Consider the following 144,179-nt stretch of genomic DNA (forward strand, 5'->3'; position numbering starts at 1 on the left):
CTAAAAATGAGACATTCATTACGAATCAGATGTAGCCGTTGATGTCTCATGCACTCTTCCTCAAAAAGCCAGTCGGATTCTCACCTGATCATTTGGTAGAGATCTGTTCAAGAAAATTACTCATAATGAGACATACATTATTGAGAAGTACTAGTGATACATTTCTCCTCGAATGATTCACGAAAATGGTTTTCGATTCTCTGCTGGTGATTTGGAAGAAATCGGTTCTTGAAATATACTAAAAATGAGAAATTCATCTTTGAGCTGTGCGAGAGATAAATTTGAGAGGGAATCTTCCTGAAAGCCCCGAGGATTCACTTCTCTCGCTATGTTACAGATCAGTTCGTGAAAATTAATATCAGAAAGTTATTCCTCCTCAGGTCTCCTGATATATTTCTCATGCAATCATGCACCAAAAAACAATTGTATTATCTCTTCAGGATTTGGAAAGCTCGCTTCGTGAAAATTACGAAAAATGAGGAAATCATTCTTTACAAGTACTAGTGATAAAGACTCCAGCAATCATCTTCCAGCTGTCAAAGTCATATTCAAGAGTCACTGAATTTGAATTTTTACTGAACAATGAGAAAGTAATGCCTTCTCAGGGCTTCTAATAAATTTCTCATGGAGTCATCCAAGAAAGCCATAAGGATTCTCGCCTGAGGATTTGCTGAATATCTGTCAGTGAAACTTACTACAAAGGAGCCAGTTATTACTGAAAAGTGCAAGTCATTAGTACCTCATGGAATCATCCTCCAAATACATTTTAGATACTCTCCTGGTCATTTGGTTGAAATAGTTTGTGTAAATTACTAAAAATGAGACATTCGTTACTAATCAGCCCTAGCCATAGATGTCTCATGCACTCTTCATCGAAAAGCCATTCGGATTCTCTCCTGATCGTTTCGTAGAGATCGGTTCATGAAAATGACTAAAATTGAGACAGTTATTACTGATCACTGCTAGTCATTAACTCCATATGGAATTATCCTCCAAAATCCTTTCAGATTTGCTTCTGGTGATTTGTTAGAGATCGACTCTCAAAAATTCTGAAAAATGAGTAATTCTGAACGGCTTAGTAGTAGTCATTCATTCCTCACATAATGATCCTCCTTAGTACATTCCAATTTGCTCCTGTTGAATTGGAAGAAATCAGTTCCTGAAATATACTCAAAATGAGAAATTCCTTCTTGATGTGTGCGACAGATAAATTTGAGAAGGAATCTTCCAGAAAGCATCGAGGATTCATTTCTTGTCATATGGTACAGAGCAGTTCGTGAAAATTACTCAGTATGAGCAAGTCATTCATAATCCGGTATCCTGATCTATTTCTCATGGAACCATCCTCCAGAAACCAAGTCTATTATCTCTTCGGCATTTGGAAGAGATTTATTGTGAAAATTGCTAAAAATGAGAAAGTGATAACTGATCTATGCTATAAATCAATTACAAATGGAATCATCCTCCAAAAGAGTTTCAGATTCGCTCCTTGTGATATGGTAGATATGAGTTCATGGTTTGGTGGAAATTACAAAAAGGAGACAGTTCTTACTGATCAATGTTAGTAATTAATTACACATGGAATCATCTTCCGAAATCCTTTGATAATTAGCTCCTGGTGATTTCGAATAAAATCGTTTCATAAAAATTACTAGGAATGAGAAAATTCATTCCTCATGCATCTTCTGACAAATTTCCCATGGAATCATCCACCAGAAAAGGAATTGCATTCTCTCTTGCTGCATTGGAACAGATCGGTTCGTGCAAATTACTCAAAGTAAGAAAATCCTTATTTACAAGTACCTAGTGGTAAAGACTCCAGCAATCCAGATTCTCTCCTGCTGAGTTTGTAGAGATTGGTTCATGAAAATTACTAAAAAATCAAACATTTATTACTGATCACTGCTAGTAATTAATACCTCATGGAATCATCCACCAAAGACCTTTCAGATACTCTCCTGGTCATTTGGTAGAGATGCGTAGTGTAAATTGCTAAAAATGAGACATTCATTACGAATCAGATGTAGCCGTTGATGTCTCATGCACTCTTCCTCAAAAAGCCAGTCGGATTCTTGCCTGATCATTTGGTAGAAATCTGTTCAAGAAAATTACTCATAATGAGACATACATTATTGAGAAGTACTAGTGATACATTTCTCCTCGAATGATTCACGAAAATGGTTTTCGATTCTCTGCTGGTGATTTGGAAGCAATCGGTTCTTGAAATATACTAAAAATGCGAAATTCATCTTTGAGCTGTGCAACAGATCAATTTGAGAGGCAATCTTCCTGAAAGCCCCGAGGATTCACTTCTCACGCTATGTTACAGATCGGTTCATGAAAATTAATATCAGAAAGTTATACCTCCTCAGGTCTCAGGTCACTTCTCGTCATATGGTACAGAGCAGTTCGTGAAAATTACTCAAGATGAGAAAGTCATTCGTAATCAGGTATCCTGATCTATTTCTCATGGAACCATCCACCAAAACCCAAACGGGGTGGAGTGTTAGGATATAGATATTCAGGCCTGTCTGTAAAGGCCTATACTCTAAGAATTTAGGTGTATTCTTATCACTTGGCTAGTTATAGAGGTACAAAAGAGAATCAAAATCATTGTATGCCGGTGTAAGGGCCTTCTCTTACTGTGACATTCTGAGGCCCTGTTCTTAGGCTAAGGCCTTTGGCTAAGCAACAGAGGCAGCCATTAGCTTGGAGCTCCTACTGAGCTAGGAGATTGGTAAACGTTAGTATGCAAATATGATATGTATGTATATATGTCAGTTTCCGCTTCCTTTTGTCTACTATGTTAAAGTGGCTTTGGCTTTTCTATATAAGTAAGTTAGCTTCAGCTTTTGCAGGAGGCTCACATCTATCTGGGTGCATTGGCAAAGTGTTTTGCTAATAAACAGAGTGGTCTGACAAATTCAGTGAGTCAAGAATCTGATGGTTCCATTAGAAATAGATCAGGATACCTGATTACGAAGAACTTACTCATATTGTGTAATTTTCACGAACTGCTCTCTACTAATTACGAGCAGTGATCAGTAATAAATGTTTGATTTTTTAGTAATTTTCATGAACCAATCTCTGCAAAATCACCAGGAGAGAATCTGGATTGCTGGAGTCTTTACCACTAGGTACTTGTAAATCATGATTTTCTTACTTTGAGTAATTTGCACGAACCGATCTGTTCCAACGCAGCAAGAGAGAATGCAATTGCTTTTCTGGTTGATGAGTCCATGGGAAGTTTATCAGAAGACAGATGAGGAATGAATTTTCCCATTCCTAGTAATTTTCACCAACCGATTTTATTCGAAATCACCAGGAGCTAATTATCAAAGGATTTCAGAGGATGATTCCATGTGTAATTGATTACTAACATGGATCAGTAATAAGAGTCTCATTTTTAGTCATTTCCACCAAATCATGAACTGATAGCTACCAAATCACAAGGAGCGAATCTGAAAGGCTTTTGGAGGATGATTCCATTTGTAATTGATTTATAGCAAGGATCAGTTATAACTTTCTCATTTTTAGCAATTTTCACAATAAATCTCTCTCAAATGCCGAAGAGATAATAGACTTGGTTTTTGGTGGATGGTTCCATGAGAAATAGATCAGGATACCTGATTACGAATGACTTTCTCATCTGGAGTAATTTTGACGAACTGCTCTGTACCATATGACAAGAAGTGAATCCTCGGGGCTTTCAGGAAGATTCCTTCTCAAATTTATCTGTCGCACACATCAAAGATGAATTTCTCATTTTGAGTATATTTCAGGAACTGATTTCTTCCAAGTCAACAGGAGCGAATTGGAATGTACTAAGGAGGATCATTATGTGAGGAATGAATGACTACCACTAAGCCGTTCAGAATTTCTCATTTTTTGGAATTTTCGAGACTCGATCTCTACCAAATCACCAGAAGCAAATCTGAAAGGATTTTGGAGGATAATTCCATATGAAGTTAATGACTAGCAGTGATCAGTAATAACTGTCTCAATTTTAGTCATTTTCATGAACCGATCTCTACCAAAGGATCAGGAGAGAATCCGAAGGGCTTTTCGATGAAGAATCATAGAATCATAGAATATCAGGGTTGGAAGGGACCCCAGAAGGTCATCTAGTCCAACCCCCTGCTCGAAGCAGGACCAATTCCCAGTTAAATCATCCCAGCCAGGGCTTTGTCAAGCTTGACCTTAAAAACCTCTAAGGAAGGAGATTCTACCACCTCCCTAGGTAACGCATTCCAGTGTTTCACCACCCTCTTAGTGAAAAAGTTTTTCCTAATATCCAATCTAAACCTCCCCCATTGCAACTTGAGACCATTACTCCTTGTTCTGTCATCTGCTACCATTGAGAACAGTCTAGAGCCATCCTCTTTGGAACCCCCTTTCAGGTAGTTGAAAGCAGCTATCAAATCCCCCCTCATTCTTCTCTTCTGCAGACTAAACAATCCCAGCTCCCTCAGCCTCTCCTCATAAGTCATGTGCTCTAGACCCCTAATCATTTTTGTTGCCCTTCGCTGGACTCTCTCCAATTTATCCACATCCTTCTTGTAGTGTGGGGCCCAAAACTGGACACAGTACTCCAGATGAGGCCTCACCAGTGTCGAATAGAGGGGAACGATCACGTCCCTCGATCTGCTCGCTATGCCCCTACTTATACATCCCAAAATGCCATTGGCCTTCTTGGCAACAAGGGCACACTGCTGACTCATATCCAGCTTCTCGTCCACTGTCACCCCTAGGTCCTTTTCCGCAGAACTGCTGCCTAGCCATTCGGTCCCTAGTCTGTAGCGGTGCATTGGATTCTTCCATCCTAAGTGTAGGACCCTGCACTTATCCTTATTGAACCTCATCAGATTTCTTTTGGCCCAATCCTCCAATTTGTCTAGGTCCTTCTGTATCCTATCCCTCCCCTCCAGCGTATCTACCACTCCTCCCAGTTTAGTATCATCCGCAAATTTGCTGAGAGTGCAATCCACACCATCCTCCAGATCATTTATGAAGATATTGAACAAAACCGGCCCCAGGACTGACCCCTGGGGCACTCCACTTGACACCGGCTGCCAACTAGACATGGAGCCATTGATCACTACCCGTTGAGCCCGACAATCTAGCCAGCTTTCTACCCACCTTATAGTGCATTCATCCAGCCCATACTTCCTTAACTTGCTGACAAGAATACTGTGGGAGACCGTGTCAAAAGCTTTGCTAAAGTCAAGAAACAATACATCCACTGCTTTCCCTTCATCCACAGAACCAGTAATCTCATCATAAAAGGCGACTAGATTAGTCAGGCATGACCTTCCCTTGGTGAATCCATGCTGACTGTTCCTGATCACTTTCCTCTCATGTAAGTGCTTCAGGATTGATTCTTTGAGGACCTGCTCCATGATTTTTCCAGGGACTGAGGTGAGGCTGACTGGCCTGTAGTTCCCAGGATCCTCCTTCTTCCCTTTTTTAAAGATTGGCACTACATTAGCCTTTTTCCAGTCATCCGGGACTTCCCCCGTTCGCCACGAGTTTTCAAAGATAATGGCCAAGGGCTCTGCAATCACAGCCGCCAATTCCTTTAGCACTCTCGGATGTAACTCGTCCGGCCCCATGGACTTGTGCACGTCCAGCTTTTCTAAATAGTCCCTAACCACCTCTATCTCCACAGAGGGCTGGCCATCTCTTCCCCATTTTGTGATGCCCAGCGCAGCAGTCTGGGAGCTGACCTTGTTAGTGAAAACAGAGGCAAAAAAAGCATTGAGTACATTAGCTTTTTCCACATCCTCTGTCACTAGGTTGCCTCCCTCATTCAGTAAGGGGCCCACACTTTCCTTGGCTTTCTTCTTGTTGCCAACATACCTGAAGAAACCCTTCTTGTTACTCTTGACATCTCTTGCTAGCTGCAGCTCCAGGTGCGATTTGGCCCTCCTGATATCTTTCCTACATGCCCGAGCAATATTTTTATACTCTTCCCTGGTCATATGTCCAACCTTCCACTTCTTGTAAGCTTCTTTTTTATGTTTAAGATCCGCTAGGATTTCACCATTAAGCCAAGCTGGTCGCCTGCCATGTTTACTATTCTTTCGACTCATCGGGATGGTTTGTCCCTGTAACCTCAACAGGGATTCCTTGAAATACAGGCAGCTCTCCTGGACTCCCTTCCCCTTCATGTTAGTCCCCCAGGGGATCCTGGCCATCTGTTCCCTGAGGGAGTCGAAGTCTGCTTTCCTGAAGTCCAGGGTCCGTATCCTGCTGCTTACCTTTCTTCCCTGCGTCAGGATCCTGAACTCAACCAACTCATGGTCACTGCCTCCCAGATTCCCATCCACTTTTGCTTCCCCCACTAATTCTACCCAGTTTGTGAGCAGCAGGTCAAGAAAAGCGCCCCCCCTAGTTGGCTCCCCTAGCACTTGCGCCAGGAAATTGTCCCCTACGCTTTCCAAAAACTTCCTGGATTGTCTAGAGTGCATGAGACATCTATGGCTAGGGCTGATTAGTAACGAATGTCTCATTTTTAGTAATTTACACAAACTATTTCAACCAAATGACCAGGAGAGTATCTAAAAGATCTTTGGAGGATGATTCCATGAGGTACGAGTTACTTGCACTTTTCAGTAATAACTGGCTCCTTTGTAGTAAGTTTCTCTGACCGATATTCACCAAATCCTCAGGCGAGAATCCTTATGGCTTTCTCGGATGACTCCATGAGAAGAAATTTATTAGAAGACCTGAGAATGCATTACTTTCTCATTGTTCAGTAAATTTCACCAACGGAGCTGTACCTTTGACCGAAAGTGAATCCTACGGGCTCTCCAGACGATTTCTTGAGAAAGTTATCGGTCGCACACATCGAACATGAATTTCTCATGTTTAGAAATTTTCACGAACTGATTACTTCCATATCCTCATCAGAGACTGGAAAAGAGTGTTGTGTGAAAGTAGAATAAATTCTATTGAAATTATAATTCATTAAAGAAATGCTACTTGAAGGGTTTGTTGAAATATAGTTGTCAGGAAGAGAAACATTAAGGAGTGTGAGACAATGGGTCCTCAAACTAATTAACTTAGAGCTCCTACTGAGCTAGTAGATTGGTAAACGTTAATATGCAAATAAGATATGTATGTATATTTGTCAGTTTCCGCTTCTTTTTCTCTCCTATGTTAAATTGGCTTTGGCTTATCTATATAAATAAGTTAGCTTGAGCTTTTGCAGGAGGCTCACATCTATCTGGGTGCATTGGCAAAGCATTTTGCTAATAAACAGAGTGGTCTGACAAATTCAGTGAGTCTTGAATCTGACTTTGACAGCTGGAAGATGATTGCTGGAGTCTTTATCACTAGTACTTGTAAAGAATGATTTCCTCATTTTTCGTAATTTTCACGAAGCGAGCTTTCCAAATCCTGAAGAGATAATACAATTGTTTTTTGGTGCATGATTGCATGAGAAATATATCAGGAGACCTGAGGAGGAATAACTTTCTGATATTAATTTTCATGAACTGATCTGTAACATAGCGAGAGAAGTGAATCCTCGGGGCTTTCAGGAAGATTCCCTCTCAAATTTATCTCTCGCACAGCTCAAAGATGAATTTCTCATTTTTAGTATATTTCAAGAACCGATTTCTTCCAAATCACCAGCAGAGAATCGAAAACCATTTTGGCGAATCATTCGAGGAGAAATTGATCATTAGTACTTGTCAATAATGTATGTCTCATTATGAGTACTTTTCTTGAACAGAAATCTACCAAATGATCAGGCGAGAATCCGACTGGCTTTTCGAGGAAGAGTGCAGGAGACATCCACGGCTACATCTGATTAGTAAGGAATGTCTCATTTTTAGCAATTTACACTACCCATCTCCACCAAATGACCAGGAGAGTATCTAAAAGGTCTTTGGAGGATGATTCCATGAGGTACTAATTACTAGCAGTGATCAGTAAGAAATGTTTGATTTTTTAGTAATTTTCATGAACCAATCTCTACTAACTCACCAGGAGGGAATCTGGATTGCTGGAGTCTTTACCACTAGGTACTTGTAAATCATGATTTTCTTACTTTGAGTAATTTGCATGAACTGATCTCTTCCAACGCACCAAGAGAGAATGCAATTGCTTTTCTGGTGGATGATTCCATGGGAAGTTTATCAGAAGACGGATGAGGAATGAATTTTCTCATTCCTAGTCATTTTCACGAACCGATTTTATTCGAAATCACCAGCAGCTAATTATCAAAGGATTTTGGAGGATAATTCCATGTGTAATTAATTACTAACATTGATCAGTAATAAGAGTCTCATTTTTAGTCATTTCCACCAAATCATGAACTGATAGCTACCAAATCACAAGGAGTGAATCTGAAAGGCTTTTGGAGGATGAGTGCATTTGTAATTGATTTATAGCATTGATCATTTATAACTTTCTCATTTTTAGCAATTTTCATGATAAATCTCTGCCAAATGCTGAAGAGATAATAGACTTGGTTTTTGGATAGTCGGAAAATGGGTCCCCCTGAATGTTGGAGGAGTGGGCCTGTGAAAGATGGAAATGGGATAAATAAGTACAGTCCAACCGAGAGTGGTGTGACCGATGGGCCTCCACCCAGACAAAGGTGAACGTGGAAGTATCATCTAGGTGGTGGTCACGCCAGACGTCTACTAGGGAGTAATGTTCGACTATTTCTTGGAGAATGGTCGCAGCGGCTGGGCTCAGCTCGGCCCCTGAGCGGTCCTGTTCCTCGAGGGTAGTATTAAAGTCCCCTCCCAGGACTAAGCACTCATGAGAATCTAGGGTGCTGAGGAAGTCGGACACCCGCTGATAGCATTGCGGCCGCTTCGGGCTCATTGTTGGGGCATAGATGTTAACGAGGTTGACCACGAGCCCCTCCATACGGACTTGGAGATGCAGCAGGTGGCCCGGCACAGCCTCAGTGACCCCTAGCACCTCGGGCCGTAGGTTGGGGGAGAACAGAGTCGCCACTCCAGCTTGTCGAATTGTGAAGTGGCTGAAGTAGACCCCGTCCCCCCACTCCAGCCGCCAGCTGTCCTCGGCGGTCGGATCCCTATGGGTCTCCTGCAGGAAAACCACGGAGTACCCCCCTTCCCAAAGGTAAGAGAGCACCTGGGACTTGCGGAGAGCCATCCTACAGCCCCTGGTGTTCAAAGTTGCAATAATGAGGGGCGTCATGCGGAGGGCTGTGGGGTGGGGCTTCCTTGTTGGGGGGGGTGTTCGTAGCCCCCAGTGGGTTGCGCAACAATCCATGACCCATCCCGTAAGTGAGTAAATCATCACGGAAGCTGCGGGCTCGCCTGTAGGCCACGGCACCGTGCCTTCCTTTCCCTTTACCCTCCTTTATAAGGGCCCTTGTGGCCTGGAGGATTTGATCAAATTCCCCCCATAGCTGGAGAGTTAGCTGTACCCTGTTGCGGGAGCCACAGATGTCTTCTAAAAACTCTCGCAATGCTTTTCACAGCTCATGGGGGGGTGGGGTTGCGATTTCTGGGTTATTCCCTGGTGGGGCTCTTGGTGCAGCCTCGTGGTCCGCTGAGGTGGGCAGGCAGGGTGCAGACCACCGACAGGGCATCTGACAGGCTAAAGTTATTAGGTCCATCTCAAGCCTTGGGGTAGAAGAGGATGGCGGAAGGAAAATTGCAGCTCCTAATGGGTCACGGCAGGAAAATGCAAAGGCTGCTCCTTGGGGGGGATCCGCAAAATATGGGAAAGAAATAACCCCCCGGGGTGGCAATAGCATTGCAGGGAGAGGTGGATTGGGCAGGGACAGGGGTGGGGGTGGGGGCAGGGGCAGAGGCAAGGCTCTGGGCTTCGGGAGGCAAGCAGCTGAGAGGTGGTGCCTCCCGAACAGATTCGAGGGTTAAAGGGGTGGGGAGGGGGCTCCCAGTGATGCTAGGCGCAGGCTCTGTGGTGGATTTGGCAGCCATGGCCTCAGGTGGTGGACTACCTTCTGCAGGGCGCTCGCCCGGGAAGGCGGTTAGGGGGAGGGAGCATGGGGAAAAGGGGACTGGGGTAAGGTTGCCCAGATCGAGGCCAGCCGGCAGTAAGACATTCTCTCCCTGGGTGACCGGAGTCAAACCTAGGGCCTCGATCTCCTCATACATGGAGGAGAGGTCGTCTTCTGCCACCCCGGGGGTCTCCCCTCTGGTCCCGCTACGACGGTCGCTTCGGGGTTTGAGGGGGGTTCGGGTGATATTCGGGCAGAAGGGGCTTCCTCAGGGGTCTCGGAGGGGAGGGTCTCCCGTGGAGGGGAGAGTCTACCTTCCAGTGCTATTTTGTCTTCCCCTCCCGACACCGGCGGCTGGATCTCACTCGTGGGCATAGCGGAAGGCTCAGTGTCAGTGCCTCCCTTCCTGGTCTTCCGGGGGGCCTCCGCATCGGATGGGTGCAGCGGAGCTCAAGTCTTCTGCTTGCCTCGCTTTCCCTGGACTAGGGTCCAGCCCTCCATAGCATCGTCTTGGGGCTGGTTAGCAGGGGTCGTGTCGGGGGGCAGAGGCGATGGTTCAGGGGCTCGAGGGGGTAACGGTGAGGCAGCATGGGGGGGCGGTTCTCCTTGGGGCGGGCCCTCTCCTATGCCCGCTAATATCTTTGCTGCACCCTCCTCCATAGGCTCTGCTGGATTGTTAACAGCAAGGGCGGGGCTCCCTCACTCGTCTGGGCGTTGTAGGGGAGGTGTCTCTTGGGCCCGGGCAGGAGCAGCGGTGGATCGAGCAGGAGGAGAGGTGGTTTCAGATGTCGGGCAGCCAGGGGCATCGGCAACGACGGAGCCGATGTCCTGCCGGGTCTCGGGAGTCTCTGGTGCCCCTCCCCGCTGGGCCAAGGGGCAGTCTCTTCGGACATGCCCCGCTGATCGACAGAGGTATCACTGGGCCTCTCCTGTGGAATAGTAGACCCGATAGTGGGCTCCCTGGTAGGGGACTAGGAAGGACCCCTCGAGCGCCTCTCCATCACATGCCGGCGGCAGCGGTAAAAGCTGCACTTGCCGGCGGAACGAAAGGATGTGACGGAGGGTGGGGTCCTTGCAGCCCAACGGGAGAGGGCTGATGACGGAAACGGGTTTCCCCAGGGTGGAGAGAGCGGGTAACAGGGAGGCATTGGGTAGAAAAGGAGGGACGGAGGTCAGGACTAGGTGGATGCCCAGGTCTTCTAGCGGCTCCAGGGGGACAAACACCCCCCCACCGCCAGGCCCTTCTCCACCGCCTCCTGGGCAGCAGCCTCCAATGCTAAGAAAAAGACGACCTTCCCATACATTTTGGAGGCTGCCACAATAGCCGTGGGTCCTACCACCCTTGCCAACGCCTGCATGTATGTCTCCACGTGGGGCGAGGTGGGCACCAGGAGGCAACGGACGCCATGCTTCCTGGTCATGGTGGGAAAGGGGCCTCAGCCACTATTGATGGTAGCGGAGGCAGTGGGTGGGCGAGATGACGAGGCAGCAGGCCGGGGGGGGGGGCTGCCACCCCCCGGGCATACACCCTGGGGGCTGGGGGAGGGACGCTTGCAGAGCTGGTGGAGGGAACAGCGGGGAGGGACCCCATGGTCGATGATGAGGCCACAGCGGTGGGGGCAGCCCCTGCCATGGAGGGATTGGTGGCTGTGGCGGGGCCCTTCCCCTTCTTCGCACCTTGGCCTTTTCGGCTAACCGGGGGGGCTTTCCTAGAATCTGGGGGGGCGATGGGTGTAGCAGTGGTAATAGTCGCCCCGGTGCCTCCGGCTGCCGATGCCCCAGCGGGGGTGGTGGCAGGTGTTTTGGCAGCAGTGGGGGGGGGGAGGCTTGGGGGTTGGGCAGGGGAGTAGGTGGGGGAGGGGCAACTGAGGTTTTTAGAGGGGCCTCACCCCTCTCATTCCCCGCCATCGTGAGCAGGGAGAGACGGGGAGACACCAGAAGGGGGAGGGGGGAGGGGGAAGCAGATTAACCACTTCTCCCTGTTGGGCTGCAGGCGGGGGGGAGCCAAATGAGTCGGACTGGACAGGGGAAGGAAACAGGAGTTGGGGTCAGGTAGTAGGGGCAAACTGTGGGGTGGGCAGTCCGGGGGTGGGGGGGGAACGCAGACCCACGCGCGTTTATCCAAGGAGTCTCGTTTGGTCGGCTGTTGTGTCTGGTCCGGATGAGGGAATTCAAAGCAAGCAGTTGAGGCTAGAGGCAGACGGCAGGTTGCCAGCAGGGACGGACGGCGGGGGGGGCCGTGACAGTTGCAGTAGTGTTGGGGGGAGGCACCGATGGATGGGGGGAAGCTCCGTGCCACACCCCCTGTGCCCCTACGAACGCAGTTAAGACACAGCCAAACTCCCCCCACACGAGGGTACAGTTCAAAAGTTACTCAGTCTTACGGCCCCCTCCACGACGATTTGTAGCTTCCCTGGGCGATGTCTCTGTCAGCTGTCTTCTCTCCTGGTCTTTGTGGAACATTCCAAAAATGCCAAGCAGATAAGAATACGATTAATTATGAATCCACAAACAAACAGCAAGACCGTTGGGTCTGGGGGCGTCCACTCCCCTCCTCCGGGGAACGGGTCGGCAGTCCTCCCCCCCTCCTCCGGGGGTTGTAGCTGAAGCAGTAGCAGCGTCCGAGGGCAGGCATGGGGGGGCTGGCAGGCAAGCTGGCAGCTGACCAGCACTCGAATGGCAGCAAAAAAAAAAATGAAGAAAAAGCGTCTGGCCCGGTCGCGGGGGCGGGGAACTAAAGCAGGGGCGAAAAGCAAGGAAAGCCCAGGCCAAAGGGCAGCAGGAGAGTGCTAGAAGGGAGCCTTCTTCCCTGGAGAGGGAAGAAAGTTTGCTATAGTGCATTATATGCTATAATTAAAACACCTGAAGCCAATTAGAGCACCTGAAGCCAGTCACCTGATAAAACCCCCCTGCTTCAATCAGACAAGGGAAGGAGTTGAAGCAGAGTGGATTTTTGTTGGAGTAGAGAGCAGTATGGAGGGAAGCAGAGGAGAGTTTGGAGAAATGCTGCGGTGGACTAAGAAGACCAAGACCCTAGGTAAAGAGACACCTGGTTTGTGCAGAGGGAGGACAGGAAGCCCCACAAGCTGAAGGGCAGGAGAGGGAAGTAGTCCAGGGGAAGGATCCACTAGTTCAAATGGTTTACCGCTATCGCTAGGGCCCCTGGGCTGGGACCCAGAGTAGAGGGAGGGCCTGGGTCCCTCCCTCTCCACTCCCCTCCTCTAGAACACTAGTGGGGCAGTTAATATCCCAGTTCAGGGGCGAGAAACGGTGCCCTGAACCCTTCCCAAGAAGAGAAAGCGCGAGACCCATCAATGTAGTGCTGGCAATTTGCCACAACATGGAATATGGGAGTTGGGTGAGGAGCCATTTCAGCATATGTATGACTTATTAAAAGACAAATTTTAAGTTGAACTTTATCCTAAACTGCATTATGATATTGTACCCAAACATTGTATTCCAATGTGAGATTCAACTTCCTTTATAGGAACAGAACAGACTCCTGAAACTCTTCCCACAAAAGTGGTCCATAGACATGCAAATAGCCCTATTGTCTTCAATGGGATTGATCAAATGATTAAGGGTTTACAGGATTAGGTTCCAAGTTTGTAAATTGTTCTGGATGAAACTGACAATGCCTGAGCTGTCAGATCAGAAGGAGCTTCATTCAAATAAAGGTGGGCAGATGTGTGATATGTCTTAGCTCCGTTGCTAAGATGAGGAACATATTTTCAGCAAAGTTCTTGGCAGATTCATGAGGCAGCTGGTTTAAGGTTGTCAGTGTCCGGCATTATCATCTTCACTTATAGTCCTCTCACCCACAAAGCTGAAAAAGGAGGCATTTGTTTTCTTTGTTTTGTTGCTCCAGTTCCAGTTAGCAAAATGCATGTTAGACTAGTTTGGGTGGAAAGAATAATTCTATGTACACTGGGGACAACACCTGATTCCTGTCAGGCTGCAGAACTGCGCTGACATCAGAATCCAAACATCCTCTGGTCAGTGCAAGCAGAGGTATTCCTCTAATGATTTGGACTTGATGTGATGCAGTATGAATGTCATGGATAATTCAGATCAATGGGGAGAAACAGAATCAAAAACACTGTTTAAACACCTTCTGTCCCTGCACAACCCTCACCTCTTGAGAACTCTTGACCAATGGAACAGCACAATACATATGCTAACAAGAATGAATGCCCTCCCTAGCTGCATTCTGCTTCTTTAAGGAGCAGAGTACAGCCCCACCACACCCCCTGGTGGGGGCTAGCCCCAAGTCTTCCCCCTAAAAATCTCTTGCCGGTACTGCGTACTGGAGAGCACCACCCTACTTGCACTACTGCACAAGGGGTAACCTGCCCCATGAGTTACACCTCACAGCTACACCTGGCTTCTACTGTCATCAGACAAGCTGAATGCTTCTGCTGTGATCCTGGTTACAAACACTAGGGTGGAGTGCAGGGAGCAGCAAGTTGCTCATGCGTTGAAATGACAATGGAGCTAAGTAACATGGCACAGTGAAGAGATGTTCTTTCCTTTATTCTTTATTCACCTGAGACTTCATTATGCCACCTCCTCCGTCACAGGTAAAGTGCCTGGGGCATGCTGGGGCCAGAACAATGACAACTAATTATTCCTGTTATGGTAGGACCTAGTGACCCAGGCAGGGATTTGGGCCCTTTGCACAAGGCATTGTACAAACAAATGAAGGCAGTCCCTCCCTCACAGTGCCTGGAATCTAGACATTTCAGTGTGTTAAGGCATCCAGGGCTTACAAGACCAATATACAGAGGACAAGGGGCAGCTTTAGCCCAGATCTCTGTGTGGACTTATAAACCCAGGACTCCCTGCATTTGATTGTCTTGGCAGCACAATATAGTCTCTAAATGATGATGAAATACATTGGAGGCAACTCATCTTCAGATATGAATTTCCATGTGCTTCTCATGCCTGCATGTAGTTCACAAGTGATGGTGTCCGACTACCATGAGAATGTGAGTTGAGAAATTCATGGCTGGGCTACACTACAAATTTAGATCAAGATAGGACACCTTGCATTGACCTATTTGTGCATGGCTACACTCAAATTTGTCTCTAGCTGAGATAAGCACCCTGTTACTACGATGCAGTAAAAACCATCAGTGCAAATGGTGCAGAGCCATAGTTGACTTACTGAAATCAACACAATGTGAGTGTAGACACTGTGTGACCTGTATTGACCCTAACAGTCCTCCAGCAGCTGTCCCACAGTGCCCCATTCCCCACAACAATGACTGCTGTGGTCACTATTTAAGACTCCAATGCCCAGGGGTCTCAGAGACTGGAAGCCACCTCCCCTTTAAAAGCCCTCCACATGTTTTTGAAATGCCATTTCCTGATTGCCCATGTTGGAAAGCACACCTAGCAGCTCACCTTTGTTGTGAGCAACTGCCCAACGGATCATGCCAGCTCCATGCACTAGACATGCTCCTGCCAGGAGGAGACAGGAGCTATTGGATCTCAAGGGCCTGTGGGGAGAAGAGGCTGGGCAAGCCCAGCTACAGACCAGCTGTAGAAACGTGAACATCTCTGAGCAGATTGCCTGAGGGGCACAGGCGAACAGCTATGATGGGGTCAGCAGCAGTGCCATGTGAAAGCAAACAAACTTCGCCAGAGAACATAGCACTCTATCTGGTGCTATGCGGCAGCCATGCCACTTTTACAATCAGCTACACCCATAGTGGGAGGAGATCCCACCAGCACTCCGCAGGCACCTTGGACAAGCCCAAGACAGAAACTCCTGTCGTGAACAACAAGGAGGAGAAGTGGGGGGAAGATCCAGTGGGGGACTCCAGCCAAACTGCATAACAGCATCTAAATGCTCTTTCCCAGCTGTCAAATAAAAAACGGACAACACCAGAACTCCACCAAATTTTGAATGAAACATTAAATATAGCTGGGGATGACTTTCTCAGAAGTCACCAAGCACCATCTAGATTCATTAGGAGCTGTTAAATGCCAAGAAGGGGCAATTTTAAAGCTACAGAAGAAGCTTATTTGCATGGGCAACTGTGACAGGTTTCAATCGGTCCTCCGAGCCCCTAGGGGGCGATGGAGGGCTATGGTCCCACGGGCAGGCCTTAGTCACACCATTCGGGGGCTGGGGAATTAGCGGAAAAGGCGTGCCAGCCGGAGTCTGCAGCGCGCCCCTCAGGCCGGGGAGGGCCGGCACAAGTCTGCAGCGCGCCCCTCAGGCCGGGGAGGGCCGGCATGAGTCTGCAGGGCGCCCCTCCGGCAGGGGAGGGCAGGCACGAGTCTGCAGCGCGCCCCTCAGGCCGGGGAGCGCCGGCACGAGTCTGCAGGGCGCCCCTCAGGCCGGGGAAGGCCGGCACGAGTCTGCAGGGCGCCCCTCAGGCCGGGGAGGGCCGGCACGAGTCTGCAGTGCGCCCCTCAGGCCGGGGAGGGCCGGCACGAGTCTGCAGCGCGCCCCTCAGGCCGGGGAAGGCCGGCATGAGTCTGCAGGGCACCCCTCAGGCCGGGGAGGGCCGGCATGAGTCTGCAGGGCACCCCTCAGGCCGGGGAGGGCCGGCCGGAGTCTGCAGCGCGCCCCTCAGGCCGGGAGGGCCGGCACGAGTCTGCAGGGCGCCCCTCAGGCCGGGGAGGGCCGGCACGAGTCTGCAGCGCGCCCCTCAGACCGGGGAGCGCCGGCACGAGTCTGCAGCGCGCCCCTCAGGCCGGGGAGCGCCGGCACGAGTCTGCAGCGCGCCCCTCAGGCCGGGGGGCGCTGGCACGAGTCTGCAGCGCGCCCCTCAGGCCGGGGAGCGCCGGCACGAGTCTGCAGCGCGCCCCTCAGGCCGGGGAAGGCCGGCACGAGTCTGCAGGGCGCCCCTCAGGCCGGGGAGGGCCGGCACGAGTCTAAAGAGCGCCCCTCAGGCCGGGGACGGCCGGCCGGAGTCTGCAGCGCGCCCCTCAGGCCGGGAGGGCCGGCACGAGTCTGCAGCGCGCCCCTCAGGCCGGGGAGGGCCGGCACGAGTCTGCAGAGCGCCCCTCAGGCCGGGGAGTGCCGGCACGAGTCTGCAGCGCGCCCCTCAGGCCGGGGAGCGCCGGCACGAGTCTGCAGCGTGCCCCTCAGGCCGGGGAAGGCCGGCACGAGTCTGAAGGACGCCCCTGAGGCCGGGGAGGGCCGGCACGAGTCTGCAGCGCGCCCCTCAGACCGGGGAGGGCCGGCACGAGTCTGCAGGGCGCCCCTCAGGCAGGGGAGGGCCGGCACGAGTCTGCAGGGCGCCCCTCAGGCCGGGGAGGGCCGGCACGAGTCTGCAGCGCACCCCTCAGGCCGGGGAGGGCCGGCACGAGTCTGAAGGGCGCCCCTCAGACCGGGGGCGCCGGCACAATTCTGCAGCGCGCCCCTCCGGCAGGGGAGCGCCGGCACGAGTCTGCAGCGCGCCCCTCCGGCCGGGGAGGGCCGGCACGAGTCTGCAGGGCGCCCCTCAGGCCGGGGAGGGCCGGCACGAGTCTGCAGGGCGCCCCTCCGGCAGGGGAGGGCCGGCACGAGTCTGCAGCGCGCCCCTCAGACCGGGGCGCGCCGGCACGAGTCTGCAGCGCGCCCCTCAGGCCGGGGAGCGCCGGCACGAGTCTGCAGCGCGCCCCTCAGGCCGGGGAGGGCCGGCACGAGTCTGCAGCGCGCCCCTCAGGCCGGGAGGGCCGGCACGAGTCTGCAGGGCGCCCCTCAGGCCGGGGAGGGCCGGGCACGAGTCTGCAGGGCGCCCCTCAGGCAGGGGAGCGCCGGCACGAGTCTGCAGCGCGCCCCTCAGACCGGGGCGCGCCGGCACGAGTCTGCAGCGCGCCCCTCAGGCCGGGGAGCGCCGGCACGAGTCTGCAGCGCGCCCCTCAGGCCGGGGAGCGCCGGCACGAGTCTGCAGCACGTCCCTCAGGCCGGGGAGGGCCGGCACGAGTCTCCAGCGCGCCCCTCAGGCCGGGAGGGTCGGCACGAGTCTGCAGGGCGCCCCTCAGGCCGGGGAGGGCCGGCACGAGTCTGCAGGGCGTCCCTCAGACCGGGGAGCGCCGGCACGAGTCTGCATCGCGCCCCTCCGGCAGGGGAGGGCCGGCACGAGTCTGCAGGGCGCCCCTCAGGCCGGGAGGGCCGGTACGAGTCTGCAGCACGCCCCTCAGGCCGGGGAGGGCCGGCACGAGTCTGCAGCGCGCCCCTCCGGCAGGGGAGGGCCGGCACGAGTCTGCAGGGCGCCCCTCAGGCCGGGGAGGGCCGGCACGAGTCTGCAGCGCGCCCCTCCGGCAGGGGAGGGCCGGCACGTGTCTGCAGCGCACCCCTCAGGACGGGGAGGGCCGGCACGAGTCTACAGTGCGCCCCTCAGGCCGGGGAGGGCCGGCACGAGTCTGCAGCGCGCCCCTCAGGCCGGGAGGGCCGGCACGAGTCTACAGTGCGCCCCTCAGGCCGGGGAGGGCCGGCACGAGTCTGCAGCGCGCCTCTCAGGCCGGGGAGCATCGGCACGAGTCTGCAGGGCGCCCCTCAGGCCGGGGAAGGCCGGCACGAGTCTGCAGGGCGCCCCTCAGGCCGGGGAGCGCCGGCACGAGTCTGCAGCGCGCCCCTCAGGCCGGGGAGAGCCGGCACGAGTCTGCAGCGTGCCCCTCAGGCAGGGGAGGGCCGGCACGAGTCTGCAGGGCGCCCCTCAGACCGGGGGAGGGCCGGCACGAGTCTGCAGGGCGCCCCTCAGACCGGGGAGGGCCGGCACGTGTCTGCAGCGCACCCCTCAGGCCGGGGAGGGCCGGCACGAGTCTACAGTGCGCCCCTCAGCCCGGGGAGGGCCGGCACGAGTCTGCAGCGCGCCCCTCAGGCCGGGAGGGCCGGTACGAGTCTGCAGGGCGCCCCTCAGGCCGGGGAGCGCCGGCACGAGTCTGCAGCACGCCACTCAGGCAGGGGAGGGCCGGCACGAGTCTGCAGCGCGCCCCTCAGGCCGGGGAGCGCCGGCACGAGTCTGCAGGGCGCCCCTCAGGCCGGGGAGCGCCGGCACGAGTCTGCAGCGCGCCCCTCAGGCCGGGGAGCGCCGGCACGAGTCTGCAGCGTGCCCCTCAGGCAGGGGAGGGCCGGCACGAGTCTGCAGGGCGCCCCTCAGACCGGGGAGGGCCGGCACGTGTCTGCAGCGCACCCCTCAGGCCGGGGAGGGCCGGCACGAGTCTACAGTGCGCCCCTCAGCCCGGGGAGGGCCGGCACGAGTCTGCAGCGCGCCCCTCAGGCCGGGAGGGCCGGCACGAGTCTACAGTGCGCCCCTCAGGCCGGGGAGGGCCGGCACGAGTCTGCAGCGCGCCTCTCAGGCCGGGGAGCATCGGCACGAGTCTGCAGGGCGCCACTCAGGCCAGGGAGCGCCGGCACGAGTCTGCAGGTCGCCCCTCAGGCCGGGAGGGCCGGCACAAGTCTGCAGGGCGTCCCTCAGACCGGGGAGCGCCGGCACGAGTCTGCATCGCGCCCCTCCGGCAGGGGAGGGCCGGCACGAGTCTGCAGGGCGCCCCTCAGGCCGGGGAGGGCCGGCACGAGTCTGCAGTGCGCCCCTCAGGCCGGGGAGGGCCGGCACGAGTCTGCAGCGCGCCCCTCAGGCCGGGGAGGGCCGGCACGAATCTGCAGCGCGCCTCTCAGGCCGGGGAGCGCCGGCACGAATCTGCAGCGCGCCTCTCAGGCCGGGGAGCATCGGCACGAGTCTGCAGGGCGCCCCTCAGGCCGGGGAGCGCCGGCACGAGTCTGCAGCACGCCACTCAGGCAGGGGAGGGCCGGCACGAGTCTGCAGCGCGCCCCTCAGGCCGGGGAGCATCGGCACGAGTCTGCAGGGCGCCCCTCAGGCCGGGGAGCGCCGGCACGAGTCTGCAGCACGCCACTCAGGCCGGGGAGCGCCGGCACGAGTCTGCAGCGCGCCCCTCAGGCCGGGGAGCGCCGGCACGAGTCTGCAGCACGCCACTCAGGCCGGGGAGCGCCGGCACGAGTCTGCAGCGCGCCCCTCAGGCCGGGGAGCGCCGGCACGAGTCTGCAGCGCGCCCCTCAGGCCGGGGAAGGCCGGCACAAGTCTGCAGGGCGCCCCTCAGGCCGGGGAGCGCCGGCACAAGTCTGCAGCGCGCCCCTCTGGCCGGGGAGAGCCGGCACGAGTCTGCAGCGTGCCCCTCAGGCAGGGGAGGGCCGGCACGAGTCTGCAGGGCGCCCCTCAGACCGGGGAGGGCCGGCACGAGTCTGCAGGGCGCCCCTCAGACCGGGGACGGCCAGCACGAGTCTGCAGGGCGCCCCTCAGACCGGGGAGGGCCGGCACGAGTCTGCAGGGCGCCCCCTCAGACCGGGGAGGGCCGGCACGAGTCTGCAGGGCGCCCCTCAGACCGGGGAGGGCCGGCACGAGTCTGCAGCGCGCCCCTCAGGCCGGGGAGCGCCGGCACGAGTCTGCAGCGCGCCCCTCTGGCCGGGGAGGGCCGGCACGAGTCTGCAGCGCGCCCCTCAGGCCGGGGAGGGCCGGCACGAGTCTGCAGGGCTTACCTCAGACCGGGGAGCGCCGGCACGAGTCTGCATCGCGCCCCTCCGGCAGGGGAGGGCCGGCACGAGTCTGCAGGGCGCCCCTCAGGCCGGGGAGGGCCGGCACGAGTCTGCAGCACGCCCCTCAGGCCGGGAGGGCCGGCACGAGTCTGCAGCGCGCCCCTCCGGCAGGGGAGGGCCGGCACGAATCTGCAGGGCGCCCCTCAGGCCGCGGAGGGCTGGCACGAGTCTGCAGCGCGCCCCTCCGGCAGGGGAGGGCCGGCACGAGTCTGCAGGGCGCCCCTCAGGCCGGGGAGGGCCGGCACGAGTCTGCAGCACGCCCCTCAGGCCGGGGAGGGCCGGCACGAATCTGCAGCGCGCCCCTCCGGCAGGGGAGGGCCGGCACGAATCTGCAGGGCGCCCTTCAGGCCGGGGAGGGCCGGCACGAGTCTGCAGCGCGCCCCTCCGGCAGGGGAGGGCCGGCACGCGTCTGCAGGGCGCCCCTCAGGCCGGGGAGGGCCGGCACGAGTCTGCAGGGCGCCCCTCAGGCCGGGGAGGGCCGGCACGAGTCTGCAGGGCGCCCCTCAGGCCGGGGAGGGCCGGCACGAGTCTGCAGGGCGCCCCTCAGGCCGGGGAGGGCCGGCACGAGTCTGCAGGGCGCCCCTCAGGCAGGGGAGCGTCGGCACGAGTCTGCAGGGCGCCCCTCAGGCACGGGAGGGCCGGCACGAGTCTGCAGCGCGCCGCTCAGGCCGGGGAGGGCCGGCACGAGTCTGTAGCATGCCGCTCAGGCCGGGGAGCGCCGGCACGAGTCTGCAGCGCGCCCCTCAGACCGGGGAGGGCCGGCACGAGTCTGCAGCGCGCCCCTCTGGCAGGGGAGGGCCGGCACGAGTCTGCAGCACGCCCCTCAGGCCGGGGAGGGCCGGCACGAGTCTACACTGCGCCCCTCAGACCGGGGAGGGCCGGCACGAGTCTGCAGCGCGCCCCTCTGGCAGGGGAGGGCCGGCACGAGTCTGCAGCACGCCCCTCAGGCCGGGGAGGGCCGGCACGAGTCTACACTGCGCCCCTCAGGCCGGGGAGCATCGGCACGAGTCTGCAGGGCGCCCCTCAGGCCGGGGAGCGCTGGCACGAGTCTGCAGCGCGCCCCTCAGGCCGGGGAGCGCCGGCACGAGTCTGCAGCGCGCCCCTCAGGCCGGGGAGCGCCAGCACGAGTCTGCAGCGCGTCCCTCAGGCCGGGGAGGGCCGGCACGAGTCTGCAGCGCGTCCCTCAGGCCGGGGAGGGCCGGCACGAGTCTGCAGGGCGCCCCTCAGGCCGGGGAGGGCCGGCATGAGTCTGCAGGGCGTCCCTCAGACCGGGGAGCGCCGGCACGAGTCTGCATCGCGCCCCTCCGGCAGGGGAGGGCCGGCACGAGTCTGCAGGGCGCCCCTCAGGCCGGGGAGGGCCGGCACGAGACTGCAGCGCGCCCCTCCGGCAGGGGAGGGCCGGCACGAGTCTGCAGGGCGCCCCTCAGACCGGGGAGGGCCGGCACGTGTCTGCAGCGCACCCCTCAGGCCGGGGAGGGCCGGCACGAGTCTACAGTGCGCCCCTCAGCCCGGGGAGGGCCGGCACGAGTCTGCAGCGCGCCCCTCAGGCCGGGAGGGCCGGTACGAGTCTACAGTGCGCCCCTCAGGCCGGGGAGGGCCGGCACGAGTCTGCAGCGCGCCTCTCAGGCCGGGGAGCATCGGCACGAGTCTGCAGGGCGCCACTCAGGCCAGGGAGCGCCGGCACGAGTCTGCAGGTCGCCCCTCAGGCCAGGAGGGCCGGCACAAGTCTGCAGGGCGTCCCTCAGACCGGGGAGCGCCGGCACGAGTCTGCATCGCGCCCCTCCGGCAGGGGAGGGCCGGCACGAGTCTGCAGGGCGCCCCTCAGGCCGGGGAGGGCCAGCACGAGTCTGCAGTGCGCCCCTCAGGCCGGGGAGGGCCGGCACGAGTCTGCAGTGCGCCCCTCAGGCCGGGGAGGGCCGGCACGAATCTGCAGCGCGCCTCTCAGGCCGGGGAGCGCCGGCACGAATCTGCAGTGCGCCCCTCAGGCCGGGGAGGGCCGGCACGAGTCTGCAGTGCGCCCCTCAGGCCGGGGAGGGCCGGCACGAATCTGCAGCGCGCCTCTCAGGCCGGGGAGCGCCGGCACGAATCTGCAGCGCGCCTCTCAGGCCGGGGAGCATCGGCACGAGTCTGCAGGGCGCCCCTCAGGCCGGGGAGCGCCGGCACGAGTCTGCAGCACGCCACTCAGGCAGGGGAGGGCCGGCACGAGTCTGCAGCGCGCCCCTCAGACCGGGGAGGGCCGGCACGAGTCTGCAGCGCGCCCCTCAGACCGGGGAGCGCCGGCACGAGTCTGCAGCACGCCCCTCAGGCCGGGGAGCGCCGGCACGAGTCTGCAGCGCGCCCCTCAGGCCGGGGAAGGCCGGCACAAGTCTGCAGGGCGCCCCTCAGGCCGGGGAGCGCCGGCACAAGTCTGCAGCGCGCCCCTCAGGCCGGGGAGAGCCGGCACGAGTCTGCAGCGTGCCCCTCAGGCAGGGGAGGGCCGGCACGAGTCTGCAGGGCGCCCCTCAGACCGGGGAGGGCCGGCACGAGTCTGCAGGGCGCCCCTCAGACCGGGGAGGGCCGGCACGAGTCTGCAGGGCGCCCCTCAGACCGGGGAGGGCCGGCACGAGTCTGCAGGGCGCCCCTCAGGCCGGGGTGCGCCGGCACGAGTCTGCAGCGCGCCCCTCTGGCCGGGGAGGGCCGGCACGAGTCTGCAGCGCGCCCCTCAGGCCGGGGAGGGCCGGCACGAGTCTGCAGCGCGCCCCTCAGGCCGGGGAGGGCCGGCACGAGTCTGCAGGGCGCCCCTCAGGCCGGGGAGGGCCGGCACGAGTCTGCATCGCGCCCCTCCGGCAGGGGAGGGCCGGCACGAGTCTGCAGGGCGCCCCTCAGGCCGGGGAGGGCCGGCACGAGTCTGGAGCACGCCCCTCAGGCCGGGAGGACTGGCACGAGTCTGCAGCGCGCCCCTCCGGCAGGGGAGGGCCGGCACGAATCTGCAGGGCGCCCCTCAGGCCGCGGAGGGCTGGCACGAGTCTGCAGCGCGCCCCTCCGGCAGGGGAGGGCCAGCACGAGTCTGCAGGGCGCCCCTCAGGCCGGGGAGGGCCGGCACGAGTCTGCAGCACGCCCCTCAGGCTGGGGAGGGCCGGCACGAGTCTGCAGCGCGCCCCTCCGGCAGGGGAGGGCCGGCACGCGTCTGCAGCGCGCCCCTCCGGCCGGGGAGGGCCGGCACGAGTCTGCAGGGCGCCCCTCAGGCCGGGGAGGGCCGGCACGAGTCTGCAGGGCGCCCCTCAGGCCGGGGAGGGTCGGCACGAGTCTGCAGGGCGCCCCTCAGGCAGGGGAGCGTCGGCACGAGTCTGCAGGGCGCCCCTCAGGCACGGGAGGGCCGGCACGAGTCTGCAGCGCGCCGCTCAGGCCGGGGAGGGCCGGCACGAGTCTGTAGCATGCCGCTCAGGCCGGGGAGGGCCGGCACGAGTCTGCAGCGCGCCCCTCAGACCGGGGAGGGCCGGCACGAGTCTGCAGCGCGCCCCTCTGGCAGGGGAGGGCCGGCACGAGTCTGCAGCACGCCCCTCAGGCCGGGGAGGGCCGGCACGAGTCTACACTGCGCCCCTCAGGCCGGGGAGCATCGGCACGAGTCTGCAGGGCGCCCCTCAGGCCGGGGAGCGCTGGCACGAGTCTGCAGCGCGCCCCTCAGGCCGGGGAGCGCCGGCACGAGTCTGCAGCGCGCCCCTCAGGCCGGGGAGCGCCGGCATGAGTCTGCAGCGCGTCCCTCAGGCCGGGGAGGGCCGGCACGAGTCTGCAGCGCGCCCCTCAGGCCGGGAGGGCCGGCACGAGTCTGCAGGGCGCCCCTCAGGCCGGGGAGGGCCGGCATGAGTCTGCAGGGCGTCCCTCAGACCGGGGAGCGCCGGCACGAGTCTGCATCGCGCCCCTCCGGCAGGGGAGGGCCGGCACGAGTCTGCAGGGCGCCCGTCAGGCCGGGGAGGGCCGGCACGAGTCTGCAGCGCGCCCCTCCGGCAGGGGAGGGCCGGCACGAGTCTGCAGCGCGCCCCTCCGGCAGGGGAGGGCCGGCACGAGTCTGCAGGGCGCCCCTCAGGCCGCGGAGGGCCGGCACGAGTCTGCAGCGTGCCCCTCAGACCGGGGAGCGCCGGCACAAGTCTGCAGCACGCCCCTCCAGCAGGGGAGGGCGGGCACGAGTCTGCAGCGCGCCCCTCCGGCCGGGGTGCCCCGGCCCGAGTCTGCAGCGCACCCCTCAGGCTGGGGAGCGCCGGCATGAGTCTGCGGTTCGCCCCTCAGACCGGGGAACGCCGGCACGAGTCTGCAGCGCGCCCTTCCGGCAGGGGAGCGCCGGCACGAGTCTGCAGCACGCCCTTCCGGCAGGGGAGGGCCGGCACGGATCTGCAGCGCACAGTTCTGCTACCCAAGGCAGGCTGGCCGGGGTAGGGGAACGCAGGCGCACCCAATTCCACTGCGTTCCAGCACGGGGCCCAGTCAGTGGCAGGAGGCGAAGGTCCCACCTCTCGGTCAGCAGGGGGCCATCCGCGCCCGCTGACCAAACACACCCGCCCCACGGTGCTGTTCTTCCTACCCGGTCTCTCAAGCGGGTCTCTCCGGTCCCTCCAGCTCGTCCAGGTTTTCCGCTGTTGGCAGCTCCAGCTCCCCCTCTGTGTCGGGCTCACGCTGGTCCAGGCTACAGCTGGGCCCCTCCAGGTCCTCCGGGTACTCAGCGGCTGGCAGTCCTGGTCACCACAGGCCTTCCTCCCGGTCAGGTTCCTCCTGTCCCAGGTCCTCCCCTGGGTTAGCATCAGGATCACGAGGGAGCAGCCAGCAGCCTGTGTCTGTCTTCCTCCCTGGTGCTCTCTTCACTGGGCAAAGGGCCCCACCCTTTGTACTTCCTGTCCCACCCCTCTCCTTCCGGGGATTGGCATAAGCTTGGTCTGGCCCTGCCCACTCAGGCTGAGAGGGTGGCTCTTTACCCTCTGGTTCAGAGGGAAGCCACCCTGGCTCCCTACAGCAACCCATTCACATCTGATGGACTAGAGCTAGTTAATGTCATCACGAAAGCTGTCGTCAGTGATGAGATAGCTAAAGATGTCAGTCAAACAGATACTTAAGATCATGACTTGTATGAAGCCTTCAAAACACAACAAATTATCCAGGCTCCATCAGTCTGTGGGCTCCAATCTAGAAGAACAGACTAAAGCTGTGCTCGAAGGCAAAGAAGAAAATCAGTGTGGAGATACCAGGGAATATTAAAGTGCTAACTGCAACCAGGTCATTTCTCATCTTCTCATCATGCCCTTTCCCAAAGGGAAGTACTGATCAAGTAGATCAGCATCATGCTGAGAACTGAACAAGTTATCCATGGTACCACACTTGATGTTTGAATGTGATGGAACAATGCATACATGTTGAGCAAAAAGCAAACTAATGCACATTTTTCATGGTCTTTCTAAGCCAGCACCCACTGACAACGAGGCCTTTCAGCATAGCAATCATAGCTGGTATGGCTGAGGTACAAGCTTGCAACAAACCAGAACCTGTTAATACCTGCTGAGATTTGGCTGAACACTGCTGAAGTCAGCTTCCCTGACTCTGCCCACCCTCATCACCACTATCTGCAGGCACGAGTTGTCTCTGTCCATGGTATTACACCTGTTCAGTCCAAAGTCACAATAAAGAAGCTAGGGTCTCATACTCACACAAAGAACACAGGAAAAAAATTTCAGCAGGTGAATTTCTCCAAGAATTTCACTGTCACATGACAGAATGCAGCTGCTGCCTTGCACTGTTCAGTGGAATTTCTTTGCAGCTCCCACAAGGAGGCTGATACTAAAATTATCCTGCATGCCGTCAATGCCACAGAAAAAGGGTGCTACTAAATGCTGGACTTTTGGTACAAGACACAGATGTTCTAGAGCTCTCTGTGAGATGCTACCCAAGGCTGCTGGGGAATTGCAGAATATGTGTCATAACTGGGAAAAGGGCTGTCAATACCTAGTGGTCAGAGTAGGAGTCAGGCCAAGATAGGTACCAGGAGGTCAGAGTCCAAGACAGGCCAGAGGGAAGAACCGCGTGTTGGGCAGCAGGCAGGGTCAGGCATCAATTGAATAGTGAAGCTGAGGACAAACTAGTATCAAAAGCCAGAGTCTGTGGTCTATGGCAAGCAGGAATTGATGCTGAGACAGATGGACAGGCAATCTGTGTTGTTGCTCTGACAGCTCCTATTCATGGCTTCCTGGTTTATAGATTGGTATCAGTCAGGCTGTGAGGGACCGTCACTCCGGTCCTGCTGAGCTCAGCCTCAGGGTCCTCCCATGGTAATGCGAAGGAGTCAGCGGCCCGGAGCCCCCTATGGCTCCAGGTTCCATCCCTGAAGGTTCTAACAATAGCCCTCAGAGATGTGTTCCTGTCACTTGGACCATTAAATACCACTGCACTGCCAAGTTTCCACGCCCGTGCAGGAAGTGACGCTGTTAGAAAGACCAAATTATAAGAACATAATAATGACCATAATGAGTCAGAACAATGGTCAATCTAGCCCAGTACCCTGACAGTGACTGGTGCCAGATGCTTCAGAAGGAATGACCAGAACTGGCTGATTATCAAGTGACTCAATCGGGTTTAGAGACACCTAGAGCACGGGGGTGCATCCCTGACCATCTCTGGCTAATAGCCATTGATGGACCTGTCCTCCACGAACTCATCTCATTCTTTTTTGAACCCAGTTAATACTTTTGGCTTTCACAACATCCCCTGGGGAAATTTCCATAGGTTGACTGTGCCTTGGGTGAAGAAATACTTCCTTATGTTTGTTTTTAACATGCTGCCTATTAAATCTCATTGGGTGACCGTGGTTCTTGTGTTATGTGAAGAGGTAAATAACACTTTCCTATTCTTCTTCTCCACACCATTCATGATTTTGTAGACTTCCATCTTATCCTCCCCCAACCTCCACCCCTTAGTCATCTCTTCTCTAAGCTAAACAGTCTCAGTCTTTTTAATCTCTCCTCAGATGGAAGCTGTTCCATACTGTGACATTCCCACTCTGGTGTTATCTGGACCGGTGATCTGCTAGGTAACTCCAATCCTTGACTCTGGGAGCCAGCCTTACCCTGCTCTGCTGTGAGAACCCCCACTCCTGGGCTGTTCTCACACAGCCTCTGGCATGTCAGCTGCTCCTTGGATTGTGAAACCAAATGACAGTCGCCAATATCTCCGGTCCCAGACACAACCCTAGGAACCTCCGTCTTGCAGTGTCCAGTTATGCCTGCTGGATGCTGCAAGCTTATATGAGTTTGTCAATTTAATAAAGAAATTGATATGTACCAGGCTTGTTTTCCCAAGGGGAGCCTCTGACACACTTCAAACCAAATGCACAGCTTCAGGTAGAATAAACAAACAAATGTATTAACTATAAAGATAGATTTTAAGTGATTATAAATCAAAGCACAACAAGTCAGATTTGGTCAAATGAAATAAAAGCAAAACACATTCTAAGCTGATCTTAACACTTTCAATGCCCTTACAAACTTGGATGATTTTCACCGCAGGCTGGCTGGTTGCTCTTCAGCCAGGCTCTCCCCCTTGATCAGAACTTCAGTTGCTTGGTGTCTGTAGACGTAGGTGGAAGAGAGAGCTCATGGCAAATGTTTCTCCCTTTTATCATGTCCTTTCTTCCCTCTTGGCTTTGACCTCCCCACCCCCTTCAGAGTCAGGTGAGCATTACCTCATCACAGGTCCAAAGGAAGGGGGATGACTCCCTTGAGAGTCTAACAGGCTAGATTGTCGGGCTCAACGGGTAGTGATCAATGGCCTGATGTCTAGTTGGCAGCTGGTACCAAGTGGAGTGCCCTGGGGGTTGGTCCTGGGTCTGGTTCTGTTCAATGTCTTTATTAATGATCTGGATGATGGGATGAATTGCACCCTCAGCAAGTTCGCAGATCACACGTAGCTGGGGGGAGAGGTAGATACACATGAGGGTAGGGATAGGGTCTAGAGTGACCTAGACAAATTGGAGGATTGGGCCAAAAGGAATCTGATGAGGTTCAACAAGGACAAGTGCAGAGTCCTGCACTTAGGACGGAAGAATCCCATGCACTGCTACAGGCTGGGGACCGACTGGCTAAGCAGCAGTTCTGCAGAAAAGGACCTGGGGATTACAGTGGATGAGAAGCTGGATATAAGTCGGCAGTGTGCCCTTGTTGCCAAGAAGGCCAGTGGCATATTGGGCTGTATTAGTCGGAGCATTGCCAGCAGATGGAGGGAAGTGATTATTCCCCTCTATTCAGCACTGGTGAGGCCACACCTGGAGTATTATGTCCAGTTTTGGTCCCCCCACTACAGAAGGGATGTGGACAAATTGGAGAGAGTCCAGCAGAGGGCAACAAAAATGATTAGGGGACTGGGGCAAATGACTTATGAGGTGAGGCTGAGGGAACTGGGGTTATTTCGTCTGCAGAAGAGAAGAGTGAGGGCGGATTTGATAGCAGCCTTCAAGTACCTGAAGTGGGGTTCCAAAGAGGATGGAGCTAAACTGTTCTCACTGGTGGCAGATGACAGAACAAGAAGCAATGGTCTCAAGTTGCAGTTGGGGAGGTCTAGGTTGGATATTAGGAAACATTATTTCACTAGGAGGGTGGTGAAGCACTGGAATGGGTTACCTATGGAGGTGGTGGAATCCCCTTCCTTAGAAGTTTTTAAGGTCAGGCTTGACAAAGCCCTGGCTGGGATGATTTAGTTGGTGTTGATCCTGCTTTGAGCAGGGGGTTGGACTAGATGACCTCCTGAGGTCTCTTCCAACCCTAATATTCTATGATTCACTCCCTGATGAGGTGTGAACTGCCCCTCTGCTTCTGGAAAGTTTTTGTCTGGGCTTGCTTTAAGCCATGAGCATACATTTTCAGTCTCATAACTACATACATGAAAATATAACCTATAAGATTACTGTAACAATTACTATAACATCACTATAACAACCATGCTCAGTGCATCATGAGCTTTCCAAAGGCACTCAACATGACAGACTTTGTATTGGATACCACACAATCATTTTATAAAGATGAACATGGGGGTGTAGGGTGTTCCCCCGAGGTACAGGGTGTCATACATACCCCTAATCATTTTTGTTTTCCTTCTTTGTACTTTTTCCAATTCTAATATATCTTTTTTAAATTGGACAACCAGAACAGCATTCAGTTCTCAAGATGTGGGTGTACCATGGATTTATATAAAGGCATTGTTATTTTCTATCCCTTTCCTAATAATTCCTAACACTGTTAGATTTTTTTACTGCTGCTGCACATTGAGCAGATGTTTTCAGAGAACTATCCATGGTGACTCCAAAATCTTGTTCTTGAGTGGTAACAGCTAATTTAGATTCCATCATTTTGTATATGCAACTGGGATTATTTTTTCCAGTCTGTATTACTTTGCACTTATCAACATGGAATTTCATATGCCATTTTGTTGCCCAGTCATCTAGTTTTATGAGGTCCCTTTGTAACACTGCACAGTCTGCTTTGAACTTAATTATCTTGAGTAATCACCGACAGACTTTGCCACCTCACTTTTCCATATCATTTACGATTATATTAAACAGCACAGATCTTACTGGAAGGTATTTAATTCAGCCTCTGAAGACTCTCTCCTTGCGCTGAAGGTGCTCAGAACAGCCGAGACAGTCAAGAATGAGGTCATACATTGCGCCAAAGGGATTGATATCCTGAGTTTATCATTTGAAAACCAACATTATGACACCTGCAGAGCCACGTTCCCTTTATTTTTTTCCATCCATGTGCAGAATGAATTTTGTTATGTGCACCAATATTGAGGTAATGTGGGCGCACGCACACCTAGAAATGAATGGACATGAACAACACCTCTCTACAAACAACAGTTACAGAAGGTAGGTAAATGTTTTTTCTTCTTCAAGTGCTTGCTCATGTCGATTCCATTCTAGGCGACTCACAAGCAGTACCAATGGAGATGGGCTTGGAGTTCACCATCGTTCAGCTTGTAGAACAGCTCTGCCAAAGCCAGCGTCATCTTGAGCCTGCTGGGTCAGCATGTAATATGATGCGAACGTATGACCAGGTGGCCAAAGTTATAGCGACCAAGAAGGACACCTTCCAGGAGAGAAGCAGAAGGGAGCAGGAAGTTAACAGTTCAAATTGGGGGCCCATGAGCTTCGAAAGCACAAGATTCAGGTCCCATGGGGGGACCGGGTCCCGGATGTGCAGGTACAGGTGTTTGAGACATTTCAGGAACCGCACCATCATGGAAGGGGTGAAGATTGACCTGCCCTGAAGCGGAGGGTGGAATGCTGAAATGCCCACCAGGTGAACCTTCACCAAAGACAATGACAAGTCCTGGAGCGTAAGATGCAACAAATAGTCCAGGATGTCCTGCAGTGAGGCTTCCTCTGGACAAATATGCTTGTCCGAGGCCCAACATGTGAAGCGCTTCCACTTTGCCACATAGGTAGTCCTGGTGGAAGGCTTCCTGCTGCCCAGCAGGACCTGTTGGACTGCAGCTGAGCACTCCCACTCATCCGTACTTAGCCACGCAGCAGCCATGCCGTCAGGTGCAGCAATGTCAGGTTCGGGTGCAGCAGGTTGCCGTGGTTCTGGGACAGCAGATCCGGCCGGAGAGGTAACTGCAGCGGGTCGGCCACCAAAAAACTCAGCAGCATGCCGAACCAGTGCTGGTGAGGCCATTCCGGGGCTATGAGGAAAATAGTTTGTACCTTGGGGAAGTTTTAACCTAAGCTGGTAAAAATAAGCTTAGGAGGTTTTCATGTCAAGGTTCCTTCCCCACTCTGAACTCTAGGGTACAGATGTGGGGACCTGCATGAAAACCTCCTAAGTTTATTTTTACCAGCTTAGGTTAAAACTTCCCCAAGGTACAAACTATTTTCCTTTTTCCATTGGACTTTATTGCTGCCACCACCAAGCATCCAACAGATATATAACCGGGAAAGAGCCTGCTTGGAAACGTCTTTCCCCCCAAAATCATCCCCAAACCCTACACCCCCTTTCCTGGGGAAGGCTTGATAAAAATCCTCACCAATTTACATAGGCAAACACAGACCCAAACCCTTGGATCTTAAGAACAATGAAAAAAGCAATCAGATTCTTAAAAGAAGAATTTTAATAGAAGAAAAAGTAAAAGAATCACCTCTGTAAAATCAGGATGGTAAATACCTTACAGGGTAATTAGATTCAAAACATAGAGAATCCCTCTAGGCAAAACCTTAAGTTACAAAAAGACACAAAAATGGGAATATACATTCCCTCCAGCACAGCTTATTTTCTCAGCCATTTAAACAAACAGAATCTAACGCATATCTAGCTAGATTACTTACTAAGTTCTAAGACTCCATTCCTTTCTGTTCCTGGCAAATGCATCACACACACAGACAGAGAGAGACTTTGTTTCTCCCTCCCTCCAGCTTTTGAAAGTATCTTGTCTCCTCATTGGTCATTTTGGTCAGGTGCCAGCGAGGTTATCCTAGCTTCTTAACCCTTTACAGGTGAAAGGGTTTTTCCTCTGGCCAGGAGGGATTTTAAAGGGGTTTACCCTTCCCTTTATATTTATGACAGGGGCTAAGAGCCCCAGCTGTGGAGGCACGCTCGTGCCAGGGGGCGGACCCAGGTCCTTTGCTGGATGACCAATGGGCCTTCTTGCTCGGTGCTGGAGAGTGCTCCTTAGCTCTCTTCTTCAGTACTGGTGATTGTGAACGGTGTTAGGAAGAGGCCGGTGCTGGTGGTGCACTTCACACAGAATCTGAGGTGCTCGGTGTGGCCTGCGTAGAAGGCTCAGAAGCCGGGCGGAGGGTGGACTCCCTCAGGAGAGCCCTGGGGGGGATATCCCTCTCCTTTTGGGTGTGGAGCCGAAAGTTCTTGCAGATCCAGCAACGCTCCTTAATGTGTGACTCCCACAAGCACTTAAGGCAGCTATTATGGGGGTCACTCACAGGCACTGGCCTGCTGCAGTCCAAGCAGGGCTTAAACCCGGGGCCCGGGCATGCCCCACTCTGGGGCAAAGTCCCCGCTGGGACCTTAACTATTAACTAACTAACACTTAACAACTACTTAACACTATCAACAATGTACAAGAGGCCTGAAGGCATGAAGTCCAAGGGAAGAAAACTGCTAGCTCTTGTCAAGGAAGAGAGGCACTCCAACTGACCACAACGGGGGATAAGAAGGAGACAGGGCATGGGCTGGCACCGCCTGATTTTCCGTGGCATAAGTGCGGCACTCTAGAGGGGGCCACAGCCGACACGTGCACACCTAGAATGGAATTGACATGAGCAAGCACATGAAGAAGAAAGAACATTAAAACAAGGGGTAATTAACGAGGTGCATTGCTTATGCACCCTAGGCCTAACCCTTGCCCCCATAAATGCAAAAATGTTTCTTTTCAGGTAATGCTGCTCTGAGGTGTCTGGATTCTCAAAATACACTCTAATGATGGTGCATCTCAAATGCTAGGGCTAACAGTGAAGGGAAACGGTGCTTTATACCCACAGTTAAAGAAATAGTTCATTGTAATGCAAGGGATTTACAGTTTCTAATTTTACTGATAGCAGCAATATAAAAATAAAGGCATTTTTACATTTTGATTACTGAGTTTTGAGTTGTTTTACTGCAAGTTCTACATATTTTCAACATTCCAGCCGGCAGCTAATGCCAGCCATTTCTCATGACTAAAATATTTTAGCAACCTTCCTCCTCTGTTCCTTCTCCCCCCACCCCCTCGGCCAATACCATTCACTAGACTCTAAAACAGCAAGACTTTTAAAAATACTTTAGAAGTTTGACATCACTGGACTTTTAAAGTTTTAGGCAAAATTGTATACACTTAAAAACAAAAGCTATGTAAAAGCAATAAGCTAGTTAGAGAATGTTATTAGAAAGCTTAACTTTTTAAAGCAAAGAGGGGGAGAGGTGTCCCCAGGGCTGGGTTCAGGGGAGAGGCATCTCTCCACGCCATAGACCTGCACACCCCATCACTGCCCCCCACTTAACCCACTGCACCCCACCCACCCTCTATTCCCCACCTCACCCTATGCTCACCTGTGGCTACGCCCCTGTGAGCGTGCCTGCACAGTTGTAGTAATCAGGTGCACTGCCCTTGATGGCCTTCTGTTCGGCCACACAGGTGTGCACCTTAGAGGGAACACAGCTACAGAGCAACATTGGTGTAACTTTTCCAAGAAACAGACAAATAGAGAAAAAAATGCCATTCAGACAGGGTGCCTGCTATCAAGAGGGCAAATCATCAAGCAACGGAATGGTTCTGGGATGATCATGCACATTCAAAACTACCTTCTCCTATCAGGCACGGATGGGTCTTGGAGGATGGACTGATCACAGCTCTTGTGATCAGCTCACCAAATGCTTGTGTGCAAAGATCTAAAGCTCACCACCCTGCAAATGTTTGGTGTGACTTGTACACAGATATGAAGGTGTTGCGTGGATAAGGATCCATGTGCTAACGTGTCTCTCGAGATGGAGACGACACTTATTACTTTAATGAGTAAACATTTTTAGTTCTACATGGCAAGGCTGACATCCCGAGGATTACCCAAGAGCCATGTCTTTTTTATGTAAACAATGCACCCCTGTGTTAAAGTATAGTTTTAAAAGGTTGATTTTTAGCCATTGTACATAACTGGTCTAGGCTTGTCATGTTTGGTACCATTGTATTCGGGGCAGAAAGGGCTTTCGAAGGATACCCACCGGGACCCATTTCTGATGACAATGTACTGTCAACATTCCCACTGAATGGAGGACCTGGAGCTGGGAGCCGGGGGGGTGGGGCGGAGTGAGCACTCCCTGCCCCACTGCAGGGGGTGACACCAATGAAATTACGATTCTGTAGAGTTTTACAAATCAAGTGACACCTCCCTTTCCTTTTGATCGCTATCTCCCCAGCAGAATGAGATTTTACTGCATCGTGCTCCCCAGCTACCATGAAGAAGAGGAAATGAGCTCCTAGTTGTAAGTCAGTGGCTGGGCTGCTGCAGGGAAGAGGCAAAGCTCTGCTTCGTTCTGTTTCCCAAGACTGTTTGGGTCCCCTCTGGAGCAGGGAGGATTTTCTTTTCATTTTCAGACCAAAAGGAGTTCATTGTGTGGGTCTGGAACCTCTCCTGGTGCCAGATGGGACTGTCTAATTTTGCCTGCAAGGGCCTTGATCTTTCCCCACCCCACCCCATGTGGGAGAAGATCCAGGTAGCTTGGTTACTTTCCAGCCACTTTAAAGAAAGAGGAGCCAGAAAGTATACTGCTGCACACTTGACTGTACTCCAAGCATGGCAGGTGAAAGGAAACAGTCTTGTCAGGGCAGGTAGTTTGGAAGAACTACCCATAGTGCTGTGGTTCACAGCCAGAGGCAGGACCTGCAATGAGCAGGCTAGAAGGGAGTTCCCTCCTTCCCCATGCCAAAGAACCATGGGAAGATGACACCTTCACAGCCGCCCCTCTTCGACACTCCCTGGTTTTCATAACTCACTCCTGGCTGTGTGATGAAAACCTGCCCATTCCCAGGGACAGGATCAGAACAGTAGCCTCAGTTCACAGCACATTGCAAACAGAAGCTACACACACCTCTTTGGCTGATCACAGGGACATATGTGAGGCTCAGACAGACTCTCACCAGATCCCAAGTCAGCAACCAGGAGCTTCCCCAAACATAAGTAAGTGTGACCAGAGGGTGGGGAGAACTGGAGCATTGCTTGGGAGAACTGCTTGGGGAGAGGCTGCAGGAAGCTGGCAGCCTGGCTGAGGCAGAGTTCAGATTGCGGCATGTTGACTGATGGCTCTAGGAGGGAGGTGTCTCTGTGGGCAGCAGGAAAGAGTTAGATGCATTATCTTTTCATTTTCTTGCTTTGTGGTAGGGTTGTTATGTGCAGAGCAGTCTTACCTTCCACACACGCGAGTGTTCTCACATACTAATCCATAGGGCATGGCAACCCTTCAATCACCAGGCGCAGACACCTGCTCTAACTGTCCAGCACATGGTCTTGCTGAAGGACATGCTGGCATGACAGGTGTGGGGAGCTTGGACGCCATGGGCCTGAGCAGCAGCCACCTAGATAGGAAGGTGATGCACACACCGCTGTCTCTTAACCTGCCCTGAGAGCAACGTTGATCCTTTCCCCCACTGCGTCGCAATGCAAAACAAAGGGGAAGCTGAGACACATATAGGATTCATAAAAATATTACAAAATATTGCCACTTTGTCACAAAGGGACAAGTCCACCTCCTTAGCCCGAGCAAAAGGAAGTCTCGCCCTCCTCTCCCTGGCGTGGCTGAGCAGTGCTCCCCCACGTTGGCCCTTTCTTCTGGGTGAGCACGGGGAGAGTTCCCCCTCCTGTTCCAATCTACCCAGAGGCTGCAGTAGTGAGAGTATTGCTGCCCCTCTCTCAGCTTTTGTGGGTTCAGCACGGGTTGTGGGAGGCCTGCGTGGGGGACAACTCTTCCTGCTCTTCTCACCTGCCACCTCTTCACCAAGCAGAACCATACATGCCCCACATACCACAGGCCAGAGACCACTTCCTGGCATTGGCCAAGTCAGCCACATGCCAGGCCTGGAGGAGGGAGCTTGGCCACCACAGAGCCTCGGGACTGGATTAATCTTTTGTGGGGTTGGCACCAAATATATTTATGGGCCTGCATGGGAGATTACAGCAGGAGTGCTGGAACCTCCCCTGCCCTGCCTCTTCCCCCTGAGGTCCCACCGCCTGCTGCACTCCCTCCTTTCCCACTCCCATCACTCTATCTTCTCCACCTCCCCCCAGGAGTTAAGCAAAGTGAATGAAGTCACTGTACACTTTGCTTTTCTACGTCCACATACTTCCTTTCTGACAAGCAAGAAAACAATCACATGGACCAACTATCCACTTCCAAGAAATGCAGGCATAAACGCGCTGTAACCGTGCCTCAGTGGGTCACAACTGAGAATGCCAAACTCAGGACAAACTGCTGAGAAACAGGGCAAACAACCCAAAACTGGTGGTTATTCTTCCATAAGGTATACCAACCCAGCAACAAAAGTAAACTTCTGTTTCACTACACTGGCCAACAAGAAGTCATAAAAGCAGTTTCCTTGGGCATTCCAGTCCTTGTATCACCACTGAAAATACTGGATTTAAAGTTGAGTGATTCTTTACAACCAGTCTCATCAACTAAAAGGTTCTTCTGATCCCAAAGAACCAGCCACACACCCAGGTCAATATAATACTTAGATCTTACCCAAAAGTCATGCTGATGCCAGTCCTTTAGTATCAAAAATCTAAAGGTTTATTAATAGAAAGAAAGAAAGAAAGAAAGAAAAATGAGAGTTAAAATTGGTTAAAGGAATCAAATACATACAGTAATTGCAAAGTTCTTGGTTCAGGCTTGTAGCAGTGATGGAATAAACTGCTGGCTTGATAAATTCCTCGTTGCTTCCAAATCATCAGAAGGACCTCAGTCCCTTGGTTAGAATGCTCCCATTAGTATAGTCCATAGTCCAGAGGTTTGGGCAAGACAGAGGCAAAATGGTGAGGTTTCCAGGGATTTTATAGCTTCTGCCATGTGGAGGGCATCCCATTGTTCTTATTGTGGAAAATTACATCAACAAGATAGAGTTTGGAGTCACATGGGCAAGTCCCATGTCCATGCATTTCGCCTAGTCACAGCAGGAAATTCCATTAAGTGTAGAGGGGCGTCTCCCATGGTCCACTGTCAGATAAATGTTCTTTCAATGGGCCACTCAATTTGAATAGTTCCTCCAAGATGTGTTGGCTGACTACCTTGTGGGCGTTACCCAGGAGCAAACATTTGAAATCCAGGTATAGAGCCAACACTTATAACTTCAAATACAAAAATGATACATGCATACAAATAGCATAATTATATTCAGCAACTCATAACCTTTTCATAGACATTTTACATGCGACATCTTGTACCAGATTTGCTGCAAATATATAATAGTGGTTGCAACAATGATCTATATAGTCATATTGTAATCAGATAATGTCACACCCCCAACACAAAACTGATGCAGGAAGGGGTGTTGCAGACATTACTGAATGCATCCTAGTGACTCCTCATTCTTGATAATGCATCTGCCATTATATTTTCCTTCTCCTTTATGTGAATTATGTTCATTTCATATTCCTGAAGGGCTACACTCCAACACAGCAACCTGGAGTTGGTTCCCTTGGCCTCGTGCAGCCAAACGAGAGATTCATGATCGCTTAATACAGTGAGCTCTCTGTTGTACAAATAGGGCTGAAGCTGCTTGACAGCCCATATGATTGCGTAACATTCCTTTCCAATGGTAGCATAATTCTGTTCTGTGGGTGACAGTTTCTTGCTTAAGTATGCAATAGGATATCTCCTTCCACCTTCCCCTTCTTGCATTAATACCGTCCCCTCCTTTGTTAGCCAGGTAGATTGAATCAACCCAGACATTAGCTTTCAAATTCTTATCTGCTACCAACTTCAAGGCTGGACACTCATTCTTCCCCTCAGCAGGACTGGGTCCTTCCCTCCCCCCGGCCCCCGCGCGCACCTTTCTCCTAGAAGGTTGAAAACTGAACCTCCCTGCTTACAGGACTTCCTTTGCTGGCCACCGGACTCCTTGTTGTTTTTGTGGATACAGACTAACACAGCTACCCCCTGATACTTTGCTGGCTAGGTGTGTTCACCAACTGCAGCCCCTCTGTGCTATGAACATTGACACAGACACACTCCTGCATGCTTCCTTGTGGATCCACTAAACCACCAGCTTAGAGACTGGACTCTATTTTAAAGAGATACCAAACAAAGCCAAAGTGTCTAAGGGTGAGAGTTTACCTACCATCCCCTGTACTTTTGAGAGATTAACTTCACAGCTGTCCTGCTGCTCTGCAGATTGAGCTACCCAGTCTTCCCCCTGAACCCGAGGGCTAGTCTACACTGACAACGCTAAAGCACTGCTGCGGGAGCACTTTAACGTGGCTTGTGTGGTCATGGCAGAGCGCTGGGAGAGAGCTGTTCAATTACAGAATTAACATGGAGACATTCCTGTCCCAACAACATTGTCTTCCCAACAAGCAGACCAAACAAAGCCACTTGGTCATAGGGCTGTTCAAATTCCCTGGCAATTTTCATTCCACCTTCTCAAAGCTATCCACACTGGATCTTTCCAAAGCAAAGTCAGTGGATCCATTTTCAACAGAAAAATTCTGGCTCTTAGGCGCTGAAACTCCCTTTATCAAATCACTTTCACCACACCCTTCAGTTACAGTAAACTGCTTGCAAAAACTACCCTGAAGATTTTTCTTTTCAGGAATCTTTCTAAGGGCACTTCTACACTTGCAAAGTTACAGTGCCGCTCAGAGAGTGCTGAAGGAAAACCGCTGTTGTGTATTCACACTGACAGCTGCCTGCACAATAGCGTGTTCACACTTGCGGTGCTATTTGGAATGGTGCACTCTGGACAGCTATCCCACAGAGCACCTCTTTCTTTTTTGCCACTAAGACTTGTGGGAAGGTGGAAGGGGTTGCGGGGCTGTGATGTTATTGACATGAACTGTAACTGTATAGATCATTGTTGCACCCATTGTTATATATTTGCAGCAAATATTGTACAAAGGTTGTCGAGTGAGGTGTTTATTATAATTTGCTGGTTATGATTATGCTATCTATATACATGTATCATTTTTGTATTTGAAGTTATAAATATTGGCTATGTACTTGTATCTCAATGTGTTTGATTCTAAGTAGCACTAATGAAGCATTTGGCTAGCTTCTTGAGAAAGGAATTTGCAGATTGAGTGCCCAATCAAGAAACACTTAACTGACAATGGACCTTGGGAGACTCCAATCTCATGAAAAGTCTTCCTGGGATGTTCAAGGTAGCATATGAGCAATGGCTGCCTCCTGCAAATGGAGTCATGCATGGATATGTGACTTGCCCATGTGACTCCAAACTCCATTTTGCTGCTGAGATTTTGCACAGGAGAACAAAGGGATTTCTGCCCACAAAAGAAAGAATATAAAAGGCCCTGGAAACCCCTCCATTTTGTCTTCAATCCTGCTTCTTACCTCTGGAGGAATTTTGGTATAAACTGAAGCGCCGAACAAAGGACTGAATGACCCATCCATAGATTCATAGATTCATAGATATGTAGGTCAGAAGGGACCATTATGATCATCTAGTCTGACCTCCTGCACAACGCAGGCCACAGAATTTCACCCACCACTCCTAAAAAAAACCCTCACACCTATATCTGTGCTATTGAAGTCCTCAAATCGTAGTTTAAAGACCTCAAGAAGCAGAGAATCCTCCAGCAAGTGACCTGTGCCCCATGCTACAGAGGAAGGCGAAAAACCTCCAGGTCCTCTTCCAATCTGCCCTGGAGGAAAATTCCTTCCCGACCCCAAATATGGCGATCAGCTAAACCCTGAGCATATGGGCAAGATTCATCAGCCAGATACTACAGAAAATTCTTTCCTGGGTAACTCAGATCCCACCCCATCTAATATCCCATCACAGGCCATTGGGCCTATTTACCATGAATATTTAATTACCAAAACCATGTTATCCCATCATACCATCTCCTCCATAAACTTATCGAGTTTAATCTTAAAGCCAGATAGATCTTTTGCCCCCACTGCTTCCCTTGGAAGGCTATTCCAAAACTTCACTCCTCTGATGGTTAGAAACCTTCATCTAATTTCTAGTCTAAATTTCCTGGTGGCCAGTTTATATCCATTTGTTCTTGTGTCCACATTGGTACTGAGCTTAAATAATTCCTCTCCCTCTCCAGTATTTATCCCTCTGATATATTTATAGAGAGCAATCATATCTCCCCTCAACCTTCTTTTAGTAAGGCTAAACAAGCCAAGCTCCTTGAGTCTCCTTTCATAAGACAAGTTTTCCATTCCTCAGATCATCCTAGTAGCCCTTCCTTCTCTGTACCTGTTCCAGTTTGAATTCATCCTTCTTAAACATGGGAGACCAGAACTGCACACAGTATTCCAGGTGAGGTCTCAGCAGTGCCTTGTATAACGGTACTAAACCTCCTTCTCCCTACTGGAAATACCTCCCCTGATGCATCCCAAGACCGCATTAGCTTTTTTCATGGCCATATCACATTGGCGGCTCATAGTCATCCTATGATCAACCAATACTCCAAGGTCCTTTTCCTCCTCCGTTACTTCTAATTGATGCGTCCCTAGCTTATAACTGGTTTCAGAGTAACAGCCGTGTTAGTCTGTATTCGCAAAAAGAAAAGGAGGACTTGTGGCACCTTAGAGACTAACCAATTTATTTGAGCATGAGCTTTCGTGAGCTACAGCTCACTTCATCGGATGCATACTGTGGAAATTGCAGAAGACATTATATACACAGACACCATGAAACAATACCTCCTCCCACCCCACTCTCCTGCTGGTAATAGCTTATCTAAAGTGATCATCAAGTTGGGCCATCTCCAGCACAAATCCAGGTTTTCTCACCCTCCGCCCCCCCACAGACAAACTCACTCTCTTGCTGGTAATAGCCCATCAAAAGTGACCACTGTCTTCACAATGTGTATGATAATCAAGGTGGGCCATTTCCTGCAGAAATCCAGGTTCTCTCACCCCCTCACCCCCCTCCAAAAACCACACACACAAACTCACTCTCCTGCTGGTAATAGCCTATCCAAAGTGACCACTCTCCTTACAACCTGCATGAAAATCAAAGTGGGCCATTTCCAGCACAAATCCAGGTTTTCTCACTCCCCCACCCCCATACACACACAAACTCACTCTCCTGCTGGTAATAGCTCATCCGAAGTGACCACTCCCCCTACAATGTGCATGATAATCAAGGTGGGCCATTTCCAGCACAAATCTAGGTTTTCTCACACACACCCCAAATACACACACACAAACTCACTCTCCTGCTGGCAATAGCTCATCCAAACTGACCACTCTCCCCACACTGTGCATGACAATCAAGGTGGGCCACTTCCAGCATAAATCCAAGTTTAACCAGAACGTCTGGGGGGGGGGAGGAAAAAACAAGGGGAAATAGGCCACCTTGCATAATGACTTAGCCGCTCCCAGTCTCTATTTAAGCCTAAATTAATGGTATCCAATTTGCAAATGAATTCCAATTCAGCAGTCTCTCGCCGGACTCTGGATCTGAAGTTCCCTTGTTGTAAGATAGCGACCTTCATGTCTCTGATTGCGTGACCAGAGAGATTGAAGTGTTCTCCGACCGGTCCATGAATGTCATAATTCTTGACATCTGACCCGTGTCCATTCATTCCTTTACGTAGAGACTGTCCAGCTTGACCAATGCACATGGCAGAGGGGCATCGCCGGCACACGACGGCACACATCACACCGGCGGATGTGCAGGTGAATGAGCCTCCGACAGCGCGGCCGATGCCATCAGGCCCCGTGATGGCGTCCCCTGAACAGACACGTGGGCACAGTTGGCAACAGGCTCTGCCGCAAGGACAGGCTCCTGGGCCAGTGGTTCTGTTGTGTGGTATGTGGTTGTTGGTGAGTATTCGCTTCAGGTTGGGGGGCTGTCTGCAGGCAAGGACCGGCCTGTCTCCCAAGACCCGTGAGAGTGTTGGGTCATCCCTCAGGATAGGCCGCAGATCCCTAACAATGCGCTGGAGGGGTTCCAGCTGGGGGCCGAAGGCGACGGCCAGCGGCGCTCCGCTATTTTCTCCGTTAGGCCCGTCCTGCAGCAGGCGACCTCCGGGAACTCCTCCGGCTCCATCAATCTGTCCCTTCACTTCCGCAGGAGGGCATTGCAGTTGTAAGAACGCTTGACAGAGATCCCGCAGGTGCCCGTCTCCGTCTGAGGGATTGGAGCAAACGCGGCCGCATCGCAGAGCTTGGCTGCAGACGACGGACCGCGCGGTGCGGCCAGGGCGAAAGCCGGAGGCATGTAGGTAGGAATAGCGGTCAGTAGGTTTCCGGTATAGGGTGGTGTTTATGTGACCATTGTTTATTAGCACTGTAGTGTCCAGGAAGTGGATCTCTTGTGTGGACTGGACCAGGCTGAGGTTGATAGTGGGATGGAAATTGTTGAAATCATGGTGGAATTCCTCAAGGGCTTCTTTTCCATGGGTCCAGATGATGAAGATGTCATCAATATAGCGCAAGTAGAGTAGGGGCGTTAGGGGACGAGAGCTGAGGAAGCGTTGTTCTAAATCAGCCATAAAAATGTTGGCATACTGTGGGGCCATGCGGGTACCCATAGCAGTGCCGCTGATCTGAAGGTATACATTGTCCCCAAATGTAAAATAGTTATGGGTAAGGACAAAGTCACAAAGTTCAGCTACCAGGTTAGCCGTGACATTTTCGGGGATAGTGTTCTTGACGGCTTGTAGTCCATCTTTGTGTGGAATGTTGGTGTAGAGGGCTTCTACATCCATTGTGGCCTGGATGGTGTTATCAGGAAGATCACCGATGGATTGTAGTTTCCTCAGGAAGTCAGTGGTGTCTCGAAGGTAGCTGGGAGTGCTGGTAGCGTAGGGCCTGAGGAGGGAGTCTACATAGCCAGACAATCCTGCTGTCAGGGTGCCAATGCCATTTTTATTACCAGCAGGAGAGTGAGTTTGTGTGTGTATGGAGGTGGGGGAGTGAGAAAACCTGGATTTGTGCTGGAAATGGCCCACTTTGATTTTCATGCAGGTTGTAAGGAGAGTGGTCACTTTGGATAGGCTATTACCAGCAGGAGAGTGAGTTTGTGTGTGTGGTTTTTGGAGGGGGGTGAGGGGGTGAGAGAACCTGGATTTCTGCAGGAAATGGCCCACCTTGATTATCATACACATTGTGAAGACAGTGGTCACTTTTGATGGGCTATTACCAGCAAGAGAGTGAGTTTGTCTGTGGGGGGGCGGAGGGTGAGAAAACCTGGATTTGTGCTGGAGATGGCCCAACTTGATGATCACTTTAGATAAGCTATTACAAGCAGGAGAGTGGGGTGGGAGGAGGTATTGTTTCATGGTGTCTGTGTATATAATGTCTTCTGCAATTTCCACAGTATGCATCCGATGAAGTGAGCTGTAGCTCACGAAAGCTCATGCTCAAATAAATTGGTTAGTCTCTAAGGTGCCACAAGTCCTCCTTTTCTTTTAGCTTATAACTAAAATTCTTGTTATTAATCCCTAAATGCATGACCTTACACGTCTCACTATCAAATTTCATCCTATTACTATTACTCCAGTTTACAAGGTCATCCAGATCCTCCTGTAGGATATCCCTGTCCTTCTCTAAATTGGCAATACCTCCCAGCTTTGTAACATCCACAAACTTTATTAGCACACTCCCACTTTTTGTGCCGAGGTCAGTAATAAAAAGATTAAATAAGATTAGTCCCAAAACTGATCTCTGAGGAACTCCACTGGTAACCTCCCTCCAGCCTGACAGTTCAACTTTCAGTAGGACCCGTTGTAGTCTCTCCTTTAACCAATTCCTTATCCACCTTTCAATTTTTCTATTGATCCCCATCTTTCCCCAAGGAAAGTGTGGGCCCGTTACTGAATGAGGGAGGCAACCTAGTGACAGAGGATGTGGAAAAAGCTAATGTACTCAATGCTTTTTTTGCCTCTGTCTTCACGAACAAGGTCAGCTCCCAGACTGCTGCGCTGGGCAACACAGCATGGGGAGGAGGTGACCAGCCCTCTGTGGAGAAAGAAGTAGTTAGGGACTATTTAGAAAAGCTGGACGTGCACAAGTCCATGGGGCCGGATGCATTGCATTCGAGAGTGCTAAAGGAGTTGACGGCTGTGATTGCAGAGCCATTGGCCATTATCTTTGAAAACTCATGGTGATCGGGGGAAGTCCCGGACGACTGGAAAAAGGCTAATGTAGTGCCAATCTTTAAAAAAGGGAAGAAGGAGGATCCTGGGAACTACAGGCCAGTCAGCCTCACCTCAGCCTCACCTCAGTCAGGAACAGTCAGCATGGATTCACCAAGGGAAGGTCATGCCTGACTAATCTAATTGCCTTCTGTGATGAGATTACTGGTTCTGTGGATGAAGGGAAAGCAGTGGATGTATTGTTTTTTGACTTTAGCAAAGCTTTTGACACAGTCTCCCACAGTATTCTTGTCAGCAAGTTAAAGTATGGGCTGGATGAATGCACTATAAGGTGGGTAGAAAGTTGGCTAGATTGTCGGGCTCAACGGATAGTGATCAATGGCTCCATGTCTAGATGGCAGCCGGTATCAAGTGGAGTGCCCCAAGGGTCGGTCCTGGGGCCGGTTTTGTTCAATATCTTCATAAATTATCTGGAGGATGGTGTGGATTGCACTCTCAGCAAATTTGCGGATGATACTAAACTAGGAGGAGTGGTAAATATGGTGGCAGGTAAGGATAGGATACAGAGGGACCTAGACAAATTGGAGGATTGGGCCAAAAGAAATCTGATGAGATTCAACAAGGATAAGTGCAGGGTCCTGCACTTAGGATGGAAGAATCCAATGCACCGCTACAGACTAGGGACCGAATGGCTCGGCAGCAGTTCTGCGGAAAAGGACCTAGGGGTGACAGTGGACGAGAAGCTGGATATGAGTCAACAGTGTGCCCTTGTTGCCGAGAAGGCCAATGGCATTTTGGGCTGTATAAGTAGGGGCATAGCCAGCAGATCGAGGGACGTGATCGTTCCCCTCTATTCGACATTGGTGAGGCCTCATCTGGAGTACTGTGTCCAGTTTTGGGCCCCACACTACAAGAAGGATGTGGAAAAATTGGAGAGAGTCCAGTGAAGGGCAACAAAAATGATTAGGGGTCTGGAACACATGACTTATGAGGAGAGGCTGAGGGAACTGGGATTGTTTAGTCTGCAGAAGAGAAGGATGAGGGGGGATTTGATAGCTGTTTTCAACTACCTGATAGGTGGTTCCAAAGAGGATGGTTCTAGACTATTCTCAGTGGTAGAAGATGATAGAACAAGGAGTAATGGTCTCAAGTTGCAGTGGGGGAGGTTTAGGTTGGATATTAGGAAAAACTTTTTCACTAGGAAGGTGGTGAAACACTGGAATGCGTTACCTAGGGAGGTGGTAGAATCTCCTTCCTTAGAAGTTTTTAAGGTCAGGCTTGACAAAGCCCTGGCTGGGGTGATTTGATTGGGGATTGGTCCTGCTTTGAGCAGGGGGTTGGACTAGATGACCTCCTGATGTCCCTTCCAACCCTGATATTCTATGATTCTATGACTCAATGATCCAATTTAACTAATAATCCCCATGTGGCACGGTATCAAATGCCTTACTGAAATCTAGGTAAATTAGATCCACTGCGTTTCTTTTGTCTAAAAAATCTGTTACTTTCTCAAAGCTGTGGATGTACTCCAGAGACTTGATTTGAACCTGCACTTTATTCCATCACTGCTACAAGCCTGAACCAAGAACTTTGCCATTACTGTATGTAATTGATCTCATTTAACCAATTTTAGCTCTCATCTATATTTCTTTCTTTTTATGAATAAATCTTTAGATTTTAGATTCTAAAGGATTGGCAACAGCAATCCCTTGGGACAGGGAGAAGCTTTTTCTTTTACTGGGGTATTGGTTTTCATAACCATTCATCCCCATAAGGAGTGTCGCTGGTGGTGATACTGGAAAACTGGAGCATCTGAGGGAATTGCTTGTATGACTTCTGGTTAGCCAGTGGGGTGAGACCGAAGTCCTCTCTGTTTGGCTGGTTTGGTGTGCGTTAATAGTAAAGGAAACCCAGCCTTGGGCAGTAACTGACCTGCTCTAAGCAATCTGTCCTGAATTGATACTCTTAGTTGTGTCCCGCCAGAGGCAGCTTCGTTACAGGGGCATCCTGGGTCCTGTCCCAATGCCCTGTGATGCATTGCTTTGCATCCCAGCAATCCCTGTGCTTCCATCTGCATTTGGCGCCACCTTTCAACTGTTTGCGTACTGTGTGCCCTGCCCTGCCCCTTTCAGGCTGCAGGAATGGATCCTGAGCTGTTGACCAGTATGCTGCCCTCACTGAGAGTTATTCCTTCAACTACAGAGGCAAGAGGAGTGCGACGTTGATCTCGCCATGCATAGTAGCTATGACACGAGATTGCTTGTGGCATTCATGGAGGTGCTGACCACAGTGGAACGCCGCTTTTGGGCTCAGGAAACAAGCACTGAGCGGTGGGGTCACAGCGCGATGCACGTCTGGGGTGACGAGCAGTGGCTGCAGAACTTTCGCATGAGGAAAGACACGTTCATGGGACTGTGTGAGGAGCCCGCCCCAGCCCTGCGGCGCAAGGACACGAGAATGAGAGCTGCCCTGTTGCCGGAGAAGCACATGGCGATTGCACTGTGGAAGCTGGCTACTCCAGACTGCTACTGATCGGTCGCTAACCAGTTCGGAGTGGGAAAGTCGACCATTGGAATCGTGTTAATGGAAGTCTGCTGGGCCATTAATCGCATCCTGCTCCAAAAGACCGTGACTCTGGGCAATGTGCGTGACCTTGTGGATGGCTTTGCACAAATGGGCTTCCCTAACTGCGGAGAGGCGATCGATGGCAAGCACATTCCAATTCTGGCACCAGACCACCTAGCCACAGAGCACATTAATCGCAAGGGGTATTTCTCAATGGTTCTCCAGGCGCTTGTGGATCACCGTGGGCATTTCACAGACATTAATGCAGGCTGGTTCGGGAAGGTGCATGACGCACACATCTTTTGGAACACTGTCCTGTTCAAGAAGCTGCAAGCAGGACTTTCTTCTCTGAGCAGAAGATCACCACAGGGGAAGTCAAAATGCCCATTGTGATCCTGGGAGACCCCCACCTACCCCTTAATGCAGTGGCTCATGAAGCCATACACGGGGCAACTTGACAGCAGCAAGGAGCAGTTCAACCGCAGACTGAGCAAGTGCAGAATGACTGTGGAGTGTGCATTTGGCCTTTTAAAAGCCCACTGGTGATGCCTGTATGGGAAGCTGGACATGGCCAATGACAATATTCCTATGCTTATAGCTGCATGCTGTACTCTCCATAGTATTTGTGAAGGGAAGGGTGAAAGCTTCACTCAGGGCTGGATCGCAGAGGCTCAGCACCTGGAGGCTGAGTTTGAACAGCCAGAGACCAGGGCTATTAGAGGAGCACAGCACAGGGCCATAAGGATCAGGGATGCTTTGAGGCAGCAATTTGAAGCTGAAAGCCAGTAATATTTGTTTCTATGCTCGGGATTGCAGTGCTTGTAATACTAAGAGGTGATTGGTGCACATGATGCAATAAGGGGGTTTAACATAATTGTATGTTGCTTTGCAGTGCTCTGTGTGCTTTCAATTAGTAGAATAAAGATCGCTTTCAATCAAACACAATTCTTTTATTGAAAGACAACAACCAGAGGAGAGAGTCAAATAAAAAAATCATCACCAGGGAGGGGAATAGGAGAAGGGAAGGTCTCAAGAGGAGAAGGAGTCCCAGGAAAGCTACAGATTTGTGTATGTCCAGGGATCATACCCAAGCTTCTCCTCTGGAGTATGATGCAGCAGATGCTGTACTTCAACAGGGTCAAACTGCAGAGGGTTGGGTGCTGAGTGCAGTGGGTAGTGGGAGTCCACAGGGCTGGACTGTGAGGAGGGAGGAGTGGAATGCTGCGGGTAGAGAGTGGAGCCAGGAGGTTGATAAGAGTGTGTAGGTGGTGTGTGTGTGGGGCGCATGGGAAAGAGTTTTGCGACAGCGGCTGCAGCGGAGGGCAGGCGCGGAGCTGCTCGGTTTGAAGAGCTAGTATCGCCTGGAGCGTGTCCGCTTGGAGCTCCATAACTGTTAAGAGCCGCTCCATGGCTACTTTCTGGTGTGCCGCATTCTCCTTTCGGTCCCTCTTCTTGCTGTCCTGCCACTCCTTCAATTCTTTTTTCTCGGTGGCGGAGTGCATCATAACCTCGCACATAAAGTGCTCCTTAGTTCTTCTTGGATGCTTTCTAATATTGCACAGCCATTCTGCCATCGATAACAAAGAGGGAGGCTGTGCTCCCAAGGTCATCTCTGTGAAGTTTAAATGCAACTTCTTACAGACGCAGTATTGTTTGCAACACAGACAACAGTGTTTCAGTGCTTTAAAACACAGCCAGTACTCTCACACCTGTCACTAACTGGCTGACCCCAGGCAAGCACACATGAGCCACAAGACCCCCAAAATGGTGAGTAGCTGCAGGGGCAGGGGTAAATCACTCTTCCCGGACCCTTCTGTATACTGGGCACATGGCTCTTGGGTACTTGGGGAGAGCCAGCACTGTCGGGGGTGGGGCTGGTAATCATTCCTGTCCCCACACTCTCCATAGGAGGTGATCGTTAGGGAAGATATCTTGCTGCTGAGAGTGAGCAGGGAATCAAGGGAGGGTCTTCTCCAAGCCTGTGGCTTCCGCCCTGGTGCCTATGCGGCTAGCCTGTGTGCAGCAACGGTCCTCCCACCCATCATGGCAAAGTGGCGAGGGAAAGTTACCATTAATGGGGTGAGAAACAAAGCAGCTCTGCCTAGGGACCTGCAGCAGCGGATTGTCCAGTATCTCCAGGAGAGTTTCCTGGAGATCTCTGAGGGAGATCCCATGAAGTGAGGGAGTGTATCAACAGCCTGTTCTGCCATTCAGGCTAGGCAAGCGGTGGGAGACAAGCCTGCTTCCTGCAGCCCTCCTGCCCCCAGCACCTCGCTTCAGCAATTCCCCAAATCAGATCCACTTACCAGGGGCCTCCTCTCCTGTTCACACTTCGCCAAGCTCCAACTACAGTGACTGGCTAGCCTCCTCCAGGGTAGAAAAGAGCTCCTGGCTGCCTGCATCTCTGACCTCTGAGTCATCCTCTGCCTCTGGTTCCCCCTCCCCTTCTTCATCCGAGATTGCCTCCTCTTGGCTTGGTCCACTCTCGACTGGCATGCAAGCCAATGAAGTATCCACAGGGCACTTCGCAGTGGAGGTGGCGTCGTCACTGAGTATTGCGTCCAGCTCTTTGTAGAACTGGCAGCTCGTGGGCACAGCACAGGAGTGGCGGTTTGCCTCCCGTGCCTTGTGGTAGGCATTCTGCAGCTCCTTCACTTTGACCCTGCACTGCAGTGTGTCCCGGTCATGGCCCCTTTCTGTCATGCATCTAGAAATCTGTCCGTAGATATCATAATTCCGACGGCTGGAGCACAGCTGGGACTGCATTGCCTCCTCTCCCCAAATACCGATGAAGTCCAGCAGCTTGGCATTGCTCCAAGCAGGGGATAGCCTGGTGTGTGTGGAGCAGACATGGCCACCTGGAAGGATGTGCTGAGACCACTGCATGCATCACTGAGCAAACAGGAAGGGGACTTTCAAATTTGCAAAGGAATGTCCAGGGTGGGTCTGACGGTTGGTCACCTGAGGGCAGGGCAGTAGAGTTCCAACCGATGGCCAGAGAGGTGAGAACAGGCATTGTGGGACACCTCCCGGAGGCCTGTAATCACCACAGTGTCTACACTGTAGCCCTGGCGCAGAAAGCTCTACGCCTCTTGTTGGGGAGGTTTTTTTAGAGCACTGCATCTGTGCAGTTTCCGCGCACTAAGTGGGTTGGCAGTGTGACGCCTTGGGAGTTACAGCACTCAAAGCTGCTTTACTGTGCACAAACTTGCCAGTGTAGATGGGGCCTGAGCAACAACCCATCTTTCACAGAAATTCTGCCCTTACCCTCTTCACTTGGGGCTTTCTCTAAAGGAACATTTTCCTGAGCAACAACAGACTCTTTCTGGGTTTCACTTAAATCCAGAATCACCTCTGGGACAACTGATAAATTTTCAAGTAGCATAAACAGAAGCACTTTCTGTCTGCTCCACAGACAAAGAACTGGAGAGCAGCATGCTGCTGCTATTCAAAACAGAGAAACAATTGGAGTCATCCTTTCCTTTGTCCCAGCACCCTTGGCTGATTTCAGACACATACCTGAAAACTGGGACAGCTTCCTTAACAGACAAATTGCCACTCCCAACAGATAAATTCCACATTATACTGAGCTTCTCTAAGGAAATCACGTCTCCATTTTTCAGGTTTACTTTCACAAACTTTACTTGCCAACAATCCATCACCCATAAAAATTTTACCCCTTTATTCCTGTTAGGACTTGACCATCAACTTTAATCTGCTCTAGAAAAATATTTTCCTGATTAATGAGTTCTCTCTGTGCTTTATATAATTCCAGATTTACTTCTGAGATACTAGACAGACATTCAGAAACTTCATTTACAGACAAACGGTTATTTTCCACCTTCCCCAGGTTAGAGACACCCTCTCCCTAGTCATAGCAAAACTGGTTAAACACGGACAACTGCTTAGAGTCAAACAACATTCCAACATTGTAATAAACTGGACTTTCAGGATAACACAGTTTCTGCTGTTCTTCCATTGTTTTTTTTGATTTGGAGCTTAAGTCTGGCAACCCTCTCCTCAGTGGCCAGCCGTTCCATGTGCCTTGCATGGGCTTCTTTCTCTCTTTCAGCAGCTTCTTTCTTTATTTCAGCCATTTCCTGTTCATGTTCAAATACAGGCATTCCCTCAGAGCTTGCAGTTTCATTACTTCCGCTGATGCCTTCTGGCTCGTGGTCACTGATCTTTAACCTTTTAAACTCCCAATATTAAATTTCAAATTTTGAATAGCATGGGGTTCTGATCCAAAGCTTAATTGACCTGTTTCTGTAGATCCTAGCTAGACTATGCCCCTGTAACCATGCCTCAGTGGGTCACAAATGAGAATGTCAAACTCAGGACAAAATGCTGAGAAATAGGGCAAACACAACCCAAAACTGGTGGTTATCCTTCCATAAGATATACCAAACCAGCAACAAAAGTAAACTTCTGTTTCACCACACTGGCTAACAAGAAGTCATAAAAGCAGTTTCCTTGGGCATTCCACTCAATTTGAATAGTCCAAGATGTGCTGGCTGACTACCTTGTGTATCCCAGGACCAAACATTTGAAATCCAGGTATAGAGTCAATAATTATAACTTCAAATACAAAAATGATACATGCATACAGATAGCATAATCATAACCAGCAAATCATAACCTTTTCATAGACATCTTATGTCATAAATATAAAGGGAAGGGTAAACCCCTTTAAGATCCCTCCTGGCCAGAGGAAAAATCCTCTCACCTGTAAAGGGTTAAGAAGCTAAAGGTAACCTCGCTGGCACCTGACCAAAATGACCAATGAGGAGACAAGATACTTTCAAAAGCTTGGAGGAGGGAGAGAAACAAAGGGTCTGTGTCTGTCTGTATGCTGCTTTTGCCGGGGATAGACCAGGAATGGAGTCTTAGAACTTTAGTAAGTAATCTAGCTAGGTATGTGTTAGATTACGATTTCTTTAAATGGCTGAGAAAAGAACTGTGCTGAATAGAATGACTATTCCTGTCTGTGTGTCTTTTTAGTAACTTAAGGTTTTGCCTAGAGGGATTCTCTATGTTTTGAATCTAATTACCCTGTAAGGTATCTACCATCCTGATTTTACAGAGGTGATTTCTTTACTTCTATTAAAAGTATTCTTGTAAGAAAACTGAATGCTTTTTCATTGTTCTCAGATCCAAGGGTTTGGGTCTGTGGTCACCTAGGCAAATTGGTGAGGATTTTTACCAAACCTTCCCCAGGAAGTGGGGTGCAAGGGTTGGGAGGATTTTGGGGGGAAAGACTTGTCCAAACTACGTTTCCCAGTAAACCCAGTTAGAGTTTGGTGGTGGCAGTGGAGATCCAGGGACAAAGGATAAAATTAATTTGTACCTTGGGGAAGTTTTAACCTAAGCTGGTGAAAGTAAGCTTAGGAGGTTTTCATGCAGGTCCCCACATCTGTACCCTAGAGTTCAGAGTGGGGGAGGAACCTTGACATCTTACATGTCACATATTGTACAAGATTTGTTGCAAATATGTAATAGTGGTTGTAACAATGATCGATATAGTCATATTTTAATCAGATAACGTCACTCACATACAAAGCTTTTCCCCATAAATGAGGCTAGTTTGGTCCTTCATAATCCTTACAATTTTTGACCACTCAGTGCATGGCACTTTCTAAAGCCAGGCCTTAATTACATTTGTTATTAAGTAATGATAAATAGGAGTAGTGTTTAATTTCTTTGGCATCCAAAAATCAAAGATTTCTGGACATGGTAACAAACTTTAAATGATAGTAAAATTATAAAACAAAACTATATATTGTATATATACCAGAGCAGTATTAGAATCCTTGAGATTTCAATATCTGCACAGAGGATAAAATGCACAACTTCCAGTAACAACAAGAGAAAAGTCATGACTAAAGCTTTTCTCACTGCGCTAAAGAGGATTTTTTTTTGCCTTCATCTAAGAGCTGGTGTGGGGTGGCAGTTGGGGGGGAGGAGAGCCCCCAAGGATCCATGGAGCAAGGCAGGGGCCAAGCCCAGCAGGGTGGGGAGAGCAGACAGGATCCCCCCTGGGGCAGCACGGAGCTGCTACTTACCTCTCTCTGATGGAGCCTGGTCCTTGGGAGCCAGTTCTCTCTCTCTCTCTCTCTCTCCCCAGGCAGCAGCAGCTGCTCTTCCCACCCTCCTAGTGGAGAGGCTGATTGCAGTTACTCCTGTAATCGGACTTTTACTGTCTGGTCAGCACCAGAATTTCCGGTCAAAAACCAGACACCTGGCAACAGGGGCACTGGAACAGGGGGCAACAGGGAGCACGACCCCATCACTTTAAAAAGTACCATTTTTTCCTGCCTTACAGGTGAGTAGCAGTGTTGGAAGGGGGTGGAGAGAAGTGAGCGGTGGGCAGGGCCTTGGGGGAAGAGGAGGAGCAGGGGCATGGAGAGGCGGAGCGAGGGTGGGGCCTCAGGGAAAGAGGTGGAGTAGGGGCGGGGCCACAGTGTGGGCTCCTGGAGTGCCATTATAATCTAGGTACTCCACTGTGGAGCTCTCTGGGACTGCTTTCTTTACCTCTGCATGGGCAGCATCAGCCAGGTTTGCACTGGGCAGTGCTCACTGGTTCCTCTGATCCGCCCTCAGAGCAGTGGGTGCTTTCTGGGTCATTCTGCGCAGTGTCCCCTCCTGGCATCTTTTTGCTGGACCTGCTACCTCCCATCACTACATTTTGGATTTGTTGCCCAGGATTTAGCCAGTGTGGTTCCTGTGCAACCACACTTTCAGGGGCCCTCCTTGCTGACTCAGGTTAAAGAGACCCACCCACTGTGAACAACACGGACTCCACACATCGTCCTTTATAAAACAAAGTTTATGACGACATGCAAATTATTCACAAATGCAGAATATCTTATTAAATAATTTGCATTACAAAATCAGAAGGTTGCACATTTTTTAAACTCTCATGTTTTTTAGGGGCGGATTCATGATTTTGGAATGTGAGGGGTTGGCCAAAGCAAGACATTGCAATGATTTGGTTGGACTCAGTGCAGTGGTGTTACACAAGAAGTTGATCCTAAGTTGAATCACACAAGTCGGTGTGTAACTGTCCCTTTGCAGAGCCGTAACTATGGCAGGGGGCGGGGGGAAGCCTCCCAGGGTGCAGAGCTGCTGCGGGCACATAAATGGGGCGGCACACAGGATCAGGCCCAGCAGCATCAGCCCCTGCAGGATCGGGCCCAGCAGCGTCCAGCTGGAGCCCAGGATCGAAGGACCAGTGACCCTGGCCACAGCAGGATCCCTGGCACTAGGACCCTGGCAGGCCAGCAGGGGGGCAGGGTGCTGAGTGCAGCTTGGCTCCTTCTGAGCAGCCTCAGTAACAGCTACTGAAGCTGCTGCCCTTGCTGGGGATTAAAAAGGTTAAGGGGGGTGGGTGGGCAGGGTCTGAGCAGGGGGTGGAAACTGACTGCGGGGGAGGGAGGTGAAGCAGCTGGAGGCAGGGGCAGGAGAGGGGCCCAGGAGCAAAATTGTGGTGGGGGGGAAGGTAGGAGCCGGGGTTCAGCCCAGGGAGGAGGGTGCAGGGGGCAAAGCCCCAGCACAGGGAGGGGTACAGGAGGTAACAGTTACCCCATTGGGAGGAGCCACCTGCCCTGTTTGCAAAAATAGGCCGGGGGGGGGAAGCAGAGGGACTTCCATGCTGAGCAGGAATTGTTCAGACAAGAACATTGCAGGCGCCCTGGGCTGCTCCTGATTTACAGCCGGGTCAAGGCACAGCAGAAACAAAGAAAGAAAAAGCTGCACAAATGAAACAGGCCTTTTTAGTCAGCACTGGTGAGGGTAAAACGCGCTCTGCTACTTCCTTCAGCTCTGTGTTCCTGGGACTGGGAGCAGACCCTACTTGTTGCTGCCCCAGCCTGATTCAGCCCTTATTACAGAGAACAGAATACGGAGCCTCCCTCTGATCCGCTGGGATAACGCTCCATTACCTGGCCAGCAAGGTGCACTCACACGTCAGGGAGCAGCCTGGCCCAGGATGCTGAACATACCTTGGCTTTTCTTTCTAAAAGGCCTCGCTCTCATTTTGGGTAGGGACAATTTTCAGTTGTGTCCAGACAGCTAAAAATCCAGGCCATTGACTGTAGCCTGGTTAAAAGCCCAATGGGGAAATCTGCATTGGGTGCAGAGCTGGGACTGGCTGCGGGTGAGCAATGCACTGGCAAAGAAGCATGTCCACTGAGACCTGTGCTTGTAGTGTTTTGAGCTGTGACCCAGCCAGTTTGTTCCCGACACCCTTCTCCTCGAGACCATGGCCATCACCTCGGTGATATGTCCATCTAGCCATTGTAACTGTGGCATTGGCATTGTCACACACTGAAGCACAGCATACTCCAATTTCACATCCATCACAGCCAGATACTTTCTTCTGTCTCCACACTTAGGTGTGAGGGGCCTCGCCTGGCCAGAAATAATGTACCCCCAGAGAGCAGATACAGCCACTCACTGCTCCCCTGTAGGTGTAACCCTTCCAGTGGCTCCTCCCTTGCCCCAGGGAACCCCTGTCAGGGACAGAGAATGCAGCCAGCCCCGGCCCCAACCCCTCCCTACTTTGGACACACAGCGGGAGAGGCAGTGATCTGATCATTAAAACATTTTTAAAAAATAAATCCCCCAATTAAACCTCTGCTAATCTGACGTGGAGGTGACAGTGCCACCTTCTGCTTTTGCTGAACAGATGGGAACGAGCTTAGACACCCGAACCTTGCAAAAGTTATTTATAGAGAACTGCAATGCAATGCGAACTGCAACCTTCCCTCCCAAACCCAATCACTTGTCACTTGCAGACACATAGGCTCACACATCCTGGTACTGTCGGTGGCCGGTGATGTGTTCGATGTAGATGTCCCTGGACCATCGGATGGTGTCCGAGACCATGAGGCGCTGCATGAGCCATGCGTAGTGTTGCCTGATCCCAGAGGTCCGCAGCACACGCTCATTGCAGGGGTCCCAAGCGCCCAGGGCTCCGACGATCAGGGCATCCATCTGCACCTCGTAGCCCTTCGCTCTCAGGGTGTTGGCCAGGGGGGCGTATTTTTCCAGCTTCCAAGCTCGGGCTTTGCGGAAGGCTGGGGTCCTGTTCTTGAAGGAGACCGTGATGTCGACGAGGATGATCTTTCTCTGGGCCTCATCGGTGACTACCACGTCGGGTCGCAGCTGGCTGTCAGTACCAACTACCCAGGACCTAACCCACATGCTGAGCTCCCCTCCCCAGTCTTCTAACAATCTTCTCTGTTGGCCGAGCACAGCAGAGATCGCCACCCAGACCATGGGAAGGACTGAGGTCCGTCCCATCAACAACCAACTGATAGTGTTGGACACACCCACATTTCTCCAGCAGATAATCATTGTGCGTGTGGAGGAAATCTCCCTGACTTTCACTGATGCTCAATTTGGTGGGGGATAAGTATCTGCCCCAACAGGCACATATAATCTAAAAAGAAAAGGAGTACTTGTGGCACCTTAGAGACTAACCAATTTATTTGAGCATGAGCTTTCGTGAGCTACAGCTCACTTCATCGGATGCATATAATCTAAAAAGATTGGAATTTATCTGCTAGCCTTAATCACTAATAGCCACATGCCCGGATCTTTGCTAAAGTGCTGGACAGAGCTAACAGACTCCTGTCAAATGCTGGTAGGCAGGTGAGGTTATAAATTACAATTGCTAAACATTTATCAGGTGCTTAGAGTATTGTTCAAGATAGTTAACAACACCTACAGGATTGCTAAAGCCAAGCCAGTTTGATCCCTCTCTTTATTCAGGCTACAACCAGTGCAAAGCTTCTATTGGAGAAAAGAGCAGAAGCATTCTTTACATATTAAGTGATAACACACAATTCTGTTATCAGAAGCACGAATTCAGCTATTAAATTAAAATTGCTTCCCTCGTCTACACAACGAGTAAGACAATTACTAAGGACGCTAGGCTGTGTTCAGTATAGATGGATCAGCCAGCAGGCCTGGCCCAGGCTATCTATCTTTGGCATAGCCATTGCTGAGATGGGCTCTGCTGTTTAGCTGCTGGACCCCGCTATTCTGGATGCAATTGTTGTTTGTGATGTTGCTGAAATGCATGGTCCCATTTTTCTCTTTCTCCCTCATTTGTTCTCTCTCTTCTTCAGCCATGTCACTTTCTTCTGTGTCGCTTCTCAAGTCCCTTTCCATCTGCAGGAGAGAGAGATTTTAAATCAGAGACAGTACATACAGTGAAGGCTGCAGAAGAAGCATTAGTGTCTGAGCCATTGGATGGGTTCCTGCAGGGGGCGGGGAGCAGAGGGATAGGAGGGGGAGTGTGGGCAGGTACTGAGACTCAGGCTGCAGGGAGGCAGCCAGCTCCAGGCTGGGAAGGAGGGTTCTGGGAGTTCCTACCTGCTCCTGGGCCTATTCCCTGCTCCCTGGCCTGATCCAAGGCCCTGTGGCAGCTGCTCCAGTTCTTCTGGGTCTCCCTCTCACCTTCACCCTCCCCCGGGTGTGTGAGTTTACATGGGAATGCAGCCAACTCAATATTTCCATTGTGGGGATGCTAGCCTCCTGCTCCCCTGATTCTGCTGCCCCTGGATTCCAGCTGCCATTTCTGTCTGTGGGCTTTAGCAAATCCTTTCCTGTGTGTCCTCCTGGGCTGCCCTTAGGAGCATCTCTCCTTGAAACAGGCTCTGATTGTCCCTCTGTCTCGCTCGAGGGGCGACCCAGGGACAATCCCGGTCGATGCCAGGAATGGTTGTACGGTCATGAAGCAGCCTGAGGTCAAAGGAGCACATTAAGACTTTGTCTACACTACGCAGCTTTTAGTGTCTGCGCAGTGTAGCTGCTGTCTGTTGGCAGGAGAAAGCTCTCCTGCCGAAAAAGGGCTGTTTACACTTGTGCTTTTTGTTGGTAAAACTTTTGTTGTTCGGGGGGCGGGGGTATTTTTTAACACTCCTGAATGACAAAAGTTTTGCCAACAAAGTTCCAGTGTAGACAAAGTCTAAGTTCCTGGGTGGGGGAGGATTTACCTTCCAAACACTCACAACTGTGCTACGCTCCCCAAGGGGGCTGAAGGCATGTTGACTTGTGCTGACCTGTGGTTTGGCTGGGCTGCCCTGCTGTGAGTGGCCTCAGGGACCATCCTAGCTAGAATCCCTGCTCTGAACAGTTTGTTAACTCCATGCTGCAACGGGAGTGGTTGGGTGGAGGGTGACATGGATGGTATGGGGGCAGGGAGGAGCCAGACAGCACTCAGCGGAGGCTGATTTAAATCACCGTTAGCATTCACCAGTTTCACTAGTTGAACACAAATTATGTAGGTTTCAGAGTAGCAGCCGTGTTAGTCTGTATCCACAAAAAGAAAAGGAGGACTTGTGGCACCTTAGAGACTAACAAATTTATTTGAGTATAAGCTTTCGTGAGCTGTAGCTCAGATGAAGTGAGCTGTAGCTCACGAAAGCTTATGCTCAAATAAATTTGTTAGTCTCTAAGGTGCCACAAGTCCTCCTTTTCTTTTTTCTTTTTACGAATACAGACTAACACGGCTGTTACTCTGAAACAAATTATGTAGACGCTTCTCAGCAGTTTCACACCTCCTAAAGAAATGCCTTGGCTCCAACCCCTTGCCGAGCAGCCCAAGACAGGAGATGAATGAGAGACACATGACAAAAGTCTATTAAACAATGACTGGTCTGGAGAAGGTAGATCAGGAATTTCTGTTCTCCCTGCTCACAGCACAAGGCAGCAAGGCAGGCAACGAAATGGAAAGGTGGGAACTTAAACACTGAACCCAGAGCATATTTCTCCACCTAGCTGTGAAACTCATGGCTCAGCATATCACTCACAGCAGAAACTGAGCAAGAGTCAGAAGAGGGCCAGATGTTTATATGGATAATAACAACACCACCCAGCTCTTACCAAGCACTTTTCAACTGTCAGTCTCAAAGCAAGTCAATGTCATTATCCCCATTATACAGATAGGGAAACTGAGTCACAGAGCAGGGAAGTGACTTGCAGCAGGCCAATTGCAAAGCCAGGAATAGTCCAGTCCAGTGCTCTATTCTCTAGGTGTCACTGCCTTGGGAACATTCTCAAGCTATCAGAATCAATGATAAACATTTTGGAAGAGATATTAAACCTCATGCTTCAGGGCTTAAGCCAACCTCTGTTGTGCAGGGACCTGTACTGTAAATTATACAAAGTAACAAAATTCCAGCTCAGCCTGTTACATAAAATTGTTCAGAAAGAGGTACGACTGACTGAAAAGGAGACTGATACTGAAATAGTCCAAACAAATAGGTCTGCAGTACCATCTGTGACAAAGCTCTGTCCTTGCCTCCGTGGGTCACACGTTTCCTGGCGGATTTTGCTAGCCTCAGAGGCTCACTGTGACCCTCCACATAGCCCTTCTCTCTCCAGAGGCAAGGGTCACAGCCTCCTGAGCCATTTTCATCATAAGCCAGCAAGGGAGGTGAGGAGAAGTTATCCTTCCTTGCACAGTCTCTGTTGTCTCCCAGTCTCAGTGATTAATGAGGGGGCAAAGGGGGGGAGGGGGGGCTGGGCCCACCCTCTACTCTGGGCTCCAGCCCAGGGACCCTAATAGTATCAGCTATGGTAGCTGACCTTTTAGAAACATGACATGTACAATTCCCTGGGCTACTTCCCCACAGCAGCCCCCACTTCCTCAAGCTCCACTTCACCCTTACCTCAGGGCCTCCTTCCTTGTGTCTGATATGGAGTGTACTGCTCAGTCTCTCCAACAGCACAACTTCCTCCCACAGCTCCTGACATGTCCACCCACCTGACTAACTGGGAGGCTTTTAACTAGTTTCAGCCAGCCCCTGATTGGCTTCAGGTATCCCAATCAACCTAGCATTCTCCCTGCCTTCTGGAAAGTTCTTAATTGGCCCCAGGTGTCTTAATTGACCTGGAGCAGCTGCCATTTCACTTATCCTGGTACCAGGGATTTGTTTAGCCTGGAGCTAATATATCTATCTCCCACTACTTTTCTATAGCCATCTGGCCTTGCCCCATCACACATCCAAGGACTGAGGTAAGACTGTGACTGGTATACAAAGGAGAATAATGCCAGAAAGTGATGAACAAAAATCCATATGTCAGAGATTAGGCCTAATTGGTAGACAAAATAATGAGGGGATGGGCTGTTCCGGCCCAAGAGACTTCAGGGGAAGGATCAAAATGTCTGTGAGACACCAGATGGATTGAAAGGAGCGAGTTCACCATTATGGCTGCCACCTCATCATCTCCTGGGGCCCCGGAATCCACGGGGAACTGTTCTATCTTCAGCGCCCTGATCCTGAGCGACGTGCTCACCTCTTGTCACCTCCTATGGCTTCCACTAGCTCCTGAACAGCGGGGACGGGATATGTGGGTTCCTGCTCCCATCGCCTCCCCTGTGTGTCATTCCCCCACCCCACCTTTCTTCTCCTCTTCCCTCTCATGCTCTCTCCTTTCGGTTTCTGTCTAATAAAAGCCTGATGTAGCCAGCCAAGACTTTCTCTTTTGCAGCACTGCTGTCAGACCATGCTCAGTGAGGCAGCTAAAAGCACTGCTGTAGACAGCCCAATGCTTCTACAAGTTTGCCACGTCTCACCATGGGCTGGGCCTGTATTTCTCCAGCACGGAGCTTGCAAGTAAGAGTCAGCTCTAGAGACAGAAGCTGCATTCTCTGTCTTTGCTGGTCCTTTCTCTCCCCCTTGGTGTGTGTTTGTCTTAAAGAAAACAGGATCGGACTTTAACAGCAGCAGCAGCTCCAGTCTGGCTCGGATTGCCTTTGCTCTTCTCCCAGAAGGAGCTATTCCCATCTTTAATAACATCTAAAAGACAGAGTCTTCCTCAACAGCTACGGAAAGGGAGCGAGGGCTGCTGTTAAAATGAAGACTTCAGATTTTACATTTCAAAGGCTTTACTGTTCTTCCTTCTTCTCTGTATCTTCAATAAATGGTTTAAAAGATGTGTAGTGGCTGTTGCTGCCATGGAACTCACTGTTGGAGCCAGGATGCTGGATGAGATGGGCCATGGACCTAATCCATTCTGGTAATTCCTATGTTTCTACCCATCCACCTGTACCCAGGACTAGCATCTAAGTTGGGCCCCTGTTGGCACATCTGCTGGGGACCATGCTTACAGTCTGCAACCCAGTCAATATGGCCCAGGTTCTGAATCACATTTCACTGTCCCAGATGGACACAAGTTCATACCTGACAGGTTTTACTATGTGCCCCTCCGAGGCCTTTTAAACCACGTTGTGGTGACTTTCAGCACTCAGGAAAGCGAGGGACTGATGGGCTGTCTAGTGCCAAAACCTGATTGGGGCAGGCCCTGTGCCAACTCCAGCAGACTCTGGCATTGCAGCTTAGTCATGGACTGCCACATCCAGTGTACATTCCACCGGTCACTACTGACAAGTCAGCATTTGTCAACAGGTAGCACAAAGTTCCCAGCATAGTAGCATTCAAGGCTAGAGATGCTGATGCAACGTGGGTGGAGGACAGGTCATGGAATACATGTCTGCACCCACACCTCAATGAACAACAGTTACATGACACGTAAAGAACCATCTTTTCTTCCTCGAGTGGTTGCAGATGTGTATTCCACTCAGGTGACTCACGAACAGGTCTAGTATGTGGTGGACCTTGGACTCTACTTAAATAATGACTGCAGAACAGACTTCCCAAAGTTTGCATATGACCTAGATGCTGTGGTAATAGTGTAAGGTTTAGCAAAAGTACACACAGAAGACCATGCAGCAGTCCAGAAAATGTCCACTATTGAAACATCACTGATAAATGCTTTTGTTGTCACTTGTGTTCTTGTTGAACGGGCCTGTAATGTCCATGGGGACATAGTGTAAGCTACTCCATAAGCTCTGGTAATGCAGGAAGTTATCCCCCTAGAGATCGTCTGTGCAGACACTGGATGACCTTTTGGCCAATCTTCATATGAGACAAGAAGTGGAGGGGATGAACAAAACAGGTTAGTCCTTTCTAAACAGAACACCAGGCACCGCCTCATATCTAATGTATGGAGTTGCTGCTCATTCATATTTGAGTGTGGCTTAGGGAAGAATAGAGGCAACTAAATAACCTGGTTCAGGTGAAACTGTAAAACAACCTTGGACAAAAGCTTTGGATGTGTCCTTAAGGACACTTTGTCTTTGAAGAACTGGGTATGTAAAGGCTCTGCCATTCAGGCTTGTAATTCACTGGCTCTTCTTGTAGATGTTGTAGCCAAAAGAAAGGCTGTCTTCTGGGAGAGGAGAGAAAACGAGCAGGTTGCTATCAACTCAAATGGAGGACCCACGAGGGTGGCGAGTACTGTATTAAGGTCCCACAGTGGGACCATTTCCTTTACAGGAGGAAACAGGTGGACAATACCCTTCAGAAATCTCATTGCCATGGAGTTTGAGAAACAGACTTTCCTTGGATGGGAGGATGGAATGCCGAGATTGCCACCAAGTGAACCCTCAACGAGCTCAGAGGTACACTTACAGACTTCAAATGAAGCAGGTAGTCCAAAATGTCCTGAATGGGAGCTGATATGGGCTGGATTCCCTTCAATGTTGACCAAATGGAAAAACACTTCTGCTTTGCCAAGTAAGTAGATGGTTTTCTACTATTAAGCAAGATCCCCTGAACTGCTTCTGAGCACTGACCTTCATCCTCATCTCGCCATGTACCATCCATGCTGTGAAGTGTGGACTGCCAAACGCCAGATGAACAACCTGGCTGTGGTGCTGACTTAGCAGGTCAGCAACAAACAGAAAAGATCTGGGAGGTCGAGTTGACAGACTGAGAAAGTTGGAAAACCAACACTATCTCGGCCAGGGCAGCTTAATAAGTATCAATTTGGTATGGTGTAACTTGAGTTTGACGATAACCTGAGGGAAGAGAGGGATGGGGGAAAGGCGTAGCTCCACTCCAGTGTTCCCCCTAATTCTTTATGTCCATGTGCAAAATTAATTTTATTATGTGCATAAATATGGAGGTGAAGTGTGGCAGGGGTGGGGCCGAGGAGTTCAGAGTTTGGGAGGGGGCTGAGGGCTACGGCAGAGGGTTGGGGTGCAGGGGGGGGCGCTGGCTGGGGGTGAAGGCTCTGGGGTGAGGCTGGGGATGAGGGGCTCAGGGTGCGGGAGGGGGCTCAGGGCTAGGGTAGATGGTTGGGATGCGAGGGTGTGAGGGCTCTGGGGTGCAGACTACCTCAGGGCTGCAGTGGGGATAGCAGACTCCGCCCAGCCCTCTCTAGCCACAGCAGCTCGGGGCCAGGGAGAGGCGCCTCTCCCAGGCCTCCTGTCCCAGGCCGCGGCAGCTTCGGCTGGGCCACGCCGGGGCAGGGGCGTCTCCCCCTGCTGCGCGGCTGCGCAGCTTAGAGGGAATTTAGGTCCACTTCCCTGTTCAGATGGAAGGCCCTGGGTTAGGGACTATGGACTGGATCCCGCTTAAGAACAAAATTCATGGCATTTCTTGTTGTACTTTGTGGGAAACAGGTCGACTGATGAGATGCCCCGTTCCCTGAAGATGGACCTCACCACACTGCTCTGTGGAGACCATTCATGGTTGTCCAAGAAAGTCCTTCTGAGACAACTGGTTTTGAGAGCCTGGTAATTGAGCTGCTGCTGGCATGTTTTCCTGGATGCAAATGCCTGTCCTGTAGTAGGTAACTTCTGGGTACTCTTCTGGCTCTGTCAATCTGTTTCTTCACTTCAGCAGGTGGGTATTGTAGTTGTAAGAACGCTTGATAGAGATCTTGTAGGTGTTTGTCTCTGTCTGAGGGGTTGGAGCAAATGTGGTTGTATCGTAGAGCTTGGCTGTAGAGGATGGATCGTGTGGTGTGGTCTGGGTGAAAGCTGGAGGCATGTAGGTAGGAATAGCAGTCAGTAGGTTTCCGGTATAGGGTGGTGTTTATGTGACCATCGCTTATTAGCACCGTAGTGTCCAGGAAGCGGATCTCTTGTGTGGATTGGTCCAGGCTGAGGTTGATGGTGGGATGGAAATCGTTGAAATCATGGTGGAATTCCTCAAGGGCTTCTTTTCCATGGGTCCAGATGATGAAGATGTCATCAGTGTAGCGCAAGTAGAGTAGGGGCATTAGGGGAAGAGAGTTGAGGAAGCATTGTTCTAAGTCAGCCATAAAAATGTTGGCATAGTGTGGGGCTATGCGGGTACCCATAGCAGTGCCGCTGATTTGAAGGTATACATTGTCCCCAAATGTGAAATAGTTATGGGTGAGGACAAAGTCACAAAGTTCAGCCACCAGGTTTGCCGTGACATTATTGGGGATACTGTTCCTGATGGCTTGTAGTCCATCTTTGTGTGGAATGTTGGTGTAGAGGGCTTCTACATCCATAGTGGCTAGGATGGTGTTTTCAGGAAGATCACCGATGGATTGTAGTTTCCTCAGGAAGTCAGTGGTGTCTTGAAGATAGCTGGGAGTGCTGGTAGCGTAGGGCCTGAGGAGGGAGTCTACATAGCCAGACAATCCTGCTGTCAGGGCGCCAATGCCTGAGATGATGGGGCGCCCAGGATTTCCAGGTTTATGGATCTTGGGTAGCAGATAGAATACGCCTGATCGGGGTTCCAGGGGTGTGTCTGTGCAGATTTGTTCTTGTGCTTTTTCAAGGAGTTTCTTGAGCAAATGCTGTAGTTTCTTTTGGTAACCCTCAGTGGGATCATAGGGTAATGGCTTGTAGAAAGTGGTGCTGGAGAGCTGCCGAGCAGCCTCTTGTTCATATTCCGACCTATTCATGATGATGACAGCACCCCCTTTGTCAGCCTTTTTGATTATGATGTCAGAGTTGTTTCTGAGGCTGTGAATGGCATTGTGTTCTGCACGGCTGAAGTTATGGGGCAAATGATGCTGCTTTTCCACAATTTCAGCCCGTGCACGTCGGCGGAAGCACTCTATGTAGAAGTCCAGTCTGTTGTTTCGACCTTCAGGAGGAGTCCACCTAGAATCCTTCTTTTTGTAGTGTTGGTAGGAAAGTCTCTGTGGGTTAGTATGTTGTTCAGAGGTGTGTTGGAAATATTCCTTGAGTCGGAGATGTCGAAAATAGGATTCTAGGTCACCACAGAACTGTATCATGTTCGTGGGGGTGGAGGGGCAGAAGGAGAGGCTCCGAGATAGGACAGATTCTTCTGCTGGGCTAAGAGTATAGTTGGATAGATTAGCAATATTGCTGGGTGGGTTAAGGGAACCTCTGTTGTGGCCCTTTGTGGCATGTAGTAGTTTAGATAGTTTAGTGTCCTATTTCTTTTGTAGAGAAGCAAAGTGTGTGTTGTAAATGGCTTGTTTAGTTTTTGTAAAGTCCAGCCACGAGGAAGTTTTTTGAGTTTGATTCAATTTAAATTTTGCTTTGTTCAAAATCAACCTGTCAGTCTCAGAGGTCCAGTGTGAACTGAACACGACTGAGGACTCATTCCTCAGATCTGCCTCTGTCATAAATATAAAGGGACATGTAAACCCCTTTAAAATCCCTCCTGGCCAGAGGAAAAATCCTTTCACCTGTAAAGGGTTAAGAAGCTAAAGGTAACCTCGCTGGCACCTGACCAAAATGACCAATGAGGAGATAAGATACTTTCAAAAGCTGGGAGGAGGGAGAAAAACAAAGGGTCTGTGTCTGTCTGTGTGCTGCTTTTGCTGGGGACAGAACAGGAATGGAGTCTTAGAACTTTTAGTAAGTAATCTAGCTAGGTATGTGTTAGATTATGATTTCTTTAAATGGCTGAGAAAAGAACTGTGCTGAATGGAATGACTATTCCTGTCTGTCTTTTGTGTAACTTAAGGTTTTGCCTAGAGGGATTCTCTATGTTTTGAATCTAATTACCCTGTAAGGTATCTACCATCCTGATTTTACAGAGGTGATTCCTTTACTTCTATTAAAAGTCTTCTTGTAAGAAAACTGAATGCTTTTTCATTGTTCTCAGATCCAACGGTTTGGGTCTGTGGTCACCTATGCAAATTGGTGAGGATTTTTACCAAACCTTCCCCAGGAAGTGGGGTGCAAGGGTTGGGAGGATTTTGGGGGGAAAGACGTGTCCAAACTACGTTTCCCAGTAAACCCAGTTAAAGTTTGGTGGTGGCAGTGGAAATTCCAAGGGCAAAGGGTAAAATTAATTTGTACCTTGGGGAAGTTTTAACCTAAGCTGGTAAAAGTAAGCTTAGGTGGTTTTCATGCAGGTCCCCGCATCTGTACCCTAGAGTTCAGAGTGGGGAAGGAACCTTGACAGCCTCTCACTAGCCAATTGTCTAAGTATGGGAAGACACGAACGCCCCCCAATCTGCAGTAGGCCGCTACCACTGTCGTGCACTGGGTAAAGAGGCATGGGGCTGACGACAAGCCAAAGGGGAAAATCGTGCACTGAAAGTGTTCTCTGGCAATGATGAATCTCAGGAACTTCCTGTGGCTTGGGAAGATCATTGCATGAAAATATGCATCCTGGAGATTGAGAGCAGCAAACCAGTTGTTGTGATTCAACGTGGGAAGAACAGTAGCCAGGGGTAGCCATGCGGAATCTCATACACTTGATGTCCTTGTTGAGATCACAGCACTCAAGGATAGATCTCATCCATCCCTTGGACTTGAAGATCAGGAAGTACCCAGACTAGAATTTCTTTTGGCAATGACAATGAGGGACCTTTTCCACAGCTCCCAGAACACAGAGGCCCTGGACCTACTGAAGAAACAGTGACTCGTGAGAGGAGCCCTGAATAGAGACAGAATGGGGGTTGGGAGGGGAAAATGGAGATAAATTGAATACCGTAACTCGATCCTACAGTGCTTATGGCTTCCCAAGTGCTGTAGAAGTGAGACAGCCTGTCCCCAAACTGAGGAGATAGGATTGAGACATTCACCACTGGTATGCTGCTCTCGATACAGAAGGCTGCCTGCCCGAAGCTGGAGGAGAACAGACTGATTGGGTAAAACTAGATCCAGAAGGCCTTCTTCCGTTTGACTTGTTCCCCCTTCTGGAGTAGTCTTGGTGCCTTAACTGGTAAGATACCTGTCTGAAAAACTGCTGAGGGCGATACTGCTGCTGCTGTTACTGACCCGCAAAATGACGTCTCTTTGTGGCTGGGGTATAAATCCCCAAGGAACACAGAGTTGCTTGAGAGTCCTTAAATGAATGTAAAGTCTTATCTGTTTTGTCAGAGAACAAACATCAACATCAAGGGCAGGTCTTCTACACTCTGCTGGGTCTCTGCAGCTATGCCAGAGTTTTGCTAACATGATGCCCTTCTCACTGTAAATGCTGATGCCATATCTCTGGAAGCTGCATCCGCTGTGCCTAGTGGCGACTGCAAAGCTGTGTTAGCAACCAATCGGCTGTCTGCAATGGACACCTTGAACCCCTCCCGAGAGGATTCAGGTGACTTGTCTGTGAATTTTGTTACCAAACCTAACTCCCAAAATCTTATTTGGACAGCAGCGCATGCTGATTTGCAATGCGCATTTGCAAGGACAAAGTCGAGTAGATTTTTCCTCCTATGAGATCCAGCCTCTTAGCCTCTTTGTCCCGGGGTGTGGATTTGTATCTCCTTCATCGCGACCTCTCATTAGCTGTTGTTACAACAATAGAGTTAAGAGCAGGATGCGAATTAAAGCACTCAAACCCCTGCACAGGAATGTAATAATGCTGGTCTGTACAATTTGTTGGAGACGGTAAGGAACCTGGGGTCATCCATGAAGTTTGGGCAGGTTCTAACCGTGCTTCATTTGAAGGAAGAGTGACCCTCCCCAGGGTCAAGGACTGAAGAATGTCTACCAGACTGCACAAACTCAGCCTGACTACCCAGGCTGAAGCCATTCATCTGAGAAGCTCCAGATGTGCCTTAAAATCTTCAGGCACTGGGGAGGAACGTTCCAGTACCATGGAGTCATCAGGGGATTAGGACGAAGATGGAAGTGGAGCCACTGGACTGTCCTGCTGCAGCGCAGGTCCCTGTGTAAGTGGCTCAGTCTGAACCTGCTGTGAGGAAGCAGCCTCCATGTGAGTCTGTAATGTAGGTGGCCGAGCAGGTGGCATCATGGTTTGGTTGGGTGACATGACCCTAGAGTGCCCTTCTTCTAGGCACAATAAACACCATGTGTGGGGATCACAATTGGGAATAGCCATCCCAGTGCTTGAACCCCAGTGAGCACATCCCTCCAGGACAACTACTTACCCTAATGAACTATTTCCAACTAATAGAACGGGTATTACTACTAACTAACTGTCAACTATTTACAACAAAATCTCAGAGGACTAAGATAGGAAACTGTGTGAGGAAAAGCCACACAAAATACTTCAACTTGAGCTGTGGGCAGTGAGAAGGAACTGAGGGGGGTTGGGGATACAGCCATGGGAAAGGCTATGGGAGCACCGCCCCTGTGGTACTGCTAAGCAAAATTCTATGGCATCAGTGCGCTGGGCTTGCGTGCAGCTGACTGGAATAAACATCTGCAGTTGCTCAAAGAAGAACTGTGGTGTCTCCGATCTCATTGGGTGGTAACTTGGCCCATGGTGACTTTACAATGGAGAGAACTGCATTTCTGGTGACTGTAACTGTAAGGAATTAAATGCACAGTGGGCAGGTTCATAGCCTAATCCATTACAATCCCTTTCAATCTTCCAGTCTGACCCCTGCACAACACAGGCAACAATGTCACAAAGTGATTCCTGAATCAGATCTGTAGCTTCTGCTTGAACTAGAGCAAACCTTTTAGAAAGAGACACCTAAGACTTCAAATGATGGAGAATCTGCCACATCCTAAGCAAGTTGTTCCAATGGTTAGTTACCCTCACTGTTAAAAATCTGCACCTCATTCCTAGACTCAATTTGTCTAGCTTCAGTTTCCAGTTTATTGTGTCTTTGTCTGCTACAGTACAGATCTTTCTAGTATCAGAAAATTCCACCCCCTTGCAGATACTGACAGACTGTAATCAAGTCACCTCTAGAGTTGCAGGAAAAAAATGGTGTGAATCATAGAATATCAGGGTTGGAAGGGACCTCAGGAGGTCATCTAGTCCAACCCATTGCTCAAATCAGGACCAATCCCCAACTAAATCATCCCAGCCAGGGCTCTGTCAAGCCTGACCTTAAAAACCTCTAAGGAAGGAGATTCCACCATCTCCCTCAGTAACACATTCCAGTGATTCACCACCATCCCAGTGAGAAAGTTTTTCCTAATATCCAACCTAAACCTCCCCCACTGCAACTTGAGACCATTACTCCTTGTTCTGTCATCCGCTACCACTGAGAACAGTCTAGATCCATCCTCTTTGGAACCTCCTTTCAGGTAGCTGGAAGCAGCTCTCAAATCCCCCCTCATTCTTCTCTTCCACAGACTAAACAATCCCAGTTCCCTCAGCCTCTCCTCATAAGTCATGTGCTCCAGTCCCCTAATCATAGAATCATAGAATATCAGGGTTGGAAGGGACCTCAGGAGGTCATCTAGTCCAACCCCCTGCTCAAAGCAGGACCAATCCCCAATCAAATCATCCCAGCCAGGGCTTTGTCAAGCCTGACCTTAAAAACTTCTAAGGAAGGAGATTCTACCACCTCCCTAGGTAACGCATTCCAGTGTTTCACCACCCTCCTAGTGAAAAAGTTTTTTTCTAATATCCAACCTAAACTTCCCCCACTGCAACTTGAGAGCATTACTCCTTGTCCTGTCCTCTTCTACCACTGAGAATAGTCTAGAACCATCCTCTCTGGAATCACCTCTTAGGTAGTTGAAAGCAGCTATCAAATCCCCCCTCATTCTTCTCTTCTGCAGACTAAACAATCCCAGTTCCCTCAGCCTCTCCTCATAGGTCATGTGTTCCAGACCCCTAATCATTTTTGTTGCCCTTCGCTGGACTCTCTCCAGTTTATCCACGTCCTTCTTGTAGTGTCGGGCCCAAAACTGGACACAGTACTCCAGATGAGGCCTCACCAATGTCGAATAGAGGGGAACGATCACGTCCCTCGATCTGCTCACTATGCCCCTACTTATACATCCCAAAATGCCATTGGCCTTCCTAGAAACAAGGGCACACTGCTGACTCATATCCAGCTTCTCGTCCACTGTAACCCCTAGGTCCTTTTCCGCAGAACTGCTGCCTAGCCATTCGGTCCCTAGTCCGTAGCTGTGCATTGGGTTCTTCCGTCCTAAGTGCAGGACCCTGCACTTATCCTTATTGAACCTCATCAGGTTTCTTTTGGCCCAATCCTCCAATTTGTCTAGGTCCCTCTGTATCCTATCCCTACCCTCCAATGTATCTACCTCTCCTCCCAGGTTAGTGTGATCTGCAAACTTGCTGAGGGTGCAATGCACGCCATCCTCCAGATGATTAATGAAGATATTGAACAAAACCGGCCCCAGGACCGACCCTTGGGGCACTCCGCTTGATACCGACTGCCAACTAGACATGGAGCCGTTGATCACTACCCGTTGAGCCCGAAAATCTAGCCAGCTTTCTATCCACCTTATAGTCCATTCATCCAGCCCATACTTCTTTTAACTTGCTGGCAAGAATACTGTGGGAGACAGTATCAAAAGCTTTGCTAAAGTCAAGGAATAACACGTCCACCGCTTTCCCCTTATCCACAGAGCCAGCTATCTCATCACAGATAACTGTGAGTACTTTGTTTTTCCTCCTGAAAAATGCCAATTCGGGTCAACCATAATAATCTGTGAATTCGGGTTGATTTTGTTGGTGAATCATTTCAGGGGAAAAAAGGGAAATGTCAAAATGGTTTGTGTTTGGGCATTTCCAAAATGAAACTTTTAGACTTTTTGTTTTGGAGAGATATTTTGTTTCAGTATATCCCTCAATTTTGTTTTAAAAACTTATAAAGATATTTTTAAAAACCTCAAAATTGAAACAAAACATTTAGTTGGGGTGGACCTAAATGTTTCAGGACATTTGAACCTCTGTGCAGGGTCACCTCCTAGGAAAGACCTGTCCTAGCCTTTTTTTAGGTGCATGTCCATGTCTGTTGAGAGTAACAGCACCTGCAACCTGAGCAGCTCCAAGGGACTGGAGCAGGGGCATGAATCTGGCCAGGTATCTGCAATACTGTATCTGGTCCTGGGTATCTTAATATTAGAAAGATGCCAACACTCAGAGCAGGGCAATCAAAATGACTAGAGAGCTGGAGAGCATAGTGTGAGATGCTCAGAGCTGAATATGCCCATCTGGGCTCGGAGGGGTATAAACGCTGAGGAGGGAGAGGAATTGTTTGTGCTGGTTAGTGGGAAGAGAATAGGAGCAATGAGATGGAATTAGGCAAAGGAAAAATCTAGCTGGGGATCAGAACTCCAGGGCGTTGGAGTGGTCTCCCATGGAGGAGGTGGAAATCCCATTGCTCCAGTCATTTAAAACTAGACTGGACCATTGGCCTAAGAGCTCTCTGAGCTGCATGGGTATTAGCAGGACTGCAGCTATCACTTCCACCCTGGGGCCTGAGTGGGGATGCCAGCTTCAGACAGCTCTGCTGAGTGGAAGGGGAGGCTTCCAGCTTTGCTAAGCTCTGCCTGAGTCCTGGGGGCTGCTGGAAGCTTGGAGGGTGCCCAACTCCCTTTGACAGTCACTTGTAAGGACTTGTGCTCCTAAGTCTCAGAGGTGACTTTGCAGATCCCCCCTTAGTTGCTGGTGCTGTGCCTGATGCCCTGCCCAATCCTGGGGTTTGTTTCTGGGGATAGTTAGAATGGGTGAGCCCTGAGCTGTGCTGCAGGACTGGGCACTGCTCTTGCCATGCCCTGCACTTTCCCGTTGCTTTACTGGAGAAAAATTTTCTTTGAACTTTTGTGGGAGAATAAAAAGAAGAAGGAGAAAAGGAGGGGAAAAGGAGCAGGAAACTAGACCCACAAAAGGAGCCAGAGTCTTGGACTGAACTGTGTGAATTCTCTGGCTGATCTTCTCTAAGCAGGGGAGGTCATGCCACATCCTTCCTAATGCTGCTTGGGCCACTCAGAGTCTTTATCGTTAAAAGCACAGTTTACACACCTGGCTGTGGATGCTGCACTATTATTCCTTGCTGAGCTCTGCTGCATTTGAAAATCTCTGAAATATATTTTTGCATGTACCACAAGGTGAAGTATTTTTAGAGAGAACATGAATTAATTCTGGATATAACTGAGTGTAGTTTTCCTCATGGCCCATTCCTCTTCTAATAAGGCTTTCTTCTATTCTGTTCATCTTCTTACACTGTGCCCATCACCGTGGTATCTGAGCACCTTCCTGTCTGTCAGATTCAGTTCTTCTCCACTCTCCACCCCAGGGGAAACTATGGGTAATTAGTGAGTGTTATTTTTCATTTAGTAAGTTGGGGTTGCTCTGTGTTGCTCTTAGGAAAGGCCTTGTATTTGGACTGGAACAGGGCATGGTGACTGAGTGACCTAGTGACAGAGGATGTGGAAAAAGCTAATGTACTCAATGCTTTTTTTGCCTCTGTTTTCACTAACAAGGTCAGCTCCCAGACTGCTACGCTGGGCATCACAAAATGGGGAAGAGATGGCCAGCCCTCTGTGGAGATAGAGGTGGTTAGGGACTATTTAGAAAAGCTGGACGTGCACAAGTCCATGGGGCCGGACGAGTTGCATCCGAGAGTGCTGAAGGAATTGGCGGCTGTGATTGCAGAGCCCTTGGCCATTATCTTTGAAAACTCGTGGCGAACGGGGGAAGTCCCGGATGACTGGAAAAAGGCTAATGTAGTGCCAATCTTTAAAAAAAGGGAAGAAGGAGGATCCTGGGAACTACAGGCCAGTCAGCCTCACCTCAGTCCCTGGAAAAATCATGGAGCACGTCCTCAAAGAATCAATCCTGAAGCACTTACATGAGAGGAAAGTGATCAGGAACAGTCAGCATGGATTCACCAAGGGAAGGTCATGCTTGACTAATCTAATCGCCTTTTATGATGAGATTACTGGTTCTGTGGATGAAGGGAAAGCAGTGGATGTATTGTTTCTTGACTTTAGCAAAGCTTTTGACACGGTCTCCCACAGTATTCTTGTCAGCAAGTTAAGGAAGTATGGGCTGGATGAATGCACTATAAGGTGGGTAGAAAGCTGGCTAGATTGTCGGGCTCAACGGGTAGTGATCAATGGCTCCATGTCTAGTTGGCAGCCGGTGTCAAGTGGAGTGCCCCAGGGGTCAGTCCTGGGGCCGGTTTTGTTCAATATCTTCATTAATCATCTGGAGGATGGTGTGGATTGCACTCTCAGCAAATTTGCGGATGATACTAAACTGGGAGGAGTGGTAGATACGCTGGAGGGGAGGGATAGGATACAGAAGGACCTAGACAAATTGGAGGATTGGGCCAAAAGAAATCTGATGAGGTTCAATAAGGATAAGTGCAGGGTCCTACACTTAGGATGGAAGAATCCAATGCACCGCTACAGACTAGGGACCAAATGGCTAGGCAGCAGTTCTGCGGAAAAGGACCTGGGGTGACAGTGGACGAGAAGCTGGATATGAGTCAGCAGTGTGCCCTTGTTGCCAAGAAGGCCAATGGCATTTTGGGATGTATAAGTAGGGGCATAGCGAGCAGATCGAGGGACGTGATCGTTCCCCTCTATTCGACACTGGTGAGGCCTCATCTGGAGTACTGTGTCCAGTTTTGGGCCCCACACTACAAGAAGGATGTGGATAAATTGGAGAGAGTCCAGCGAAGGGCAACAAAAATGATTAGGGGTCTAGAGCACATGACTTATGAGGAGAGGCTGAGGGAGCTGGGATTGTTTAGTCTGCAGAAGAGAAGAATGAGGGGGGATTTGATAGCTGCTTTCAACTACCTGAAAGGGGGTTCCAAAGAGGATGGCTCTAGACTGTTCTCAATGGTAGCAGATGACAGAACGAGGAGTAATGGTCTCAAGTTGCAATGGGGGAGGTTTAGATTGGATATTAGGAAAAACTTTTTCACTAAGAGGGTGGTGAAACACTGGAATGCGTTACCTAGGGAGGTGGTAGAATCTCCTTCCTTAGAGGTTTTTAAGGTCAGGCTTGACAAAGCCCTGGCTGGGATGATTTAACTGGGAATTGGTCCTGCTTCGAGCAGGGGGTTGGACTAGATGACCTTCTGGGGTCCCTTCCAACCCTGATATTCTATGATTCTATGATTCTATGCTTCTATGACTGCTCATTCTTGGTTCCTGCAGGACAGTGTCAGAATCAGAGACCAATAAAAGACAGTTTAGCTGTGACAGCAGCTCCGATCTGTCACTATGCTGGCCCTCCCTGCTATTGCTACTGGGCATACCCCACTGCCCCTTCCTACAGCCTGGTTTCTGGCAATCTAACATTGCTAAGACTGTGCCTTTGCCTTTGGGAGAGCATTTCCTTCTGTGCAGCAATTCAGTGTGACAGAACATGCTGTAGATTAGAGTCACAAGGTGTATCAATAACAAATAGGAAAAGGTGGGACTGGAAGAGCTCTGGGAAAGATGCTGCAGGGGATCGTTAGTGACATGACAGAGTTCCCTTCTCCAATTTCTGTGATCCTGTGACAAATGCAGATCACATTGGCCCCAATTTGGAGGTCCTGACTCTGTCTTTGTGCAAGTTTTACTCAGACAAAACTTCCTTTGACTCCAGCATGGATCCCCCCTGAACAAAGATGTCAGGTTTGGGCCCATTATTAACTTCCATGGAAGTTTCACCTTTAGGGTCAACACTGCCAATGAGCCTGCCCCCCCCCCCCCCCCCCGCACTGCGAGGAATATAAGCCCCTGGATTCTGGTAGGATGCAGAATCCACCATGGATAATTGAGAATCCCAGGAGTCTAGAGGGAGGGTACAGGAGACTGTTAGCGGATTCATACCGTGCCGGACAGGATGAATCTGTAGACCATGTGAATGATTAGGCAGGACCAGAAGATGTGCAGCAGCTGCAGAATGATCAGGAGAGCATTCATGAAATAGTACCTGAAGAAGGGCTGGTAGAGCTCCATGGAGTAGTAGCATGTGTTGTAGAGCACCCTGCCGAAGAGAGAGTCCCCGTGAGCAACAGGCGAGATCTTAGCAGGATTCAGCAAGGTTCAGCTCTAGCCATGGGTGCACATCAGTCCCTACCCAGGACACTTGGGAGCCAGCCCCCAGCCAGGGATGAGCTGTACTTAGCTCTCCTTTGCTAAGCGCAGGCGGCAGGAGCTCCTCCTCTCTCAGGTATGCACCAGGCCTTAGCCCTGCATCTCTCACCGCTGGCTCTACATCTCGCTCAGGTGCTGTCTGTACTGGGCTGTCTGCCAAAGCCCCGGCCTGTGCTCAGCAGGGTTACAAGGCAGCAGGGGCAGCTGCCTCTGGGGCATGGTGGCAGACTGCATTTTTGGGCCAGCTCCTCTGGCCTTCCCCCCGCCCCCACTGCTTTGCACCCATCTGGTGGGACAGAGCAGCTAGTGGGGTGGGGAAGATCCCCAGGTGGTGGCGAGCCAGCTCAGCTAGTTCTTATGCCACTTCTCTCTTGCAGCTCCCAGTGCAGGGGTCACGCTGGGGTGTGATCAGAGTGCAGCTGCGTTCTCACCTCACCGGGGGCCATTACAGCTAATGGGGTTTAGAGGAGCCTGATGTGACCAGTACTTTGACTGCAGGTGGAGTTGTGGGTGCTCAGCACCTCTGAAAATCAGGCCGCTAGTGAATTTCAAGTCGGCATTCAAAGCAAGAGGCCATGTCTGAAAATGTGTCTTCCCCATCTACAAGCAGATTGTAACCGCATCTGGGGAATGGCCAGTATGTCCAGGACGAATGAAAGGAAATAGTTGCTCACACCAGGCGTAGTCACAGCCTGCAGGACTCCAAGCCACAGGAGACTCAAATACTGCGGCTAGAGCTTTAAAGGGCTGACAATCTGGTGAGCGATAAAAGCATGTGCAGGCAGGGTAGGGCTATGGGGGAGCAGGCCTCAGGGCGTAAGGGGATCACAAAACAAATGTGGTCCTTGGAATGCCCCTGTGCTCCGCTCCATCCCCACATATAGCATTGTACAATTGGCCAGGTGGGGTTTGGGGCTTTTTTCTCAAGTTTCTCTGGGCCAGACATAGGATCTGCTGCTCCCTAATTAGCACGTTCCCTAGACCGCCCACCTTCTAAAATCCAGGTCCGACACTCTTTCCAGTCACACCTGGTTTTGTCACAGCCTCATCCTCCCCTTATTTTTTCCAAGGCCAAACTGCAGGGGCTGGCTGACTGGCTCGCACCCCTTGATCTACAGACAACCCTCACTCCCCCTGCCCAGAGCTGCTTCTCCCCTTTCAGTCTTTTGCTGTGCAGCTGAGTGAGCAGCTGCCCCTGGCTCTGGCTGGCAGCTGCTGAACGCTGCATCTGGCTTCTCTGGAAAGGAGTAAATGTGACAGATGGTGAGAGAAGGGATTAGGACTGATCTGTCCACATGGGAACGTAACTGGCTGCTATCTGACCCTGCTGCATTGTTTGTACCTTCACTCTTATCCTCAGCCCTTCTCCTAGGGCCTCCTAGATCCTCCATGCTCAGCCTGCCAGCCCCAACCCATGCAGGCTGTGCTGGGTCACAGCTCCCCAGTTATTTCTAGGGCTCCTTAAGTGCCGCCTGGTCCCAGCTCAAAGCTAACTGGAGCCTAATCACAATTCTGGCTCTGAGTGAGCTACAAACACATTGTTTCTTTGTGTCCGTCTGATGGGCTCGGAGATCCCCAGCGGGGTTGAGAACAGCCAGAGGGTTATTTTAAAAACTGACCTAGGTTGTAAGTTAGCTCTTTGTCTATTGTCTGTTTTTCTGGACTGATTTTCCTGTATCTGTATGAAAAGTAAAGTACAACCATACCCCAGCACTGGGTTTCACCGCACCTGGGGGAGTGGCTGGATTCCAAGTTTAATAATGGTCGGGGGCCAGGGATACATGCAGACCTACAGACCCCTTGCAATGCAAACAGTGCTCCCCCTAGGGAGCTGCACACAGACCAAGGGAAGAATCTGGTCTTTCTGCAGTAACTGCGTGTTCAGTTTCAGAGTAGCAGCCGTGTTAGTCTGTATTTGCAAAAAGAAAAGGAGTACTTGTGGCACCTTAGAGACTAACCAGTTTATTTGAGCATGAGCTTTCAAGAGATACAGCTCACTTCATCCGATGAAGTGAGCTGTAGCTCACGAAAGCTTATGCTCAAATAAATTCGTAGTCTCTAAGGTGCCACAAGTACTCCTTTTCTTTTTACATGTTTAGTTATTATTGGCCCGTTGTCTTCTTGTCACATTCGTCACTCCATGGGGAAATGCCCTCCCACCCCCTCCAGGGGGGAATATGCTCCCCCTCAGGCCACTGTGGTTCCTGCCCCTTCTTTCCTCATGCTCTTTTTCTCTCTCTTCCCCCTCTTCCTGGGTCCTGGGAGCCTCCTCTGCTCCTCCCTCTGTGTGTCCTTTGCTGCAACATCTCTCAGTTCCCAGTCCCACAGGCTTCATTCACACCTGCTTCCCTCCCCTGAACCCATCAATGCCTGAAGAGTTAATGATGACACCGAAGTTGATTCTCCAGTCCGATGAATGGGGGCAGGAGGGTTCACATTTCTGTGTCATGTGTCAGGCTTTTCTACAGACTCAGCCACAGGGGTGTGGCTGGGAGAGACTTGGAAGGTGGCAGCACTATTTGTCTCAGACAGGGGTGCGCTCACATGCTGGCATAGGGAGATTATAGAGCTGAGGCAATGACCACGAGGAGGCAAGCAGCCCAGTGTGGGTGGGGAATGACCTGCCAGAGGCCTGTGTGAGATGGTAATTCACGGAAACGCCCTCTGCCAGGGAATCACTCTAGTCTGCCAGCCTCCAAGGCCACATGTTCCCAGCTCACCCCTGGAGCAAGGCTGGTCACATATGCATGTGCTGCAGCCCAGCTATGGAGGTGCAGGTGCTCGGGGATGGAGGGAGCAGAGGCTGTAGCTGGAGATTTGGGGCCAGGCCGGCTGCTCCTGACTCTGAAGTGATTCCCCAGGAAGCCCTTTCAAAGAACCAGAACTCTAGCACAGACTCACTTGTAGGGGAAAATGAGCAGGCGGGTGATGAGGAAAACAGCTGAGAAGATGATGAAGAGCCCGTCACAAATTCGTCTCCACTTCATATAATTGAATATCTTGGTTGGCTGAAAAGAAAAGAAAAGAAAAGAAAAGAAAAGAAAAGTAAAAGAGAGCAGCCTGGGAGAGTGCCCCAGCAGTGACTGCATGGCGGGGAGACATGGGGAGAGGGGCAGGGGCAGCAGGCAAGTCCCATTGCTGGCCCCCTGAGCAGGGAGTCTAGGATGGACAGGGCTGTGAAGGCTGATCTCCCAGCCCAGACACGGGTGAGGCACAAGGCTGGGTGTGTTTGGTCTCCAGAGCTCTCTGCCAATGGCCCCTCCTCCTGAGCTGCAGCACCCTGCTTTTCCAATCCTGGGCCTGCACTAGCTCAGCCAACACTCTTCAACTTGACTGCATCAGCGTGGGGTGTGCCAGGCCAGAGCCCACCCAGCTTCTCCCTTTCAGTGCTGACTTGCCATGACCCTGCTTTTCCTGCAGGCAGACACCGCCAAGAGTGCAGAACTGGAGTATGGAGAAATGTCCACTAGAGACAAGTCTGAGACCATGTAGCTCATTTCACAAGTGGATTTAGCCAGGCTCCAGCACAAGTCTCCACAGCTGTAAGCTTCTGCATTGACTCACTGGACTTGTCCTGGATTTATTGGAAAACCAAACTCAGGTTCTCGTGGGCTGCACAGCGATTCCCCGCCCCCACCCCATAGCCTGTGGTGCTCACCTCTAGGATACAGTCTGAAGCATCATGGATCACCATCACCAATGTCCCAATGTGGAGGTAATTGGCACAGTAGGAGAAACAGATCAGGAAGATGGTAGCCACATGGTGGACGATCTGCTGACTAAGATCCTGATGAGAAAAGGGATGAGTGTGTACAGCAGAGATTAAAACACAAGACCCACCCTCTCTCCTGGCAGAGCACATTCTCCTCCCAACCAGAAATAAAATCTCTTCCTGCTATGAGGCACGAAGCAGCTCCCAGACTGACCCTCCCACAGCAGCTCTCTAACCTGGCCACATTCTAGAGCTCTGCGCAGCCAAGAGAACCTTGTCTACTCCCTGGTGGCTGTGAAAGGGATGAGGCACCCATGACTCTTGGATGACCCACAACCAGAAAAATGGGAAGAAAGAGTCAATGGTGGCAAACACGGTCTGATCTGGGCAAACTCACACACACAGAACTCCTACAAACTGTAGTAGAGTGAGAGGGCCTGGAGCACGGGGTCTGGGGCCGGACCTGAGGCCTGAACCACAATCAGCAAAGCTAGGCCATGCTAGGAGCCAAAGTCAGGCCCTGGCATAGGGCAGACGCTTGCTCACAAGTTCACTGTCTGGAACATACACTTGGCAGAGGTACGGTGAGCGTGGGTAAGACACAGGAACTCCTAAGTACTACGTACTGGATAGACATGTTAACACATTCTTGGGAGACGGTACGGGAACACCCTGACCCTGAGTAAGGTAAGGACAGGAGGACAGAATAATCAGTGGGGATGTTTTGTTCGAGCCAGCAGGAACCAGGTGTAGGGCTGGTAACTAACCATGTCAGGAGTGTGATACGTATCGGGTGACCAGATGTCCCGATTTTATAGGGACAGTCCTGATATTTGGGGCTTTTTCTTATATAGGCGCCTATTACCACCCACCCAGACCGATTTTTCACACTTGCTATCTGGTCACCCTAGATAGTAACTTGTTTGTATCAATGTATAAAAGCGAAGTCATAGGAGGGGCACATTCGTCCAGCTGAGGGGGCAGCAGAAAGTCCTGCTGCTGACTGAGCTGGTCCATTGTCCTGGGCATACATGTGTTAGTGTGCCTGTATCTAGCATGGGGCGCTAGGACCGTGCTTCATCGACAATAAACCTGGCCAAGTGCCTTTGCTACTGAGCTGAGCCTGTGGTCTTTCTGGTTAGTACTACTGATTTCTGCTGAACCACCTATCTGTGCAGGGCTGGGACAGTACATGGAGAAAGCACACACGCACCCAACTGACAATGCAGACCCATGCCTCTACAGTGGAGGAGGCAAAGAGAAACCTCCCCTCTGCCATAGAGCAACACTAGCTCCCATCTCTGCTCTGCGCCCACGTGCAGGCCTACACCCTCACCTCACCTATACCTGCAACTCGCCTAATGCCTGCAATGCACACCCCACCCTTATCTACACATGCACCCACCCTCCCCTCTGCACATGAAGCTTTATACGGCAGCCTTAAGCCTATGCAACCACATAGAGCCCCATGTCTCCTGGAGCCCTGGTCACATGGACACGTTCAGCCTGCATGGCAGTCAACTGTTTCTATTCCCATCTCCAGCACCAGTGTGGCATGGCAGATCAAGGGAAGAATTTACAAAAACATTCACACTTTGGGGGATCCCAGCTCACAATGCCGAAGGCTGGACACCCTAAAGAAGCTGGCACCTTTGGAAGTTTGGCTGTGTAGTTCTCCACCTTCCCAGAGGGGAGGGAAGCCCTGTTGTTGTGAAGATGAACCCAGTCTAACCAGTGAGGAGTGAGCTTTGCAGAACCGAGGACCAGGCCAGAGCACACAGTCTGAATATTCTCTTCAGTGTGAAGTGTAAGAGGTAGAGACAAGTGATATGTCTTGAGTGATTAATAACAATGTCTCCTGACCCTTGAAAATATCCATTTCTGTTATCACAAAATAGGATCCACCCAGCAAGCAAAGACAATAAGAAAATGATTAACATCATGTGAGACACTTTGGCTATGCCTACACTACCACTTTTGTCGGTAAAACTTTTGTTGGTCAGGGGCATGAAAAAAACACCCTGATTGACATAAGTTTCACCGACAGATGTGCCGGTGTGGACAGTGCTACGTTGGTGGGAAACGCTCTCCTGCCGACAGAGCTACCGCTGCTCGTTGGGGTGATGCTGATGGTAGAGCTCTCTCCGGTCGGCACACAGTGGCTACCCGAGAGACCTTACAGTTGTGCCACTCTAAGGGCTGTAATGTAGACATAACCTTTGTCTAAAGACACACAGATCGACTCTGGTTAGGAGTTCCACCCTTCCCCCCCCCCCCGCCCCAGGAATAGAAACTAAAATGGCTAAACGGGAAGATTGTTAACCACAGAGGCACAAATCTCCCGTAATTTACATACAGATAAAGCATTCTTCTACCTCCCAATTTAGCTGAACGGCCTCCAAAAAGTTACCATGCTAGGGTATCGCCTAGCTTTCCTGTGCAAAGTGGCTCACTGAACACTCGGAGTTGGTCAAGAGCTGGATTGGGAAGCTGAGAGTTAACCAAACTAGAAATAAATAGTTGTGAGACTGAAGGTCAACAAGTGGGGCAAACTGCCGGCTACCCCAAGAAACTCAAATCACATGTTTTCCCCTCAGATGAAACTATACATTTGTTTGCCTTGTAAATCAAATATACCATGGATAATCTGTTTTGCCCCATCAACATGTCTTTCATCCCAAATTAATGATGCATATTTGCTTGGCCTGGGAGTCAGATTTACATCTCTCTATATGTGAATAATGTCTCTTGTTCTGTTGCAAACCCTAAATAACACAAAATACATATGTACATAATCAAAGAATGTGTGAAGCATGTCCATCAAGTTTGGAAGATTATAAGAGATTTTGTTCATTTTCATTATGAATAATTGTGGCATTCTAGAAGCAATACGATTTGTATGGCACAAGGAGGAGGAGTGTTAAAAGATATAAACCAGGGTATAACTTTGCATTACTATAAGAAACTGCCTAAAAAAGGGGAAATTCCAATAAATAATGTGGGCTAATATTGAAATACAATCCTTGAATGAATCAAACATAAAAAACCTGCAATGGGACTGAAGAAATCTGTCCTAAGCCAACACCATCTACTGAATGCTGATGGAAGTGGCAGAGAAACTCAGACAGCTGAAATCTGAGCACTCAGATGGCAAGCATCCAACAGAAATCAGAGGGTAACCCCATCAATGAACCCTGGAATCAGGGTACATAAAACTGAGATCACCACATGGGTATGGGCAGAACCCACAAGGAAGGTGATGTATGCCCAGAGCAGTCATGTGGAAAGGACTCTCCCCATTGCAGGGTTAACAGGATAAAAAGTGGTGAGATTTCATTTCAAAAATTGTATTTTTCCTTCATTCTTTAATATAAATAACTGAAGGTCAGTTATCTTGCTGAGTCTGCATGCTCTAGTGAGACCTCTAACCATATTTTAGATTGTAACTAATGCTATATACCTGCCCTCCTTTATAAGTCAAAGCAAATTGGCCTAAGAGAGATTTGAACCATAACTTTAAGCAACTGCTTTTGATGTTCTAAAGTTGTCCATTGCAAACTAAACAACTGAAACAGCAGGGACCACACTCTTGAAAGTGCCTTAAAGGCAAGTCCATCCTTGCTCCTTGGAGAAATACTGAAAGTTGATAAATGTGTTTGGTACTAAAGAACTGATGATCATAAGTAAATGTAGCAAGAAATCTTGGTGATTTGACTGTTCCTTGGTGTAAGCCCCACACCACGCTTTGACAATTACTTGCAAAACTGTATTCAGTACATACATAGAACATTGATTGTATCTATACTTGATGGGTGAACTGTTGACAGTATATAGATGTGAGACTGGGTGATTGTTGATTGTTTAAGAATAACCAAGTGTCCTGATTTCAGAAATACTGTTCCAATTAAAAGCTGACATGAAAAGAAACTAGCATTAAATTACTAAGCTAATGATCCCACCCTGGACTCAGTAGAAAGGGGCCATCCTGTTAGATTCCATTCTAACATTGGCTGTAACACTTGTACAATTGGCAAATCGAATTTGGTAGATTGCAGTGTGGCACACTCACCAAACTGACCTCCTTCCAGGCTTCCAGATGCCCCAGCTCAGTTTGTGCCCCCATCCCCATGGCGCTGCCACTTACCTTCCTTTTCACATCAAAGGGCAGCATGCAGACCAGCGAAGAGTAGAAGGAGAGCTCCAGCATGTAGTACCAGAATACTGAGAGCAGTAAGGGCCAAGAGGGAGAGGCTGTGTTATACCCCCCCCCACAAGCGCCAGGGAATGGGGGCAAAGGGAAAAAACAACCAACAAAACAAACAGTTTTGGGTAGTGATCAGGTCTCTGCATTTCAGGGGAAAGACCTTACATGAATGCTGTGGGATGGAGGGATATTGCCTCTTGGATCCAGTGGGAAGTGCTGGTTTTAAGCGTGTAATGTTGCCCTCTAGAGGATGTTCCATGATGCGGTCAAGGAACCATCTATTACTATTACCAGCTATCAAAAATTTCTGTTCGCTCACCTGTGGTTTCATAGCCGAAAAGACAGTGTTCAGCCCAGCTCTGTAGGGCGCGCACGTTTTAATTAGCAATTTTGTCTTCTGTGGGCACCACAGGGCTTCCTTACACTAGAATTTACCATCTTAGAAATTATTATGATTTCAGAGCCACTGCAACCAACACATCCGTGGATTATTGGATGTACACCTTTGCTTCTGTTTTCCCTAAATGTAGGCTTGATAGTATGTTTTCACTTCATTTATTCAAACATCCTTTATCCCAAGGTTTAAGAGATTTTAAGGCCAGAAGGGACCATTGTAAATCTCCATTCTGACCTCCTGCATTACACAGGCAAGAGGATGTGCCTACAGGTTCTGCTAAAGCAGATCTTTTGACAAGAGATGCCCAGTCTTGATTAGGTGACTCTAAATAAAGGAGGATTTGCAAATCCCTTGCTGATCTGTTGCAATGGTTAATTATCATAGAAGATTAGGGTTGGAAGAGACCTCAGGAGGTCATCTAGTCCAACCCCCTGCTCAAAGCAGGACCAACACCAACTATATCATCCCAGCCAGGGCTTTGTCAAGCCGGGCCTTAAAAACCTTTACTCACACTATTAAACATGGGCAACTTATTTCTGTTTTGAACTTTCCTGATTTCATTGTGCACCTGCTGGATATTGTCCTGCATGTGTCTGCTAGAAGAGACAGACCAGCGAACCAGCTGAGCAGCGAACAGCAGAGAGGCTAACAGAGGGAGTTTGCCTGGGATCTGTCTGAGAGGAGGTATGCTAAGGGCTGCAGTAGGAGGGCTGTGTTGGTGAGTATCTGAGTGTCTGTTGCGGGGACAGTTGGACAGTTAAACCGTGTGCTTGATTGATTGTTTGAAAAGTGTGAATTGGGAGTGCTTTGTTCCAGGTGAGCCTTGAATGGGCCTGACTGTTATAAAAAGCCAGTCAGCTGAGCGGCAAACAGCAGAGAGGCTAACAGAGGGAGTTCACCTGGGAGTTCACCTCGGGAGAGCCCACTGAGGCTTACATCTTGCAGTCTTCTCTGAGTAGTTATTACAACTCCTGAGGAAGCTCGTAGAAGGAAGGTAATATGGATGGGGAGCGTTCAGCTGTTGTGACCTGCACTGGATGTGCCAGGTTTGTCTTTCTTCCACAGGACAGAAGCGATTTGTCTGTACAAAGTGCAAGCTGGTCTCCATATTGGAAGAGAAGGTTCAAGGTCTGGAGCAACAGGTATCGACCCTGCGTTGCATAAGAGAAACTGAAGATTTCCTGGACAAACATCAGAATATGCTTCTACAGACACAACGTTCTGAAGATTCAGAGCAGGCTGCGCAGTGGGGACTGAAGGACGGTGAAGAAATTTGGCAGCATGTGACCTCCAGAAGAAGAAAGGGGGGCATCCATGTACCAGCAACGCAGATACAGGTAAGCAACGGTTTTCATGTTCTCTCCACAGGTACTAATGCGGAGAGTGGACCAGATGATAGATCTGAGGGAAGGGAACAGAAGGAGACTCTGCCGATTGGAAGGCATGAGATGCACTGTCCTAGGGATGGGGGTTCCATGACTACCACTCCGAAGAGAAGGAGGCGGATGGTGGTGGTCGGGGAATCTCTCCTCAGGGGGACTGAGTCATCTATCTGCCGCCCCGACCGGGAAAACCGAGAAGTTTGCTGCTTGCCAGGAGCTAGGATTCATACTGTGATGGAGACACTGCTGAGACTCATCAAGCCCTCGGATCGCTACCCCTTCCTGCTTCTCCACATGGGCACCAAAGATACTGCCAAGAATGACCTTGAGCAGATCACTGCAGACTACGTGGCTCTGGGAAGAAGGATAAAGGAGTTTGAGGCAGAAGTGGTGTTCTCGTCCATCCTCCCCATGGAAAGAAAAGGCCTGGGTAGAGACCGTTGAATCATGGAAGTCAACGAATGGCTACGCAGGTGGTGTTGGAGAGAAGGCTTTGGATTCTTTGACCATGAGATGGTGTTCCAAGAAGGAGGAGTGCTAGGCAGAGACGGGCTCCACCTAACGAAGAGAGGGAAGAGCATCTCCGCAAGCAGGCTGGCTAACCTAGTGAGGAGGGAGCACCAGGAGGAAGCACAAGCAGGAGAGGGCAAGAGGGGAGGGCTCCTGCCTCATACTGAGAAAGAGGGGCGATCAGCGAGTTATCTCAAGTGCCTATACACAAATGTAAGAAGCCTGGGAAACAAGCAGGGAGAACTGGAAGTCCTGGAACAGTGAAGGAATTATGATGTGATTGGAATAACAGAGACTTGATGGGATAACTCACATGACTGGAATACTGTCATGGATGGATATAATCTGTTCAGGAAGGACAGGCAGGGCAGAAAAGGTGGGGGAGTTGCACTGTATGTAAGAGAGCAGTATGACTGCTCAGAGCTCCAGTATGAAACTGCAGAAAAAACTGAGTGTCTCTGGATTAAGTTTAGAAGTGTGAGCAACAAGGGGTGATGTACTGGTGGGAGTCTGCTATAGACCACTGGACCAGGGGGATGAGGTGGACGAGGCTTTCTTCTGGCAACTCGCAGAAGTTACTAGATCGCAGGCCCTGGTTCTTATGGGAGACTTCAATCACCCTGATATCTGCTGGGAGAGCAATACAGCGGTGCACAGACAATCAAGGAAGTTTTTGAAAAGTGTAGAGGACAATTTCCTGGTGCAAGTGCTGGAGGAACCAACTAGGGGCAGAGCTTTTCTTGACCTGCTGCTCACAAACCGTGAAGAATTAGTAGGGGAAGCTAAAGTGGATGGGAACCTGGGAGGCAGTGACCATGAGATGGTCGAGTTCAGGATCCTGACACAAGGAAGAAAGGAGAGCAGCAGAATATGGACCCTGGACTTCAGAAAAGCAGACTTTGACTCCCACAGGGAGCTGATGGGCAGGATCCCCTGGGAGAATAACATAAGGGGGAAAGGAGTCCAGGAGAGCTGGCTGTATTTTAAAGAATCCTTATTGATGTTACAGGGACAAACCATCCCGATGTGTAGAAAGAATAGTAAATATGGCAGGTGACCAGCTTGGCTTAACAGTGAAATCCTTGGTGATCTTAAACACAAAAAAGAAGCTTATAAGAAGTGGAAGATTGGACAAATGACCAGGGAGGAGTATAAAAATATTGCTCTGGCATGCAGGGTCGAAATCAGGAAGGCCAAATCACACCTGGAGGTGCAGCTAGCAAGAGATGTTAAGAGTAACAAGAAGGGTTTCTTCAGGTATGTTAGCAACAAGAAGAAAGTCAAGGATAGTGTGGGCCCCTGACTGAATGAGGGAGGCAACCTAGTGACAGAGGATGTGGAAAAAGCTAATGTATTCACTACTTTTTTTGCCTCTGTCTTCACAAACAAGGTCAGCTCCCAGACTACTGCACTGGGCAGCACAGCAAGAGGAGGAGGTGACCAGCCCTCTGTGGAGAAAGAAGTGGTTCGGGACTATTTAGAAAAGCTGGACGAGCACAAGTCCATGGGGCCGGATGCGCTGCATCTGAGAGTGCTAAAGGAGCTGGTGGATGTGATTGCAGAGCCATTGGCCATTATCTTTGAAAACTCATGGCAATCGGGGGAGGTCCTGGACGACTGGAAAAAGGCTAATGTAGTGCCCATCTTTAAAAAAGGGAAGAAGGAGGATCCTGGGAACTACAGGCCAGTCAGCCTAACCTCAGTCCCTGGAAAAATCATGGAGCAGGTCCTCAAGGAATCAATTCTGAAGCACTTAGAGGAGAGGAAAGTGATCAGGAACAGTCAGCATGGATTCACCAAGGGCAAGTCCTGCCTGACTAATCGAATTACCTTCTATGATGAGATAACTGGCTCTGTGGATGAGGGGAAAGCAGTGGATGTGTTATTCCTTGACTTTAGCAAAGCTTTTGACACGGTCTCCCACAGTATTCTTGCCAGCAAGTTAAAGAAATATGGGCTGGATGAAGGGACTATAAGGTGGATAGAAAGCTGGCTAGATTGTCGGGCTCAACGGGTGGTGATCAATGGCTCCATGTCTAGCTGGCAGCCAGTATCAAGTGGAGTGTTCTAAGGGTTGGTCCTCGGGCCGGTTTTGTTCAATATCGTCATTAATGATCTGGAGGATGGCATGGATTTCACTCTCAGCAAGTTTGCAGATGACACTAAACTGGGAGGAGAGGTAGATATGCTGGAGGGTTGGGAGAGGATACAGAGGGACCTAGACAAATGAGAGGATTGGGCCAAAAGAAATCTGATGAGGTTCAACAACGACAAGTGCAGAGTCCTGCACTTAGGACGGAAGAATCCCATGCACTGCTACAGACTAGGGACCAAATGGCTCGTCAGCAGTTCTGCAGAAAAGGACCTAGGGGTTACAGTGGACGAGAAGCTGGATATGAGTCAACAGTGTGCCCTTGTTGCCAAGAAGGCCAATGGCATTTTGGGCTGTATAAGTAGGGGCATTGCCAGCAGATCGAGGGAGGTGATCGTTCCCCTCTATTCGACATTGGTGAGGCCTCATCTGGAGTACTGTGTCCAGTTTTGGGCCCCACACTACAAGAAGAATGTGAAAAAATTGGAAAACGTCCAGTGGAGGGCAACAAAAATGATTAGAGGACTGGAACACATGACTTATGAGGAGAGGCTGAGGGAACTGGGATTGTTTAGTCTGCAGAAGAGAAGAATGAGGGGGGATTTGATAGCTGCTTTCAACTACCTGAAAGGGGGTTCCAAAGAGGATAGATGTAGACTGTTCTCAGTGGTAGCAGATGACAGAACGAGGAGGAATGGTCTCAAGTTGCAGTGGGGGAGGTTTAGGTTGGATATTCGGAAAAACTTTCTCACTGGGATGGTGGTGAATCACTGGAATGCGTTAACTAGGGAGGTGGTGGAATCTCCTTCCTTCCTTAGAGGTTTTTAAGGTCAGGTTTGACAAATCCCTGGCTGGGATGATTTAGTTGGGGATTGGTCCTGTTTTGAGCAGGGGGTTGGACTAGATGACCTCCTGAGGTCCCTTCCAACCCTGATATTCTATGATTCTAAGATTCTATCAGACATTTTCTGCCTGTGTTGGGACCTACAGACTGTGATCCAGTCGCCTCTTAACCTTTTCTTCATTCAGCAGTGGGTTTGATTTCTGAACCAACAAATTCTAGTACCAAGAAAACAGAACTGGGCAATTTTCAAGTGATCTGTCCTGTCATCGAGTCCCAGCTTCTGGCAATCAGAGGCTTAGGGACACCCAGAGAATGGGGCTGCATCCCTGACCATCTAGACTATTAGCCATTGATGGACTTTACCCATTTATAGTTTTGGCCATCACAACATCCCTTGGTGATGAGTTATACAAGTTGACTGTGAGTTGTATGAAGAAGTACTTCCTTTTGTTTGTTTTAAACCTGCTGCCTATTAATTTCATTGGGTGACCCTTGGTTCTTGTGTTATGTTAAAAAGGTAAATAATACTTCCCTATTCACTTTCTCCATGCCAGTCACGATTTTGTAGACTTCTATCTTATCTGTCCCACCCCTTAATCATCTCTTTTCCAAGCTGAACAGTCCAGATCTTTTTAATCTCTCCTCACACGGATGCTGTTCCATACCCCTAATCATTTTTCTTGCCCTTCTTTATTCCTTTTCCATTTCAAATATATCCTTTTTGAGATGGGGCAACCGGAATTGCATGCAGTATTCAAGGCATGGGAGTACCGTGGATTAATATATTGGCAGTATGATATTTACTGTCTTATTATCTATCCCTTTCCTAATGGATAACACTCTATTAGCTTTTTTGACTTCCACTGCACATTAAAGCGAATGTCTTCAGAGAACTATCCATGGTGACTCCAAGATCTCTTTCTTTAGTGGTAACAGCTAATTTAGACCCCATCATTTTGTATGTGTACTTGGGATTATGTTTTCCAATGGGCATTACTTTGCACTTATCAACATTGAATTTCATCTGCCATTTTGTTGCCCATTCACCCAGTTTTGTGAGATCACTTTTTAACTCTTCACAGTCAATTTTGGACTTAACTATCTTGAGTAGTATTGTATCATCCACAAACTTTGCTACCTTGCTATTTACCCCTTTTTCCAGATTATGAATATGTTGAACATCACTGGTCCAAGTACAGAACCTGGGGGACACCACTATTTACCTCTCTCCATTGTGAAAACTGACCATTTATTCCTACCTTTTGTTTCCTATCTTTTAACCAGTTACTGATCCGTGAGAGGACCTTTCCTCTTATCCCATGATTGCTTACTTTAAAAAGGCTCTAGAGGTAATCCTGGAAATTACAGGCTGATAAGTTTAATTTTAGTATCAGGAAAATTGGTTGAAACTATAGTAAAGAACAGAATCATTAGACATTTAGATGAACACAATATGTTGGGGGAAAGTCAATATGGCTTTTTTAAAGGAAAATCATGCCTCACCAATCTGCTAGAATTCTCTGAGGGTGTCAACAAGCATGTGGACAAGGGTGAGCCAGTGGGCTTTCAGAAAACCTTTGACAAGGTGTCACCCCAAAGGCTCTTAAGCAAAGTAAGCAGTCATGTGATACAAGGAAAGGTCCTCTCATGGATCAGTAATTGCTTAAAAGACAGGAAACAAAGAGTAGGAATAAATGGTCAGTTTTCACAATGGAGAGAGGTAAATAGTGGTATCCCCCAGGGCTCTGTACTTGGACCAGTGATGTTCAACGTATTCATACATTATCTGGAAAAAGGGGTAAACAGTGCGGTAGCAAAGTTTGTAGATGATACAAAGCTACTCAAGATAGTTACGTCCAAAGTTGACTGTGAAGAATGTGATACAACAGGGCCAGAGAGCAGCAGGAGAGTCGTAGATGGGAAGTATATAAGCTCTTGGATGATCAAGGCCTTATTCCCTGTGGACTAGTGAAAGGTTACTACTGGGTAATTGGAGCACCTGGAGTCAATTAAGGCCCTGCCCAAGACCTAATAAATCCCCCCTGCTTCAGTCAGACAGAGAGAGAGGGAAGGAAAGCTGGCTAGAGTTTGGGGGAGTATTGCTGTTAGCCAGAGGACCAGGGGAAGGGAAACCCTGCTCAAGCAGAGCAGAGGGACTCCCCTGGCACAGAGGACTGAGGGAAACTACCCAAGGGGAGAGAGGGTAAGCAGCCCGCAAAGCTGAAGGGGCTGGGACCCGAAGTAGGAGAGCGGACTTGGGTCCCTTCCCCGCTACTCTCTCTCTTCCACCGGGGCACTAGCAGAGCCCACAATGCCCAAGAATAGGGGCAAGGGGTGGCGCCGTGACCCACCACACCAAGAAAAAGCACGGGACCCACCACAGTAGCATCAGCCATTTGCCACAAGAGTTACAAAGAGATCTCACAAAACTGGGTGACTGGGTAACAAAACGGCAGATAAAATCAATGTTGATAAATGCAAAGTAATGCACATTGGAAAATCTAATCCCAACTATACATAGAAAATGATGGGAGCTAAATTAGCTGTTACCACTCAAGAAAGAGATCTTGGAGTCACCATAGATAATGCTCAGAAAACATCTTGTTAGTGTGCAGCAGCAGGTGAAAAAAGCTAACAATGTTAGGAACCATTAGGAAAGGGATAGATAATAAGACAGAAAATATATTGCCTCTATATAAATCCATGGCATGCCCACAACTAGAATGCTGGGTGCAGATCTGGTAGCCCCATCTGAAAAAAAGATATATTAGAATTGGAAAAAGTGCAGAGAAGGGCAACAGAAATGATGAGGGGATGGAACAGTTTCCACAGGAAGAGATGGTAAAAAGACTGGGACTGTTCAGCTTGGATAAGAGACGACTAAGGGGGGAGATGATAGAGGGCTATAAAATCATGACTGGCATGCAGAAAGTGAATAGGGAAGTGTTGTTTCCCCTTCACATAGCACAGGAACCAGAGTCATCCAATGAAATTAATAGGCAGCAGGTTTAAAACAAACATAAGGAAATATACAACGCACAGACAACCTGTGGAATTCATTGCTAGGGGATGTTATGAAAGCCAAAAGTATTAACTGGGTTCAAAAAAGAAATAGATAAGTTCATGGAGGATCGGTCTGTCAATCGCTTTCAGCCAAGATGGTCAGGGATGTGGCTCCATGGTCTGGGTGTCCCTAACCTGTGACTCGCAGAAGCTGGGACTGGATGACAGGGGATGGATCACTCGATAAATTGCCCTGTTCTGTTCTCCCTCTGAAGCACCTGGCACCAGCCACTGTTGAAAGACAGGATATTAGGCTAGATGGACCATTGGTCTGACCCAGTATGGCCGTTCTTATGTAATGTTCTGTCAGATGAGAAAGCAGGAGCAAGACTTGCTAAGGGCTGGGTTTGAAACCAGTGATGACAGTGAACTGATCATGGATTTTACAGTTCCCCGCTGAGAACTGCAATGGGAAATCCTTCTCAAGCTCAGACTTACCTCGCCTTCCCAGCATACCCTGAGAAATGTTCAGGAGGAGCTAAAGGGAGCAGTAGAATTCATACTCTGATAGGCTAAAATTCCAGTTGTCAAGGAGGCTCGCAGAGGCCACAATGACTCATCTGCTGTAGCAGCTCCACAAATCCCCTTAGTAGTCGCCTGCTGCTGCCAAGCATGCAACCCCATGCAGACTCTACCGACTGACAGTTGCTCTCCTGAGGGGAGCTAGCATGACAGCTCAGGGCTTTACACTGACTCACTGGATTTCTCACCAAGCCTGGATAAAGCAGCTCCTCTAGTTTTTTATGGAAAGAATTCTTGGGAAATTAAAATGAGCTTGTTCACATCTGATGGACCTCAGCTCAGCTCCTCACACGCCCTCTCTGAGAGTGCTGGAATGCCAGCCTGCTGCTTTTACCATGCGGGGCGGTTACTGCTATTCAGCCAACTAGTGCTGTCTTCTCCAGAGGAGGGAGAGTGTGTTCTGGGATAAGGAGAGAGGCATTGTCATCACCAGCTCTCATACACAGTAGGAGATGCCTGGCTACAGCCTCCCCACATTGCTCTTGGCCCCTTGACTTTAGAGAGTGGTGGGGGGCTTGACTGACAAGCAAATACCTTGCATTTTTGTCATTATCATCAGTACCCAGATAAAGAGCACGGAGCGGATTTTGTGCGTTGGCTGGTAAATGTTCATTTCTCTTCTCCTGGGCTTGGTCCACGGGACACATGGCAGGCAGTGGTCTGACCCCCATTGCAGCTTTTAGCTGATGATTGCTGGGCCTGGACAGTGTAAAGCTATAGGAGAACACTCACAATACTCAATAGGTGTGAGACCCTGCTGCCGCCAGTCCTCGTGCGGAAGCGCATTGCCGAGGAGGTGATTTTTCAGCACCGCCAGATATGAGACAGCAACCTGAATGTACCCTGTTATAGACATGCACCAAAACTTCTTCCACCAGAGTCTCCAATGTCCTCTTGCTGACCAAGGGCCCTCCGCATCCTCAAGCTCATCTTCAAACCTTGATACCTGGGAGCACTCCCTCATCCTCCTTGATTCTTCACTATGCTTTGGCTGCCATGACCAAGGACTCTCCTCATTTTCCTTCTACTTCTCCAATTGCCCACTCATCGCTGTTGGCTCCTTCTCCCCCGCTCTAAAATAATCATAATTCACATCACTACAGGAGGGAAGGGGTAACAAGCCTGTCCAGGGGTGACTGATGTCTCTGGAATCACACCGAAGTCATCGGTAGGTGTCCTCTTCACACTGTATCTCAGCAGTTGGAGTTACCCATACAAGAAGATGGTCTGGCATAACCTGGAGATTGGTTTGGGATCAGGGTTTGGATTCTGGCTCTATGTGGGTCTGGGGTTTTTGTTCAGGCCCATTTCTAATGTTAGTAGCACAAGTGAAGGAGTGTAACCAGATGTTTGCACATGAGCCAGGGATGAGAGGTGACTTGCAGTATGGATCTTTGCATCTGAGTGACTCACCTGCTGTGGATACCCCACCCAGCATTTTCTATGGTCCCAAAATCAGGGCTTCTGTAAAGAAACAAAGTGTAATTTAACTATGAGAATGCCAGCTGCCTAATGAATTGGAGAGACACTAAGCATCCTGTATGCGTATCCTTCGCTCTATTGTACTAATCTTTGTACAGAATATGCCTTGTGAGGTATCATTTGAAAACTAATAACTTGCTCATCAATAATATCATGGTGAAATATATGAAGCAAAATTATATGTAAAGTTATGAAATTCTCCTGTATGATGTTATTAGCACATGTTCAAAACCCCACAGCCCAGCCTAGGCAAAGGTTGTTAAATAGGATCTATCCTAAATAAAGGGATGTGTGTTTACCCCAATTTCATATAAGTAGTAAACAGGCTCCTCCAGGCATCAGGGACAAAGCAAAGTTGCATTTCAACAAACACAGGTAGGAAGGAGGAGCATGGAGCCTCCTTCTCCACCAGACTTCATCTCACCTTCTTTATTGTTTGAATAAACTTTGCTTTGAGGGGAAATCTTGAGAAGAATCCACCTCAACACTTCACTGGACTATAAAAGAAAGGGGCAGAGAACTTCAAGTTCTCTCTCTCTCTTTCACCTAAGATGACAAAGGAACCAGCATCTTTGGGCCTCTGAGAGAGATCCTGACCAAGGAAAGGGTCAGTCACCATCTTCTTGGAAGACTGTGGGTGAGAAAGACCATCTTGAACAAAGCCTTGAACCAAACCTTGCTAGATTAAGTTGAAGTTTTAGACTTTCAGTATGTTCTCACTTTTATTTGCTTGTAACCCTTTCTTATACTTGAATACACCTAAAACCCTATCATCATTGGTTAATAAACTTGCTTTATTTTTAATCTAAACCAATCCAGTGCTGTGTTTAAACTGAGCTGTTTGGTAACTCCCGTTAAATTAGCAAACTGTAGAATATTGACCCCTTACAGAGGCAACAGACCTTAATATCTGTAACTGTCCAGGAGAGGGATGGACAGTACCGAACACAAAGTTTTGGGAAAATCTAGGACTGGGACTGTGTTGGGGTCACCCAGAGAATAGTAACCAAGGCTGCTGGAAGCCAGAGTGTGGCTGTTGTGTTGCTGACAGGCTGCTGGGGTCAGAGCTGCTGGACCAGGGCTGCAGCTATACACAGACACTCAGTGTGACCTGCATGCTGTGGCAAATTGCCGGCACTACTATGATGGGTCTTGCGCTTTCTCTTCTTGGGGGGGCGGTTAAGGGCACCGTTTCTTGCCCCTGAACTGGGGTATTAACTGCCCCACTAGTGTCCTAGAGGAGGGGAGTGGAGAGGGAGGGACCCGGGCCTGCCCTCTACTTCGGGTCCAGCCCAGGGGCCCTAGGGATAGTGGTAAACCGCTTGAACTAGCGGTTCTCTTCCCCTGGGCTACTTCCCTCTCCTGCCCTTCAGCTTGTGGGGCTTCCTGCCCTCCCTCTGCACGAACCAGGTGTCCCTTTACCTAGGGTCTTGGTCTTCTTAGCCCACTGCAGCACTTCTCCAAACTCTCCTCTGCTTCCCTCCAAACTGCTCTCTGCTCCAATCCACCAATCCACTCTGCTTCAACTCCTCCAAACTGCTCTCTGGTCTAACACCAATCCACTCTGCTTCAACTCCTCCTCTTGTCTGATTGAAGCGGGGGGGGGGGGGGTATCATGTGACTGGCTTCAGGTGCTTTAATTAATCTATAGCAAACTTTCTTCCCTCTACAGGGAATAAGGCTCCCTTCTAGCCCTCTCCTGCTGCTGCCCTCTGGCCTGGGCTTTCCTTGCTTTTTGCCCCTGCTTCTAGCTTCCCCCCCGACCGGGCCAGATGCTCTCCCCCCTTTCTTTTCTTTTTGTTGTTTTTCTGCTGTTGCTACAGTGCTGGTTGGCTGCCGGCTGGCTGTTAGCCCACCCACCCGCCCTCAGACGCTGCTGCCGCTCCAGCTGAAACTCCCCCCCTGAGAGACGGGGGGCCTGCCGGCCCGCTTCCCCAGACGGGGGGAGTGGAAGGACCCAGTCCCCAGACCCAGCCGCTTGCTGTTTGTCTGTGGACCCGTCTCTGGTTGAAAGGAATCTTATCACTTGCTCCGGCATTTCTGGAATGCAAAAAAGAAAACCCGGGACAGAGAAACAGCCGTCTATCAGAGGAACACCGCTCAGGGAACTTACAAATCGCTGTGGAGGGGGCCCAAGACTGAGTAACTTTTGAACTGTGCTCTCGTGTGGGGGGAGGCCTTGACTGTGTTGTGACTGTGTTTGTAGGGACACAGGGGGTGTGGCACGGAGCTGCCCCCCGATCCATCTGTGTCCTCCCAACCCCCACACTACCATCTTCACAACTGCCTCCTCCACCGTCATTGCTGGCTGTTTAACATCTACCTCTGGACTTAGCTGCTTGCCCTGATTCCACCGTGTGGGCCAGAAGCACCACCCAACCAAACAGGACTCTCTGGACAAGCGTACGACAGTTTATGTGCCCCCCGCCCTGAACTGCCCATCCCACAGCCTGTCCCTTTTTACCTGACCCCAACTCCTGTTAACCACCTGCCACCACCCCCGCTGGGGCATCGGCAATGGAGGGCACCGGGGTGACCTCCACCGCTGCCATGCCCACCGCCTCCCCAGACTCTAGGGGAGCCCCCCCAGCTGGCGGGAAAGGCCAGGGCAAGAAGAAGGGGAAAGGCCCCGCCAAAACCACCAGGCCCTTCGTGGCAGGGGCCACCCCCACTGCTGCGGCCCCGCCACCGACCACGGCGTCCCTCCCCGCTGCCTGCTCCACCGCCTCTGCGGGTGTCACTCCCTCACCCCCCAGGACGTATGCTCAGGCGGCGGCAGCCCCTCCTCCTGCCGCCTCATCATCTCTCCCGCCCACTGCCTCCGCCACCATCAACAGCGGCTGGGACCCCTTCCCCACCATGACAAGGAAGCATGGTGTCCGATGCCTCCTGGTGCCCGCCTTGCCCCACGTGGAGACCTACGTGCAGGCGTTGGCGAGGGTAGTGGGGCCCTCGGCCATTGTGGCGGCCTCCAAAATGTATGGGAAGGTCGTCTTCTTCTTAGCATCGGAGGCTGCCACCCAGGAGGCGGTGGAGAGGGGCCTGGTGGTGGGGGGGGTGTTTGTCCCCCTAGAGCCGCTAGAGGACCTGGGTGTCAGCCTGGTCCTGACCTCTGTCCCTCCTTTTCTCCCCAATGCTGCCCTGTTACCCGCCCTTTCCACCCTGGGGAAACCTGTTTCTGTCATCAGCCCTCTCCCGTTGGGCTGCAAGGACCCCACCCTCTGTCACATCTTTTCCTTCCGCCGGCAAGTGCAGCTTCTACTGCCGTCGGCGGCGCGTGACGGAGAGGTGCTCGAGGGGTCCTTCCTAGTCCCCCACCATGGGGCCCGTTACCGGGTGTATTTCTCCACGGGGGAAGCCCGGTGCTACCTCTGCCGGGTGTCAGGGCATGTCCAGAGGGACTGCCCCTTAGCCCAGCAAAGAGGGGCATCTGGGATCCCCGAGACCCAGCAGGACATCGGCCCCGTCATTGCCGACGCCCCTGGCTGCCCGATACCCGAACCCGCCCCCCCTCCTCTTCGGACCACCCCTTCTCCCACTCAGGCCCAAGGGGCACCTCCTCTACAACGCCCAGTCGAGCGGTAGAGCCCCGCCCTTGCTGCTGACAATCTGGCAGGGCCTATGGAGGAGGGTGTGGCAGAGATACCACCAGGCATGGGAGAGAGCATGCCCCAGGGAAAATCCTCCCTCCCTTATGCCACCCCACCGCCCCCCCCCCAAGTCCCTGAGCCATCGCCTTTATCTCCTGACACGACCCCTGCTAACCAGCCCCCAGATGATGCCATGGAGGGCTGGGCCCTAGTCCAGGGGAAGTGAGGCAAGCGGAAGGCTCGAGCTCGGCCTCATCTACCCGAGGCGGAGGCCCCCCGGAAGACCAGGAAGGGGGGCACTGATGCCGAACCTTCTGCTTTGCCCACGAGTGCATCCCATCCACCGGTGTCAGCCGGGAAAGACGTGGTAGCACCGGAAGGTAGTGTCTCCCCTCCATGGGAGACCCTCCCCTCCGAGAACCTCGAGGAAGCCCCTTCTATCCTGACACTACCCGAAGTCCCCGTGAACCCCGAGGCAACCGTCGTGGCAGATGCCAGCAGGGAGAATCCTGGGGCGACGGAAAGTGTCCTCTCCTCCATGTTCGAGGAGATCGAGGCCCTAGATCTGGCCCCAGTCGCCCAGGGGGAGGACGACCTTTTGCCAGCAAACCTCAATTTGGGCGACCTCACTCCACCCCTCTTTTCCCCATGCTCCCTCCCTCTAACTGCTGCTTCTGCTCCTGCCTCCGAGGAGCCCCTGGACTCCTCCTTCAACCCGGCCGCTGATGGGACCCCGCTGACGACTACCAAGCCTGCTCAGGTTACAGCTGGTGCCACGCAGCCAGGACACGAGTCGCCAGGGGCACCCCCTGTTGGTGCGGCGCAATCGATTTCCTTCCTGGGCAGGGGCCCTACAGAAGATAATCCACCTCCTGATGCTGTGGCTGCTAAATCCACCATAAAGCCCACAGCCGGTATCACTGAGAGCTCCCTCCCCACCCCCTTAACCCTCGAGCCTGATCGGGAGGTGCCACCATCCAGTTGCTTGCCTCCCAAAACCCAGAACCTCGCCTCTGCCCCTGCCCCTACCCCTATCCAATTTACCTCCTGCAATGTTATTGCCGCCACCGGGGCTGTCTCCTTCCCTTTCCCAACTGATGACCCCCAGGGAGCGGCCTTTGTGTTCTCCTGCCCCGACCCATTAGGAGCTGCTATCTTCCCTCCACCACCCCCTATCGCCCCAGAGCTTGAGGCGGGCCTAGAAGCTCCAGCCCATCAGGCACCCCATCGGGGGTCCACACCCTGCTTGTCCGTTTTAGTGGACCACGGGGCTGCACCGAGGGCTGTGCCGGGGAACAACCGGGAAACCGTAACCCCACCCTCCCATGAGCTGCGAGGAGAGCTGCGGAAGTTTTTAGAGGATGTCTGTGGCTCCCGCAACATGGTACAGCTTGCTCTCCAGCGATGGGGGGATTTTTTTCAAATCCTCCGGGCCACAAGGGCCCTCATGGGGGAAGATAAAGGGATGGGGAAGCAGGAAGCCACGGCCTACTGGTGGGTCCGCGTCTTCCGTGAACAATTACTCACCTACGGGATGGGTCAAGGACTGTTGCGCGGCCCGCTGGGGGTTACAAGCGTCCCTGCCAGTGAGGATCTCCCCCGGCCCCCCCATGACACTTCTCACCATTGCAACATTGAACACCCGGGGTTGTAGGATGGCTCTCCACAGGTCCCAGTGCTCTCCTTCCTTCAGGAGGGAGGGTACTCTGTGATTTTCCTGCAGGAGACCCATACGGATCCGACCGCCGAAGACAGTTGGCGGCTGGAGTGGGGGGACAGGGTCTACCTTAGCCATGCCATGGTTCGACAGGCTGGAGTGGCGACCCTGTTCTCCCCCGACCTACGGCCCGAGGTGCTAGGGGTCACCGAGGCCATGCCAGGTCGCCTGCTGCATCTCCGGGTCTGTATAGAGGGCTCGTGGTTAACCTTGTTAACGTCTATGCCCCGACATCGGGCCCGGAGCGGCTGCAATTTTATCAGCAGGCGTCCGCCTTCCTCTGCACCTTAGATTCTCATGAGTGCCTGGTCCTGGGAGGGGATTTTAATACCACCCTCGAGAAGCAAGACTGCTCGGGGACTGACCAGAGCCCGGCTGCCGCGGACACCCTCCGGGAGATAGTTGAACATCACTTCCTAGTGGACATCTGGCGTGACCACCACCCGGATGACACTTCCACGTTCACCTTTATCCGGGTGGAAGCCCATCAGTCGAGCCACTCCCGGTTGGACCACATTTATTTATCACGTTTCCATCACTCACGAGCCCACTCCTCCAGCATTCGGCTGGCCTCATTTTCTGACCATCACCTAGCCACTGTGACAGCCTCCCTCTGTGCGGAGAGGCCGGGGCCGGCCTATTGGCATTTTAACAACAGCCTGTTGGAGGATGAGGGCTTCGTGGAGTCCTTCCGGGAATTCTGGCTGGCCTGGCGACGGCAGCGGCTTGCCTTTCCCTCGGCGCGGTGGTGGTGGGACCTGGGGAAGGTGCGCGCCAGGCTTTTCTGCAGCGACTACACCCGGGGCACCAGCCGACGGAGAAATGCGGTGATAGAGCAGTTGGAACGGGAGGTCTTAGAGCTGGAGAGACGTCTGGCCGCCAGCACCGAGGACCCGCTCCTCTGCGGAGTGTGCCGGGAGAAGCCCATCGGGCCTGGGGCGCCTTTGTTCGATCCCGCATCCGCCTCCTTCGGGAGATGGATCGCGGCTCCTGCTTCTATGCCCTGGAGAAAACGAGGGGGGCCAAGAAACACATCACCTGCCTCCTGGCAGAAGACGGCACCCCCCTCACGGAACCGGTGGAGATGTGCGGGAGGGCCCGAGCCTTCTATGCAAGTCTTTTCTCCCCGGATCCGACCAACCCTGGCGCTTGCAGAGTGCTCTGGGAGGAGCTCCCTACAGTCAGAGTGAGCGACCCAGACAGGCTAGAGTTGCCTCTCACCCTGGCCAAGTTCTCGGAAGCCCTCCGTCTTATGCCCACTAATAAGTCTCCAGGCATGGACGGGCTGACCGTGGAGCTCTACCGCGTGTTTTGGGACGTCCTCGGCCCAGATCTAGTCACCATCTGGGCTGAGTCTCTGCAGAGCGGGGTCCTCCCTCTTTCGTGCAGGCGAGCTGTGCTCGCCTTACTGCCGTAGAAGGGAGACCTCCGCGATTTACGAAATTGGCGTCCCGTCTCGCTCCTCAGCTCAGACTACAAAATCGTAGAGAAAGCAATCTCGCTGCAGCTAGGGTCCGTGATGGCGGACGTGATCCACCCAGACCAGATCTACACCGTCCTGGACCGCAGTATCTTTGATAACCTATTTCTGGTTCAGGACCTTTTGGAACTCGGGCGTAGAGACGGTCTTTCGTTCGCCCTCCTGTCCCTAGATCAGGAGAAGGTGTTCGATAGGGTGGACCATGGGTACCTCCTGAGCACTCTGCAGGCATTTGGCTTCAGAGCCCAGTTTGTGGGTTTTCTCCGGGTGATGTACGCTTCCGCAGAGTGTCTGGTTAAGCTCAACTGGACCTTGACCGAACCGGTCAGCTTCGGGCGAGTAGTACGGCAGGGGTGCCCCCTCTCGGGCCAGCTGTACGCTCTGGTGATTGAGACGTTCCTCTGTCTCCTCCGCAGGAGGTTGACAGGGTTGATGCTGCGGGAGCTGGAGCTGTGGCTGGTCCTGTCGGCGTACACTGATGACGTGCTCCTCGTGGTCCAGAACCCGGGCGACTTGGCCATCTATTCGACAGCCTCCTCCGCCCGGGTCAACTGGGTCAAGAGCTCTGGCTTAGTGGTAGGAGACTGGCGGCAGGCGAGCTCCCTCCCACCCATGCTTCAGACCGTCCAGTGGAGCGCGGGTCCGCTGCTCTACCTTGGCATTTACCTTTCTGCCACGCATCCCTCTCTGCTGGAGAACTGGGAAAATTTAGAGGCGGGGTGATAGAGTGGCTCCGGAAATGGACGGGACTACTCCAATGTCTCTCCCTCCGAGGGAGAGCGCTGGTGCTTAATCAACTAGTCCTGTCCATGCTCTGGTACCGGCTCAACACCCTGGTCCCGGCCCCAGGTTTCCTGATCAACCTCCAGACATCGATTCTGGGGTTCTTTTGGTCAGGAATGCAGTGGGCCCCTGTAGGGGTTCTTCATCTACCCCTGAAGGAAGGAGGACAGGGCCTGAAGTGTCTGCAGACTCAGGTCCGTGTCTTCCGCCTCCAGGCCCAACAGAGGCTCCTCTATGGTGCGGGCAGTTCGGCGTGGAGCATACTGGCACACGTCATCCTGCGCCGCATCCGAGGGCTCCGATATGACCGGCAGCTCTTTTATCTCCATCTGGGAGGTCTTCCACGAGACCTCTCCGGGCTGCCGGTCTTCTACCAGGACCTCCTCCGGACTTGGAAACTGTTTTTAATGACCAGGTCCGTGGCGGCTACCGAGGGGGTAGATCTCCTCACGGAGCCCCTGCTACACAACCCCCAGCTCCGTGTGCAGGTGGCAGAGTCCCACTCGGTGCTCCAGAGCTTGATCCTGGCAGAAGTCACGAGAGTCGGAGACCTCCTGGACTGCGACCGGGGAGACTGGCTGGATCCCCTGATGCTCGCTCGGCGCATGGGGCTCTCCAGACCTCGTACCCCCCGGCGCATACTTCAGGAGGTGAAGGCCGCTTTGCTGCCCGCTGCTCGAGCTTACCTCAACCGGGTCCTGTTCGAGGACACGCCCCGCCCACCAGGCCCAGGCCCGCCGGACCTTTTAATCGGACCCCTGCCCCGTAGACCCCTTTACTGCGAGCGGGCTGCATGAACTGCAGCCAGTATGCCTCCAAACTGCGCCAAGGAAACATCTATACACGCTCATGCTCCACACCCTTCACGCCCTCACCCTAGTGTCCCTCCCTGATACAAAGTGGTGAGACCTTCTGCCACCTTTGGAGGGTGAGCAGCCCCGGTGGGCCAGCCTATATTCTACCTTGGTTCCGAGGCCTGTCGGGGACATCAGTTGGCGGCTCCTTCATGGAGCTGTAAGCACGGCCACGTACTTGGCGTGGTTCACCCCCATCCCAGATACTTGTCCCTTTTGCAGTGTGAGGGAAACCCTGGTGCACGTATATTTGGAGTCCGCCAGGCTGCAGCTCCTGTTCCGGCTCCTCACAAATCTTCTATTATGTTTTTGGTTGCATTTTTCCCCTCACCTTTTTATTTATGCACTACCCATCCGTGGCCTCACAAAGTAGCGGGATCTCCTAGTTAACCTCCTCCTGGCCCTGCTAAAATGGCCATCTATAAAACCAGAGAGAGGAGGTTGGCCGATGGAGTTTCCTGTGACTGTGGGGCCGTTTTCTGATCCTCAGTCTGTTCACGTAGCCGGGCGGAGTTCCTCTGGGTGGCGTCCACCGACTCCCTTGATGCTTTCGAGGAGCGGTGGGTGCTGTCCGATGTTCTCTGCTCGGTGTCCCCGTCCAGTTCCCTTTGTTTGACCCTTTGACTGGGGGAGAGAGTAAGGGGCCCCAGCCATCGCTGCTGCGGATACCACCACCTTAGAGGGGTCCTTTCACACGTGGGTGCACATGCCCCCCCCCCGGATTGTCCACCCCACAGCCTGTCCCTCTTGTTGGGTGCTTTTGGAGGAGGGAATTGTTGGTGGCACTTGGGCGTGGCGCCAGGTAACTCGAGGGGGTGGCAGACCTTGAGAGTCGATGAAGCCCCCTCGCTCTGGGCCATCAGGTAACTCGGAAGGGTGGAAGACCATGAGAGTCGAGGAAGCCCCCCGCTCTGGGCCCAGGCAAGCTTGAACACTTCCCTCCCCTGAAACTAATGAGAAAACAATTGTGATTGGTTGCTGTGTTACACATTGCATATGCTGTTGTTTTTACTCTGTGTGTTATGCAAATAAAAACACTCTTCTGCTGAAAAAAAAACAACAACACTCTCCTGCTGCCCTCTGGCCATGCTGTATCACAATGCTGGTAGCTATTTGTGAGAGGCCCAAGGTGGGAGCTACAAGAGCAAAGCATTGTGGCGCAGGTGGCAAGACAACCTATCACTGGTCTGGATTACACCCCAGAATGTGACAATTGGACCTGTTCCCATTATGCATGGTCATGTTTTATTATGGGCAGAGCTGATTGCACCACCTATAGTTAAGTTTGCCTGGCACGTTTCATTTTAAGACTTTTTTCAGTTGCTTGAAACTTTGCCAATTGTTAACTGTTCCAGCTGAAATTTCCCGTGCCAAGTTTCTGCATCCGGCGGAATATTTTGGGAAAGTTTCTGCTAAAAAAGTCCAGCCATTTCCAAGAATGAGGTGATGGGGAAATATGATGTTTTTCACATCTTAAAAATATTCTTATAACCATTTTATTGAGATGCTCTAGCACTTCTGTGCTTTAGAGCAGGGTCTTGAAATTAGACAGTGAGGGGTTGTCCTGGTGTCAGGAAGGTGCCTTTTGCTGTCTCCATGAAAAATCACACCAGGCTTGGCGAAGCAAAGAGTCTGTGAAAAATCTCAGGTTGCACATCCTCAGCTGAGACTAGTTATGTTGGCAGCTAACTTCTCCAAAGAATCCGTCTGGACTGAGCATGCTCTTAGAGCTGACCAGACTGAGCATATATATAAATATATCAGAGGGATAAATACCGGAGGGAGAGAGGAATTATTTAAGCTCAGTACCAATGTGGACACAAGAACAAATGGATATAAACTGGTCACTGGGAAGTTTAGACTTGAAATTAGACGAAGGTTTCTCTCCATCAGAGGAATGAAGTTCTGGAATAGCCTTCCAAGGGAAGCAGTGGGGGCAAAAGACATATCTGGCTTCAAGATTAAACCCGATAAGTTTATGTAGGAGATGGTATGATGGGATAACATGATTTTGGCAATTAATTGATCTTTAACTATTCATGGTAAATAGACACAATGGCCTGTGATGGGATGTTAGATGGGGTGGGATCCGAGTTACTACAGAGAATTCTTTCCTGGGTATCTGGCTGGTGAATCTTGCCCACATGCTCAGGGTTCAGCTGATTGCCATATTTGGGGTCGGGAAGGAATTTTCCTCCAGGGCAGATTGGAAGAGACCCTGGGGGGTTTTCGCCTTCCTCTGTAGCATTGGGCACGGGTCATTTGCTGGAGAATTCTCTGCACCTTGAAGTCTTTAAACCACGATTTGAGGACTTCAATAGCTCAGACATAGGTGAGAGGTTTATTGCAGGAGTGGGTGGGTGAGATTCTGTGGCCTGCATTGTGCAGGAGGTCAGACTAGATGATCATAATGGTCCCTTCTGACCTTAATATATATGAGTCTATGAGCATGTGTCAATGTGCCATCCCACAGAGTCACAGACATGCTCCATCCCAGGTGGGAGAGCTAAACAGCACTTTCTCCGTAGTTGCTCTTCTTGGTGCTGGTGCCAGAACTGAGAGTGGAGAAACTGTCTCTCTTGTACTCTCAGTGGCCCCTGCTAATGCTAATGTGGAGGAGATGGAGGAAGCAGCTTGAGAAGGGTGAGGAGGGAGGACCTAAGCTGGTGAGTGTTAGAGACAGCAGGCGGCAGAGAACCTGCAGAGGGGATGGTGAGAAGCAGCAATAAGAGTCTATGTGTGTGTATAGGAGCAGAAAGGGACATGGACTAGAGCTATGGAGGTGTGAGGTAAGATCAGCGAACCAGCTGAGCATCGAACAGCAGAGAGGCTAACAGAGGGAGTTTGCCTGCGATCTGTCTGAGAGGAGGTACTCTAAGGGCTGCAGTAGGGAGGCTGTGTTGGTGAGTATCTGAGTGTCTGTTGTGGGGACAGTTTGACAGTTTGACCATGTGCTTGACTGGTTGTTTGAAAAGTGTGAATTGGGAGTGCTTTGTTCCAGGTGAGCCTTGAGTGGGCCTGACTGTTATAAAAAGCCAGTCAGCTGAGTGGCAAACAGCAGAGAGGCTAACAGAGGGAGTTTGCCTGGGAGTTCACCTGGGGAGAGCCCACTGAGGCTTACATCTTGCCGTCTTCTCTGAGTAGTTACTACAACACCTGAGGAAGCTCATAGAAGGAAGGTAATATGGATGGGGAGCGTTCAGCTGTTGTAACCTGCACTGGATGTGCCAGGTTTGTCTTTCTTCCACAGGACAGAAGCGATTTGTCTGTACAAAGTGCAAGCTGGTCTCCACATTGGAAGAGAAGGTTCAAGGTCTGGAGAAACAAGTATCAACCCTTGATTGCATAAGAGAAACTGAAGATTTCCTGGAAAGACATCAGAATATGCTTCTACAGACACAATGTTCTGAAGATTCAGAGCAGGCCGCGCAGCGGGGACAGAAGGACGGTGAAGAAATTTGGCAGCATGTGACCTCCAGAAGAAGAAAGGGGAGCGTCCATGTACCAGCAACACAGATACAGGTAAGCAACAGTTTTCATGTTCTCTCCACAAGTACTAATGCGGAGAGTGGACTAGATGATACATCTGAGGGAATGGAACAGAAGAAGACTCTGCCGATTGGAAGGCATGTGATGCACTGTCCTAGGGATGGGGGTTCCACAACTACCACTCCCAAGAGAAGGAGGTGGGTGGTGGTGGTCGGGGACTCTCTCCTCAGGGGGACTGAGTCATCTATCTGCCGCCCCAACCGGGAAAACCAAGAAGTCTGCTGCTTGCCGGGAGCTAAGATTCACGATGGAGATGGAGATGTGATGGAGAGTCTGCCGAGACTCATCAAGCCCTCGGATCGCTACCCCTTCCTGCTTCTCCACATGGGCACCAATGATACTACCAAGAATGGATCTTGAGCGGATCACTGCAGACTACGTGGCTCTGGGAAGAAGGATAAAGGAGTTTGAGGCGGAAGTGGTGTCCTCGTCCATCCTCCCAGTGCAAGGAAAAGGCCTGGGTAGAGACTGTCGAATCGTCGAAGTCAAGGAATGGCTATGCAGGTGGTGTCGGAGAGAAGGCTTTGGATTCTTTGACCATGGGATGGTGTTCCAAGAAGGAGGAGAGCTAGGCAGAGATAGGCTCCATCTAACGAAGAGAGGGAAGAGCATCTTCGCAAGCAGGCTGGCTAACCTAGTGAGGAGGGCTTTAAATTAGGTTCACCAGGGGAAGGAGACCAAAGCCCTGAGGTAAGTGGGGATGTGGGATACCAGGAGGAAGCACGAGCAGGAGAGGGCGAGAGGGGAGGGCTCCTGCCTCATACTGAGAAAGAGGGACGATCAGCGAGTTATCTCAAGTGCCTATACACAAATGCAAGAAACCTGGGAAAAAGCAGGGAGAACTGGAAGTCCTGGCACAGTCAAGGAATTATGATGTGATTGGAACAACAGAGACTTGGTGGGATAACTCACATGACTGGAGTACTGTCATGGATGGATATAAACTGTTCAGGAAGGACAGGGAGGGCAGAAAAGGTGGGGGAGTTGCACTGTATGTAAGAGAGCAGTATGACTGCTCAGAGCTCCAGTATGAAACTGCAGAAAAACCTGAGTGTCTCTGGATTAAGTTCAGAAGCGTGAGCAACAAGGGTGATGTTGTGGTGGGAGTCTGCTATAGACCACCGGATCAGCGGGATGAGGTGGACGAGGCTTTCTTCTGGCAACTAACAGAAGTTACTAGATCGCAGGCCCTGGTTCTTATGGGAGACTTCAATCACCCTGATATCTGCTGGGAGAGCAATACAGCGGTGCACAGACAATCCAGGAAGTTTTTGAAAAGTGTAGGGGACAATTTCCTGGTGCAAGTGCTGGAGGAACCAACTAGGGGCAGAGCTCTTCTTGACCTGCTGCTCACAAACGAGGAAGAATTAGTAGGGGAAGCAAAAGTGGATGGGAACCTGGGAGGCAGTGACCATGAGATGGTCGAGTTCAGGATCCTGACACAAGGAAGAAAGGAGAACAGCAAAATACGGACCCTGGACTTCAGAAAAGCAGACTTTGACAACCTCAGGGAACTGATGGTCAAGATCCCCTGGGAGAATAACATGAGAGGGAAAGGAGTCCAGGAGAGCTGGCTGTATTTTAAAGAATCCTTATTGAGTTTACAGGGACAAACCATCCCAATGTGTAGAAAGAATAGTAAATATGGCAGGCGACCAGCTTGGCTTCACAGTGAAATCCTTGCTGATCTTAAACACAGAAAATAAGCTTACAAGAAGTGGAAGATTGGACAAATGACCAGGGAAGAGTATAAAGATATTGCTCTGGCATGCAGGGTCAAAATCAGGAAGGCGAAATCACACCTGGAGTTGCAGCTAGCAGGAGATGTTAAGAGTAACAAGAAGGGTTTCTTCAGGTATGTTAGCAACAAGAAAAAATCAAGGAGAGTGTGGGCCCCTGACTGAATGAGGGAGGCAAGCTAGTGACAAAGGATGTGGAAAAAGCTAATGTACTCAATGCTTTTTTTGCCTCTGTCTTCACGAACAAGGTCAGCTCCCAGACTACTGCACTGGGCAGCACAGCAAGGGGAGGAGGTGACCAGCCCTCTGTGGAGAAAAAAGTCATTCGGGACTATTTAGAAAAGCTGGACGAGCACAAGTCCATGGGGCCGGATGCGCTGCATCTGAGAGTGCTAAAGGAGTTGGCGGATGTGATTGCAGAGCCATTGGCCATTATCTTTGAAAACTCATGGCGACTGGGGGAAGTCCCAGACGACTGGAAAAAGGCTAATGTAGTGCCCATCTTTAAAAAAGGGAAGAAGGAGGATCCTGGGAACTACAGGCCAGTCAGCCTCACCTCAGTCCCTGGAAAAATCATGGAGCAGGTCCTCAAGGAATCAATTCTGAAGCACTTAGAGGAGAGGAAAGTGATCAGGAACAGTCAGCATGGATTCACCAAGGGCAAGTCATGCCTGACTAATCTAATTGCCTTCTATGACGAGATAACTGGCTCTGTGGATGAGGGGAAAGCAGTGGATGTGTTGTTCCTTGACTTTAGCAAAGCTTTTGACATGGTCTCCCACAGTATTCTTGCCAGCAAGTTAAAGAAGTATGGGCTGGATGAAGGGACTATAAGGTGGATAGAAAGCTGGCTAGATTGTCAGGCTCAACTGGTAGTGATCAATGGCTCCCTGTCTAGTTGGCAGCCGGTATCAAGTGGACTGCCCCAAGGGTCGGTCCTGGGGCCTGTTTTGTTCAATATCTTCATAAATGATCTGGAGGATGGTGTGGATTGCACCCTCAGCAAGTTTTCAGATGACACTAAACTGGGAGGAGAGGTAGATACGCTGGAGGGTTGGGATAGGATACAGAGGGCCCTAGACAAATTAGAGGATTGGGCCAAAAGAAAGCTGATGAGGTTCAAGAGTCCTGCACTTAGGACGGAAGAATCCCATGCACCACTACAGACTAGGGACCAAATGGCTAGGCAGCAGTTCTGCAGAAAAGAACCTAGGGGTTACAGTGGATGAGAAGCTAGATATGAGTCAACAGTGTGCCCTTGTTGCCAAGAAGGTCAATGGCATTTTGGGATGGAGAAGTAGGGGCATTTCTAGCAGATCAAGGGACCTGATCGTTCCCCTCTATTCGACATTGGTGAGGCCTCTTAAGGACTATTGTGTCCAGTTTTGTGCCCCACGCTACAGGAAGGATCTGGAAAAATTGGAAAACATCCAGTGGAGGGCAACAAAATGATTAGGGGACTGGAACACATGACTTATGAGGGGAGGCTGAGGGAACTGGGATTGTTTAGTCTGCGGAAGAGAAGAATGAGGGGGGATTTGATAGCTGCTTTCAACTACCTGAAAGGGGGTTCCAAAGAGGATGGATCTAGACTGTTCTCAGTGGTAGCAGATGACAGAACGAGGAATAGAATCATAGAATATCAGGGTTGGAAGGGACCCCAGAAGGTCATCTAGTCCAACCCCCTGCTCGAAGCAGGACCAATTCCCAGTTAAATCATCCCAGCCAGGGCTTTGTCAAGCCTGACCTTAAAAACCTCTAAGGAAGGAGATTCTACCACCTCCCTAGGTAACGCATTCCAGTGTTTCACCACCCTCTTAGTGAAAAAGTTTTTCCTAATATCCAATCTAAACCTCCCCCATTGCAACTTGAGACCATTACTCCTCGTTCTGTCATCTGCTACCATTGAGAACAGTCTAGAGCCATCCTCTTTGGAACCCCCTTTCAGGTAGTTGAAAGCAGCTATCAAATCCCCCCTCATTCTTCTCTTCTGCAGACTAAACAATCCCAGCTCCCTCAGCCTCTCTTCATAAGTCATGTGCTCTAGACCCCTAATCATTTTTGGTGCCCTTCGCTGGACTCTCTCCAATTTATCCACATCCTTCTTGTAGTGTGGGGCCCAAAACTGGACACAGTACTCCAGATGAGGCCTCACCAGTGTCGAATAGAGGGGAACGATCACGTCCCTCGATCTGCTCGCTATGCCCCTACTTATACATCCCAAAATGCCATTGGCCTTCTTGGCAACAAGGGCACACTGTTGACTCATATCCAGCTTCTCGTCCACTGTCACCCCAGGTCCTTTTCTGCAGAACTGCTGCCTAGCCATTCGGTCCCTAGTCTGTAGCGGTGCATTGGATTCTTCCATCCTAAGTGCAGGACCCTGCACTTATCCTTATTGAACCTCATCAGATTTCTTTTGGCCCAATCCTCCAATTTGTCTAGGTCCTTCTGTATCCTATCCCTCCCCTCCAGCGTATCTACCACTCCTCCCAGTTTAGTATCATCCGCAAATTTGCTGAGAGTGCAATCCACACCATCCTCCAGATCATTTATGAAGATATTGAACAAAACCGGCCCCAGGACCGACCCCTGGGGCACACCACTTGACACCGGCTGCCAACTAGACATGGAGCCATTGATCACTACCCGTTGAGCCCGACAATCTAGCCAGCTTTCTACCCACCTTATAGTGCATTCATCCAGCCCATACTTCCTTAACTTGCTGACAAGAATACTGTGGGAGACCGTGTCAAAAGCTTTGCTAAAGTCAAGAAACAATACATCCACTGCTTTCCCTTCATCCACAGAACCAGTAATCTCATCATAAAAGGCGATTAGATTAGTCAGGCATGACCTTCCCTTGGTGAACCCATGCTGACTGTTCCTGATCACATGTAAGTGCTTCAGGATTGATTCTTTGAGGACCTGCTCCATGATTTTTCCAGGGACTGAGGTGAGGCTGACTGGCCTGTAGTTCCCAGGAACCTTCTTCTTCCCTTTTTTAAAGATTGGCACTACATTAGCCTTTTTCCAGTCATCCGGGACTTCCCCCATTCGCCACGAGTTTTCAAAGATAATGGCCAAGGGCTCTGCAATCACAGCCGCCAATTCCTTCAGCACTCTCGGGTGCAACTCGTCCGGCCCCATGGACTTGTGCACGTCCAGCTTTTCTAAATAGTCCCTAACCACCTCTATCTCCACAGAGGGCTGGCCATCTCTTCCCCATTCTGTGATGCCCAGCGCAGCAGTCTGGGAGCTGACCTTGTTAGTGAAAACAGAGGCAAAAAAAGCATTGAGTACATTAGCTTTTTCCACATCCTCTGTCACTAGGTTGCCTCCCTCATTCAGTAAGGGGCCCACACTTTCCTTGGCTTGAGGAGTAACGGTCTCAAGTTGCAGTGGGGGAGGTTTAGGTTGGATATGAGGAAAAACTATTTCACTAGGAGGGTGGTGAAACCCTGGAATGTGTTGCCTAGGGAGGTGGTGGAATCTCCTTCCTTAGAGGTTTTTAAGGTCAGGCTTGACAAATCCCTGGCTGGGATGATTTAGTTGGGGATTGGTCCTGCTTTGAGCAGGGGGTTGGACTAGATGACCTTCTGAGGTCCCTTCCAATCCTGATATTCTATGATTCTATGATCAGGCACAGGCTGGAGGAAAACAGAAGACTCTGTAAACACTAGAAGACACGACCCTCTAGAACCTGAAAATGAACCCAGGATTCCTGAGTCTCACCATTCTTCTGCTGTCAGCAAATATCTCTGACTCCCACTGGCCAAGTGTGTGTCTCATCCTCTGCTAGTGTAGTCCAAGTCGAGGATGACAATCTACTACTGCTGTCCATTAGCTCACATGGCAGAGGTGTGTGCTATGGATCTAGAAGTCCCAACCCTGCTGCTGACACATGTGGGGCTCAATATGGTCTTAGAAACATAAGATATTTCATCCACAAAAACCACATGAAAAGAACATTAAGGTTGCAAAGTCAAGCACTCGAAAGTTAGGAGATGCTAGAGTTAAGGTTGTCTGTGCACATCCTTCTATATCACTAAATGATTCCAGAGGGGAATGAGTGGTTCAGGGGTTGACAATCTGCTAGGGATCCTTTCACATCCAAGCTGGAGGTTGAGCTCCAACCTAAATTAATCAAGACCAAACATGTTTATCATCTAGTGGCTGATGTGTGTTGTGGAAGGTGTGTAAGCTCAGGTCCAAGTGGACATGTGTCCGAATTATAAAATCTACCATTTCAGCTGACCCAAGTGGGGATGCTTATATACTCACGTCATACAGGACAGCAAATCCAGTGAAGAAAGAAATGAAGTAAAATGTAAATCTCCAGCTAAAACAAACAAAACAAAGCATGTTAGAACTACATCAGAGGTCAGGCTGCAACTCTGTGCGCAGTGTCAGCCAGACATTCATTCAAACAGTGACCTTGTCAAAGGCACATGGGCTGTGGTGGTATCAGATGCTCATCCAGTTGATAATAAATTATAGTTGTACTTTGCATGTCTCTAGCACTTTCAATTCAAGGATCTCCAAGAACTTTACAAACAGTAATTGCTCAGCCTCATAGGAGATAGGAAAGTATCATCTCCACTGTACAGATGGGGAAACTGAGGCAAACAGTGGGTAAATGCCTTGCCCATGATCACCCAGAGAATAAGGGCTGGGAATACAACCCATCTCTCCAGGGTCCCAGTCCCAGGGAGAAATCCTGTCCCCAGTGAAGTCCATGGCAAAACTCCCATTGATGTAATTAGAGCTAGGATTTCACCCCTCCTCTTGCAGTGACACAGGTACTTTTAATTCCCTCATTCCAAATATTCAGGTGCTAAGTGTTTGTCAAGATGCCTCCATCCCAATCCCTTATCACTTCCCACAGTCCTGTTCCCCTATATGGTAACTAGCCCAGTCTAACACATCTCTGGGATTCGTGGAGGGAATGACTATAGGGGAACTGGGATATTGTTATGCTGTTGAAGCAGTTGTTGCCTGGAACCTCTGATTTTGGGGACTTACATTTTTGCATGCCCAGCTTGAGACATCTTTGCTGTTTAAACTGGGGCGCTCAAAACCTGAGGAACCAAGCTTTTGCTTTGACCTCCCTGTGCCTCAGCTTTGTCATCTGTGTAATTGAGCTGATTTATACACAGCAGTTTCAGAGGGGCGTTGGTGGAATTACAATTGCTGAGCACCGACCAATCACACTGAACCAAAGGGATGCAGGAGCTGAGCTCTTTGGGCCACATTATCGGCTGATGTAAACTGGTGGGGCCACCTAGAATCATAGAATCATAGACTTTAAGGTCAGAAGAGACCATTATGATCGTCTAGTCTGACCTCTTGCACAACGCAGGCCACAGAATCTCACCCGCCCACTCCTGTAATAAACCCCTAACCTATGTCTGAGCTATTGAAGTCCTCAAATTGTGGTTTAAAGACTTCAAGGTGCAGAGAATCCTCCAGCAAGTGACCTGTGTCCCATGCTGCAGAGGAAGGTGAAAAAACCCCAGGGCCTCTGCCATTCTGCCCTGGAGGAAAATTCCTTCCCAACCCCAAATATGGCAATCAGCTAAACCTTGAGCATGTGGGCAAGACTCACCAGCAAGACACCCAGGAAAGCATTCTCTGTAGTAACTCAGATCCCACCCCATCTAACATCCCGTCACAGGCCATTGGGCATATTTACCACTAATAGTCAAAGATCAATTAATTGCCAAAATTAGGCTATCCCATCATACCATCCCCTCCATAAACTTATCAAGCTTCGTCTTGAAGCCAGATATGCCTTTTGCCCCCACTGTTCTCCTTGGAAGGTTGAAACAGTTAAGTTACCCCTGCTTTGGGTTCTGAAAACCCTAGGTAACAAGCCTGTTTAAAGGTAAGGAATGTAAGGGCAGGTAGGGATCAGAAGGAATGAGGAGGGCAGGGGTAGGAGGAGACAGGGCCAAGGAGACCGTCCAGGGGCTGAAGGTGGAGGGAAAAGCGAGGCCTCTGATTTAGGGTAGGGAGGCAGCACAGGATGGGGGAGGCGAAGCAGAGGGGCAGCGGGAACGGCACATTCCAGCCGGGACCATGGCGGTGCTGGGAGGCTGTGCACAGACCGTAGAGCTCAGACCCTGCGGGAAGGTTGAAGTGACCCAAGGCCTCTGCCCGTGGCACTCACCTGGCCTCACAGAATTTTGTAGTCAGGCTGGGTTTGCCCTGGTTCCGCCGGTATCGGAACCACCTCTCCACCTTTCTGGTGGGCAAGTCACACTGCTTGGATAAGCTGATCAGCTGCCCCTGGAAAACAGCCAAGGAATCTGGATTCAGACTTGTAGCTTCACAGATTTTAAGGTTAGAGGGACTAGTCCAGTGGTTTTCAACCTGTGCTCTGCAGACCCCTGGGGAGTCTCAGACTATGTCTAAGATTTCCAAAGGGGTCCGCACCTCCATTCGAAATTTTGTAGGGTTCATAAATGAAAGAAAGTTGAAACCACTGACCTAGTCCAACCCCCTGCATTAATACAAGCCACAGACCCTCACCCTGTAACCTCGGCATTAAGCCCATACCTCTGTCTGTGCTAAAACGTATCTTTTAGAAATACATCCAGTCTTGGTTTAAAGGCTTCAGGTAATAGAGAATCTACCACACCCTAGGTCACCCAGTGGTTAATTACCCTCTGTTGAAAATTTATGCCTTATTTCTATTTGTCTAGCTTCAATTTCCAACCTCTGGGCCATGTTATATCTTTCTATTGTTGCTTTCTAATTCACTAATTTGTTCCAGCACCTCTTTCTAGCACCCCTCAATCCCTGGCAGCACTTCATCTTTATAAGCTGACAAGCATACCTCCAAACTCAACTGTGGTGAGGTGGTAGGCTCTCTTTCTCTAGTAAGCCCATGGGCAGAGGGTGGGTGCTGCTCCTGTCTACCAGGGCAGGGCCCCTTGGCTGTGCTGTTCAGGGTATCTCTCCCCTTGCAGAGGGGTAAAGGTAAGCTGACTAGATAGCAAGTATGAAAAATCAGGACACCTTTCTGAAAGGGCCTGGACTGCCAGGACTCTCAAGCTGTTTCCTTGGTCAGCAACCCCTTCTACTGGGAACTGGGGAGCTTTGCTCTGCAGTCCTGCCACATCAGAGGGTACACAAAGGGCAACAAGGGCATCAGTTTCATGCCTTCCTGACATGCAAAGCCACCATTAGCATCTCTGCGATGCCCTTCTCCCTCATGGTCCCTTGAACCCACTGATTCACCTGCAGGCTTTCTGCTTCTGATAAATCTAATGAACATATTCGTGTTTATACCTTTAGCTATTTGCTCTTCAAAGTCATTCTTAGACGCCTACGCTCCACTACATATTTCATCTGCCACAGGTGATCCCGTTCTATTGGCTGGATTTCCATTCTTGACCCAGATAACCTTTTGAGTCCTGCCATTTAACCACACTGGGGGGAATCCAGGCATACTGAAGGCAAAGGGAGTTTTGTTGCTGACTTCAGGAAAGCCAGGATTTTATCCATTGTTTACCTTTTGTTTTCCTGTTTCTTTTCTTGTTCAGGGTCTCCATGCCTCTGAGGCTCTCCTCTAGCTGTTTATTTTGGACCCAATCTGTTACAAAGGGCCTTTGTCATTCTGGTTCTGAAATGAAACCTCAGCACTTCCCATTGCTAGCAGGGGAAAGCTGGCCAGGTTGCTGGGGGTCAGGAGTTCTGCATTCTGTTCTGGACTTTGTCACGGGCTTGCTGCATAACTTTGTCCTGGTCGCTCAACCCTCTGAGCACCAGCAGCATGATGAGGATCATGCTATGGTGCAAGGAGGTGCATCCATGTGGGTGGTGTGCTTTTTCACAGGAATTGCCAGATTGAATCAGACCCCGGGTTCATCTAGTTCAGTATCCTGCATCCGAGAGTGGCCAGATACTTGAGGAAGGGGGACGAAACTCAACAGGCAGGTGTGGGATAATCGCACGCTACACAGATCACATGCTAATCCCTCATAGATTGATTTAAACCCCAAAGCATGAGGTCTCAACTCCCTTCCAATGCTCTCCTTGAGAGCAGGAACAATTAGAACTCTGGATACTGCTGTCAGAACCTTCAGCTGTTGGAGAATTCCACCCAGCAGTAGAACCCATGCCAAGAGCACTAGAAATTGCCCTGCCAGGGCACCATCTCCTCATCTCCAGCAGGGAAATCCCACAGTTCCATATTGGGTGTGATGATGATGCCCAGGACACTGGCTTGTGGTACCTGCCAGTAAGACCGATTCCAAACTCACAGGCTTCATAGCAGCACACGACATCACTAAGCAGCGTAGCTGTCGAGCGGTATGTGCAGGCTGCAGTAACTGGCACAGTGTCAGAGTGTCTAAGTGTTGCCGGCACCCAGTGCCGAGAGGCTGAACAACAGCTTGAGTTGGTTCGTTACCCGGTGTGCGTCACCCAATAATCACAACGGGGTGGAGAAGCAGAAAAGTTTATTTGAAGCTTCAAATAGGTACAGGGAGATTTGAATCTCAAATCCTGTACACAGAGCAGGAAGTTACACAGGCTTTTATACATCCTTTTTCCCAGCATACTTATCCAATAGCAAGCTGCCCCAAGTATCCATATAGCCAGCCAATCCAGTTCCCAGCTAGTTCCCTGGTTCTCTGTATCATTTGTTAGACTATACATAAAGCTGCTTTATTCAGCATTGTTCTTCCATATCTCCCCTGTTTGGCCTTGCTTAGTTTCAGGCAGTCTGACTCTGCAGCATATTGTTGCAGATTCTCAGCATAACTGCTGTGTGTGCCTCCAGGCGGGGGGGCCAAGGACACTTGGGCCTAGAACGCAGAGCTGCTGCGAGTGCCTCCAGGCGGGAGGGGGGGCCGAGGACACCTGGGCCTAGTGCGAGGGGGCTTCATCGACACTCGTGGTCTTCCATCCCCTCGAGTTACCTAGTGGCCATGCCCCAGTGTCCCCAACATAAGAGACCCTGATTTGTCATGGGGTGTTTGACAAGTAATGCAGAAATACACACAAAAAGGCCATATGTAAAGACAGATGAACAAGGAATCAGGAGTTGATATTAAAACAGGACATTTTTCTTTTTGGGGTAGCAGTGCCCTTAGAATCATAGAATATCAGAGTTGGAAGGGACCTCTGGAGGTCATCTAGTCCAACCCCCTGCCCAGAGCAGGACCAATCCCCAACTAAATCATTCCAACCAGGGCTTTGTCAAGCCTGACCTTAAAAACTTCTAAGGAAGGGGATTCTACCACCTCCCTAGGTAACGCATTCCAGTGCTTCACCACCCTCCTAGTGAAAATGTTTTTCCTAATATCCAACCTAAATCTCCCCCACTGCAACTTGAGACCATTACTCCTTGTCCTGTCATCTGCTATCACTGAGAATAGTCTAGATCCATCCTCTTTGGATCCACCTTTCAGGTAGTTAAAAGCAACTATCAAATCCCCCCTCATTCTTCTCTTCTGTAGACTAAACAATCCCAGTTCCCTCAGCCTCTCCTCATAAGTCATGTGTTCCAGACCCCTAATCATTTTTGTTGCCCTTCACTGGACTCTCTCCAATTTTTCCACATCCTTCTTGTAGTGTGGGGCCCAAAACTGGACACAGTACTGCAGATGAGGCCTCACCAATGTCGAATAGAGGGGAATGATCACGTCCCGCTATCTGCTGGCAATGCCCCTACGTATACATCCCAAAATGCCATTGGCCTTCTTGGCAACAAGGGCACACTGTTGACTCATATCCAGCTTCTCGTCCACTGTCACCCCTAAGTCCTTCTCTGCAGAACTGCTGCCTAGCCATTCGGTCCCTAGTCTGTAGCGGTGCATTGGATTCTTCCGTCCTAAGTGCAGGATTCTGCACTTGTCCTTGTTGAACCTCATCAGATTTCTTTTGGCCCAATCCTCCAATTTGTCTAGGTCCCTCTGTATCCTATCCCTACCCTCCAGCATATCTACCACTCCTCCCAGTTTAGTGTCATCCGCAAACTTGCTGAGGGTGCAATCCACGCCATCCTCCAGATCATTAATGAAGATATTGAACAAAACCGGCCCCAGGACTGACCCTTGGGGCACTCTGCTAGACACCGGTTGCCAACTAGACATGGAGCCATTGATCACTACCTATTGAGCCCGACAATCTAGCCAACTTTCTACCGACCTTGTAGTGCATCCTTCAAGCCCATACTTCTTTAACTTCCTTGCCCCTGGAGTTCTGAAGAGAGTCTGGCATCCTCCTCGTAACTCCCCTAAGCTCCAGCTGTTGAATGCACCAGAGCAGTCGTCCCTGTGTGTACAACTGGGAGCTGCTTCTGATGATGCTTTTAGAGGTGCTCAGTGCTCCCAGCTCCGACTACAGTTAGGGAGATGCTTAGCACCTCTGGGGACCTGGCTGCTTGGCTGAGGCTCTAAATACAGATGGAGTTGCTGAACTTTATGCTGCCAAATTTGAGAACTTTGGCCAGAAAGTTTAGTTCAATGAAATTCCAGCTAGACAGTGATAAGAAAGAGCCCCAGGACAAGGGGCTGGGAGAGGGAGAAGGAACTCACCTCCTTTGGATCCTTGCTGTGAGTAGCGTAGAAGGTTTCCAGCACAGGATTGGGTGTAGTGTTCAATCTCACCTTGTCCCTCACACCCAGCTTTCTGCCCAGGGGCCAAGCTATGAATCTGCAAGAGACCACAGCAGGGTTCAACCAAGAGATGGTTATTATTGCCTTACAGTTCCCAGAATGTTTTAGCTATTCTCCAAGGCACCCCCCCAAAAGTTTACAATCCAACCAAAGACAGTGCATGGCATGCAGATGGAGAACATAGGCCTGGGGCACAACAGAAACATTGGGTCTTATCCTTCCCAGCCCTGTTCTTTGTGCAAAGGACACTATCAATCTGATAGCTAGAAACAAGGAGTTGGGGTTATACCCCAGTCCTGGAGCCCCTGTGCATGTCTCACATTGAAACGTGAGAGAAAAACATCTTTATAAACAGGAAAATATGTTTGTGAGGCCACAGGCAGGGGGCTGACAATTCAATGTCCCAATTTTTTAAATGCTTTCTCTCTTTTCGCAGCTGGAAAGACCCTCATAAACATGGGCAAGCGACGAACAAACGGGACACAAGACACTGACTAGACACAAAGTACAGACAACCTCTTTTCTGTAATAAGGCATTGAAAACCCCAGGGGCATTAAATGAACTACCCCTCCTCCCAAAGGATGATATGTTCCCACGTAATTAGCACTGTATATTCATACATTGTCCCAGGTGTGCATGTGTCTCCTGGGGAAAAAAAGGCAGAGTCCCTGCCTGAGGGCTTATCATTAATGCTGCAATAGCAAGTTCTCAGGAGAACTTTATCTGCACATGCAGCAGCAGCAGCAGGAAGTTTGTGCCCAGAGTGATAATAGCTCCTCTAGATTATCTGTCAGATTAGAGATGATTTGTAATCAGTGTTAAGTAAACAGTTACAAAACCCACAAGCAGTGACAGGATGGTGGTTAGAACAGAGAGCAGCCAGGTCTGGTCTACACAGCAAACTGTCAGGAGCTCTCATCTGGCTAGACAGGGCCAACTTCTCCTTGATCCTCTACAGGGCGATCTTTGCACCAAGTTTTCCTGACATGAGACAGACACTGGATAGTGCGCTTGCTTCTTACCAAACCAGAGAAAGGGCCTGATGAATGGCTCCCTGCAGCCAGGTTTCTGAACTTTACCAGACTTTGCAGTGTTCTGCAGCTCAGCTCTTCTGCCTAAACCAGGTGACAGTCCACGGTGGAGAAGAAAGAACAAGCTTATCCAAGTACCCTGTAGTCCAGGGGACAGTGCACTGAGCTTGGAAGCAGGAGCCATGAATTCAAATCTTACCTCTTCTGGCTGTTTATATATCTGTGCACTTCAGAGCCTCAGACCTCTATCTTAGGAGGCAGTCAAGTATCATTCCTTCTACTTCAGACATATGTTAACAGAGAGGTTGCACAAAGTCACTTCAGGAAGGTCTGGGAGTAGACCTCCTGTCTCTTATACGGCGAACATAAAGCTCATCTATCCAGCCACACTGCCTTCTGGAATGTGATCCATCTATGTGCTTGCCTCTCTTGTCTGTACCCCATGACTAAACCACCCAGGATTCCAGATCTCCAAAACTCCACTGCTGTCTAGCAAACGGTTGTGTAACCCGCTGACATACAGTGGTTGTGTAACCGGCTCCTAGTGGCTGTTCCATACAGAGGTTAACCTTTAGCTCAAGTGGTAGAGGACTATGCGGTGGAGCTGAAAGTCCAGGTATAAACCCTGCCAAGTACCCACGTAAAGGGCTGTTTTTTTTCACAGAGTGAAAGTGTCCTTCCAACAGCTTATCCACTTAGAAAGAGGCAGAGCAACCAGACCCCCAGTGTTCTACGTTCTGATCACGTGTCACACAATTGTATTACTCATGTTACACACTGGTGGGTTCGGAGGGTGATGGATAAGCCTCTACCTCCTCTGTGCATAGCCAGCCCAACAGAGCCACAAAATAGCCCTCCCATCCCCAGGTGATTGCTCTGCATGGGCAACGGGGTGTCAGATATAGGAGGGGGCAGAGTGGGTGCTCTGTTTGGGGTGCGGTTAGAGGTTTGGGTATCAGGGACAGGAAGGGGCAGGGTAGGTGCTCTGTATGGGGAGCGGGGAAGGTTGGAGTGTTAGGGTGTGACGTTATTGACATAATCTGGGACCATATAGATCATTGTTGCAACCAAGGTCCTGTAATGGCACCAAATCTTGTATAGGTAGCAGCCATGGGTCATATGCTACCTTGAACATCCTCAAGTAGACTTCTTATGTGGACTGGAGCTTTCCAAGATCTATTACCCCTTAAGTGCTTCTTGATTTGCACATTCGTTTCTCAAGAAGCTTTACAAAGGTTACTTAAAAATCAAGCCAGTACACAGCCAATATTCATAACTTCGACTACAAAAATGATACATGCATACAAATAGGATTAATAGATTCAGTAGATCATAACCTTTACAGAGCTATGTTACATGGCATATGTAGCATAAAACATATTCTAGTTATGTCATATATACATTCATAAGCATATTTCCATAAAGCCTTATGGGGGGTACCATCACACTCCGTATTGGGAGTAGGGGGAGGTTTGGGTGTCAGGGATAGGAGGGGTTCAAAAGGGAGCTAGATAGATCCATGGACGATAGGTCCATCAATGGCTATTAGCCAGGATGGGCAGGAATGGTGTCCCTAGAGTCTGTTTGCCAGAAGCTGGGATTGGGTGACAGGGCATGGATCACTTAATCATAGAATCATAGAATATCAGGGTTGGAAGGGACCCCAGAAGGTCATCTAGTCCAACCCCCTGCTCGAAGCAGGACCAATTCCCAGTTAAATCATCCCAGCCAGGGCTTTGTCAAGCCTGACCTTAAAAACCTCTAAGGAAGGAGATTCTACCACCTCCCTAGGTAACGCATTCCAGTGTTTCACCACCCTCTTAGTGAAAAAGTTTTTCCTAATATCCAATCTAAACCTCCCCCATTGCAACTTGAGACCATTACTCCTCGTTCTGTCATCTGCTACCATTGAGAACAGTCTAGAGCCATCCTCTTTGGAACCCCCTTTCAGGTAGTTGAAAGCAGCTATCAAATCCCCCCTCATTCTTCTCTTCTGCAGACTAAACAATCCCAGCTCCCTCAGCCTCTCTTCATAAGTCATGTGCTCTAGACCCCTAATCATTTTTGTTGCCCTTCGCTGGACTCTCTCCAATTTATCCACATCCTTCTTGTAGTGTGGGGCCCAAAACTGGACACAGTACTCCAGATGAGGCCTCACCAGTGTCGAATAGAGGGGAACGATCACGTCCCTCGATCTGCTGGCTATGCCCCTACTTATACATCCCAAAATGCCATTGGCCTTCTTGGCAACAAGGGCACACTGTTGACTCATATCCAGCTTCTCGTCCACTGTCACCCCAGGTCCTTTTCCGCAGAACTGCTGCCTAGCCATTCGGTCCCTAGTCTGTAGCGGTGCATTGGATTCTTCCATCCTAAGTGCAGGACCCTGCACTTATCCTTATTGAACCTCATCAGATTTCTTTTGGCCCAATCCTCCAATTTGTCTAGGTCCTTCTGTATCCTATCCCTCCCCTCCAGCGTATCTACCACTCCTCCCAGTTTAGTATCATCTGCAAATTTGCTGAGAGTGCAATCCACACCATCCTCCAGATCATTTATGAAGATATTGAACAAAACCGGCCCCAGGACCGACCCCTGGGGCACTCCACTTGACACCGGCTGCCAACTAGACATGGAGCCATTGATCACTACCCGTTGAGCCCGACAATCTAGCCAGCTTTCTACCCACCTTATAGTGCATTCATCCAGCCCATACTTCCTTAACTTGCTGACAAGAATACTGTGGGAGACCGTGTCAAAAGCTTTGCTAAAGTCAAGAAACAATACATCCACTGCTTTCCCTTCATCCACAGAACCAGTAATCTCATCATAAAAGGCGATTAGATTAGTCAGGCATGACCTTCCCTTGGTGAACCCATGCTGACTGTTCCTGATCACTTTCCTCTCATGTAAGTGCTTCAGGATTGATTCTTTGAGGACCTGCTCCATGATTTTTCCAGGGACTGAGGTGAGGCTGACTGGCCTGTAGTTCCCAGGATCCTCCTTCTTCCCTTTTTTAAAGATTGGCACTACATTAGCCTTTTTCCAGTCATCCGGGACTTCCCCCGTTCGCCACGAGTTTTCAAAGATAATGGCCAAGGGCTCTGCAATCACAGCCGCCAATTCCTTCAGCACTCTCGGATGTAACTCGTCCGGCCCCATGGACTTGTGCACGTCCAGCTTTTCTAAATAGTCCCTAACCACCTCTATCTCCACAGAGGGCTGGCCATCTCTTCCCCATTCTGTGATGCCCAGCGCAGCAGTCTGGGAGCTGACCTTGTTAGTGAAAACAGAGGCAAAAAAAGCATTGAGTACATTAGCTTTTTCCACATCCTCTGTCACTAGGTTGCCTCCCTCATTCAGTAAGGGGCCCACACTTTCCTTGGCTTTCTTCTTGTTGCCAACATACCTGAAGAAACCCTTCTTGTTACTCTTGACATCTCTTGCTAGCTGCAGCTCCAGGTGCGATTTGGCCCTCCTGATATCTTTCCTACATGCCCGAGCAATATTTTTATACTCTTCCCTGGTCATATGTCCAACCTTCCACTTCTTGTAAGCTTCTTTTTTATGTTTAAGATCCGCTAGGATTTCACCATTAAGCCAAGCTGGTCGCCTGCCATATTTACTATTCTTTCGACTCATCGGGATGGTTTGTCCCTGTAACCTCAACAGGGATTCCTTGAAATACAGCCAGCTCTCCTGGACTCCCTTCCCCTTCATGTTAGTCCCCCAGGGGATCCTGGCCATCTGTTCCCTGAGGGAGTCGAAGTCTGCTTTCCTGAAGTCCAGGGTCCGTATCCTGCTGCTTACCTTTCTTCCCTGCGTCAGGATCCTGAACTCAACCAACTCATGGTCACTGCCTCCCAGCAGATTCCCATCCACTTTTGCTTCCCCCACTAATTCTACCCGGTTTGTGAGCAGCAGGTCAAGAAAAGCGCCCCCCCTAGTTGGCTCCCCTAGCACTTGCGCCAGGAAATTGTCCCCTGCGCTTTCCAAAAACTTCCTGGATTGTCTATGCACCGCTGTATTGCTCTCCCAGCAGATATCAGGAAAATTAAAGTTACCCATGAGAATCAGGGCATGCGATCTAGTAGCTTCCGTGAGTTGCCGGAAGAAAGCCTCATCCACCTCATCCCCCTGGTCCGGTGGTCTATAGCAGACTCCCACCACTACATCACTCTTGTTGCACACACTTCTAAACTTAATCCAGAGACACTCAGGTTTTTCTGCAGTTTCATACTGGAGCTCTGAGCAGTCATACTGCTCTCTTACATACAGTGCAACTCCCCCACCTTTTCTGCCCTGCCTGTCCTTCCTGAACAGTTTATATCCATCCATGACAGTACTCCAGTCATGTGAGTTATCCCACCAAGTCTCTGTTGTTCCAATCACATCATAATTCCTTGACTGTGCCAGGACTTCCAGTTCTCCCTGCTTTTTTCCCAGGTTTCTTGCATTTGTGTATAGGCACTTGAGATAACCTGTTGATCGCCCCTCATTCCCAGTATGAGGCAGGAGCCCTCCCCTCGCAGACATTCCTGCCTGTGCTTCCTCCCGGTATCCCGCTTTCCCACTTACCTCAGGGCTTTGGTCTCCTTCCCCCGGTGAACCTAGTTTAAAGCCCTCCTCACTAGGTTAGCCAGCCTGCTGGCAAAGATGCTCTTCCCTCTCTTTGTAAGATGGAGCCCGTCTCTGCCCAGCACTCCTCCTTCATGGAACACCATCCCATGGTCAAAGAATCCAAAGCCTTCTCTCCGACACCACCTGCGTAGCCATTCGTTGACTTCCACGATTCGACGGTCCCTACCCAGGCCTTTTCCTTCCACGGGGAGGATGGACGAGAACACCACTTGCGCCTCCAACTCCTTTATCCTTCTTCCCAGAGCCACGTAGTCCGCAGTGATCCGCTCAAGGTCATTCTTGGCAGTATCATTGGTGCCCACGTGGAGAAGCAGGAAGGGGTAGCGATCCGAGGGCTTGATGAGTCTCGGCAGTCTCTCCGTCACATCGCGAATCTTAGCCCCTGGCAAGCAGCAGACTTCTCGGTTTTCCCGGTCAGGGCGGCAGATAGATGACTCAGTCCCCCGGAGGAGAGAGTCCCCGACCACCACCACCCGCCTTCTCCTCTTGGGAGTGGTGGTCGTGGAACCCCCAACCTCAGGACATCGCATCTCATGCCTTTCAACCAGCGGAGTCTCCTTCTGCTTTCTCCCCCCAGACATATCATCTGGTCCACTCTCCGCAATGGTACCTGTGGAGAGAACATGAAAGCGGTTGGTTACCTGTGTCTGTGTTACTGGAACCCGGACATTCCGCTTACCTCTTCTGGAGGTCACATGTTGCCAAGCTTCTTCACTGGCCTCTTGGCTCCTCTGTGCAACCTGCTCTATATCTTTAGAGCTTTGTGCCCCTAGAAGCCTATCCTGCGTTTTGTCCAGAAAATCCTCAGTTTCTCGTATACAACGCAGGGTCGTTATCTGTTGTTCCAGACCTTCAATCTTCTCTTCCAATATGGAGACCAGCTTGCACTTTGTACAGACAAAGCCGCTTCTGTCCTGTGGAAGAAAGACAAACATGGCACATCCAGTGCAGGTCACAACAGCTGAACCCCCCACTTCCATATCACCTACCTACTATGAGCTTCCTCAGAGAAGTTGACAAGATGTAAGCCTCCCTGGGCTCACTCCAGGCGAACTCCCAGGCAAACTCCTGCTGTGAGCTGCTCTGCTGTCCCCGCTACTCAGCTGGTTCGCTGCCGCTCAGCTGGTTCGCGAGGCTCTGGCTATTTTTAAACAGCCAGGCTTCCCTGACGCAAACAGACAGACACCCTAATGCCCGCCCCCTGCAGTAGCTCTTACCCCCCACCCCCTCGGTGTTTACAGGGAATGTTTGCTCCCAGAACATGAGGGGGAACAATACAAGGGGTGGAGGACAAAAGATCAGCCCCCCAATATTTCCATTAAGGTGGCACTAGCTTGCCCCCTCCCCAGCTCTGCTACCCCTGTTAAGTGATCTTTTAATGCTGCTTTGATGTTCTCCTGTCTCCGTCTACCTCCGACTCGTTATGACCATATGGTGAAATCTCACTACCCCAGTGAGCACTGCCTGGGACTGAAGGAAATAGATGGTAACTAAGCAACGTTACAGTGTCTTTTGCTGTAGATGCTTTAGAGCCCTGTCCTGCTCCCACTAACATCAATGGGGATTCAGGCCTGGGGTTTCTTTCTTCCTCGGAGTCAGGAAGGTTGCACATGCTGGATGTATACTCTGACTCACTGTTCAATTGAAAATTAAATCCTGTCCCGTTTCCTCTTCCTAGCTCATTTTCTGTGCTAATTACAACCTCACAGATTGCACCATCGACTCTGGAGTCATGGGTCCAAGTTACCAGCTCCAAGGAGGAGGAAAGGAGGAAGCCTGAGGAATGAACTGGGTAGGGTCCTACAGCTAGAGGAGACAAAGGGAAGAGCTGCTTTTATCGCCACCCAACTGCTCCTGCACAAGAGAGATGCTGACTCAGCTGCTCAGACCTGTCACCATGCAAGAAAAAGGTCACCCAGGCAACTGTGGATCAGTGCGTGCCCCAGACCCTCCAGGGCATTCTGCACAAGGACTAGCGAGCCTGAGCCCAAATGGCTCTCCTTACACAGTCCTTCCAAAGAAAAGCTCCGCCCTGCCCAACTGTGCCTGCAGGGCTTCACAAGCCATTCACAACTCCCCTGATTGGACACTGGGACTTTGTCTCCCTTTAGCTCAGTGACGGCTTGTCATGACCCCTTCACATTTTCCACAGGGTTGCATCTCCATGGAGACTTGGACATTCGTGAATATGTGAGAAAAACTGTTTGAAATTAAGCAAAGTTGGTAGCGATTTTTTTTGTGAATAATTATGGTGTGCAGTTCTGTTCCAGCGAATCTCAATAGGAGTCGTGAACTCTCATAAATGTCAATGGATATTTTTGGTCATTCACTGAAGCGGGGACAGCACTGTACGTGAGGGGCCAGCTTCTCCATCCCACTGAGGCTGCTTTCTGCCCCTGCTGTGGTGCAAATCATTCTTAAAGCTGCCTGAGCTGACTTTCTGGAGATCCCCTGGCAGGGGGAAATCCCTGGTGCCATAGGGCCAGTGCAGCCCGTTCCATGTCACCTTTCCATACAGCTCCTCTTTCGTGAGGAAGGGCACTGCTGGGAGCCTCAACCTCTGGCTGATTCCTGACTGGCTGGCTTCCAAGGGAGGTCACAGGCAGGTGGCTGTAAGATAATGCAGCCAGGAGGATGCTCTTTCTTTTCCAGAGACTGTCCCTGCACCTGCCAATTACCTATTGCATCTGTTACAAAACCCAAGAACTAACTCATAAGGAAATGAATAGTTAAGACTGTCATAAATCTACATAGCCAGAGTACAAATGCATTCATTTCAATAGAAAGAAGTGCATGTTTCATCACGGCAGCCTCAACTCCGACCCAAAATAAATACCATCCTCTCACGAGTAACCGCAAAATATGAACACACACAGCAGCTTGCTGCAAAAGAAACAAATTACGCACACGAATGAGCACACACACTCATTAATGATATATGGGTTACCTTTAAACATGTGTCCACAGACATTCAAGTTGATAAATTATAGACTTTCCTATTATTACACAGAAAACAAATGTTCCCAAGCAATAGCGGTTCTAAGTACTTTACCAAACAAATTTACTGTCAGATGAATAACATTACATTAAAATCATTTTAAAATAATAATTTTAAGAAAATATTATGAAAATAATATAAAAAGCACATTGGATCAGAGTTAAGGTTGTTGTGTTGTAATGAAATATGCATTTTTTCTATTTGATAAGGATATCCGTACTTTAAGTACTGTGGCAAATTGCCAGCACTACTATGATGGGTCTCGCGCTTTCTCTTCTTGGGGGGGGGGGGTTAAGGGCACCGTTTCTTGCCCCTGAACTGGGGTATTAACTGCCCCACTAGTGTCCTAGAGGAGGGGAGTGGAGAGGGAGGGACCCGGATCCGCCCTCTACTCCGAGTCCCAGCCCAGGGGCCCTAGGGATAGCGGTAAACTGCTTGAACTAGCGGTTCCCTTCCCCTGGGCTACTTCCCTCTCCTGCCCTTCAGCTTGTGGGGCTTCCTGCCCTCCCTCTGCACGAACCAGGTGTCCCTTTACCTAGGGTCTTGGTCTTCTTAGCCCACCGCAGCATTTCTCCAAACTCTCCTCTGCTTCCCTCCAAACTGCTCTCTGTTCCAACACCAATCCACTCTGCGTCAACTCCTCCAAACTGCTCTCTGCTCCAACACCAATCCACTCTGTTTCAACTCCTCCAAACTGCTCTCTGCTCCAACACCAATCCACTCTGCTTCACATCCTTTTCTTGTCTGTTTTAAGCAGGGTGGGTTTATCAGGTGACTGGCTTCCAGTGCTCTAATTAATCTATAGCAAACTTTCTTCCCTCTACAGGGAATAAGGCTCCTTTCTAACACTCTCCTGCTGCCCTCTGGCCATGCTGTATCACAGTATAAACAGACTGAAATACTACATATTTGGGGGGAAAGTGAGTAGTTAAGCATGTTGATGTTTGTATATACAAACACCCATTTCATCACTGTACTGGAAAATATATCTGAACTTAATTTTCTATGGAATTTGAAGAAAGTTTAACAGCCCCAATTGTTTTCTGTGTTAATGAGTGTGAACCTGAAAAAATTACATGCCCTCTAAGAGAAAAGAATCAGTCCACACTTACTGAAAAAAAAATCCTTCCAACTGGTGTTCCGAAGAGTGCTACAAGACACATACATAACCTCATGAGCAGAGAGCAGAGAGGAGACCCTCCCACATTATGACCAGCAAAAAAATAATTATTATTAATAATAATAATTAATATTAAAATCTCAAAGAGGCAGAGGTTCACAGGTTTGCAAATCTGAAAACCTCTGTTACCTCAGCACCTACCAGCTTTATGAACATTAAAAACTTAACTGCAAAGGAACACTGAAGCCCATTAACCTGAATGTGTGCAAGTCTGCCTTCACTGACTAAAGGTGCAGTCGCAGCTGAAAAGCTAAAAATTCACCTTGCCCTTTTAGGCTAAATGAAGTCATGTCACTGGCTCCATCTCTGTTGTTACATAACAGATAACAAAACTCCAGTGCGGCATGGTGCTGGCACGTAAGGTCTCAGGTACATGGTGTGATTTTTCAGAATCTCTTTTGGGAATAGTCATGTACGGGAAATAGCTGGTACTTATGATTATGCTATTTCTATGCATGTATATCAATCTTGGTATCTGAAGTTATGAATATTAGCTATGTTTACTACATGTTTTCTCCTGTGGTAATACCCACAAGGTATTTAGCCAGCACATGAAGGGACAAGTTGAAGGACCAAAATGGACACTGTGTAGAGTCAAGCACAGGAGTTTATTATGCACAGCACTGGCGGAGTGTCACCTTGCTTATCAGGCTCAGAGACACTGCAAAACAATTAGTTACAATAGATTATATACAGTGCTCATTGGGCGGAGAGAAGTGACAGGGATGGGTTTTCCCAACACCCTGGATAGGTTCTAGTAGCAACACAAGATAAGCACATTAAGGAATACTTAGCTCACAATGGACCCTGGAAAACCCCTGTCTACACTTAATGGACTTTTTGTGAATGTTCTAACTAGAATGTGGCTGGGGGTGATGGACATATAACTTGCCCGTGTGACTCCAAACACCATCTTTCACAGTGAGAACAGATTTCCCTTTACTTGGCACTTGGCAGAAGCTACAAGGTCCTGGCCTGGAAATATCCATTTTGTCTCTTTCCTGCTCTGGCCTCTTTCCTGCACCAGCCTCTGGACTGTGAACATATACTAATGGGAGCATTCTAACCAAGGGACTGAGAACTTTAAAGTAATCTGTAGCCTTCATATTTCCTTGATCCTTTGCAGATGGTCTTTTGAGTTGGATGTGGTACAGAGACTGTTCTAGCCCCATTGATTGCTGATTTCTCCCTTGCAATGGACAAAGATCAGATGTCTGCTGACTTTCTCACATGAGTCAGCGGCCTTTGATCCTGTGGTATAAGCAACATAGCCCTTGCTTGAGTGGTTTTGTTCTTTCCTCTCGAGATGTCAAGGCCTTTTCCCATTGAACTCAATAGCAAAACTCCTTTTGAGCTCAATGGGGACAGGATTTGCCCCCATGAGATCAGAGAATGTGATTTTGATCAATTGCTTATCTGTCCAAAGACAGTTCTCATGCATGTTCTGCCAGGCTGATTTTGATTGCCCCCCTGTATGTCATGCTGAGGAAAATAATAAAACAATGTGGGCTGTTGTTCTGTCAAGATGCACATGGCACACACCGTTCTATGCCTCTTTCCCATCAAACCCAGATGGCGCAGCATCTTTGCTTTCCTAATACCTGGCAGAGAGCAACACTTAGATAGAGACAAGCTGGCAGAAGCTTAGTTTGGACATAAGGGAGGCACTGATAGTGTGTTAAGGGAAAGTGGGGTGATTGTCCTTCCTATCCTTCTTTCATTTAAGAAGTTTTCAATTTGGGGTGCTGCTGGATCCTCAATGACACCTGGAAGTACATGTGGCACCAGGGGCCCAAAGCATCTGTTTAACAGATGCAGTTGTAAAATTTTAGACAGGTAAGGGGGGTGTCAGAGGGGATGGGGAGAGCGTGGGGGCCCTGGGCTGGGGGTGGGGTGGGAAGAGTCACATGGAGGTTCTCATGCGGCGGTCACATGCCCTCCCTTGTGTCCCTCCCATGAGTGCAGTACCGTCAAGAAATGATTTCTATTTGTACCACTGCCCTTGTGAGAGCAAGTGTGGAATGTGTGTTACAGTAAAAGTCCTTTCCAGGCCAGTGAGACAGGTGCCAATAGATTGAAGGATTGTGGAGTTTGCCACAGAATTCATTCCTTGCCACAGAGCCATGCTCCAGAACCTCGAGTTTTATTTTATAATTAAAAATTAAAAAGTCTGGCTCTTATGGCTGCAAAGATAAATTCAAAAATCTGATCAAGGTGTAACCAATGCCTATGTGAGTCTGCAGACAGCCTGAAATAACAGTTCTGAGAGGTGTGAACTACCCATCCATCATCTCACTCACCCGGATGGACTCTGATAATGCGTCTGTGAAATTTAGCATTTTTCCAAGATACAACAGAATTCAGCATTTTATGTAGCACAGTTCATTAGTCTGTTGCAACCAGGTGGATCTTCCATCTCCCTGCTCTGCTTGGACCTGCCTGCATTTGCCCCTTGCCCTGTACCTTTCCCCACAAGGGGGAATTAACTGGATTGCAGAGCAGACTCCCTTCTACAGAACCAGGCCAGAGGGGATCAGGGCACCAGAACCCAAGTCCAGTTTGTAGCCTGAGAGCAGCTGGTAGCAAGGCTGCCTGCCCTAGACAATAGGCAGGGAGGGGAAGGAGGCTCTGAGCCAGGCTGCCAGACAACGTTGGAAAAACTGATGCCCACAGAATTGGGTCATCTGAAGAACAGAGTGAAAAAAATCCATCCTCATAAATAATCACTGCTAGAAATAAGCCCTGTCCAACTGTCCAGCAGGGAGTGTATTCAAGCCAGAGCCCTAGCCATGTGAGTGTTTGAGAGGCGGGAGAACAAAAAGTAGAAAGCGGTGGACATGATATATCTTGACTTTAGCAAAGCTTTTGATACGGTCTCCCACAGTTAAAAAAGTATGGATTGAATGAATGGACTATAAGGTGGCTAGATTGTCGGGCTCAAAGGGTAGTGATCAATGGCTCGATGGAACCCGGTATCAAGCAGAGTGCCCCAGGGGTCGGTCCTGGGGCTGGTTTTGTTCAACATCTTTATTAATGATCTGGATGATGGGATGAATTGCATCCTCAGCAAGTTCGCAAATGACACTAAGCTGGGGGGAGAGGTAGATACGCTGGAGGGTAGGGATAGGGTCCAGAGTAACCTAGACAAATTGGTGGATTGGGCCAAAAGAAATCTGATGAGGTTCAACAAGGACAAGTGCAGAGTCTTGCACTTAGGAAGGAAGAATCCCATCCACCGCTAAGGCTGGGGACCGACTGGCTAAGCAGCAGTTCTGCAGAAAAGGACCTGGGGATTACAGTGGATGAGAAGCTGGACATGAGTCAGCAGTGTGCCCTTGTTGCCAAGAAGGCCAATGGCATATTGGGCTGTATTAGTAGGAGCATTGCCAGCAGATGGAGGGAAGTGATTATTCCCCTCTATTCGGCACAGATGAGGCCACACCTGGAGTATTGCATCCAGTTTTGGTCCCCCCACTACAGAAGGGTTGTGGATAAATTGGAGAGAGTCCAGCAGAGGGCAACGAAAATGATTAGGGGACTGGGGCACATGACTAATGAGGAGAGGATTTGATAGCAGTCTTCAACTATCTGAAATGGGGTTCCAAAGAGGATGGAGCTCAACTGTTCTCAATGGTGGCAGACGACAGAACAAGGAGCAATGGCCTCAGGTTGCAGTGTGGAAGGTCTAGGTTGGATATTAGGAAACACTATTTCACTAGGAGGGTGGTGAAGCACTGGAATGGGTTACCTAGGGAGTGGTGGAATCTCCATCCTTAGAGGTTTTTAAGGCCCGGCTTGACAAAGCCCTGGCTGTGATGATTCAGTTGGGGTTGGTCCCACTTTGAGCAGGGGTTGGACTAGATGACCTCCTGAGGTCTCTTCCAACCCTAATGTTCTATGATTCTAGTTCATGGAGCTAGAGTCAATTAACAAGCCTGCAGGCCCAGAACCTGGTCCCATCGTACTGTGGACTCGGAGTATGGGGCAGGCGGGGCCTGCCTTGAGGAGGTTTACACAGTGGTGAATCACTTCACTCAGCACCAAATTTAGAGCCCGTGTTCACTTACTCCTAACGCTGCTAACAGGTGCAGCTTGGGTGCTAGCAGTGCCAGTTTTCCTCACACAGCCAAGCTGGCGTGCCTCACTGTTATGCTGACGGGCTCACCTTTAATAAGGGAAGGGGCAGGGCGTTCACTCTCTCTGAGCCATTCAGCTAGGGTTGCCAACTTTCTACTCACACAAAACTGAACACCCTTGCTCTGCCCCTTCTCCGAGGCCCTGCCCCGCCCCTTCTTTGAGGCCCCGACCCCCGCTCACTCCATCCCCCCTCCCTCTGTTGCTCACTCTCCCAACCCTCACTCACTCATTTTCACAGGGCTGGGGCAGAGGGTTTCGGTGCTGGCGGGGGGGTGTGAGGGCTCTGGCTGGGGATGCTGTGGGGCTGAGGATGAGGGGTTTGGGGTGTAGGAGGGGGCTCCAGGCTTGGACTGAGGGATTTGGAGGGCAGGAGAGGGATCAAGGCTGGGGCAGGGGTTGGGGTGGGGGGGTGGGCATCAGCTGGGGGTGCAGGCTCTGGGGTGGGACTGGGGATGAGGGGTTTGGGGTGCAGGAAGGTGCTCCAGGCTGAGATCAAGGGGTTTGGAGGGCTGGGGCAGGGGATTGGGGCACGGGAGGGAGTCAGGGGTGCAGGCTCTGGGCAGTGCTTACCTCAAGCAGCTCCCAGAAGCAGTGGCATGTCCCCCCTCTGGTTCAAGCATGAAGGCATGGCCAGGCAGCTCTGTGTACTGCCCCAGCCGCAGGTGCTGCCCCCGCAGCTCCCATTGGCAGCGGTTCCTGACCAATGGGCACTGTGGAGCTGGCGCTTGGAATTGGGGCAGCTCATGGAGGCCCCTAGCTGCCCCTATGCGTAGGAGCTGGAGTGGGACATGCCGCTGCTTCCAGGCGCCACACGGAGACATGGCAGGCAGGGAGCCCGCCTTAGCATCGCTGCGCCACTGACCAGACTTTTAATGGCCTGGTCAGCAGTGCTGAGTGGAGCTGCCAGGGTCCCTTTTCGACTGGGCATTCCGGTCGAAAACCAGACAGCTGGCAACCCTACATTCAACCCTTGGCCTTTCCGCTGCAATGGCCAGCCAAAGCACAGTGTGAGATCACGGCTGCTGTATTTTTGTCACAGGGACCCATGTTTGTTACAAGGTGGAGTGAAACCATTAATTCATTCACATAAGCCATCTTTAATAATGGCCTTTGCATCAGGACTTTCAGAAATGGGACCATACCGGGCTAATCTTTCAAAGTTGTGACCAGACACAAGGAATGTAATGAGGCGAGTGGTAATTTAGTAGCTAAATGAGAGACAGTTTTGTCCAGTGGCTAGGGTCTCAGGAGCCCTGGCTTCTAGGCCTGGTTCTGCCTTCCCATAGCCCACATGGCTGGGGAGGGGAGGCTACCTGGGGCCTGGAGCCCCTGAAAGTGGGCTGTCCCCACAGTCTAGTCTGGGGGAGTCCATGTATGGGTTCTGTTGTTATTCCAGCTGCTGCTGAGGGACTTATGCACTGAAATCTTGCTGCACAGTGGCTCACCAAGCTGGCTCATCTTTGGGGAGCTGATCCAGCAGGTCTTGAAACATGTGCTTAGGGCTAGACCTCAACCTACAGTTCCCCTGATTACCTGACAGGTTCTAGCATCTCCTGAAACCTCTGGATAATCAGGGCCAGATGTTAGTGTTTCCTTCCCTCCTGGCTGATTGCAATGGCTCCACAAGAGTAAGTGGGGTGCTGCTATTGACATGAATTGTTTGCAGCTACCACCTGCCCGCCAGGGACAGGTTTTGTAGTTGAACAGTTTAATGTGAGAGTGGGGACTGGCCAGGGAAAGACACTAGGGCTCCTCGTTTGAGTAGCATGCGCAGGGGGTGAGCTGCTGACCCACAGGGTAATTTTCAGGGTCAACAATATGCCCTTAAGGATGAACTAAAATAGCAGTGTGGCTGCAGCGAGCTGGGTGGCAGCACGGGCTAGCTGCCCAGTACAGTTACACCCAATCCCCTGGTACATGTGCAAGTGGCTACCCCAAGCCACAGCCCATGCTGCCATGGCTCCACTGCTGCTTTTAGTGCCCTTGTTCGAACAGAGCTAGCACCTGTCTGCCTACCTGCACTGGGGAGCACTCACCCAGTTGCAGTGTAGACGTAGCCTAACAGCCCCCGCACGCTGCTACTGGTGACCCACCTAGCTAATGCCCACCCCAAGCCCTTCCAAGAGACACTGTATCTGCCTTTCCAAGGAACAATGGAAAAGCCGCCAACCAAATTAAAACTGATCTCCCTTGGAGCCCGCTGCCTTGTGCCTTGTTCAAGTGCAGCTGTGTCATCCGACTGAAAATGAATGTACTGCCACCAAAATTATGCACAGTGGATGATCTCTTTCCCAGCCATTAGAACAGAGGGATTTGCGCTCACTGAAATGTTTAGCGCCTTTCTTTGGAAAGGTGCAAAAGGCCCAGAGTTAACCACCTGTGTGCTGGTAAAGCCTCCGAGCATTTTAATTTATCCCAGATGTGCCATGCTGCACTCGGGCTAGTAACATACACTGTACTTGGCCAACCTGGCCCCTAGTGCACTATCTTTGAAGACAATGGCTTTACACGAGGGTTGTACTGGCCTAGCAACATTATAATCTACATGACATGCCAAAAATACATTACACCATTGTTAAGGTTGCAAGTTAGGACAGGCCAGAATTAAGATTGTCGATACTCAGTAAATTGAGCACATAAGTAGTTGCCACCTGTGAAAAATGTGGTGTAAATGACTTGCCTGGCATCATGCAGCAACTCTGTGGAAGAGGCAGGGCCAGAATCTAGTGCCCCAGAGCAGCATTCAGCTGCTTTAACCACGGACCCATCCTGCCACCAGTCCCCTGCCTCCATCGCTACACACCTTCCAACTTCTGCAGCCAATGAGGCAGGGGCCTACAGACAACAGCCTCCTTCACTGCACAATCCAGAGTGGGTACCTCCTGTGCACTGAATGAGGCAGGGGTCCTGTGGAGAAAACAGACTACTGCATACGCCCAAGGGAGCACAGGCGACCTTAATACATCTGGCATTTCCTAACTGCTGAGTGTTTGACTTTGCAATCTTAATAACGTTGTTTTTGTGTGTAATTTCCTAGATTTTTAGATAAGTCAATTTAAAAATTCCATCAGGTAGAGCCTTACTTACCCCCACATGGGTCATCAGCAGGGCTGGAACCTTCAGTTCCATCCCCAGACCTCTGCCACTTAAGCTAATGGAGTAGCTGGTAGCATCTTATATTGCTCAGCACTGTCCTAGACAACACAAGCTCATATAAAGTCAATTTGATTAATAGAAATGATATGCACAAATTCTATTCTCCCAAATGGAGTTTACCAAACACTTCAAGTCAAACACACTGGTTTAGATGAAACAAGTCTATTAACTACAAAGACATAGATTTTAAGTGACTACAAGTAATGAGGCATAAAAGTCAGGAATGGTTACAGGAGAACTAAAGATAAAACTCAACTGGTGCCTAACTTAACAAACTATGTGAAATTCAAAGCAAAATTTCTCTCACCAAATGTTCTCAATATTTTTACTGGACAAACTTCTAAGGCAGGACCCCTTCTTCTGTGTCATGGCTGCTACCTTTGTTCCTTCTGGTGCAATGAATCGATGGCCAGTGAGGGTAGAGGCAGAGGGGTGGGGTCCCTTGGGGTGTTTGTCCCTCATTTTTATAGTGTTAGTCCCCCTCTTAGAAAACATTTTCAGCTGAGATTCAGGAGACAAAAAGGCTGCAGGTGAGGCTATTTCAGCGTGTTGGAACTCCCTTTCTGCTTGATGACTCTGTTTATTGCTTAAATGCAAATTAAGCAGACCACACATTCTTTTGTTTGAGACAGACCTGTTTGGGCAGGGCTGTGGTTTGGAACGTGTTAATAAAACCATACAGGGGAATCTTATAACTTTACATACTATGTTGCCACATTTTATCAGGACACTATTGACCAGCAAATTATGAGTTTTCAAATGGTACCTCACAAGGCATATGCTGTAAAAAGATTATTACACTCGTGTGCAAGGGGTGGATGCAGGACCGCAGCCTGTCACAAGTCCCCTTAGAGGAAACTGATTTCTCAGAGGGTGGGTGCTCTGTACTTTCTGAAATTCAGGCCTATTTAAAGTTCCTCAAGTTGGGCAGCCAAAAACTGAGACCCAAACCCCTAGCCCCTTTTGAAAATCTTGTATGTGAACTCTCATGGATTGGTAACTGGTTAAAAGATAGGAATAAATGGTCAGTTTTCAGAATGGAGAGAGGTAAATAGTGGTGTCCCCCAGGGCTCTGTACTGGGCCCAGTCTTATTTAACATATTCATAAACAATCTGGAAAAGGGGGTAAACAGTGAGGTGGCAAAATTTGCAGATGATACAAAACTACTCAAGGTAGTTAAGTCCCAGGCAGACTACGAAGAGTTACAGAAGGATTTCACAAAACTGGGTGACTGGGCAACAAAATGACAGATGAAATTTAATGCAGATAAACGCAAAGTAATGCACATTGGAAAACATAATCCTAACTATACATATACAATGATGGGGTCTAAATTAGCTGTTACCACTCAAGAAAGAGATCTTGGAGTCACTGAGGATAGTTCTCTAAAATCATCCACTCAATGTGCAGCAGCAGTCAAAAAAGTGAACAGAATGTTGGGAATCATCAAGAAAGGGATAGAGAATAAGACAGAAAATATCATATTGCCTCTATATAAATCCATGGTACGCCCACATTTTGAATACTGCATGCAGATGTGGTCGCCCCATCTCAAAAAAGATATATTGGAATTGGAAAAGGTTCAGAAAAGGGCAACAAAAATGATTAGGTGTATACAATGGCTTCCGTATGAGGAGAGATTAATAAGACTGGGACTTTTCAGCTTGGAAAAGAGGCGACTAAGTGGGGATATGATAGAGGGCTATAAAATCATGAGTGGTATAGAGAAAGTAAATAAAGAAGTGTTATTTATGCCTTCTCATAATACAAGAACAAGGAGCCACCAAATGAAATTAATAGGTAACAGGTTTAAAATAAACACAAGAAAGTATTTTTTCACGCAACGCACTGTCAGCCTCTGGAACTCCTTGCCAGAGGGTGTTGTGAAGGCCAATACTATAAAGGGGTTCAAAAGGGAGCTAGATAGATCCATGGACGATAGGTCCATCAATGGCTATTAGCCAGGATGGGCAGGAATGGTGTCCCTAGAGTCTGTTTGCCAGAAGCTGGGATTGGGTGACAGGGCATGGATCACTTAATCATAGAATCATAGAATATCAGGGTTGGAAGGGACCCCAGAAGGTCATCTAGTCCAACCCCCTGCTCGAAGCAGGACCAATTCCCAGTTAAATCATCCCACCCAGGGCTTTGTCAAGCCTGACCTTAAAAACCTCTAAGGAAGGAGATTCTACCACCTCCCTAGGTAACGCATTCCAGTGTTTCACCACCCTCTTAGTGAAAAAGTTTTTCCTAATATCCAATCTAAACCTCCCCCATTGCAACTTGAGACCATTACTCCTCATTCTGTCATCTGCTACCATTGAGAACAGTCTAGAGCCATCCTCTTTGGAACCCCCTTTCAGGTAGTTGAAAGCAGCTATCAAATCCCCCCTCATTCTTCTCTTCTGCAGACTAAACAATCCCAGCTCCCTCAGCCTCTCTTCATAAGTCATGTGCTCTAGACCCCTAATCATTTTTGTTGCCCTTCGCTGGACTCTCTCCAATTTATCCACATCCTTCTTGTAGTGTGGGGCCCAAAACTGGACACAGTACTCCAGATGAGGCCTCACCAGTGTCGAATAGAGGGGAACGATCACGTCCCTCGATCTGCTCGCTATGCCCCTACTTATACATCCCAAAATGCCATTGGCCTTCTTGGCAACAAGGGCACACTGCTGACTCATATCCAGCTTCTCGTCCACTGTCACCCCTAGGTCCTTTTCCGCAGAACTGCTGCCTAGCCATTCGGTCCCTAGTCTGTAGCGGTGCATTGGGTTCTTCCATCCTAAGTGTAGGACCCTGCACTTATCCTTATTGAGCCTCATCAGATTTCTTTTGGCCCAATCCTCCAATTTGTCTAGGTCCTTCTGTATCCTATCCCTCCCCTCCAGCGTATCTACCACTCCTCCCAGTTTAGTATCATCCGCAAATTTGCTGAGAGTGCAATCCACACCATCCTCCAGATCATTTATGAAGATATTGAACAAAACCGGCCCCAGGACTGACCCCTGGGGCACTCCACTTGACACCGGCTGCCAACTAGACATGGAGCCATTGATCACTACCTGTTGAGCCCGACAATCTAGCCAGCTTTCTACCCACCTTATAGTGCATTCATCCAGCCCATACTTCCTTAACTTGCTGACAACAATACTGTGGGAGACCGTGTCAAAAGCTTTGCTAAAGTCAAGAAACAATACATCCACTGCTTTCCCTTCATCCACAGAACCAGTAATCTCATCATAAAAGGCGATTAGATTAGTCAGGCATGACCTTCCCTTGGTGAACCCATGCTGACTGTTCCTGATCACTTTCCTCTCATGTAAGTGCTTCAGGATTGATTCTTTGAGGACCTGCTCCATGATTTTTCCAGGGACTGAGGTGAGGCTGACTGGCCTGTAGTTCCCAGGATCCTCCTTCTTCCCTTTTTTAAAGATTGGCACTACATTAGCCTTTTTCCAGTCATCCGGGACTTCCCCCGTTCGCCACTTGATGATAACCTGTCTGTTCATTCCCTTTGGGGCACCTGGCATTGGCCACTGTCAGAGGACAGGATATTGGGGTTGATGGAGCTTTGGTCTGACTCAGTATGGCCATTCTTATGTTCTTCTTATGTTCTTATATTCCCTTGGGGAGTTTGCAGAGGAGAAAATCTTCACAGGACTTTGACCTTTACTAGAATTTGCAGAGTGGGAATTCCACTGCTCAGCTCAATATCCAGCACCACTCCCCATAAATACACAATGGCAATATTCCAAACCTTTAGTAAGAAGGTGGGAGGACACTGATGTTGGCCCACTCAGTGGGTATTGGAGCCTCCAAGGGATCCTGACTGATTCCTGCTGACTCCTTTTGGCAAGTGCAGTTCAGTAACTCCAGCCCGGGCAGCTGGCAGATAGAAGTGACCCTTGTGGCAGTAAGAACAAGGACAAAGGCAGTCCTTGGGAGATGTCCTAGGAACAGACAAGCTCAAGGAGGAAGCTCAGAGTGGGTGTCCAGTTGTGTTATTGTTCCTGAGTCAGACGTACCTTCTTATTTGGGTTTGGTTGTGAGTCTGGCCATGGACTCAGAATCTGTGCATTCTGCTGAGTGTAAGGAGTGTAAACAAGTATGTCCATCCACACTCATTTTATAAATATACACTAGAGTGTGCTAAGGGATTGGATCCTTTTGATAGGACATGCTGACAGTTTTAAGTGGAGCCTTGGGCCCTGAACTCACTTTGTTTGGTTCTCAGGATTTCAACCAATGTGTCAAGTAAAGTGATTGGATCAGCTTGTATTCCCCAGCAGGTGGGGAAACATAGAACACTGCGTTGGACAGTCCCTGACAAGCCCCAGGCTTCCAGATACTAACCACATGGTTTGACGTTTCCAACAGCACCGTCCCATGAAAAAGGGGCCCACATCAGGAAAGCAAGAAAGCAGCTTTCTGGGCTGATTGTCTCAAAACAATGGACCTTCTCCCAAGATTGTGGCCTTTCCTTTCTAAAGATATCGCATATACAGTAACATCCAGTTGGCCACTCACAGGCATTCTGAGCTATCTCCTGGACAACAACTAACTGTAGCTGATACAGCACTAAAGCATGTGATAGCCATGTGAACATACAGTGGAGAGCAGTGTTTTTCAGTCTGACAGGCCAACAGACTGTAGAGACAATGATTCGAGATAAAAGGCTGAAGTGGTTTGGGCATGTTGTACAGATGTCAAAACATATTCCTAGACAAGCCTTTGACTGGATCCCACTTGGTGGAAGATAGAAAAGAGGAGGACAACAGATGACATATAAAGACCCATTGAGAAAGATATCGCTGTCGTGGAAGCAGACTACAATGGAGCAAGAAACATGGCACTAGACAGACAGATGTGGAAACACTGGGTTGTCTCATGTCACGAGGCACGGGAGCATCTAATGTGTTTCCCGGTGTGGGGGCAGGCTGCTCATCTAGTCCAGGATGCACAGAGGGGAGGAAGCTGCATGATTGTGAATCCATCTCTTCTTTGGTTTGCAAACATGATCTTGTGTCTTCAGATAATGCAGGTGGTGACTCCTTGGAAGCCACCCATTTTCCCTCCCTGCTCCCAGGACAGCTTCATGGTGCTGGCCATGGGAGTTGTATATGCAGGGCTGCAGGCTCAGGCATCAGCCTCCTGGTCTAAGCTCTGCTGTTGCAGACCCAGTGACAGCACAGTTCGGGATGCATCAGAGTTTGCATTCTGACAAGCGACTTCAACTATCATACTGTATTTCACAAGCTCACACAAACTTATAAAAAACTACAAGAGTTTGACCCATGTTCTTACAGTCTAGAAGCATAAAATGTTGGCAGCATCACTTTATATCACCTGCTCCTGGTGGGCACGGGAAGGGAGTAGAGCTGGTTGGGAACTTCTTAACTAAACTTTTTTTGTGAGAAAATGCCAGTTTGTCAAAACTGAAACTTTTTGTGGAAATGTTACCGGTTTTGATGAATGTTCCCTTGGGAAGGTTCCTCAGGACCAAGATGGAATTTCTGCTCAAAATGGAGAGAGAGGGAGTGTGCAAACCTCAGACTAGCCAGCTCGGTTAGGGCACTCACCTGTGAGCTTCAACTCCCAGCTGTTCAGGAGCAAGGATTTAAAGTCCCTATTCCAGGTGAGGGCCCTACCCAGCCGGCTGCAGTCTCTCTCTCTCTCTCTGGCCCAGTGAATGTTTAATAATTTACCCAGAATGAAACAGCTCCAGCAGGAGTGATTAAGAGAGATTCTACATCCCGGTGGATAGGACACTCCCCCACTTAAAGTTCCTCCTCATCTCCAGCAGAGCAATGACTTGACTCTGGGTCTCCCATATCCCACGTGAGGACCCTGGGCTCCTCTGGCTCTCATCTTTGGCAGAAAATAACATTGCTCTGAAGGTCTTCATTTCGTTCCAATGTGGAATGAAAACAAATTTCAAACCCTCAACATTTTTCACAAAGTTGAATCCTTGTTTTCCAGCCAGCCCTATAAGTGAGTGGGATATTCAATAACAATGAGAGATATTACTCTGCACACAACAGCAATCATTTCAGATATAGCAATATCATTTGCAGACATGGTTAACATAGTTTTAAAATCTCATGCTTTTCCTTTATTCATGTAGGTCTGCAGGACACAATGAAAACTGATCACACCTCCAAGATAGGGGACCGTATCCTGGAAAGTAGCGACTCTGAAGAGGACGTAGAGATAATGGTGGAAACCAACAGACCATGAGCTCCCAGTGTGATGGCCTAAGAGGGTGAACATGATTAGTGGATGTATAAACAGGGGAATAGCAAATAAGAGTAGGAAGGTAGTATTACTTCGGTATAAGGCATTAGTGATACCATTACCTGAACACTGTGTCCAGTTCTCGTGTTCACACTTCAAAAAGAATGTGGAAAAATGGCAAAGAATTCAGAGCAGAGCACTAAGAGGGTTCAAGGTCTGGAGAACCTGCCTTACAGTAATTGCTCTGGAGCCTCTCCTGGAACCCAGATGTGTTAACATTCTGGGCATACTGCATCCTCTTCCTCTCTCTTTCTCCTCTAAGGCTGCTGAGGAACACATGTGCTAAGGTGAAATATTCCTGGGTAGTCCTCCCTATATTTGGGGATTTCAGTTCCTGGGGTAGGTACCCAGAGCACTGGCTGGTTGTATTTTAAAACAGTTATATTTTTAAAATGTGAAGGAATTAATAAAATAATAAAATAAACACCCTCCACACGTCAACCTTTCTAGGCAGAGTTCCTGTTGCTGGATGATTGTGAAAGTGTGGGGCATTAACAGGGAAGTGCTGGATACCTTGGGGAATGGGTGTATCAATGTGTAGAAACTATAATGTGTAGGGATGAATATATTGGTTGGCTTTGCAGGGTGTTGGCCCCATGTCTAGTTGGCAGCCGGTGTCAAGTGGAGTGCCCCAGGGGTCGGTCCGGGGGCCGGTTTTGTTCAATATCTTCATAAATGATCTGGAGGATGGTGTGGATTGCACCCTCAGCAAATTTGCGGATGATACTAAACTAGGAGGAGTGGTAGATACGCTGGAGGGCAGGGATAGGATACAGAGGGACCTAGACAAATTGGAGGACTGGGCCAAAAGAAATCTGATGAGGTTCAATAAGGATAAGTGCAGGGTCCTGCACTTAGGACGGAAGAACCCAATGCACCGCTACAGACTAGGGACTGAATGGCTAGGCAGCAGTTCTGCGGAAAAGGACCTAGGGGTGACAGTGGACGAGAAGCTGGATATGAGTCAGCAGTGTGCCCTTGTTGCCAAGAAGGCCAATGGCATTTTGGGATGTATAAGTAGGGGCATAGCGAGCAGATCGAGGGACGTGATCGTTCCCCTCTATTCGACATTGGTGAGGCCTCATCTGGAGTACTGTGTCCAGTTTTGGGCCCCACACTACAAGAAGGATGTGGATAAATTGGAGAGAGTCCAGCGAAGGGCAACAAAAATGATTAGGGGTCTGGAACACATACTTATGAGGAGAGGCTGAGGGAACTGGGATTGTTTAGTCTGCAGAAGAGAAGAATGAGGGGAGATTTGATAGTTGCTTTTAACTACCTGAAAGGTGGATCCAAAGAGGATGGATCTAGACTATTCTCAGTGATAGCAAATGACAGGACAAGGAGTAATGGTCTCAAGTTGCAGTGGGGGAGATTTAGGTTCGATATTAGGAAAAACATTTTCACTAGGAGGGTGGTGAAACCCTGGAATCTGTTACCTAGGGAGGTGGTGGAATCTCCTTCCTTAGAAGTTTTTAAGGTCTGGCTTGACAAAGCCCTGGCTGGGATGATTTAATTGGGGATTGGTCCTGCTTTGAGCAGGGGGTTGGACTAGATGACCTCCTGAGGTCCCTCAGGACCCTCCTGAGGTCCTGCTGCGCTGGGCATCACAGAATGGGGAAAAGATGGCCAGCCCTCTGTGGAGATAGAGGTGGTTAGGGACTATTTAGAAAAGCTGGACGTGCACAAGTCCATGGGGCCGGACGAGTTACATCCGAGAGTGCTGAAGGAATTGGCGGCTGTGATTGCAGAGCCCTTGGCCATTATCTTTGAAAACTCGTGGCGAACGGGGGAAGTCCCGGATGACTGGAAAAAGGCTAATGTAGTGCCAATCTTTAAAAAAGGGAAGAAGGAGGATCCTGGGAACTACAGGCCAGTCAGCCTCACCTCAGTCCCTGGAAAAATCATGGAGCAGGTCCTCAAAGAATCAATCCTGAAGCACTTACATGAGAGGAAAGTGATCAGGAACAGTCAGCATGGGTTCACCAAGGGAAGGTCATGCCTGACTAATCTAATCGCCTTTTATGATGAGATTACTGGTTCTGTGGATGAAGGGAAAGCAGTGGATGTATTGTTTCTTGACTTTAGCAAAGCTTTTGACACGGTCTCCCACAGTATTCTTGTCAGCAAGTTAAGGAAGTATGGGCTGGATGAATGCACTATAAGGTGGGTAGAAAGCTGGCTAGATTGTCGGGCTCAACGGGTAGTGATCAATGGCTCCATGTCTAGTTGGCAGCCGGTGTCAAGTGGAGTGCCCCAGGGGTCGGTCCTGGGGCCGGTTTTGTTCAATATCTTCATAAATGATCTGGAGGATGGTGTGGATTGCACTCTCAGCAAATTTGCAGATGATACTAAACTGGGAGGAGTGGTAGATACGCTGGAGGGGAGGGATAGGATACAGAAGGACCTAGACAAATTGGAGGATTGGGCCAAAAGAAATCTGATGAGGTTCAATAAGGATAAGTGCAGGGTCCTGCACTTAGGATGGAAGAATCCAATGCACCGCTACAGACTAGGGACCGAATGGCTAGGCAGCAGTTCTGCGGAAAAGGACCTAGGGGTGACAGTGGACGAGAAGCTGGATATGAGTCAACAGTGTGCCCTTGTTGCCAAGAAGGCCAATGGCATTTTGGGATGTATAAGTAGGGGCATAGCGAGCAGATCGAGGGACGTGATCGTTCCCCTCTATTCGACACTGGTGAGGCCTCATCTGGAGTACTGTGTCCAGTTTTGGGCCCCACACTACAAGAAGGATGTGGATAAATTGGAGAGAGTCCAGCGAAGGGCAACAAAAATGATTAGGGGTCTAGAGCACATGACTTATGAAGAGAGGCTGAGGGAGCTGGGATTGTTTAGTCTGCAGAAGAGAAGAATGAGGGGGGATTTGATAGCTGCTTTCAACTACCTGAAAGGGGGTTCCAAAGAGGATGGCTCTAGACTGTTCTCAATGGTAGCAGATGACAGAACGAGGAGTAATGGTCTCAAGTTGCAATGGGGGAGGTTTAGATTGGATATTAGGAAAAACTTTTTCACTAAGAGGGTGGTGAAACACTGGAATGCGTTACCTAGGGAGGTGGTAGAATCTCCTTCCTTAGAGGTTTTTAAGGTCAGGCTTGACAAAGCCCTGGGTGGGATGATTTAACTGGGAATTGGTCCTGCTTCGAGCAGGGGGTTGGACTAGATGACCTTCTGGGGTCCCTTCCAACCCTGATATTCTATGATTCTATGATTCTAACCCTGATATTCTATGATTCAGGCACCTCACCCCACAGAGGGACTCTACAGTC

The 144,179-nt window shown here is 50.3% G+C and overlaps 1 pseudogene; it reads right to left on the reverse strand.

Annotated features, from left to right (window-relative positions):
- Nucleotides 1–56,835: 56,835 nt before the first annotated feature.
- Nucleotides 56,836–118,926, reverse strand: LOC141977959 (ceramide synthase 4-like; annotated as a pseudogene).
- Between the last annotated feature and the right edge of the window lie 25,253 nt (nt 118,927–144,179).

This window comes from Natator depressus, chromosome 25, assembly GCF_965152275.1.
Source record: "Natator depressus isolate rNatDep1 chromosome 25, rNatDep2.hap1, whole genome shotgun sequence".
Lineage (NCBI taxonomy): Eukaryota > Metazoa > Chordata > Testudines > Cheloniidae > Natator > Natator depressus.